A 144,179-nucleotide genomic window follows, 5' to 3' on the forward strand; every position below is an offset into this window, starting at 1 on the left:
CACCTACGCCATGCCTCATATCAATGTGCCTGACATTTTACAGTGTTTGACTGACGCCTTATCACTGCCCCAGATTTTGTCTGGAGGGACGGTGTCAGGATTATGCCAATTTCCCATCTTCTGCCAGAACGCAAAGATGTGGAATATATTTAGACTGGAAGAAAAGTAATCAAAGTACACTGTGTATGAAATGAGACATATTGTGTTCATTTATTGGGCAAAAGGAATGAAGCTTACATAGTAATCTGTCCAGAGAAGCACCTTTTTAATGTCCGTTTTCCGACAGAGAATGTTAAGTTAATGTCCCGAGTCTGCTTGTCTGTTCTTGTCAAACTGTAGGATCAGCCACTAAAAACATATGTCAGGACATTTCTGCTCTTTATAACCAAAAGCTGAACCTATTCTCAGACATACAAGACATAACCTGGTAAGATTCAGCTTCTCTCGCCCTTTCTTTTTTTCATCTCCCCTCTTTCTCCACCAGATTTGAACATTTTTAGCCAAATAAACCTTAACATTTTCTTTACATTTGGTTTTACCCTGATAAGATAGTGATAAATGAATGGAAGTTTTGGTAATTAAAAGGTGTGCTTCCAAAGCTGATGTTATGATTGTACTAAGCTACGTGAGAACACTTACAGATTGATTGTATAACACCACATGTATTGGCTTTTAAAAGCACCATCAAACTATTTTCAAGCAAGTCGTGTTAACGGGTTTAACTTTGTGACACTTTCCAAGCATTTTAGAACATCAAGCTGTACTCACACAATATCCTTTTAATGTCCACACACAGTAAAAAGCAACAGAAAAAAAGTCTCTTGGCATCTTTTCCATTTCTTTGGGCAATGATAGTAAGAATGAATGTTTTTGTCAAATTCTTCAGATACGCCCTCAAGGTAAAAGTATCGGAATTTGAAAAAGTAAGAAAATGTTTTTCCACTTTTACAATTAAAAGCTATACTCCAGTGACAGTAGGTCAGGAGGTAGAGTGAGTGTCCTTCCACAGGAAGATTGATGGTTTCATCTCAACTCCCCCAAGTCAACAAGTCAAAGCGTCATTGAGCAACATAATTAACCCTTTTGTATGTTGCCCTTCAGCAAGTTCTTCAAATCAATAAAATGATGTGATAATGAAAACATTTTACTCATTTGATTCGTTCAGTGAAATAATTGGACAAGAATGCATGAGAACTTTGAAGACAGTCAAACAGAAACAAGGAAAGTAAAAGAACATTCAATAGTTTTCCACTTTTTATGGTATCATCTTCTGACATTGTGTTAGGCTTGTGAATGTGTGATAATGAGTTTCCCCGGGGATACGGCAGATATTTTTTCCGGTGGCTGTGGATCATTTTGTCAGGCTAAATGAGCTGTTTGATAATTAGGGTTAGTACATCAACGCACAGTCATTGGTCACCGGCAGGCAGCTCCATCTCTCACATTTTATTCTCTTTCCCATTCAAGTCTCCTTACATATTCATGCTAAATATCTATTATTTATCTTCCTGTTTGTTTGGGTCAGCCATTCTTTTAAAAAGTTTAATTCAAGTGTACAGTGTAATAATGTTAAAATTACTTTCCATATTCTCCAGTCAATTTGAAAACCTAACAAGGTTTTGTCAGTTTGCTTTGATGTATTAGTGCAGAATTTGAGGCAGCTAATTGTGAAAGAAAAAAAAAAAATCTATGTTGGCAGCATATATTACCTAATTACAAATTTAATGTAAAATGTAATGGTCTCATCTCGGAAAGCATTAATCAAATAAATTATTCACTGAAATATTTGTTAACCAGATAATCATTAAGATACCAAAAAACTTGCTAAATGAACGTGATATTTGCAGTGAGTGCAAGTAAGAGAGGGGCATTATTAATTGTAAAAGTTTTGATAGAAGTAGAATCTTTGGTTTCATAAAGCCACTAACCACCAAGCCTTTTCTTTCTTGTCCTTCCACAAGCAAGCACGTTTAATGAATTCCTTCCTTCATATCAGTCAAGTTGTAAAGATACACAATTTTCATAAAATCTTACCAGTAATGGAAAACACAGTAAAGCTGGAGGCAGGGCTAAAATCATCTTCGGGGCACATTTCTTTGTCTGTGGGCAAATAACGCCTACTTGCACTCTCGTTATTTTTCTGTTAAGCGTTTGAGGGAGAGGCAAATAGATGTGATGCTGTCACATGTCAGAAATGTATCATCATAGATAATAGTTTAATATTTATTTATGCTCACATGGCGAAATTTAACCAAGCTCTGAAACATTATAAAATGTACACCAACAGTAAGCCACCAGTGAACACCATGGTGAATAAAATAGGGTGTGGTGATACATGAAGAAAAGGCTGATCCAAAGCCTGCTCCATTTGTCTGTACATCAATGTACTCAGGAGTTTTATCACAGTGTTGTGTCACATATGGTATGTTGTTAGTCTTTCCAAAAGTGGTCAACCAAACGTATAGTTCTTTGTTTAATCTCGTATTCTTTTTCAAGATATGATAAATAGGAGGAGGTGGGTGAGCAAAAAGGAAATTAAATGGGGAGGATGAAAGAGAGTTGTCAAATCTGTGACACATGGGAGCAAAAACAGCAGCCAAAAAGCCCATTTGCCTCTCTGTGCCCATACTGAAGCCTCCATTTGACAGAAGTGATGTTGCCAACTTCCAGAGTCATTGCTGCCAAGTTAATGATTCATGGATGGACTATTGTCAGAATGTAGAGCCATGCAAAATATGTACATTAACAGTGCATTGAAAAGATACAAAAATAAGTGCGAAATGGGGAAAGTTTGCAATCTTTTTTCTTCTCTTTTTTTGTTGATCATTATGACTCAGCTGTAGACTATCCCAGCTGTCAATGGGTAAAGAAGCAGGGTACATCCTGGACAGGTCGCCAGTCCATCACAGGGCCACGCAGAGACAAACGAGACAAACAACCATCGACGCTCACTTCTAGGGTCAGTTTAGATTCACCAATTGACCTAACATGCATGTCTTGAACGGTGGGAGGAAGCTGGAGTGACGCATGCATGGAGAGAACATGCAAACTACATACAGAAAGGCTTTGAATTTGAAGGATTTGAACCAGGAACCCCCTTGCTGTTAGGTGAGATCTAAATATCTACGTGTAAAAGTAGCCCATATTTATTATGCATCAGTTCAACCTCATAAATTTATACAGAAAAGGAAGTCAGATTCAGCAGATCTACGCTCTTATTTGGGAGGCAAGTATGAGTGTTTGTGAACATGACCTCTCAATACGTTATAGATTGTTCTCCAGTTTTCATTGTCTCCTATTATATTGGTTTTAGAACTTAAATATTGAAGGAGCACAGCCTCAGTATCCATGCTCTTTAATTAAATCCTGATTCATTTCCTGATTCCTGATTCAACAATATGTATTTCAAACTTCATAAAACTACTTAAACTCATTCATGGAATACAATTCTTATGAGCAAGTTTAACAAAATGCTTCCTGCCATTCGATGTTTAAAAAAAACAGGCAAATCATGTCAACATTTGGACAGGGATGAAGTCACAAATTTTATTTGGTTTATTTGGCAAATGATTCGAACATTTACTATTACAGCAACTATTTTACTCTGTACAAAATAACACGTCTTACATGTAGATTTGAAGAAAGAAGAATAAGAAAAGTCAGCTTCAGATTAATTGTTAGCAAATCTCGATGCAGTGGAGCTTTGCATCCACACAAATGCAAACAATATCATGATGATTTTCTGAAGTATTTTTTGATATTTATATTGTTGTCAGTGCAGAATTCTACCAGTGTATGATTACATGTTTCCTTTGAATACTTCAAGAAGTCTACATCTGTTACTTCTTTGTAACACTAAGTAGATTTGATGTCCAAACTTTCACATATTTCTACCAAACTTCATTAAATCAAAAGAGAAAATACTCTATTGCGAATGTTCCTCTTTTTAATGTTTTTCTTCATTATGAAAGCAAACTCTTTTGACACTAACAGTTATGTCATACTGGATCATTTCATTTGATAATAATCATATATTTTTGTCTCTTTTGTTTAACTGGTTTCTGTTCATCTACTATATGACTGATGTGTGAAACCACATGTAATTAGATCACAGGGCTCATAAATATTCAGACACCCCTGCACAGTGCATTTTATGTAACAACCATGGCAAATTTCGATAAACCGAATTAATTCAATCTGTGCACACTTCAAAATCATTTTCCTATCAGTCGTTCCTTTAGATGGAAAATAGTTCATGACTCAGCAGGTACCTGACAAACACAGGACTGTCTGCTCTCTCACCAATCAGACACAGACATCTTGTACCTGGGGTTTTCTGCAGCCTGATAGTGAAAGATAGCGTTTGTATAGCGTTTTTGAAAAATTGGTGGAAAACAACAACAAGATGAATAAATAAACAAATCACTTGACCTTCTCAAGCCTAAGACATCAAAGGTAGATTAGGTAGCCATACACTGATGGGAAGATGTATATGGTGTGTATGTGATGTGTTAGCCTCCCTTCTGTTCTGTAACGTTTGGATGAAAGAAATCCATATTTTGCTGTTTATCTTTAGTTAGTTACAGACTGAGAGTTAGCAAGGCGGCAATGTGTGAATGATAAACAAGCTTCATCTGAGGATGAAATCCTGGAGCTTTCTAATGTAAGCAACTGCCCCTGCTTATTTGTAGATAAACAGCAGTGAATCCAGAACAGGAGGAGATGTAGACTGGGGGAGGGTGAGTGTAAGGAGGGATGTACTGTATAATCTCCAAATGTAGTGCTCTGGTTTTCTAACAATAGCAGCTTGTTGCTGTCTTATGTGAGATCATTAATGAGCTCAACATCACTTTTGAGTATTTTTGAAAAACGACCAGATTGGCTTCCTTTCTTTCTTTCTTTTTTTAAATTAGTCTTTTTCAGTTCCAGCAAATGATTAAAACTGTTCCAATTTGTGTAGTATAAACATGCCTGTTATGTTCGGATAATAAATGCTTAAATGTAATCCTATTGACCGATGTTTTAAAGAAAGTCTGGGCAAATCTGATGCTATTACTGTATGCGAAAACAAATGGAGGCAGCCATCATCCATTACTACTGGCAGTATATCAACATGATGGCAACAGCTGGAAAAATCTCTGGGATGCTATTCCGTGTGCAATAAAAGCATCATTGAGTTCCTTCAACAATCTCGGCCCAGCTATCAGGTAATAAAACAAATAACATTTCTCCATCTGAGTCTGCAGATGAAGCCTGAGGACGGCTCTTATCTCCATCTGCTGCTGACGACTCGTTTGGCAGATGAACATTATTCTGTTGATTCAGTGGTCTTTAAAATGCGTTTGTGTTTTCTACAGCAAGATTACATCTGTGGCAGCTACAATCAGATTTTCCGTTAGCGTGGCAAGTAAAGTGATTTTTCCAAACAGACAAATTTGATAAGTGGTCATTATCAAGCTTGACAGCATTCCTGAGGCTGGTGACAAAAAGTTGATGGAATGTGCATCTGTTTGTGTCATCTCCAATATATAAGATAAATCATTCTGTGTCCCACACAGCACCTAAACACCTAGATCCATATTTTAAACATTACCTTTCCACTAGTCTGAGAAATCCTATCCCTACTGGATTGATTGTCCTGAAGCTTTGTACTGACATTAATGGCTGTGCTGGAATTTGGTGATTTGGTCGATGCTTCATTTGGTGCCTCTATGTGATTAAGATTTCTAGTTGTCCAGTTCTGTGATTCATTACAGGTTTACTAAATAACCAAATTACTATCTGCCTCTCAATCTAACAGTGTGGAATTATAGACTCACGGAGCTTGACTTTTTTTGCAATGATTTTTCCAGCTGCAGTTCCTGTCATCGATGTTACTGTCATGTCTTGTCAGAGAGTTTGGTTTTTGCTTGGGAACAATTGATGTTTTAATGCTGTACCACAATGGGTGTGATGTTAGACCACACAAAGAGACTTCATTGGGTAACAGCTCAAATATGTTTGTTAGGGCTGCAATTCAGAAGTGATGACAGAAAAAGCTATTTGCTACATCCCGTACAATTCTGCAAACATGACACTTGCTGAAAACTGTCCGATCACACAAGAGCAATTGAAAAAAAAAAAAAGAAAAAAAAAAAAGAAAAAAAAAAAACTTTTGTTGGATCAGCGCTAAATGATGGCATTTTAAGCTGCTAATAAACCCCTCAGTTTCCAAAGTAAGGACAGCTGCAGTAAGAGGAGAAAATGATCACCGTAACTGTAACGCTCTGGCTTTTCAGTCACAATTTGCATTCGGTGGACTCATTGAAATTCACTGCAGGCTTCTCGGCATCAAAGGTGTGACGCACACATGCATGACGTCACACAATAATTATTTCTCTGCACATCCTATAGAACCAACTGATAAAAGACACAGCAATGTCCTCAGACAGAGCATAAAGGAGACTTTGATTAAAGCTGGCCAGCGCTGTCATGTTTTGTGAGCTTAGCTGTAAACTGGTTATCCAGAAGTGTTGAAGACAAGCAAGTTCAGTTTATATGCTTTATCATTTCCTTCTTTGGGGGATGCCGGACTTGTTAATGTCAGAGTAGTGCTGCAAACAACGTTTTTCTCTCTGCTCTTGCTTGACCTCTTGGCTGCAACCTGACAAATTGGATGAGGACTCAGTGATGTCTACAACAGTGATAACAGGAAATAAAGTCATGTGTTTAACTGTCCCATTTTGTTATAACATTTCACCTTACATATTCCAGGAATGTGCAATTAACACAGCTGGAACCCCCACCAGCTGGCCTCTCTTCTGCCCAAAAATAATGTCATAATTATTTTGTCATATATGTATTCATCCATCCATCCATTTTCTATACCAGCTGAATCCGTCGGTCGGGTCGCGGGGGGGCTGGAGCTTATCCCAAGTCAATGGGCGAGAGGCAGGGTACACCCTGGACAGGCCACCAGTCCATCACAGGGCCATATGTATTCAATGAACCTTAAACATTCCTCCGCATTTTGTTTTTGTTTTCGGCAGCTAATGCAATAAAATGTTGCTTGTGAACAAACTGATGTCCATCAGTTTGTTTATGTAATGCAGGTCCGGTCCACTGTCACCCTGCTGATGGTGCATTTGGTAAAAAAGAATGGAAACTCAGTATTTCCAACTTTCTAAACACAAAGAGAAGATCATAAAAAGTTGAATTCCCTCTTCAGGAAATGAAACATTTAAGTGCTGGTAGAGCAGTCCTAGCTAATTTCTCTCTTAAGTGAACTGTATGATTGCTGATGAGAATTTTTTTTGTTAATAGCAGAGCAAAAATACAAGAGCAAATGAGTTTGGTCATTCCTGCTCTGCGGTACAGCAAACGCAGCATGATTTGAAGTTGGGTGGAAATAAAGACTGCGGAGATCGGATAATCCTACTCTCAGCTGGGCTTTTGATGTAACAGTACCTTGCAAGTTTGAAATGGCAAACTGAATGAGAAACTTTCAGACAACTTAAAACTGTAATGTTGGGATTCACCTTCAGTGGAATAATATTTATGTCTTGATTGGTATCCCTTTGCATTCAACAAATTTTGAATAAATAATTTGTATTTCATTTTATTGTGTACCACTGTTCCATTGTTGCTCCTAGTGAAAATAATTTGATCTGCATCATGAAAAACGAGTCTCTCATCGTAACTTGCTCTCATTAAATGTGTTATCAAGTGTTCTATTAAAAAAAACCAAAGTAAAACTTTGAGATATTCTTTCTATAAAAAATGTTATCATGCATGTAGTATGAAATGCGTATCATTAACAATAATTAAATACTGAATATATCAAGCATAGGTAAGATTTTGAAATTATTCAAATGATTTGCAGTGCCTCTTCTGCACACCATTTTCTGCAGACATTATGATGGATAATAGATATTCAAAAGAATATTAAGAGCTACGGATTAATGTGCTGTCACTGAAAAATTGCTGAATAAAAGGTAACTTGAAATACCTTGAAATCTGGAGAGATAAGTGGGAAGCAGCTCGACTGAAAAAAGAGCTGCTGTGCTGTGGACCAGCAAGACTACCATGGGACTGTGTGGTTGCCTTACTTGTGTGGTGTGTAAATTGCAAGCACTGGGAAAGAATTAAAGGCCATTACTATAGCAGGATTTGCCCTCTTTGGCAAGTCACTTTCTCATCCATCAGTCCATCCATTTTCTATACCCGCTGAATCTGTCGGTCGGGTCGCAGGGGGGCTGGAGCCTATCCCAGCAGTCATCGGGTGAGAGGCAGGATCCACCCTGAACAGGCTGCCAGTCCATCACAGGGCCACATAGAGACTAACACACTCACTCTTGGACAGTGGGAGGGAGCCAGAACACCCAGAGAAAACCCATGCATACATGTTAGCAAGAAGATGCAAACATACAAACTCCACACAGAAAGGCCCTATCTGGGAGTTGAACCTGGAACCTTATTGCTATGAGGCGACAGTTCTAACCACCACACCACCGTGCAGCTCTTTCACTTTCCCAATTCTTGACAAATCTTTTCTAAGGAGTGAAGGAGACCTGTGTTTTATAAGTGAAGTAGACTGTCAAAGCACTGGAATTCAGTGCTGAATCTCTCCAAAAACAACTGAAAGTTTAAAAAGAAAGAAAAGAAAAAGATCTGCGATTTTCAACAACCTTTTTTTTTCATATAGACAGGGAATAGCTCTTCAGCGAGGTTGAAATGCTAGCCACGTGTGGTTATTTTTGTAGAATGGAGAGATGCAGAGGCACTCTGACATACAAATATTGTGTAACAAGGTCAATATGTGCTGCTTGAATTACCAAGATTTTTTTTTTTCTAACAGTGCGGGGCACCACATATCTTTCTTTCAGTCCACACACAACATTTATAAATATGTTTCTTAAATCCATGTGAAAAGCTTGTTTAATTTATCAATAAGTTTCCACTGCTGCGTTGATGTTGTTTTAGTCCCAACTCTCTCAAAGGAAACCTCATGCGAGCACTTCTTATTCACAGAAACATCAAACGTTGTGTTTATGTCACTTCTTAGATTGAAGGATCTGTTCCAAGAATGTGGGGATTTTACAAAAACAACCCAACCTGAATATGTTTGATCTATACTTAAGCCTTATAAAGTTCAGTGTTATGTACTGATAGCACTCAATTCACTCTCTGCGCTTACATCTCAGCCCACAGAATGATGCAGTCTTCAACATTTGAGTCCACATGGAGAGCAATTTGGCGTGGAGGCTCAAAAAGAAGGCATGTTAGACACCACTTTAATAACTTCAAACCTGCCAGGTTTTGTCTCTGCTGTTGAGCCCTGTTATCAGTTAGACAGGCTGTCAAGACAGACATCAAGTTTCCTCAAAATCACCCGTCAAACCTCCCCGCTGTACTCGCTCTCCTAAACATCATGCATCAACTTGTAGAATTAGATGGCCTTACTGCCCACATGATGTTACTGCTCTCAAACACACACACAAGCATTCACACAGACGGATCAAATCGATGGCTACCTTCCTCCACATCAGGAAGTTCTGCACCGTAGGTGGCCAACGGAGGAGTCCACCCACTCACAGGATAATCAATTGCAAGCATGTGCAAATTCAGCCTCTCTCCATATCACTCATGTTCACATGGGATCAGCCACATTTATGCATGCACCTTTGGGCAAGTGCAGCTTGTGTGCGCACACCCACAGATGTAAACCCAACATAGCACACACACAAACACCCACTCTCTGTCACATAAAAACACCTCAGGATCTGAGTCATGGATGGATTTATGAATGAACTGTAATATGAAAATGGCTCAGAGTCCCCTTCCTTTGTTTACTCAAATTGTTTATTGGCTTGTTCATAAGAAAAGTTCATGTTTGTTAGTTAACCTTTTGTTGTTGCATCATGAGGACCAGCAGGGAATGTTCCACAGCCACTGGTGCAAAACAGATCAAATACATCTGGTGTAAGCACTGGAGGAAACTCATATCAACTCAAGTAGTGCATTTCCAGAAGTACAGATTTCGAGGTACTTACTTGAGAAATTCCCTTTACAGCAATTTTGCACTTCCTCTCCTCTACTTCTCAAGTGCAAAAATGATAGTTTTTAACAGTCTGATCTCACAGAAATGTATTAAATGGACTTGCTTACACGGTTTTATGTGGTGTACCAGGTAGTTTGTTAAAATCACATGCTGGTGTAGTGCTGACTTCCAACTTGATATAGTATCAAATTTATTAGCATGAGGGATCAAAAAAAGACAAATCTATGCTTCCCTCTGCATGAAGTGCACATAAAACGTTTGATCTTTTCACACAAACAGGTATGTTACCACTTGGGTGGTAATTGTGATCACCAAGTCAGTGGAGGAGAAGCTTGTTTCTGTCAGTGGTATTGGCACATTGTTTCAATGCATTAAATGCCTCCATCACTTGGTGCAATTCTTCAGAGGTTGTACTCATTTAATGTACTTCTGTAAAACAGGCTTAATTTACATTTCAAGTTGTCAATAGTCAGATATGTAAATTGATGGTCTACCTTTATGAATTTGATTACCTGGCAGTTTACAGAGTAATTCAGATTAACCATAACTCTTCTAATTGCAATTAATGAAGCCATTCAGTATTAGAGGAATTGAATCTTTTTGTATATCATTCGAAAATATACTTCAGATTTTTACTTTTTATTTTATTAAGAATCAATTTTACCTTGTACCATTGCCAATTTAACAGATCTGAGAGTTTAGTATCGACACCGTGGCAAATTGCTGTACTATATTTAGCATCTTGTGACTGTTGTCACTGTGCTTCTAAATTCTCTCGAAATTACATGGAATTGTGCAAGGGGAAAGCAGTTTACTGTGCAATGACCATGAAGGAATGAAACTTGTGGAAGGGGAGTGAGAATATAAACCCAAAAGCCTTAGTCCATCTCCTCCTTCGGGCCTCGTGTTACACATCATCAAACAAATTATGCTCGTTAGGACGGTGAGAAACATATATCAGACACGGTTGGCTGTCAGTTTTGCTCCAGGGGGTCTGAGCTGTGTCTTAGGCCCATCTACTGAGTGCATATTTAAAGTCAGTCTTATGTAAGTGCCATATACTGTACATTTTGTCAGGCAGATCTCTCTCATAATAATACTTATGAATAATACTATTTTAAGTATTATTCATATTAGCAGTGATTCTACTGATAAATACTGCAGAATGGTGAAGCCAGCGTTGGACTCGTCATGAAAATTTGGAGTTAAAAATGTTATTCTATTATCAAAGTTATACACTAACGTTGCACTTTTTCATTATTCTAAAATTTTTCTGCAGGATATAAATAATTTCAGTTCTGCTTATGTCATGTTCAAGTCCATTTTTTTTCCACAAAGACGAATCCACTGTCATTAAAATTCTTACACTGGAGAACCTAAAATGTGTATGATTATTTCGTAAACTGTAGTTTGGATCAGTGTCCCTTGGGATGTAGAAATGTAGGTTCAAAAATGTTATTGATATGCTCTGTCAAGCAATAAAAAAAACCCCTTTGAACAGATGATTCATCTCTGTTCTCATTTCCCGAATGGGAAAGGTTAGGGACAATCTTGTCTTTTGTCCTTGTGTCAAGAAGCGTTTATGAAGGAGGAATGCTGGCAGTGCAGACACAAAGCACTGGGAACAGGAGATGGAGGAAAACCTGTGTGTGATCGTGAAAATTGGACCATGATTGGCTGTGAGGTCTCAGTCTATCAGGGAGTACATCTTCTGTGAGGACCTTTTGGTTGATGGATTGTTGACGGACTCATTGTTATTTGTGATGATGAAACCTGTCGACATGAAGTGAGCTGATGGAAAAGTTTGTGACCACAGTCAGAAGCACCATTTTTATGTGCTTCTACCTAAATTTGCACAAACAGAACATTTTTATACCACTTATGTTAAAGGAAGCAATATAGTCACACGACTCATTACATTCATTTGTTTACGTTTTTTACAACATCGACAATGGAAAGAAGATTTTACATGGAAGGAATTGTTACTTTCATGATTCAATGACTTTCATAAAGTTATCATTGAATCTTGTGATTCAATTCATTTTAGTTGGAATTAAATCTCTTTGCTGTCACCGCTGTTGTGGAAGACGCACGCACCACACCTCTTCTGCAATGATTTCCCAATGCTTGAAATTTGGTGGATTTCTTACCATCACTCTGGTTTCTAGCTCCCTCCAAACATTATGGATGGGATTGAGGGCTGGACTCCCACTGTATGGTTTGCTTTGCTTAGGTATTTTTCTCATTGTGGGGATGACCTTGAACTTTCTTAGATCAGCTGTGGTTAAACTCTGTAAAGGCTGAGGAAAGGAACTTCAGTCCTTCCTACAGTGTGTCTTATAGCAGAGAATAATGGACTATTCTCTGTGAAATGAGGGGAAACACAAGTCACAACTAAGTCCTACTCAATATGGTTTCATACAATAGCAGTATTTGGGATTTATGTAAATAAACATAAGGGCAGGAGTGTGAACAGCCTTTAGTAGCTTTTTATTTCCTTTTTGAATGACCAACCATGGTAATGTAGTCATATTTATATCTTATTACCCTAATGTGTAGATTTGATTGCTTCTGTGATAAAACATGATAAGAATGCATTAGGAAAAGTACTTCATGCTCCCGTCAACTCAACCTCATTACCTTTTTACAATAAGCCAAGAGAAGTTGCTGAGGAAAAGATACAGGTTTTTTTTTAAATTTTTTTTTACTATTTGGGAATAAACAAGGAATTAAGGCTGGGACACTCCAAGCTGATGCTTTTATTTTTTTGCTCACAATTCTTGACCGCTTTGGTTGTATGTTTGCTGACCAAGGCCTGCAGAAAAAAACCCAAGGTTTTCCTTAGGAGTATGAAGTTGATAAATCTAAATTTCTTATTGAACAGTTTAAGAAACACTAATGATTTTCTTAGCAACATCAAACGCAGCCAATGATTTTGGAGGAAAGTGACAGCTTCCTGCAGCAGGGGATGTTACTGCCCATCACTAATTTCTGCAGGTGTGTAGCTGATTGTCGAGCGAGCAGTGAAAGGAAACCTGCACCCGCAGCTCTCTAATGTAACTCTATATCTTCGCTTATACTTTTTCTCCTTACGTGATTTAGGATTTACTTGCACTCATGCCACTTTGAAGGAAAATGTACACAACACTTAACCTCTCAAGCCCTGACGGCTCCAACCTGTCAGACTTTGACCCTCAGAGACTGCAGGAGCTGGCCCACCGCTCCGTCAAAGTAAGCATAATAATCGTTTTGGGCGCAATGATCACTTTGGGAAACATTGCAGTTCTCCTGGTTATTACTTCTTCGGTGGCAGGTTGGTCAAGAAGCTCTCGGTACTTTCTCCTCTCTCTCACTGCTGCAGACTCTGCGTTTGGACTGCTGGTCATGCCCTTGAATCTCTGGGTGAGTCTGTTAAAGGACTATGCTGAGGGGCCAGATGCTCTTTGTCATGTTGTGGCTTTTTGTAATGCCACCGTCTACTCCACCTGCATGTACACACTGGCCACGATAAGCCTCGAGAGGTACATCGCAGTGTTTTATCCACTGCAGTACTCAACTCTGATGACAAGAAAAAGGACACTGCTCCTGATTGCCTTCGCCTGGTGTTTCCCACCCTTTTTACTGTCGCCAATCTCATTTCCAGATGGTATCATCGAGGTTCATTTTTCTACCGCATCGCTGGTCTGCAATCCAACCTACTCTACAAATGTTGTCTACTCCTTGAGCTTGACATGTTTGATATTTTTCCCTTGCTCCATCGTCATGACATATGCAAACCTGAGAGTCTGGTGCGCAGCCAAGAGACAGACTCTGAAACTGCGCAAATACGGCTGTGTGCGTCGCAGTAGGCCCAATGTGGCAGCAAGGGTGCTCGTGCCTGTGATGGCAGCGTACTACACCTGTTGGACACCCTGCATGGCAACTATGATCTACAACGGTAAGCAAAGCATCACTGAGAATTAATCTTAAACGTGTAGTTTCGCGTGAAAGGCGCCACTAATAAATGATCGGTACATCATTTTAAAATCTGCTTTCATACTTACCACAAATCATAGTCACAGTTTGTAAATCAAGTTTCATAATGAGAATATCTTGCTTGGCTTAATCTGCACATTTACTAAATTTGGCTCCCCTCCACAATAAATCATTAAACTTTACGCAGACTTAAAATTACTGTGTTGAGCCTCATAAATAGAAATAAATCTCCAACTAAAAACCTAAATACAAACTGTAAAAGTATTTTACAGTTTATTTCTCCTGCATCAGTGAAACCAACTCCTCTGAAAGATTTACGTTATTGGTGTACATCACAGTGAAGAATGACTAAATTCAAACCATGAAATAGCTAATGCACTCTGCTGATGTCTGTATACTGGGTAGCTATCGTTAATTGGAAGTTGCGTATTTAACAGCCAGCTTCTTTTAGCCTGGGTCTAGTTTATTAATGTGCTCTTTGTATATAGTATGACATAAAATGAATTGTACGAGAAGTCAAGTCAGTGTTTAGAAGTTTTTTGATAAAATATACATTTTTGTTTTCTTGTTTAAAAGAAAACAAGATCTTTCAAAGCTGATTTGTGGGACTAATTTATGTTTTCAAAACTATTGAACATTTCCCCCATCAAATCTGTCAGCTTTTGCCAGAACTGTGGGAGGAGTAGCTGTCAGTTATTTATGTAGTTGTGGACATGTATATACTGATTCAAGGCCAGTTATGACTCATATATATATATATATATATATATATATATATATATTTATTTATTTATTTTTTCTTTTTAACTTTTCTCATTTTCTTGGAGTAATCAAGTCTCCAAGTGGAGTCACAGCTCAATATTTTTTAGAAGTGAAGACCTTTTGCAAATGGGGATTTAATCAGTCAGATATGGATGAAAATCCCTGAAAAATGAAGCTGGCAGTCTGAACTTAAACTACTGTGTGAGTCTGTCCAAATGTGTGATTCTCACATTAAAGCGCTTTCTTTCATTAAACCAAATCCCAACTCATTTAGTATTTTGTGATGTGGACTGTAAATGTCAAGTTGATTGCCTCATATCATCCCTCACTGGTGAAATAAATTCAGTGATTTCCTGTGTTTTATCCAACACATTTTATTCTCATCAATATCAGTTTATATGCAACCACCAAATTATCCATACCCATGTGAAATTTTTATTCATTATGAATTCTTATTTAGACCATAGGTGTTTACTAGCTGGAAATGTGATAAAAAGTGACTAAAAATAGTTGTTAAAAACACGTTGTATTAAGAACATAAATGGAAAAACCTGAACAGGAAAGCTCCTGTTTTTCGATGGTATCTGGTGATACTTGAATACTACCTTATCATCTCTCTGGTCTTAAGTTTCGGTTTGAATTCAGGTTTGGAAATAAAATTGTTGGTTTCTCCTACTCATTTAATTCTTTCTTGACCTCCTTACAGGTTGAGTGTTGCCTAGAAAAGAGAATTCCAGTCAACTACCGAATGTTTTCCTCCAGAATCTCAATGTAGTGATGATGACTTTTACAATGTGTTTATCTAGGCCATTGGAAGGACACTTGCATTAAACCCCTTCCAGGCTGGAGCCTATCCCAGCTCTCATTGGGCGAGAGGCAGGGTACACCCTGGACAGGTCGCCAGTCCATCACAGGGCCACACAGAGACAAACGAGACTGGAACATAATTCCAGTAGAGAAATGCAAAAAGCTGGTTGGCAATGATTTTGGTTGCTGTGATTGCAAGTTTAGACTTTACAGCTTATTACTGGGAAAGGGTTTGAATGATTTTAAATTCTGTAATTTATTTATCATTTGTAAAGATGTTTCTAAAAACTATCTTTAACACTCTCTTACGGACGTTTGTCTTTTATAATTTACAAACTCAAAGTTATTGGTCCAACAAATGGGATCCTTGGGAAAGAATAATTTTGGGCTTAAATGTACATGATCAAAGACCAAATTGTGTTAACTCTGTTATCACTGCACTCTAGACATGTGAGTTACTTCAGTGTTTTCTTGCTCACAGCAGTCTCAGGCAGCAGTGTACCAGAGTGGGTTGAGTTTGTGGTGGTGTGGCTTCCAACTTCCAATGGTTTCCTCAACTGCATCTTCTATTTTTGGATAAACAGAAACTTCCGCAGGAAATTTCATCTAGTCCTCCAGAGGCTGGCTCTGTCCCTCTGCCCTGAATTGGCCAACACCCTCGGGTGCAGCAACACTTCATCGGAACAATTTGCATCAAGATTTTTGGATAATAACAACAGTGTGCATGAGCGCTCTTCCAGTTTGTCCTCCACCTGTACACTGCTGGCCTAGGACCTCTGGACCTGGACAGTACCACCAGCATGGCGAAAGGATATGGTCAGTGAACTCTGTACTGTGACGCATTGTCTTGGTGGGTTTGACAATCAAGGCCATGTCATTGACTCATTCCACTTATATGGCATCAAGGTTAAGGGATCCAGTAATGATCCCATGGGCTGTAACACAGATGGTTTGATACTCAGACAGGCTATGTTGTATATACGGATTATTTTTTTATTTTTTTTTTATTAATATTCAATCAGAAAACATAGTTCAGTTGACCAGAATACAGCCTTTGTTTATAAGTGATTTGGATTTTTAGTTTTACTCACTGACATACTGTTGCTAGGATTTGATTTTTGATCAGAAACGGCTTCTTAAACCACCATTTTAGTTGTTTTATAACTAGCCATCAAACTCGTCTGTGCTCCAGAAATGCCTGCCATTATTCTGCATCCAGGTTTTAGAAGCGTCAGCCTGTTTAGACGTGTTGCTTAGGTCAACGTATCTCAGATATTTGGAGTTAATCAACTAGCTCATCAGAAGGAACTAATATTTAGCTTTCTTTTTATTTGAGATGTGTGTGAACATTACTGACTACAAAAACTTTGAAGAACTGAGGCCATCTGCCTCTTTTTCATTTTAAACTGTGCATCAAAGATTTTGGCATATAACAACAAAGAGAAATTAACATTTAAGTCGCAACCTTTCGGTGCATGCCGGGAGAAAAGCAATTAAGCACCTACACTGCAGAAAGGTCACCACATTTGTGCTGGGAGGAGATAACTTGTGTTGGGAAGATTTAGGCTTACTATGATATCTCTAAACAAACAAACAGCCTCTGAAGTTACTCCTCAGTGTCTTTACCAACTTTGCAATTAACATATTCCTCTTTCTGAAAAACGGCTACTGTCACAGTGAACGTTGATTTTAGAATGAGTTGATCATTTAAAAAATATTGCAAAGAAACATTTTAGGCAATTCATTTTAGCCTTTGGTGTGCTGCCATCAGCAAGTATCAGTAAAATCCCTAAGTTATGTCAGTCAGATGACTTAATGACTTTTGTATGTACATATTATGTTTCTAAAGTCAAAATATAAAGAATAAATGTATTGATTTATAGATGATTTGTGAAATAAAGCATGATGCCTTTGAATAGTTTGTTAGCCTTTTAAGTTGCTTGCTAATTTTTGTAAGTCTAACGCACATATGCAACTAAAGAACAAAACAGACCTGCCACTTACTAGTGTAACTTACTCACGGTACCAAAGTCTCATGAGTTTTTTTTTTTTTTTTTCAGTCCTTTAATAGCATTTTCTAGCATGAGCTGCTCTGTCTTTCACACATAATTTGTCAGCTGCCAGTTAACATCTTTGCTTCCATTTTATGTAAATATATATTTATATCTCCAGAGCCTGAGACCTGGTGTGTAGCAGAAAAACAATGCAAAACTGCAACACAAGTAGTTCTAGCTGTTTGTCTCACTGATTGAATTACTTTGTTATCCCAGCTGAGAATGGAAACGGAGAGTGCAAGCATTGCATGCATGCAGTATTTCCTCAAAACGTAATGTACAGGGAGGCTGTATGATGAAGAAATGAGTTTTACTGGTCACATATAAAGTATCTTGTATGTGTTTGTGTGAAAGACTTATTCAAATAGAATATATTGCCTAATCCATCATTGCAATACAAACTTGTGTCGTTTTAAAGTAATACATTAAAATGAGGCAAATTAGATGACCAACAAAACTAATTGGAAACCTCTTGTCTGCGTACCACCGTGCAGTTCATAATTGGAAAAAGGCTACGTTTTTTTTTTTTTTATATACACCCATAAGAAAAAGTAATTAGATCCCATAAAAACATCATTTTTGATATATTTGAACAATTAAACATTTATTCCTCTTTGAAATAGTGCCTAGAGAAAGGGTACTGAGCACAAATATATAAATAAAATAAGTAGTGCACCCTTGGCCTTTGAGGCAGTATTGCTCCCCTCAGCAGAATTTCCTCTTGAAGGTGTTTTGCATAATTGTGCACGAGTCTCTGCCGTTGCCTGGCTGAAATTTCTGACCGCTCCTCTGTGTAAAATTCTTTGAAATGCAAATATTTGAGGGTGTGGTTACATCGACTGCCTTTTTACATCCCAATATTTTGATGATTATCCTGTGGAAAGGCCCACTCATTCTGCATGATTCATAGCTGAATCAACAACTGCAAGCTGCAGAGTCCCTGAAACAGGGAGGCAATCCTATACCATAACATTACGAGCACTGTGCTTCACAGTTGGTATGAGGTTCTCCCTATTTTGGCCTGCACCAAACCTGACTATTGTCATTGTGGTCTAACAACTCTGAGTCACCCATCCAGAACACAACGTTCCAAAAGGCCTCGTTTTTCCCTGTATGTCAATATGCAAATGCTTTGTTCTAATGTTTTTTGTCAACAGTAAAGACTTTTATCAGCACGCCTCTCATGCTGATAAATGTGGAGTCTTGCTATGCTTGTTGACCCAAGCATTTTGACAACAACAGCTGCAGAACCATTTGTAGATCCTGTGAGTTTTAGGGCTCTCTGGGCAGATTAAAATCTTCCCTTTTTATTGATTTAAAATAATTTGGAGCTGCTTTTTTATTATTATTTTTTTTAATAATCTTTCAGTACTGAGGCATCAACCACTTTTTTTTAAAGGTTTTGAAGAGTTCTTTAACTCTTTTAATCTTGACAACGTGCCTGTTTTGCTTATTGTTGATCGCTCAAATATGGCAAAACAGTCCAGCGATATACTTATTTTTCAATTACTTTAAAGCTAAAAAAAAAAAAGAAGAAAGCAACTCCTGTTGGTACAAAGTGTCTGTAAAATACAAATTTGATATTTAATTTTCTAACATTTGCCACCTGACACAAGATGTTGGATGACAGGTTAAAGAACATTGTTCAGAAAATGGGAACTTTAATACTTTGTAAAGTGATCTAATCTTTTTTTGCTCTTATTTTTTTGCATGCAAAGATGACTCTGACTGTTTAAACATTTTAAACAAAGTTGATTTATTTGAGATGTTTTTAAATTCACATTGCTAAACAACGGTGCGTAGATCCAGGATCTGAAATATGACGAAGCGCCTTGGCAGGAGAAAAAAATTGCTTTTATTGGTCTGTGGAATCTTTTATTGTGATTATGTTTTTTTTTAGTTAACCTTTTCAGACAGCTCTCAAAGCTGCTCAATCCAAACAGGATTCCCTTTGCAGACAAATGTTTGATTGGTATGTAGTACAGTATTTGCTATCATTGCATACCTGAGAACAGCAATAAAGTAATTCTATTCTATTAATCAATAAAAACAACAAGATTTTATGTATTCCATGACTATAATCCTTTTTTTTTTTTTTTTAAACTAATTCAAAACTTTTACAATATATTTATTCCAGCTGCATCTCCTAAGTGCTTTTCAGACTGTTTTGACATTTTTCTCCCAAATGGGTCTCCCAGGACACTGAAGTGTTGTGCATTAGCACCCTCGGCTCTCTTTGAGGATTGCAGCTAATAGAAATGACAGGCAAATCAGTCATGGGGAATATAATATTCGTACAAAGGTTCACACAGATACAACATGCATTCTTAGTAGAACTTTTCATTCTCTATTGACATCATTTCTGTCACGACAAGGCTGCCATGGCAGTAAATGGCCAATAAATTCATGAGAAAATATTCATAAGAAATTATCCAGATTTAACAAGACTCCACTGATCTTCATCAGTATCACACCAGCACAGTCACAATTTTGCAAGAAGTTATTCATATACTAACGGATATATATATATATATATATATATAATTACATGAGATATGTATGTATTGTGTTCTCTGCTGGTCTGTTCCTTGTGATAAAGACAGATTGGAGGCACAAGTCGGATTATTTTCTATGCCTCTCGGACACCAAATGTAGTCTTGAGATTGCAGTGCCATCTTGTGTCTATATTAAGTATAAAATGGGGGGAAAAAATTTTATTTATTTAAATGCAAGCGATAAAATGCAGTTTCTCTTGTTGCTATATGATATTTGCAAATATTTTTGGCTTCAGTATTTCTGTACTTGATAAAATCTTATATGAAAATACAGGCAGCAATGGAGTCATTCTCAAAAAGAAAAAAAACACAATGTCCCAGCAGCTTTAAGCTGATGAAAGATGGTGAATTTCTGGATGTGTATTTGTGCTGTGTGCTTTGTTTGCCACAGGTACTCTAACCCGCGAGGGCTCTTGTGGAGGTTGCAAATGGAGAGGCTTTTATTTCGATAACCAGCCTGTCCTGCTCGTCTCCACTTACATCTGTGTCTTTTCCAGGAAAATTAGCTCAGGGGTGTATTTTCTTTTTTTTACTGGGTTTGCACTATAAAAATGTTTCCTATGAGTAAAAAAAATAAGTGTTTATAAATAACTTTATTAGATAGTCTGTTGCAATTTATTCACAACAGGGTGTTGTAATATGTCCCCTCCATTGGCACAACTGCCTAAATAAAAAAATCAAAGTGACAAATTTATCACCAGTTTTCAGATTACAAATTCTAGAATATTGCAGTCGACCAAAAGGGTGAAATTTAACCCAATGTTATTCTCTTCAACATCTGTTCTCCTTTCAAAACGGTATTAATGTGTATACGTGAGCTCATTAATATTCAAAGGAAAGTGTGAGTTGTGAGGGGACATTTTGGAAAAACGTCATGTCATTTGTTCATTTTGTCATATTTTTCTGACCGTATTTAAACACAACTCACTGCGGTAACCATCCAGGACCAAATAATGCGTTTTGTTTTCCTTTTTCACTTATTTAATGCCATTAGCTTCATGTTCATGATGCTCAACACCTGCACCTTTTGAACTCTGTGCTTGTTTTTACCAGCTGTGGCAGCAGGATGGCCCCTCATCACTCTGTATGTGCGCATTATCTCGGTTTTCTGGGGCAACACAAGCAGACGCCACACCATTTGAACATACGTTTTCTTGTTCACAAAGCTTATTAGCCATTACCTTTTTATTTGAAATGACAGTTGAAATGCAAAGAGATGACATGTTGATATTTCAGATTGAACAAACTTTATTTTCACATCTGCAAGTGATGTTTTGGTCAAATGTAAAAATCATAAGTTTGTTCTGAAACTTGAGAAATGATCTATGCAGTTGGATTATTTTTTAATATAAAATAAGCTATGAGTTTCATTCATCTAATAAACTTGGTGAATAGCTTAGCTGAACCAAACTGAAAAGGTTTGGTTAAACAAAACATGATTTAACATGCAAGGAAACCAACTGTCGACTCAAAAGCACTTATGGCTCTAATGTAATCTGGCAAGTCCCTTGATTTTCAAACGGCACAAGAAACAGAGTACTTAATGGAAATGCGATTCAAACCCCACCAGGACAGTACCTCTCGCCAAGTATAGAAAGTGAAGATGCATTACAATGAAAGGAAGTGGAGTAAAAGCATCAGTTAAATAACAAACAGCATGTTGAGGGAGAAGTTCAAACGTTTTTTTTTTTTTTTTTTTCCAAGGATACTCAAAGCCATTTACTACATGTGGACACAGAGTACTGAATTATTGATACTGCACACTTACAAAAAAAAGGGACAAATAAAGGATGTTCAATCTTAAATAATCATAGATACAATATAATTTAACATGATTTTCAAAAAGGAACAAACAAAGATTTGACACTGCATTTGCATAACTGGACAGATTGTGTGTTTGCAAGTGACAGATGCAATCAAACATTGGTTAACAGAACTGTGCACTAAGGAAGGAAGGAATGAATGAATTTGAATCTAACAATAACTTTTCTCACTTCAACATCCACAAGAATGCTCTGGAGGTTAAGGAAGTCATAAGGCAGAATAAAAAGGTGAACGTTGACCGCGTGCAATCAACGTGATGTCGTCACTGTTCTGCACAGCGACATATCCTTCAGTGCCTCCACAGTCTGTCTGTGGGATTGTGTAAGAGTGAGAGGCTGTCTCTGAAAGAGCGTATGAGTTATGAAAATTCCAGTGTTCACCTTGTGTCAAATGCATATTAAAGTCTAACTTAAGAGTCAGCATTAAACATTAATGACAATGGACGTGTTGACAATGACGTAAAAAGTAGTGAAGGGCAGAGCATTTAATAAAGTCTCCGCCCAACTTTTTATTAGTAACTTTCCGTGCAGATGGATGAGGACAAGAAAATTTTTATCAAACTGCTCCCTCCATCTTCTTTTTGCTGAGGATGTCGATTTTCTGAATTGTGTGCGTTCAGCAAGAGGAGGTTTTGGTCAAACAACTCAAGGCCGCCAGATGAAAGAATGAGATGAAAACAGGATACCGCCGCTCAAGAGCTCTTGTGTTCGGACATTAACAAACGATACATGATCCCAACAACGGCTGCGGCGGCAGCAGGTATAAACCACAACGTCCAGGAGCTGTTGGGTAAACGGAACACCAAATACTGAATTTAAAAAAATACTCTACTTCTTCACGTACTTACAGGGATTTATACATACACTGCAAGTCATCTTTGTGTCTACATTCACAAGAATTTTAACAGGTTTTTGGGGCTTATAGACATTGGTAGTATAAAGTAAAAAAAAAAGTAAGCCTGACTGATTTATTGTACTGACTTACCTGGAATCTCCTGAATTTGCGACTTGTTCCTCCTGTAGTAGAAACAAAAGGACGCCAATTCATAGAGGAAACTGGAAAGTCAAACACTTGTCACTAGATCGCTTGGTCAGGCACTGGAACTTACCTTAGTGTTCACCTTTTTTCTGTCATCCTACAAAGACAGACAAATACAGGCAACTTAATATGATGCAAGGTACATGTTAGTATTAATAGATATATATAAAAAAATCTATATATAATACGAGGTAGTTGGCTCAATATATTCATTGTAATCAGTGTCACAAGTGGGACATTCCCAGGCGTATTCAGTAACCAGGTCTAGGGAAAAGAAACACAGAAAGCTCAATATTCTTAAACCTTATTGGTTTTTGTGGTAGGTTAAGTCCAACCGACTGACAATAATCATTTGACTTTGTGGTGTAGTGCGTAGAAGGTTTTATTAATGTCAGACAAAACAAATTGGTAGTAATGATGCCAGAAAGATGTGGCTGAACAGAAAGAGAGAAGAATATTCTTTCAACATGCAGCTGTACTCTGTTGTCTTATCTCTTCCTGTCATTGTTAATATGGATAAATATAGGAGACATGAATCTTTTTTTTTTTTTAAATATTATTAACTAATTAATTTTTTTTTTATAAAAAAAATGGTAAAACTTCATCTTCTTGCAGACATGCAGGAAATAGATCATAATTCCAAAGACCTTGGAGAGCGACCCCTTGATTTGTCTAAATCAACCTACCTGAGTCTTATAGTAGCTTGAGATAAACTGAACTATGCCCACATGGTATTCTTTTAACTAAGCATGGACTTTCTTTCCCTGCTTACAGTAAAAGCGCATTGGTAAAGGACTTCTTTAAAGACCACTATGAAAAGAAGGAATGGCCAAAGCAAGTAAGCCTCTTACAAAATTCTCACAGAACTGAGACTTGAAATATTGTGAATCTGTCCCCTGAAGCTGTAATTACAGTACATATGAATTTAAGTCTATCATAAACCACTGAATGGTATATTTCATAAAGTCTCATATAATCATACTATACTTTTTTGTCTTTGAGTCCTTGTGCCACTTCTCGCTTTGAGGTGCATGCTGACCTAATGGAAACTGCAGCTTTTACACATCACAGTTGGATGACCATCTTTAACAAGTCAATACAATTTCTTTAAAAATCGATAGATTAAATAGATGTTAGACTGAATGTTAAGTGGAAAGACTTTTGAAAACTTCAAATAGTCTTTTAGCTAGGCGGGTACGAATGAAGGAAACAATACATCTCTTCGTCACTTACTGTATAAAGAACTACTGCTCACATTGCAAAGATTCCTGAAGCTGTCACAAACCAGTTTGCATTTAATTCGAGCGTTGTTTCAGAGCTTCTTAAAAAGTGTCTAAAATAGAAATTCTCGCATGACATCAACTCGTGACTCCAAACAACAAGGCTATATGTGAAACAAAAAGCTACTTTTTCCTCAAAAACATGACGCGGCACTAATAATTTGCTCCACTTGATTGCGTTACGCTAATGCCCCGATACTGATCTCATAGATATTCAACTCTAGCATTTGATAGACGGATATTACCATGATAAAGCTAGAAATGTTCATTCTTACCATGTGAACCTCCCCAATGTAGTACTGCAGGAGCATCTCCCTGGCATCCGTGGAATGACCTACATCCTCAAAGCTCTCTGTGGCGTCTGCACCTCCCTGCTCCAGCAAAACCTCCTCACCGCCTGGATGCTGAATCACAGAAGGGGGTAAAAGTTGGTGATTAAGTTTAGCAATGAAAACTGACACTAACAAGACTCCGACATGCATTAAGACAGTCTTTAAGGAGTAGAATGTTAATACACTGACGCAGATACTATGCGCTGAGCTTCTGCATCACTTCATTTTGAAGTGAAATATCATCCGGCACACCACAATCAACAACTCAAACTAACAAAAAAACAAAACAAGAGAGCCATCTAACCCTCTAAATGCAGTGCATTTATTCTACTGGACTCTAATCAAAGCAAGTGACTTCACTGTCCCCAGCTGCACGGTTGGTAATAGATACACATAGCTCATGAGTACTTTATTACTCACAAGGAGACAAGCATTTTACAGCAACCAAATTGGAGAAAAAAAAGAATATAATGTCAATAGAGACCAATATCAAAATGTTGATAAACTTGTCCAACTTTATACAGTTAATAACTTTGAATACTTTTTGTGCATAATATTTTTTCCCTAACTAAAAACATTTTTACTCAATTTATTTCCTTTAAAAATAACCGTTTTTAATATGAAACACGGCTGATTTTAGCTCACTAAAATCAGCCTAAGATCTAAATACCACCACATGTGCATCTGATTAGCTACTGTACAGTACACTAATCTTCATAATACAACAGCAAGAGCTTCCTGAAGTGTCAAGGCTCTTTGAGAGCAAGCCCACAGCTTGCTCAAGTTACCTTTATATGAAAACAAAGCGCAACTCCGGTAGCTATGAGTTAAAAGCTTACGTCCACTAGTCCTTAAAGTCAGCTCGTGTTGCTCTATATTTTCCTGAAGACGTATCCATATATCCCTCGAGACAATCTTATTAAACCCTGAACTCCCGTGACATTTTGACATTTCACGGCGGTATGGTCTCTTTTAAAAGCCTGGGTGGGCACAGCCAGCCCAAGTTACACGTCAACTCATGACACCGTTAAACCTTTTGTAGTTCCAGGAAGTGGTCATGGCTAAAGACTTAACGTCAAAATCACACTGTATAACAATATAAAAGTAAGAGAAGATGCAACCAGTTGATATAATTGTTTTCTTACCTCTTCCAGGAAACCTGTGATGTCATATACTTTATCGTGGATGATGAGCCATGTGTCATGGCTCAAATTGTGTACTCTTATGTCCTCTAACGTGTAATATTTTACGCCACTGTCCGCTGTTTCGCCGTTTTTCTCATTACTGGAGTCGTTAGCGGGTTCGCTGGCCGTGTTTAGGTTGTCGTTAATTTCTTCACCCATTCTGACCTTAGTGTGAATAATCTATATCCACAAAGACCTAGCTAACGTTAGCTTCTGAAAGCCAGGTATGGATGCAACGCAAGATAGCTACGTCTAGACTGCCTTTCCAATCAGTATGATTGAGGATAAAAAAAAAAAAATCTCTAGAATAGCGCAAAGTTCTTACTGTCGCCGCAACAAAAACACTTTATAGAAACAAGAGTAAAACCCCACGCAAAGTTGTTCGTTACGAAACCATGAAACACCCTACACCGGTAGAAACATCAGCAGACATGTGAAACAGACCAATGACATGTCTCAGAGAGCAAAAACCCCACCACTGACCAATCAAAGTGAGAGTTTTTGGATTATAGCCAATCAGATCGAGCGCTCTATGAACACGAGACCAGAGTATATATTTTTTTGTGTGGACTGTGTGAAGGCTGTCAAGTGTGCGTTATGACAACGCATTTGATTAACATGCATTTCCGGGTTTTATGTAACGTTATTTTAAACATTATATTATTTGACTGTTTTCAGTTGCAGACCATAAGCAACTAAGAAAAATAAGCTTGAAATGTATTTATTTCACATTCTAAAAATAAAACCTGACGTTCTATTTGCTGCTGTGCCTCTCTCTGTGCTGATAAGGTTCCTGGGAAGCATATGGATCTCACTGATAGGTACTAGATTTGACTACAATAGATATGGTATCAACCGGAAGATTATTACAAACATTTTCTCTCTCATTTTCACTAAAAAAAACAATTTATTGATTAGCCCCTTAGAATTGAGGGACGATTCTGTTGCTGGACTTGGTTAATGGGCAAGAGCGGATCAAGTAGAATCTCAAAGGGAACGGAAAAAAACCATTAGACAGTAAAAAGGGTTAGAAGATTAGATTGGGAAGTGTATGTAAAGGTTGAGTGTCAGAGATTGAAACAACAACGAGTGGTAGAGTGATGGCAAAGACAACATCTTTTTAGGCCAAAGCGTTTCCATTTAAGTAACAGTTGTGTGGTTTAAACTGACATTGGCAAAACCAATTCACTACATAAATAAACATCAGAAAATTTGTGCTGCATAAGCTTGAAACTGTACATGCAGATGACTGCAAATAGAAATGTTATGTCCACATGTCTTTGCAATGTTAATCAACATTTAGGTGGACGTGCAAAAAAACAAAACACTATGTAAAGACAGGTGGATGGAATGCATGACAGAAAGAATTCACAAGAAGAAAGACAATGTACCAAGTGCAATATTGTGTTCCCCTGTGGTGAACAGAGTGAATGATTACCAGAGCTAAATGAGATGTTTGAAGTCTAAATGCTGTCGCCGTAAAAGTCATGGAGAGAGTAGGATGGGTTATCCGCTTTTTATAGTGGGAGTTGGTGCTTCTCGTTAACTTAAAAATCTCCAGATTCTGACCCATGATGTTTCCAGCCCTCTGAATTCACCTGTTTTGTTGAACCTTCTGGCATATCTAGTACATTACTGACGCTACTAATCTCCCACTTGTAAACGACATCTGTGTGTTGGTCCTCCAGTCCAGTCTGTCTTTCAAATGAACTGCAAATTACTTGTAGTGATTACCATCTCCAACTCCATCCTCTTCACTTATGATGTTAACTGTCTTTTTCCACAGTTAAATTGTTAATTGTTAAATGGTTAATTATTAATTGTAAGTTAGATTCTTGAAATCATGATTTATCAAGGAACATTGTGAAACATAAAAAACTGCGATAAATGTTGTGCATTTTGTTATGACCTCAACTGAAAGATCTTATTCAATTCCTTCATTGTAATTTTTCAAAATGATCTTCAGGCGGCAGCAACGGGTCTTTACTGCATCTTGTAGAAGAAGAAGAAGAAGAAGAAGCAGTGGGGAATTGTGGGATTACAATGGCCGCTACCTTGTCTGTAAATATACGCGTCGTGTTTACGAAAGCCGCATTGAAGTTATTGCCCAAGACGTCATAATTCCTAATTTTCTGGTTTATTTTTCTGTTCATTGTATGTCATCAAATCTGGACATCCATGTGAGAGTTTCTGGATACTAGATTCGGAGACACGTGGGGTTTTTGCGGAGTTTACCGCTTTTAACAGAAACAACTCCCGGGGAAGCTACTGTTAGCTCCACAGACTGAGGTACGTTAAGACAATTTACCTGTTATTTAACCGAAGAAATTGATAAAAATTTATTTCAAATGCTATTTATGGATTACAGATAACTTCCCGAACTTACACATGACTCTTTATAACACATTATAACAATGTACGTTAGTCATTTATGATACTTCACTTAAATTTAACCTCGGCTACTTATTTCACCAGTTTACAAAGGAAAACATGATGGGAGTGAAAATAGAAATACCGTGAGCTATGCCAGAGTGTAATCTGGGAGTAACGACTATATTATTGTGAGTGGTGGTCCTAAAAGGTCCCTTTATTTTATGGCCCACAGTGACGTTGAAAAGTTGTCCTTTGAGAGGGTATTTTTATTCAGCATTGGACTGTATTATTTGAAAAATATATTGATAACTATACCTTTCGGACTTTTCCACACACACCAATTGTCGCAGGCATCATTAATCACACTAATGAAACATGACAGGGCGGCCATGACAGGACAGGGTGCCTCAGTGGTTACAGTGGGTTGTACAATAACCGGAAGGTTTGCGGTTTGATTCTCGCCACTCAAAAAGAGGGGTGTCAGTCCACCTCCTTGCCACGGCCCAGGTGCCCTTTAGCTAGAAGGTGCCAACCTGGATGGGTTAAAGCGATACTCCGGAGTAGATTCAACCTGGGGTCATTTGAACCGTGACATCCAGCCAAGTAGCCCACCCGCAGTTTTTTCGATATTGGCTGAACATCAGCTGAGTTACCGAGTTATCCCGAATAGCTTCGTACAAGGGTTAATGGATCCTGGCAGTATCTCCAAAATTACCACACTAAAATCACATGCCATGACACCAAACTTCTTGTTTGTTTAGCTCCAACATTGTAGTATCTTTACAATGAAAAATAATCTCTAGTGGGCGAAACACGAGCTCTATTGAGGGTGGAAAATATAACTCTTTTAAGAAATTATTTTCGTTCTGCTGCTAGCAGGTGAATGAAGAGGATTTTGCAACCACGGTCCTGTTTTTCTAAAAATACAGATTTTCAATAGCATAATTTTAGTCGTCTGGCCAATTTTCACCTTTTCTTAATGTGCTTATTTGCCCTCAGATGATGGATGATGATGATGTGTCCATGCATAGGCTTGAAGGGGCTAATCCAGCCGCTCAAGTTGGTGGACTCATAGTGAAGAAGAAAAGTGATGCTGCAGAGCCTCACGTGTTTCGGGCACCCACGCCTCGCACATCTTTGCTGGGCTTGGATCTCCTGGCTGCCCAAAAAAGAAAGGAGCGTGAGACTAAGGAAGTGGAAGATTCTAACGATGATGACAGAAACAGGAAGAAGTCAAAGGTTTCCTCTTACAAGGACTGGGAGGAAGGAAAAAGTGACTCTGGGTCTGATGAAGAAGACGACGATAAGGATAGGGGTGCTAAGAAAGAGAGGTAAGTTGTTAACAGAAATGTCTCTTTATATTGTACTAAATCACAACAAATGTCTTCTCAGGGCACTTCAAATATACAATCGATTATGGATAGTGTATGAAATTGTGTGCAAAAGTTTGAAATGATATACATTTTTTTCTTGGTTTTGAAAGTTTGATTATGTAGGTACTGAAAAATCTCTTCTTTGAGAAAATCTGAATGGGCTTTTCTTCACATATCGATTAGATATATAACTTTTTGAATGTTTTGTTTTTCTCCTGTTTCCAGGAAGTACCGTGTGACTGGCTCTGAGACACCTTCCAACCCCGGAGGGGTCAGCGAAGAGTTCAGACGCAGGCACCAGCAAAGGGAGAAAGACAGGCGTGAACATGGAGTCTACGCCTCCTCCAAGGAGGACAGGGATAGAGATAAAGAAAGGAGCAGAGACAAGGGGAGTAAGCGACGGAGTGACAGAGGTGATTCTTCAGATTACTCACGTTATTAGTTTAGTTGTTCTAATTTAGTTTTAATGAAGGGAGAGTTTTGGATTTTGTTGATACCTTTGAGTTTTTCAGCTGTTGAAAGAACATGTAGTTACATTTTGGAAATGGGCAACTTGTGATGAGCACATGGTTAATTATTCTTAATGTAGGTGATAAAACTATGTGCTATGAAATGGATTGAGAACTGAAAAGGTAAGTTTGCTGGATCAATTCAAGCAAAAAATTTGGTCAGTTGAAGATTTCCATAGTGGTTTTTCCTTATCTCTGTCCATTAGATGAGCGAGAAAGCAGCCATGGTCGTGGCAGCAGCAGCAGCCGGGCGGAGCGCAGTGAGAGAAGTGAGCGCTCACAGAGAGACGGATGGTCCGATCGTATCAGCCGCGGGAGTAAGAGAGATGAACCGGCATCGCCAAAGCAGCATCCGAGAGGTTATATTGTTTGCTATTTTAGTGTTTTTTTTTTTGTTTTTTTTTTGTACAGTTTCCTTGCTTAATTGTTTGACTTGAAATGAACATATTTCTATGTAGATTCTTTCACACCTTCCCGCTCCAACTGGGATGAGGATGATAGTGGTTATGCCAGTACAAGGCATTCCCAGTGGGAGTCTCCATCCCCCTCCCCATCTAACAGAGAGTCAGATCGCTCAGAAAGAAGCCATCGCTCCAGTCGAGAGAGTGAGAGGAAGGACAGGTAAGCAGCTCTCATTGGTTTTAGGCTGTAATTTAATCTAGCTGTGATGTCTACATGACATAAGTTTATTTGTAACAGCGGTTGCTGTTTCACAGTGTTTTTATTTTGAAATGTATTTTCGTTGTTGAGGGGTCACATGATCTGGAAAAGCAAGCAAAAAAAAACATGTTAGATCGGCACATGAATCCAGTTGCACCCTCAGGAAAGGACTGATAAATCAATGTCGCAAGTTGTTTAATTCGATAACTTAAACATGTACATGTTTAAGTTAATATATAAAAGGTTATTTGAGTAAAATGTAGCTAATAAGTTAAGGTTAAAAGGCATTTTACAAGTCAACTATGTACAAGATTCAAAGTTCATGGCTTTGTACATAGTACAATCAGAAGTTGTTAAAGAATGACACAAGATTTGCTTTGTATTTTATTTTTATTGCAGTTTTCACTTCATATCATTATGAAGGAGTCACTAGTAAACAGGTGTTTAGTCTGCAGCTCTTAAGCTGGATTTACAGTTGACGTGGCGTAGCTCACGGCAGTGGCGGCACGTGACGTCAAAATGACGTTTCAGGCCTGGCGCTTGCCTTGAAAAGACAGTGCAGCGTGTTGTCGTGCACCAGTCGATTTTTGTAAGTTGGCTGCGCCGAGAACGACAAACCGGATGGACCAATGTGAGACCAGGCTTTTGTACAGGCAGCTGTACGAAACTGCGGTGAAACAGCACAGGGAGCACGTAAACTCCCAAAACTGGTGGACAGAGATTGGCAGAACTTTGGGGAAAGAGGGAGAGTTCTGTAAGAGAGTGTGGAAGAAGCTACGGGACAGATACGTGAAGGCAAAGAAGAGGGCAGAGACTCGAAGTGGTGATGCCGGGGGCTTCAGACCTTCACCTCTTTTAACTGAATTAAAAAATTTAAATTATCTAGATACTGCAGCAGTATCATTGATGGCAGTATTCCTGCTCTTGACAGTGGCATTGTTTTCTTCTCCACTTTTGTGGTTGTAGAGTAGCGGTAGCCTTCACGTAGCAGCGCCACCTCTGTGACGGAGAAAATTGCAACTACTGGCACATCAACTTGCGCCACTTTATATAGCCCGCACAAAATCGTGACGTCATCAACACTGCTCGCGCTAGCAGACGCGGCAACCATGCTAGAGCCTTTACACTTTGATAAGAACACTAAACCAGCTAAAGATTTTTATTTTATTTTTATTGTTGCATAAACCTAAAATTGAACTGTGATAAGTCATGATAATTACCGTTAATTATTTTAGTTTTTTAATTTGTTTTTTCCTAAAATGACTGATTTTGTAATATTACCCAAATGCCTGTTGTTGTGAAATCCTGTCTATGTTACTCTTCACATTAGTCAATAATAGCCGAGAAACTAATGCTGAATTTATCTGCTGTGATTTTAGATCTGTCAGGGGTCGTTACCCTGACGACACACCCCTGCCTACCCCGTCCTATAAGTACAATGAGTGGGCCAACGACAGAAAGCATTTGGGTTCCACACCTCGTTTATCACAAGGAAAAGGTTTGAAATTAAGATACATAAATGTTTTTACTCTAATGCAAGATTTAAATACATTGCATTCTGTTACATATCCTGCTTTGCTTTTTCTTCAGCTCGAAGAGAAGATGGGGAAGGAGGCATTATGTTTGACGATGCAGATGAGAAAGACCAGTGGGAGGAGGACCAGAAGGTATCACCTTTTTACCTCATTCATACCTCACAGAAACTCTTAAGTCTTTGTTAATGATTAATGTTGTTTCTGTCTTTAATTGTTTCCCTGAACTGCAGCAAGCTGACAGAGATTGGTACATGATGGATGAAGGCTATGATGAGTTCCACAACCCTTTCACTTCCACCTCTGAGGATTATGTGAAGAAAAGAGAACAAATCCTTCAGAAACAGACTCAGAAAAGAATATCTGCCCAGAGGCGACAGATTAATGAGGTACAACTAAAATGTTTCATATCAACCTTATCAGAATCACACGCACAGCCATGCAATGCGTTTTTGTACTTATTGTCAGTTTGCCTTAGTGTAGCATAAGGTGTACTTTAGCTCTCTAACAAGTTATGTTTCTTATTTCAGGATAACGAGCGGTGGGAGACCAACCGTATGCTGACGAGTGGTGTGGTGCAAAGGTTGGAGGTGGATGAAGATTTTGAGGAAGACAATGCTGCTAAGGTTCACCTATTAGTCCATAATCTGGTCCCTCCCTTTCTTGATGGAAGAATAGTCTTCACTAAGCAGGTAAATAACAGCCAGTTTAGGATAGAATGCCTTTAGTCGCTAGGTTTTTAATGTCTTAGATGTCATATTGATGTAAACTTGATTCTCTTCCAAGTGCACCTCCTCTGCTAATAAGCACAACACACCTAACTGGCACCTTCTTAGCACTTCCTCACCTGTTAATCTTGTAGTCTGTCTAGGTCAAGATTTCTTACTGTACTAAAGCTTGAATGTTGTAATAAATGTGAATGTCACAACTGTATTTATGGAGTTTATGATTTAAATGTTTGTATGTGTGTGTTGGGTTTCCCTTTCAGCCAGAGCCCGTTATTCCTGTGAAAGATGCTACCTCTGACATGGCCATCATCTCTCGAAAAGGCTGCCAGCTTGTTCGCAAACATCGTGAGCAGAAAGAACGCAAAAAGGTAGGCTGGATCTGCAACTATCAGTCAACTGGTTTTACAGTAATAGATACGTAACTTTGTGATTCTGGTCCAAACCGTTGTTTAGTTTCTTTTTTTTTATTTTTATACCTGACCCACAGTTAAAGTATTTTAGACTCTTAAAGGAAAACTCCGGGGCATTTGAAGCGCAATCCCATTGCTAGAGGTTGTCAAATACTGACAGTAGGACACAGACTGGTGCAAATCGGCGCTCCCTGTGTGGAGATAGCGCTGTTTGCGCAGCCTGTCATGCAAGGCTAATACGTAGTGGCTAGGGGCAAGTGCTAACCCTTCCACGTAAAACAACAACTTGCACACTGCAGAAACGTCACACCACTTTATAAACCATCCGACAATAAAGTCACAAGGCTTACCATCAAAACCATATGCATGGTTCTCACATTACTGGCATGGGGACGTTACAAAACAACTTTATAAACAGCATGTAACTCACCGGTTAGTTGTACGCTCATGCATGTGAAAGCCCAAAAGAGTCAATGGACGATAATCCCATATACAAAACAATTATCTTCTCTAGAAAAACTGCGTTCAAGTATTTAAAACATTACAACAATACATGCCCAGTAATAATGCTGGGCGGTATGACCAAAAATACATTTCACAGTATTTTTTCACAGTATTTTTTTTTCATGCATAATTAGGTGTTCACAGCATTTTCTACAGATTGAGAACTGAATTACTGCAGTAGATTAACTTAGGATGGTCTATTTTACCGTCATAGAATAACGCCCCACAAAATGATGCTGTTTACAAAGAAGTGCTACTCATGATTCTAATGAAGTGAGGAATTGGAATGCAAACACAATTGCAGTCAAAATACAGAACTTTTACTGTGCAAATTTCAAACATCTTTTATGAAAATCAATACAAAAAAGTAGTGCAACTTGCAATAATTATATTTTTGCATCAATATGAGGTATTCACATTGAAATAAATGAGGTTAGCAAACACGTCTTGAAGTGACATCTGGCTCGACTTTTCTTTTGCTTTCCCCGTGTTACCTGCTGATGTGGCGGGTCCTGACCTTAACTTCATGCATTCTTGACGGCTAAGGTGATGGAGCAAATTGCTCGTGTTGCCACCTCCAGCGACAACTGTAGCCCGACAACACTTGCATAAAATGGTTGTTTGGTCGACGGCGGATTTTTTGAAACCAAAAAACTTCCAAACTACAGACAAGGCTCCTTTTTTTGGCACAAGTTCTTCTGTGTCAGCATGTTCTACTAGTTCTGCAGCTTCGATTTCGGAACTTTCCATGTCTATCCTATCCACCTTCACCTTCGCGTAACGCAAGTGCTTATTACCACCTCGCACCCATAGACAGTAAACATGCGTGTTTAGAAGCATTGAAACATTGAAAAGGGTCCTGTCTCAAACAATGTCGCGCGACGCAGCGTTCCCCCCGTTGTGTAATCAAAATTAGGTATATTAAAAATTCATATCATAACGAAATTATAAACCGGTATTCGGTGTGAACCGGTATACTGCCCAGCACTAGCTCAAAACATTGTTGCCATAAAAGGTCTCTGCTTATCAGTTACCAGCGCATTAACAGGACAACAGGGCTTCTAAATGAGTAAATAATTTTTTTGTGCTTCCGTCACTTTTGAGTTCAGGACTAATTGAACAAGATCTCAATCTCCGTTTGTAGGCTTTGTCGGTGCACTTCTGCTGATATGTCAGTGTTTTTTTTTTTTGTTTTTTTTTACATAATTCCGATACATAAGATAATCCTATCACAATATCTGTTTGTTTGATGCTAATTTTACTGTAAACCACCGTCAGCAAGATGAAACAACTTAACAGATGCTCTGTCAGCCCCATTATATTTTGAGTCTCTATGATATTGTTGTCCCATATTTAGTTACAGGGGGCAGCTTTAATTTTCACATCCATTGATTTAATTGGAAAACTCTGCTTTCAGGCACAGCACAAACACTGGGAACTGGCAGGCACCAAGCTGGGTGATATTATGGGTATCAAGAAGACAGAGGATGAAGAGTCTGGGGGCAGAGCGGTGGGCGAGGATGGCAAAGTAGATTACAGGTGACCCGACTGCACTGCAGTCGTTGTTTTTCTAACTCATTTTCTAAACTCATAAAACCGTTGTGCCAGTTTGCTTGAACTGCCATTTACATTTATTTATTTTTCTCATTTTATAGAGCCGATCAAAAGTTTGCAGACCACATGAAAGAGAAGACTGAGGCCAGCAGTGAGTTTGCTAAAAAGAAGACTCTTTTGGAGCAGAGACAGTACCTGCCCATCTTTGCTGTCAGGCAGCAGCTCCTCAACATCATAAGGTAACCAATAAAAGGCTACGTTCACTGCTGTCTTATTTCATTTGAATTTTTACCCAAAATAAAAGTGCTTTACATCAAAAATATGATGCATTATGGTGTTTACTTCAACCTGCAGGGACAACAGCATTGTGATTGTTGTTGGGGAGACAGGCAGTGGTAAGACGACCCAGCTAACACAGTACCTGCATGAAGATGGTTACACTCGCTACGGTATGGTGGGTTGTACTCAGCCCCGAAGAGTGGCAGCCATGAGTGTGGCCAAGAGAGTCAGCGAGGAGATTGGCACCAACCTTGGAGAGGAGGTGAGACAACTAGCTGGTACAGCCAAGCAAATTGCAACTGGGAGTAATTGCAGTTTTTTAATTTTTTTTTATGACTGTGAAACACTTAGGTACACCTAAAATGAATTGACTGCATTGAAAGCTACCTGATAATGGCATTGACTGTTGCCATTGTAAATGTGTGTCTGTTTTAATTCTTAATCTTAGTTTTTTTTTTAGTTATCTTTTGTTTTTGTTTATATTAAAAATACGTAAAAAGAATTCAAAATAGTGTTTTTGTTTTCAGTTTTGCTGTTCGCAACTGTTTGAAATTTGAAGCTGCGTTTTTCACCATTACTGTTTTCTCGATTGTTAATTCTCCTTTTTCCTCGTAAGTCGCTCTGGATAAAAGTCTATCCCAGCTGCCATCGGGCAAGAGGCAGGGAGGGTAGTTGCCAGTCCATCACAGGGCCACATAGAGACAAACGAGACAAACAACCATTCATGCTCACACTTACACCTAGGGTCAATTTGGAATCCCCAATTAACATAATGCATGTTTTTAGACGGTGGGAGCAAGAGGGAGTAGCTCAAGAGATCTCGCGCATGCATGGGGAGAACAGCAAAACTTCAGAAAAAACTGCAAAAAAAGGCAGTTGAAGGGATCTTTTTTCCTTTGTTTTTTTTTTAAATGTGGGGTTGTGTGCAGTACTGATGAGTGGTTGGTGCTTTACCTGCTGTGGAAAGCGGTCAGAGTGCTCTCAGGTTGCAGAATTCTGACAGGAGAGCTAAACTAAGAGTTACTCAGAATGGAGGCACAGAAGAGAGGATTTTTGCAGTGTAAAACAACACAAATCTCAAGAATGTCATTGTGGATTGAGTGAAAGCTGAAAATTGAAAGGAAAGTTGCTCATTTTGTCACTATTTTCAAAACCACAAACATTCATATTGCTCTGCGTCATTGAATGAACAGCGGCTGCCCAGTGTGTCCTGCGACCGATCAGCTGTGACTCATAGTCACAGTTGCTGTGACTCACAAAATTGTGAAAAATTGAAGAACTTATCTGATCAAAAAGTGAGACGGTGTTAAACTTGCTATTTATAACATTATCTGAAAGTTTCTGTTGTTTTTAGATGGTGGAAATGAACTCCTCTGTGGCCCTGTTCTGAGTAGCTCTTAGCTTAGTTCCTCTATCAGAATTCCTCCCAGATATTCCAAACTTAAACTGCTGTTTAAGCAGACTGACTACACTGTACACAAACCCTCCTTGGAAACAAACAAACAAACAAAAAAAACCCTCATCCCTTTAATAACGTGAATGCCGGCCTTTCTTTTCATGTTTAAAAACAACTGTGTTAAGTCTGTGGACTTGGTTTGTGTAATGAATTGGTTAAAAAGGATCTCTTCCCAAAGCACAGTCGCCATAGGCTGTGTAACACTGCCATCATGTGGGCAAAAGAAAAACAGTAGGAGTGGAATAAATTAGGAACATCTGTAGTAAGAAAGCTTAGCCTGGGTGCCAGCCGAACTTAGCCCCGCCCATAAAAGTTTTGGTCGGGAAGTTCGGTCTGGCTCTGCTCAGTTGGGAAATCATTATGCCCGACCAAGAATTGGTCGGACCAATCAGATTGCCAGGGCGGGCTTTATACGATGATGGACAGATGATCAACAGGGACATTACCGACTACGTCACTAAAGAGCTGAACACGGCTGCCGCTGGAGAGCTAGGGCGTGTAGATACTGCCATCGAGTCTGTTCTACAGGATCTCCACATTGCATTCATTTTGAAAGACGAACAGAGGAACGCGATAAAGGCTTTTATCGATAGAAAAGATGTTTTTGCCGTCGTTCCTACAACAAGTGTGTGTCGCTTAATCTACGTCACATACTACGTTGCTCTGATTGGTTGTAGGTCTATCCAATTGAGCGAAGAGGCATTTTTTCTCCTGGTTCGGTTGAAACACGCCCCATACTCAAATCTCTATTGAGCGGTATCAGACTCACATTCTGACTAGAATCGTGAGTATGACGTAGTCAGGCTAAAGAAAGCTATGAGTAAAGGGGAAATATGCAAAGTACAAGATTAAACAGTATATCTTCTGTGATTTTGTATTTTCTCTTCTTTATTTGCCGTGCGTAAATAGATTAGACAGTCATTTATTCAACTTAATTTCTCTTCTCCTGCAGGTTGGATATGCAATTCGTTTTGAGGACTGCACATCTGAACAAACGCTGATTAAGTACATGACAGATGGAATTCTGCTCAGGGAGTCTCTGCGGGAGTCAGATCTGGACCACTACAGTGCTGTTATAATGGATGAAGCTCACGAACGCTCCCTTAATACGGATGTGCTGTTCGGGCTGCTACGTGAGGTCAGCATATAATTAACAGTACAAAACTTACATCCATGAAATATATTGTAAGATAATTATTTATTGAATTTAATGTTTTTTCTGCCTGGTGTCTGCTGATGTGTCCTGTTCTGACTCCAGTGTAAATACTCAGGTCTAAGGCAACCTCTTGTCTCCTTCTTACTGCTTCTTACCAGGTTGTGTCTCGACGCACTGACTTGAAGCTCATTGTTACCTCTGCCACGATGGACTCAGACAAATTTGCAGCATTTTTTGGCAACGTACCCATATTCAATATTCCAGGAAGAACATTTCCAGTCGACATCTTGTTCAGCAAGGTATGTTTATGTCATGTTGTCACCTTTTCTCTCTCTGTTATGTCTGAAACTTTTATCATACACTTCACCTCACAAAGGAAAAAGTGAACAAATTGGACACCTTGGGTAAAAACTTTGTCATCTTATATTGTAAATGTGTTTGACCATAAGTTTGTGTTTACAGTGGTCGATAGTTTCACCTCATCACCCTACATTCATTTAGTTGATTATAGATAATGTTTTTCTTGATTTGTGAAGCGATGTTTATTCTACTCTAGAATCTGAGTTCATTTTTTAAAAACGCTTTATGTTTTTTGTAACATCATTTTGCATTGACTGATTTCTTGCGTGTTGTGTAGACGCCTCAGGAGGACTACGTGGAGGCTGCAGTGAAGCAGGCCCTGCAGATCCACCTCAGTGGGATGGCTGGGGACATCCTCATCTTTATGCCTGGACAGGAAGATATTGAGGTTAGGGGAGCTACTTTGACTCAAATAGCTGGGTTCTATTCAATTTATTTATATATTTTTAAAGGTGCTTTTAAACAGGGTTAAGTAAGAGTAATAACATTTTGAAATGTGATTTAACTAATAGACCAGTTTTTAAGAAGGTGACACGTTCTTTTTGGCCGTATCTCTGAAAGTCTTTCACACACTGGCAACATCGCATCGAAATGGAATGCATATGCTTTATTGTGAGTACACTGTATATCATCTTGTTGCTGCAGGTGACATCGGATCAGATTGTGGAGCGTTTGGAGGACTTGGAGAATGCTCCTGCTCTGGCTGTGCTGCCCATTTATTCACAACTTCCATCTGACCTCCAGGCCAAGATCTTCCAGAAGGTTAAGATCAGTCACTGCATATTGCATATTAAGTACTGTTGTACTGAAGTAGTATGTAAGTACTGACTTCTTCTCCATTTACTTTGTTTCATTCTCTGCAAGGCTCCAGACGGTGTGAGGAAATGCATTGTTGCTACAAACATCGCTGAGACGTCCCTCACCGTGGATGGAATCATGTTTGTTGTGGATTCGGGATACTGCAAACTTAAGGTTACTGAGCTTGCATGTATTTTTTAAGTTTGGTGCAATTTCAAGGCTAACCGAAGTCATTCCTGTTTGACTCACTTGATTTAAAAAAAATAATAATTTTTTTTTCATGTCATCAGGTTTTTAATCCTCGCATCGGCATGGATGCTCTCCAGGTTTATCCCATCAGTCAGGCCAATGCCAACCAGCGTGCTGGCCGAGCAGGACGTACAGGACCAGGGCAGTGTTACAGGTTGGGCCCTTGCTATGCCATGAGTGTTGAGTTGGAATTTGTGGGTAGTTCACAACAACATTTAGATTCCTACAATTGTCAATACTGAGAGTGATCCTAAAAGAAGAAGGATCTTCTTTGTGAAGCCTTCTCAGAACTGGTATATAAAACTTGTGTTAACTGTGTTCATTCTATTCTAAAAATGATCCTCCAACTTAGATATAGTCCTGACTTCACATTTACAGATAAACCATGTAAATTGGATGTTTCTTTCCCAAAAATGTAGCATTTTTTCTTACTATTTCATGCTTTCTAGATGGTGAGAGTTGGGAGGAGAGAGGCACCAGGACTTGAATCTTCCTGGGATTGTTTTCAGTTTACCTCTATTTATGGCAGGGAAATGTTTCGCAGTAGATCCTGTCAAAGATTTTTCTCGACTCCTCTCTCTTTCGCCACATTAACTTAAGCACACACAGTGACGCATGCATTGTGTTACATTTTGCATTCCCAATGAGCTGAGATGCTTTTGAAAGCCCACATATTTCTGGATAAATCCTGCCCACCTGCTGCGACAGTAGTCTTTGAAGAATCGGTTTTGCAGCAGCTTTACACTGAGCACACTCAATGTGTTTTGAGTAGCTGTGAATGCATACAGAGCGGACGGTGAGTCACATTGGTTTGCTCAGCTTGCACGAAGAATTCCCCACTCACATACCCTTTTTATCTGTGCGTGCAGGCACTCTGATACAAGCCCCAAACCTTCTTATGTGTTTAAATCATTTAGGAATTTTCTAAACATCTACATGAACTGTATTATTTTAATAAGACAATTCTTTTCTCTACTTTAACTTTGGCTTATGGTGTCTTCTGAACAAATCATAGCATTATCATAGCATATCATTATGTTTGAATCTGTCTCTGTGGCCTTATCTCCATCCAGGCTATACACTCAAAGTGCCTATAAGAACGAGATGCTGACCACCACCATACCTGAAATCCAGAGGACAAACTTGGCCAATGTGGTTCTGCTGTTGAAGTCTCTGGGTGTTCAGGACTTGCTCCTCTTCCATTTCATGGATCCACCACCTGAGGACAACATGCTTAACTCCATGTACCAGCTCTGGATCTTGGGAGCTCTGGACAACACAGGTTGGTCACTCTGACATCGCTGCACAAATGGGAAATCGTTTTCTGATCGATTTTTATTTTTTTTATTTTAATTTTTTTTCTGATGAGTTTTCCTTAGCAAGGGGCCCAGATTTGAATGCCTCTGGATGGGGTTGGACAGAACCAGTCAAACAAACCATGTGAATTTCCCCACTGTGGGACCAATAAACACAGGGTTTTCACAGTAACAAAGAAACTTAAAATGGTAACATTTGAAATGTAATTTTCCAGGCTTGGTAAAGTGTTAAATTGGTTTAAATTGCTGAACATTTTTAAAAGGTACATTTTTTTTCTTTCTCTGTAGTATCATGGAGTTGGCTTAGTCATCTTCAATGAGTAATTCTCCATATAATGTTTAGATATGCAAGCTCAAATTTCTTTAATTCTTTTGGTGAGTCTTTTAATGTTTTGTCACAAGTGGCCTTTATTCAAAAGTTGCTTAACTGGAAATTAGTGCACAGAGAGAGAGGAGATGACATGCAACAAAGGGGCCAAGCCAGCAATCGAGTCCAAGCCGGCTACTTGGAGATACTTTGTCCCGGGACATTTTTTTTTTTTAATCTAAAAAAGAAATGTGAGAGTATATCAACTGGATCTTCAAACCACAGCAACTTCGCTTAACTGTAGAATAAGATGATGTTGTTTTCTAATGGCCAGACTTTGCTATCTAAGCGCTGTGATGCAATGTAAAAACAGTGCTTGGTGTTGTGAATACACATGTAACTGTAAATTATCTGCTTATGGTCTTTATAGTTAAGAAAGGTTGTGGAAATGACATTTGTTGGTGCTTTAAACATCATGGAAATGTTCGGATGTTTTGTCTTTTTAAAAAAAAAAAGAAATGTGAAGGAGCCTCATTTATACACAGTGGTTTGAAAATAGACTCTTCAGTCCTTTCTACACACGATAACCGTTTAAAAAGACCGTTTCCTATCAGCAGCAACCATCTTGGTTATTTTTGGTAGTGGTCAGGGATTCAGTTGCTCTCCTATGTACAGCCTGACTGCGTCAAACCTGCCTTTTATTATTTAAACTGCTGTGAAACGGTCTGGTCCGGTCAAGTCCTCGTGAAAATTTGTTTGACGGTAAAACATTAAAATTATTCTACAGCTAATTTTAAATACATTTTTAAGTTATGGTAATTTCCACATATTTCATCCTCACTACAGTGTTTGTAAAGTGAAACCATTTAGGAATTTTCCCACCAGTAAATACATTAATGTATTTATAACTTGGTATTTTAATGTGTTGTGTTAAAAACATGCAAAGAAACTAATGCTTTATCGTCTTTAATTGCCTGCACTGGCTGCTTACACTGTGCTGTACAGAGTAATAGCGACACCATGAACACAGACGGGAGAGCGGCTGCTGTAAAGGATGCTGCTCTGATCATGCAGACTCTGCAAACAGGCCTGGGGGAGATAGTTGTGAGGTTCAGCCAGTGGAGTAATTGCCTAGTAACTGATCCTGTGTTTGATTTGACTGGTTGGGTCCCATTTCTAACTCATCCATGGCTAGATTCCAGGGGATTTAAGGATTTTGGGATAAGGAGGGACTTTTGATGATTCCCTGTATGGTGTGTTAACAGCAGATTATCTCTGATTAAGGCTTACCTGTTCCAAACTGGCTGCTCTGCTGCTCTGCTTTTCCTCATCGTAAGCTTCTTAGACCCTTTCGTCTTATCATTTAAATCAGAAACTGCAAAGTTTTTGATCTCACTTTCTTTTTTTTCCTGCAAGTATCCTCAGCTGTCAGCAGTTAATTTTTCTCTCTCACACAGTGATAGATAAATAAGTGCCACATAATACTGGCGTCTCCCTTATGCCAGCAGGCTTTTGGTGGAAAGAAGCGTATAATTTGTCTTAAAGGTTGTCCCGCCTGTACTCGTCGCTTCTCATGTGCTTCTACGTATTACACATCTGACCTTGTAATTGCGTTTTCCTTCGTCCTTTCAGGTGCTTTGACACCAACAGGCCGTCTGATGGTGGAGTTTCCTCTTGACCCTGCCCTCTCCAAGATGCTCATCGTGTCCTGTGACATGGGCTGCAGTGCAGACATCCTCATCATCGTCTCCATGTTGTCTGTGCCAGCCATCTTCTACAGGCCTAAGGTACTTTTTTTTTTTTTTGTACCATAGTCAATATTTGTTCATTGAAGTAGATGTGGAGAGGAAATGTGAAGGATGGAGCAGGGGAATGACATACAGCAAAGAACCAGTCAGATGGAAGTTTTCACTCACCTGGCAGTAGATGAATGCTTATGCCCCCAAACCATTCAGACTTTCTTTTTGCATAGTCAAATAGTCAAAAGAGTCAAAATAATGTTTATAGTTAACTTTACTGTGCAGTGTCAGCACAAAATGGGTATTAGTCTGCCAACCTCTTTGATGTATTTTTTAAATTTTTTTTTTGTTATTGTTATAAATGTCAATATATTAATGGTGATTTCACTATTTTACATGTGTTTCGGTCTGCTGTTAGCAATAAATGCATCAGTCCTTTTCCCACAAGTCCTCCTCATTGAGCCACCTTTTTCACATTCGGTTGTTGATACTGACAACAGAGATGATGAGTCCAACGCTGTTTCTTTGTGTGCTTTTAAAGTGCAAGACTGCATCATAAAATCTGACTGCCAAGCGAGTTGGTTAAAGGGGTGTGTTCTGCTGTGCCCTCTGCCGCTCACACACTGCACTGCACACACAACTCTGTGATAACCTCTGCCGCCAGTTCCTCAATTAGGACTTCTCACTTGCCTTGAGTGGCGATGAGCAACAAAGGCCTTTCAGTCGCTACCTAATCGGGCACCGTGAAAAGGGCTACAGAGAATTCTCACCTGAATCTGCAGGTCATCGGAACTTTGTGAAGCGTCATAGTACTTTTTTTTAACTAACTGTTTGATTTCCAGCTCAAAAACTATAGTTTTTGCTCTTAACCACCTTCATAACATTATTTTTGTCTGTAACCCTTTTCAGTAAAAAGCTCTGTGAAAAAGTTTCAAACAAACAGCAAACACGGTTAGTTAGCTACTTGTATTTAGGAGCCAGATCATCCCCTCTGGATATACTGGAGAAACCTGAGCTTAAGAGTGACAGTTACAGAGGAACATGATCCATTATTATTAATGGTGCTGCTAATTGTCAGCTGGACAATTGTCTGTGTCTAGTGTTTGCGGACAAATTAGTTCATCATATTCAAAGGTTACCAAACTCCATGTTGCTGCTTTGGCTAAAGATGTCGCATAGCCTTGATTTGTGCCTTGGGCTATTGGAGTACATGCAGTGTGTGACTACGGGGAGTGGCTGGCCATGTCTGTACATGTTGCTTTCATAGCATCTTTATGCTTTGGCTAAAGATAATTGTAGCTTTGAAAATGTATAACCTCTCTAACTAAAACGTTCTGCCCATGCATCTTTGCAGGGTCGTGAAGAGGAGAGTGACCAGGTGAGGGAGAAGTTCTCAGTCCCAGAGAGTGACCACCTCACCTACCTTAATGTCTACATGCAGTGGAAGAACAACAATTACTCCAGCATCTGGTGCAATGACCATTTCATTCACACCAAGGCTATGCGCAAGGTCAGACTAGCACTGCTTCACATGTTCTCTCTGTCTATACCCTCTGGTATTTCATCGAAACGTGTCATTCATTTTTCACTTTTTTTAACTGTTCTGCATATGTTACATTAGAGCTGAGTTACTGTAGGAGTGATTGACATACGTTTACAAAACATGGAAACTCGTAATATTTTCTATATTTTGAGACGGACACGTTTTTAACACGTTTTGTCGTTCCACTTCTTATAAATGTGGTTTGTGTGCAGGTGCGTGAGGTGCGTTCACAGTTAAAGGACATCATGGTGCAACAGAAGATGAACCTGGTTTCCTGTGGATCAGACTGGGATATCATTAGAAAGTGCATCTGTGCTGCTTACTTCCACCAAGCGGCCAAGCTCAAGGTACTCTGCACTCTGAGTTTTCCTCAGTTAATATGTTAGGCCCAGTGGCAACTGGTTGTGGCAGATTTATAGCAACATAATTACAGAGTGGTGAAATATCCCCTCTGGCCTCACATTAATACAGCGCTAAAATCTGAAAGGGAATTTGAAATCATGACTATATAATAATGGTTCTCAGTTTGACTTATGAGTACCCAGCTAACCCAAGCAATCATAGTAATGTTGGATATACTATAGATTTATTTTCCTGCTGTCGAAGACAGGTTGAGAAGCCAATTAGCCCAGATGACCTGCTCTGCTTTGACCTTAAAGTGCACCCATAGAAACAGGCACAAATACACATTTAAACCCCAGCACACTACAACACCAGGGTCCTGTATTTCCTGTCCTGTAATTCAGAGTAGCTCATTTAACGTGTTATTTATGCATGTGTTTGCTCCCAGGGCATTGGTGAATACGTGAACGTGAGAACAGGCATGCCATGCCACCTTCATCCCACCAGCTCCCTGTTTGGCATGGGCTACACACCCGACTACATAATTTACCACGAACTCGTCATGACCACAAAGGTGAAAAAGTCTTGGCGTCTACAGAACTTTGATCGAGTAAAAATCAATCGTTAATATGGATGTTGCTGACCCTTAATTTGTGCTTTGGGCTGTAGGAGTACATGCAGTGTGTGACTGCAGTGGATGGGGAGTGGCTGGCGGAACTCGGGCCCATGTTTTACAGCATCAAACATGCAGGAAAAAGCCGACAGGTAAGTCCGGACAGGGCTACTGCTTGGCCAGTGCTTCTTTGGCTCATTCACAAAGCAATTTATGTAAACAGCAATGGCTGCATATGTAAATCTGCTTTCACACATGAACTCTGCAGCATGAGGTCTGGACATCAATCATAGTTGCCCTCTCCGCCATGTGTGAGATAGGAGAACATAGTCTGTGTAAGGCAGGACATGATGTGTTGTGCATCATGGCCTGCTGTGGGCATTTCTTTGTTTCATTTAAAATTGTTGTGGAAGGCGGACAAAGGTGCAGAATTATCCATAACGCTGACTGTTTTAGGGGTTTACGTCCACACTACATTCATTTGAATATGTCAGCAACATTGAGAAGAATGTGAACACAATACACGGGCGGATGGAGAAAAAAAAAATATGAAGCAGCATCAGTCATCAGCACACACAGCTGCTTTCTGCAAATTGTCTGTTCACTTACCTGCTCCATTCACACATGGATTAAATTGGACCATGCTGCTTTCACTCACTATACCAGGATGATTGCCTGGAAAAGAGATCATCTTTAATCTTATTTGATGTATTTGTCATTAATTTCGGTATAACTGATTGTTTGCATTACTACACTGCTTCTGTAATTTCTGTATGAAATCTTTTTGCATAATTCTTATTAAACCAACTCGTGGATCTTGAAGTGGTTTTGAACCATTTTAGTTTTTGGATCAGACCCCTCAGAATGAAGCAGTATCTGCTTGGCCCCCCAAGTAGTTCAGCCAAAAACTGATTTTGTTCTTGGACAGGAAAAGACAAAAGTGTCTAGTAAATCCCTGGAAATAAGACGCATGGTGTCAGTGTCATTCTGACACACAAACTATATTTTTGTATATAATTTCTATTCTCATTGTGACCCCCTCATCATGTTGTGACCATTTGCAGCAATGATTCAAGACATTCTGTGTGTTACAAATATTGTGACAACAATTTGGGGAAAAATGTCTTTTTAATGTGGCAATGCTGTCATGCAGAAACCCAGATCTATGTAGAAATGGAACTTCGATGTGGAAGAACTTGACTTTTCCTGCACTATTGGGGGGGAAGGAGAGCACTGACTAGGGGCCAAACTGTGGTCAGTTTTAGCGTCCACAATCACTAATGCTTCCGTGGCTTAATGGTTGACAATCCAGTTTGGGTCTCCTACATTTGATCCTACTGTGGCCACCAAAATAATTCAAGGTTGAATCAGTTTGCTGGTGACTGTGTACCTTAAGCATGGAATAAAATAGGCATTACTGCTTTCTGTGTGCTTTCATATGTTTGTCTCACTCTGCTAGGAGAACCGTCGGCGGGCCAAGGAGGAGATCAGCAACATGGAGGAGGAGATGGCCATGGCTGAGGAGCAGCTGCGTTCACGTCGAGAAGAGCATGAGAGGAAGAACAACACTGGCAGTGTTAGGTAAGTCAGCAATGCTTTCTTCTTTTTCATTCACCATGTAGGCTTCATCCATACAATAGTCCCCAGTGGCCCTAATTTTCTATACACAGTAAAGATTAGAAATGTTTAATTTACCTAGTCTGCTGCCAATCCATATCTCTACCCCTCCCTCCCCGTCCTTCTCTCCCACTCGCTCCACCCCACCTTTCTCACTCTTCATGATGAGCTTTTCTCACCTCTGGTCCCTCCAGACGAGACAAAAAGAAATAATATTGACTCCTGGCTGACCCCCATTACTGCAGCAATTTAAATTGTGCCACAGCAGAACAGAGAAAGGAGGCGAACGCTCATTTTCAAATTAAACCAAAAAATTAATTTCACACCCATCTGCGAGCTTCACGGAGAGAAATAAGGTTATAAAGACTGGTTTTTAAAATAACTTTTATTGTTAATTAATCAGCTGGTTTTATCTGTCTTGAGTTTAGTGTGACAGCTATGTTGAAAATAATCACACTCGAGGTATAGGTTTAAGAATTAGATTTAAGTAAAGGAAGTTGGATGTGTGGTAATGAAGTGAAAGGCTCTCCTGGGCTGTGGCTGCCTTTGTCCTCTGTCAGGCCTCACGAGCATCTCCACTCTTAAGTGCAGTGTGACCAGGATGAAATATTTTATCGGGTTTGCCTTCATGTGCCAGCTGCTTATCACCCGTCTCCCTGCTCAGCAGCACACATCAGTGCTGTCAATTAGTAAATGGCCCAGTCACCTTTGTTGTGTATAGATTTAGTCAGGTCTATGGAAAGAGAGCGTGTGAATTCGGGGGGGGGGGGGGGGGCGCTGCGGGCTGCGGGCTGCGTTTTCTCAACTTTAAGGACAATACCACAAGTTTTAGCCCCGTAAATACAGTAGGATATACTTTTGGCCTGGTATTAAACATAAACAATTTATTATGTTTTTTTTTTTTTTATGGTCAGATTCCTTCTTGTTTACATATACTGTGCATAGGCACGTTTTGACAGAAATTGGTCAAGTTTAGGTTATTGGAATTTCTGTAGACATACTTCGCATGCAGTAGTCCATGCTTGATATGTTTCACCTCTAAAACGTGTGTTTGGGCTTCACTTAGAATGAATCAGCTTTAAACTACATGTACTTCATGTTGTTGCTTTTGGACTTTAGACTATGTATGTGTTTATTAGTCTCAGGTGATGCAGGTGATGCCTTCATAATTAAAAAACAAAACATCAAATTTTCAGAAATACAGCTTTATTGATTTAAAAAACTTAGAAATAGATAGAATCCGTTGCAAATGGTCTAAAACATGCTAAACCAATGGAATGGACCTTTTTAAAAGACGAGCCCTCGAAATTAATGTTCTTTGTCCTCATTTTTGCTCACTGCTGATGGTCTTACTAGCAGCTAGTGTATTGAGGAATGTGTAACAATTCTTCTGAAGTGAAAGGAAGACACAAAAAAAATGGGGGTGCACAGTGACAGGAGGGGGTTACGGCCTTATGGTGTAATTGCTGCAGGTGTGTGTGAGCGAGAGGGAGAGATGAGAAGTGTGGGCAGTGTCAGTGTCATGTAATTAAAGATGATAGATTGTGCTGTCAGAGGCATCAGGCTGCACGTCCCAACACTCTTCATATACACGGTCTGTCTTTTCTCTCTCCTCCAGTCCTGCTGCGTTCATTCACATTCATTTTCTTAAACTGCAGCCAATTCCCTCATATAGAAATATGTGACACTTGCTTACATGCAGGGGTGAAGAATGTAAATGAATATGGTCTTATATGCAGCAAATAAAAGCTATGCCTACAGCTGACCCCCCCCCCCATTGTTCATTCAGGGCAGTGAAAATCTGCACCCCAGGAAGAAGAGAGGAGGCCCCGATGACACCACGACGCACACCAGCCCGGTTCGGACTGTGAAACTCACCTGATATGTTGACTTCTTAGAAGAATTTCTGTCATGCAGACCTTGACCACATCAGCACAAGTACATACTGTTCAGCTTCCAGCTGCCAGTTGTCCCTTGGCATCAACTGCAGTTCATGTGCAGACCACTAGAGTGAGAGCTTGTATAAGGCAGAAGGCTCTAACTGAAACCACATTGATAAAATGCCTCCCTTCACCTTCATCAGCCACGAGCCATTTCCAACATACATACAAAGAAAATACAGGACTGTTTATTTTTATTTTCTTTTTTTGTATATTCAGTATTTATGTGTGCTCAAACAAACATTTTACAGATGTCTGTATAATAATTTTATCTAAGCTTGAAACAAAAGCTTGATTTTCTATATTCCTGTCTGTGTTGTCAACGGGCCACTGAAAAATATTGATCTGATCTCATCGTTACTTGCCTTTGTGTCCATGCGATTACTTGTTCTTGTAGTGTAGCGTCTCGGACAGCTTTTGCTGCCTGAAGTGCTCCTTTACAGACTGAAGCACTACTCAAACTGTACTTGTGGCATAAGTGTGTACTGACTCTAGAGTTGGACTGTAACACGACACACTCATGCAGGTTAAGGCAATTGACCTTTTTCGACTTTTGCGTGGACCTTGTTCCAGCAAGGTAATGCACCGCAGCGCTGACTTCACCACGCTGGATTAAACCAATCGTCTGTTCTAGTTTAATGACCTCTGTGTTTCAAATCAGTGCAGCTTTTATCATAGTTTTTACTGAGACAAACGTCTGCAGGTTGCCCTTTGTTTATACGCGCCCTCCTCCGCCCTCTCAGCATGATTACATTATCATGCAGCTTCAGATTAACTGTAGTGGATGTGTTTTGTCTTTGCTACATGGACATTTGCTTCTTTCAACATTTCATGTAAATAAAAAAAATTAAAAATTGGCTCTTTCTTTTCTTTTTTTTTTAATCTGTTGATATTGTAGCCACTAATGTGTTTTACAGCAGTATTCTGTGATTTATGAACACACATTTAAGGTAGTTTTGTTGTGGCATAAATCTTAACTTAATAAATGAAAGCGATGCACACTTAGGCCATAAATTTTCCACATGGAGCTTCAATGGTTTCCATTATAGACGGAAGGAAGAGTAAACGGTGGTAGATGATTCTTTTGAAAGTCATTAGCTGAACACATACAAGTATGCCAACAGCTGAATAATTTTGTTTTGCCAAAGTATTAATTGGACAGCAAAATTGTAACAACAGTGCGACGAATCGTTAATGGGCAAGATGCTTGGATCTGGATTAACTGCTTTCACCACTACAATTCATAAACCAGAAAAATGCCAAATATTTTACTTCTAGCCTGCTTAGGACATCTGATTACTGAAGTGTTAAAAAAATGACCCTCAAAATACATAAATAGGTTCTGTTTTGTTTACTGAACTGACCAAAACCCAAAGAGAAAAGCCGCACAAAAGTGACTGTTTGACACATTAGACTAAGACAAAGTGATTACCAAAAATAGTTAGTGCTCAACTGATCTATGTAGCACTTCAACAAGCTGAAATAAAAAAAACAAAACTGTTTTTTCTTTTTGTGCAACAAAATTTCCAACTAGCTCAATGTCAGGGAGGTCTTGTTTTTGCTGGATGCCAATGCAAAGGAACCTACAACTACAGCTACATAACAAATAATCGCAATGAAATTCCCACGGTGGTTGTTTTCACGGTCAGTTTCACAATTGAAAGCCAATGATTGCCTATCTGTCCATCCCTCACTCATGTAATGCCACGCAGCCACATGTGTGATCCCTGGCCTCCGACCCCTTCAGTTGTGAAGATGTGTTTGCTTTATAAACACTATCTAAATCTTCACGTCACAAATACCTGGATGGCATTTGAGTGTCTTCATCACAGCTGACACCTCTGACCAGCTGGCATCACTTTGGAGGGAAAGACAAAGAGGGCTCAACAGCTAACAGGGTTTGTCTCTTAGCTGAGTCCCACTGCTGCACTCCTTTCTTGTTGGTCAGTGATCATCTGTCTCTCTGTAACCCTCATGCAAATAAGCACATTATGAGAGTGCCCTCGACCCCCTCGGTTCTCCAAGTTGTCTTGATTGAGTGTGACAGGTGGAGGAGGGGATGGATATAATGGACTCCACCAACTTTAATGAGACAAATCTCAGCTATGGGCTGACATTTTGAAATAGTCCTTGTGAATGACAGTGTCAGCAGTCACCTTTGCTGAAGCTTTCCAGGGAAGGGCCCTGTAATGATGGAGGGAATTAAAATGGCCTTCAAGGCAGTGCAGATAGGAGCCGCAGGATTAGGGTGCAAAGCCACGCCTCTTAAATGGGTTCTGCCGCCACACCCCAAATGAAGAAGCCGCCTTTCATAAGAGAACAACTATCCTCTGCAGACTACACATTGTCAACCTGAGATTTGATGGAGGGATTATGGTGATGTTAGATGTTGACCGCTGTGAGATTTGTTGAAATTAGTTGTCCCTCATATTAACTGCCCCTCCCTTGCCTCCTTCTCATCCTTCCCTCCTGGTTGAGTGTCTGGTGGCTGACGGGGACAAGCTCTGCTGTCATTACAAACTTAATAAGAGCAAAAGTGAGATTGATGAGAAAAACAGAGGCATCAACTGCTCTTTTAATTAACTTGTGTCCCGTAATGGTGCCAGGACAAAGGCACTGAGCAAAGAATGAGACATTTTCTTTCTCCCTCTACTCCTTTCTGTTTTGTTGCCTCACTCACCAGCAATAATGAACAGCCTTCTGGGACCCAATTACATCCAAGGCTGCATTAGGAGCACAGCAGGCCCAGTGGAAACTTCAGCTGAGTTTTCCCTCATCCCTGCCTTGCCTCCACATGCTGTTACCCTGCTGGAGATGGCCTTCACTTGATTGAATTTTGAATGTTAGACACCCCAGCTTTTTCTGTAGTCCTTTACCTTCGATGGTTTTCTACCCACATGTGGTTTATGATGGAAACAGGAGGCAACGTATGCTTGTTGTTCGGTGTCCTTCACATTGTTACTGGTCTCGGTGATAAAGTGACTTTCAATACAGTGTGTAATGTGTGTGTAGCACTCACTCGTTTGTGAGTTGCGTCCTTGCCACATGCAGCATGCTCGTGCAAGGAAAAAGCGATTAGAACTACCGATCTGGGATATTTTTTTAACCGAAACACCAACAGGATAAGATTAAACAAATAAAAAAAAAACTATTCTTAAGAGTGAAGGGGATTATTGGTATTATAAATGAAGATTTGTTCTTTTTTGCCTAAATATTTTAAAATGAGCAACCAATTGAACCATCACCACGCTTTAAAAAATGAAAAGCAAACAAAAAATCCTGAGCAAATCATATACTGTGTACAGAAAGCAAGGGCAAAGCGCCTTCTAACTGTACTCATTCTTATGACCAGCATGGGGCAACTCCTGTTTCAGCACAAATTAAGTCTAACTTCAAGTTTTCAACACAGCATGATGATCATCTTGTAAAAAACCAAAAAACTGATCCCATTTAGAACAAAACAAACTGATTCCAAAAGCCACTCAACCATTATGGAACACAAGTCTCATTGGTAATAGAATTGGCAGCAATGTGCATTAAGTTAAGAAAACCTTACATAAAGGTTACAAAGGCACTTTTATGATGAAATTAGAATTTCCCATTGGCATTTTCTTTCATTTCAATACTTGAGAAATAAATATATTTGTCAAAACCTATGATGTCCAAGTAATGGGACAATCAAAATAGTCAGCAAAGTACTATGAATTGTCATCTCTATTCAAAGAATGAAACTTTAAAAAGAATCATTTTAGACTTGACAATTTGGTTATAAAGGATCATGCAAATCTGTTTTTTTTTTTACATTTCATCTCTACACGTAACAACAACGATGCCTGAAAGAGGTGGATATGTTGTCTGCCCGAATGATTAAGCAAGGGATGCTTTAGGGGTAGCGCTTCCCCTAAAGCGCTACCCCTCGTGGATCTTTTTGTGTAAGATCCACAAAAAACGGGGTGACCAAAATACTCAACTCAGTGGACAGTGTAGCCACGTCTATCTTCTAATATTTGCCTATGGAATCAGTTTCTCTATTCTGTCAAAAATATTGAAGTTGTAGAAAAATTTGTTTAAACGGCTCTCAAAATCATTCTTAATGCTACTCATGTCACAAGAACCGCAACTTGCAACTTAGCATTGGTTAGCCAGCCCTGGTCTGGCAACGGCTAACTTGTGATCACGAGGCTTCATGGCAACCCAGCAATGATATTTCACTCTGGAACCACAGTGGCGATCTGAGTAATTTGTCATAGTTTTGTTACTGACATGCCAGAAGTATGGCTAAACGGGTTCATAAGTCACAAGATCTGATAGCAGTCAGGCGATTTGATTGGCTGCACTGTCATATGAATTATTTGAACTTTTCTTAACCGTCCACCATAAGATACACGAGCAAAGTGAAGCCATGAACCTAAACTTCAACCGGGCAACACAATGCAATGCAAAGTGAATGAGCAAGCAAGACCGTTGACACCGAAAACACATAAGATACTTGTGAATGTTTTCTTACAGGCAAATGAGGTGTTTTGGAGGGAGATATTCCACTGGTTTATTTCTTAAATCAGCCAAGTTTTTATAGACCTTAAAAATATCTTTGTTGGATAAGCAGAGTTTGTTAGGCTTGAATGTCTTTAATTGGGAACTGCTTCTAAATGCTGTGTGGTGGTTGTTGATATCCACAACAGTAATCATTTGATTTCTTTGTTTTTTTGTCAGACTTCTTCATCGTTGCACATTGTTTGCAATGATGGAAGAATAATGTCCTCTTGGTATAAAGAGTGTCACCACAACGTTGGGACTCTGAACTTACCTTAGATCCAAGAAGATACTCTCGCAAACAACAGTATGAAATGACAGGATGCAGCAGGAAAACAGTTTGCAACTTCTTAGGGGGAAAGTGTAAGTAAACAAAATTGAATCGTTTTATGACAGAATTTAAATGGAGTACTTTGTTATTGTGTGTCAAATATAATTTTCCTGGATGAAACTGATACATTTGCAAAGAAAAGCAAAACAGTGAGAAATGTTGACATATCGTGGCATCCAGTCATGTTTTCACTGGTCCATTGTCTTATCCCTAACCAGCACTTTGTTTATACTGTACAACCAAGCTTGGTCTACCTCCCTGTGGAATGCATGGTTACTAACAGCTCATCCACTATTGCTTAGGGGTCTTATTTTGTTCTAGAAGAAAGACTTTATACTGTCAAACTCAGACGTCCCATGTGATTGAAGGCCGGTGGGCATGGAACTCTCAAAGCTGCCCTCAAAGCAGCAGCAATGCCTGCTTGTGGTGGGTGGAGTGAAACAACAAAGGCAGACTTGATAGGGTTTGGACGCCTTTATTATTCTTTTATTTGGCTGCAAATTCTTGTCTATCTGGCCACAGTCATTAAGATTTTGGCTACATTGGCTTGTGGATTTATTGCTTTAGGAGAAGATGCTGTGACTCAAAACACGAGAGCTCTTCTTTTCTTTGGTAGAAATCAGTGCACAGAACTTCACAGATCTCCAAGAGATTAATGTTCCTTCAGCTTATTTATAAAATTACATTTGTGCCTCAGAGCAAAGGTATGAGTGGGGTATTAAATTACTGCCAAACCTACATAGACAAAGTATGGGGTTAAATCTAACTTTTTCATTAGATTTGGTACAATATTATCTTTTATTTTGTTTTGTCCATCCTGAAATCTTAACAACCACATACTAAAAAGTTACAAATCCTTACAGGCTTTTGTGGTACAACTCGCAGGGCTTCAGTTAAACAGGAGAGGTTCAACAGAGTCGTGTGTTCAAGTGCTCTTCATTGAAAGTTGGATGTTCTTTGGATTGGAATGGTAGGATCTGCCCATCAAAGCATTGTCCAAATCTGGTTAGATTGTCAACAGAAACCCTCCCATGTTGGCACCCATCATGTCTGCTGGAAGACAAAGGCTAGAAGAGGTCGATTCCGCCGTAGGCTCTCTGCTCTGCTAATCAGCTCTCCTTGTGTAGTCAAATCACTGCAAAAGAACAGCAGACGTCAGTCCGACAATGAGAAGATGAAAGATCCCAAAAGCTGTTAGAAACATAGGATGCAACAATGGACTTCATCTCTGTTTAAGGGTAATGATGCCTGAGGCTGGGTTTTGTTTGAATTCTTGTTTATTTTGCCAATATTAGTCTTGAAATGTTGGTTTTCATTCTGGTGTTAAAAGAAAACTTATTCTGACCTTACCATAAATGATTTATTTGGCATTTCCTTTTTTTTTTCTTTTTTTTTTTACTTTCTTTAACCGGCACAGGTTTTCTACACAAGTCTGGAAGTTTTCACCAACCCACCATATCAAAGTGAAATCATTCAAGTTTTCAAAAGGAGAAAAAAAAGGGTGCTGAGCAAAATGTAAATGATAATAGAATTTAATTAAAAAACAATTCTACAAACACAAAATCATACAAAGACTTACTCTGGAGTCTGGAAATTTAAAACCAGTAATGCATGTTTGTGGCATGTTTACCACTGTGTTGTATCAGCTCTTCTTTTAACAACACTCTTCAAATGTTTGTGAAGGAAAGAGCTGTTTTGTGGAAGTAAAATATTTGAGAGTTCTTGCTGAACAGTATATTCTATTTCAGCTGGCAAATAGTTTGAGGCCCTGAGTATTTTAGATTTTTTTTTCAGTGGGGGTGACAGGTCTGGATTGCAGACAGGACGGTTTAGCAACCACAACGTTAATACAGATCCATAATCACAGACCCTCTCTGAAAGGTTAATCACCTTTACAGATGTGAAAGTAACCCTTGACAGCACACCTATGCACCCCACTGGTGCTGATTTTTAAGTCATACGTCTGTACACAACAGTTTTTAACTTCACATCAGTCCATCTTAAATGAGCTCAGCCCTAGGTAAGCTGTCGGCATAGTATTTACATATCATTTTTCGATGCACAGTAGAGTTTTAACTTGACAAAGTGTGCACACCTATGGCTTCCAAATGTTTTCTTTTCTTACGACCATATTTTCACTTCAGACTTTCACTACTATAGCGCCTGTATTAAATAATCTCTAGCATTACAGCCATTTGGTTATTTGTTTTTGTCCTTGTTCCTAAATAGATTTCTTAAAATGTTTCAAAGATAATTTATACTATACATGTATGTATGAGACCTTCTTATCAATCTTACTTTGCCAAACTATTTGCCTGTGTAGTCTTTCCCAGAGTGGAGATGCCCTCCACATCTTTACACCTGAAAATGCTCATCTCATCTGTCTAGTTTGAGCCTTTTCATCTCCTCTGTGCTCCTGCCTGTGACCCAGAATCCATCTCATCAAAACATTTCAAACGTGTCTCAATTCCTCAAAAGCACCTGAAAAAGAAAAAAGCCAGAAAACACTAAAAGCGATGATACATCGGTGTAACCTTTGTGTACGTCTTTTCGGCTCCTGAAGGGGGCGCAACGCATTAATCACTCACTTCAGTTTAAAATAAAAGTAAATATGATGTATTGCTCATCTGACAGAAACTCTCCTCCCTTAGTCTCGTCTCTCTACACTCATCACTTCAATGCAAAGGGATAGGATGCAAGGAGAGGAGTAAAGGAGAGGTACCGAAGTTGTAAAGCCAAACTGGGAAAAAGGAAAAAGGGCACGACTCAGCTTCTCCAGGATGCTGATGATACTGGCTTTTTGCCAATGAATGTAATTAGCTGTGAGACATTCAACCAAGTTTTTTTTTAGCGTTAGCAGCCATTTGTTGCATTATGCATAATAACTATATAACTCTGAAAGTGTAGAACAAACATTTCATACGTTGACTTTATAATATTTTTATTAAACATATTTTCAAGTCACTGTAGTTTGTTCTCATTCACATGTTACAGTTTCTTTACTTTTTTTTAAGCAATATATTATATTTTTGGCCATGGCTACTCTTTGATCCAAATTCAATACTGTTAAGCAGTAACATGGTAATGGCTTTTCCTCTCAGGTGTTATAATCAGAAAATACCCCACACTAGGGGAAAATTTGGTACTAGACTTAGTAAAGCTTAAGTGAATACACGACAAAAAGGTGACCGTGCTGTAGACCTCAGGTTTCAATCTGTACCAAAATAGTTGAGTACTCAATACCCATTCCTAATGTTGCTTCTCTAACCTCTGTCAGTCATACCTTATTATGCTTGTCACTATCACAACTCTGGTGCATGGAGCGTGTCTCTTGCAGGTGTTGTGTCACTGAAGCCTGGTCGATATACAGTAGCTGGAGGGAGAAAACACTGACTGGTGGCTGGTGAAATCACAAGAGCTAAAATCCTAACAATGCTGCCCAAATCCCCACTCCACATTCACTTCTTATGCTCCTTTTTGTGTCAAAACACTCCTTTATTACTTGATTTGTTGATGGCTTTTTCATTTTTAAAAAAAAGGCCTCTAACTACATGTAAATTTCAACAGGATGCTAATTTGCTCTGCTTATTCTGGCTGAGCTTCGACAGCTTCCCAATCCCTCTTAAGCTTCTTGTTGACCGCATCTGCCTGCTTTGTGTACACAAATGGCTCCTCAGCTATTCTAGCTGCATCGTTAATGTCTGCCCTTTTGTGTAGCTCAATTCCACTGGAATAAACAGTATCACACGAGAAAAATTATTCTGTAACGCAGATAATTAGCTGAAGAAACAATCCTGCCTATGAATAGCAACGTGCCTGAGTAACATCATAACTTTTAAGCATGGCAAAAGAAGGGATTTGAATGCCAAGGGAAATGAGCTTATCAAACAAAGCTTGAAAGTGTGCAGTGAATGAAATGAGTCAATCATTTTAATGTGAGATGGGAGCCCTGAGGAGAATAAATAAGCAATCGTCACATCATGCAGGGAGAACAAATGAGCATGGTACACAATTAGGCAGGGTCACATTCTGCCAGAGCTGTGAGCGTGAGATGAACTAATGAGCTGTGTGAGGGAATATGTCTGTTTGTGTGAATCTGTACTCGAAGAGAAAGAGGCAGTAGGAGATGAAAAAGCTGATCCTTAGCCATCAAAATTCTGATGTACAGACTAAGACAGCCAGACAGCCAGACACAAGAGCGACAAGTCAGACAAGAGACAAAGATAAAAGTATAAGGGGCTGGTGCAGAAGAGGTGGGCTATCAGTCGACTTGGCATCTGGGGCTAGTAGACATGCAGGCAGACAGAGCACTGGGCAGGTACAAGCAACCAAACAGAGAAAAAGAAGAGCAGTGCCTCAGAAGGACCAAGGCACAAAGCTTTCAAAGGCGACTCACAGTTATTAACTATTCAATCACATAAAGGAGAGCTGAAGGCGTGAAAGGTTGCGGACCAAAGCACTTTTGCTTCAGTGCATTAAGAGCCTGGTCCAGCACTCGAGCTGCGTAAAAGAGAAATAGATTGCCTCCCAGGAAGATGACTGCTCAAAGAAGTTGGCTTTTTCTCCTTAATAACAGCAATCTGCTGTGAAAATCTAATCCCAACTACCATTTACACTGAATCTCGATAACGTCTGCTCGAAAAAGCGTACAATATGAATTTTTCATTCCCTGATATACAAATAAACACAACAAGCTCCGCCATCAATCAAGGGACATGCTCAAAGTAAGTGAACTGGAATGGCAAATTGCTAATGAATATCATGCTACTTGAAATGCACATTTTGAACTAGCACTGTGAGAGTATTGTACTAGCTGAAATGAATATACAATTCTTCACAAGAGCATAAAATATTTGTTCATACAGAAATGGCTGTCCATGACCCATATAGTCATGTAAAAAAAAATCTAAATTGATATTCTGGCAAAGTTGATAATGTGAATGAGATACAAAAATCAACAAACCAGACATGAAAACTGTCCCTTAGATGATTTAAAAGCTTCATCTTTGCCATTAAAGTCAGAGATGGCTGCAGCCTTTAAGCCCCCATCCTCTTCTTCTCGCTGGCCTAATTCCCCCTCCTCAGTGGTGGATAAAAGGGATCAGAAATACATCCATATGCATGGACAACTATCTGTAGAGGGGATGTCAGGTCTCAGCCTGGCCAGCTTTGTAAAAGTACTGGTAATGACACTTAATGAAAGCTAGGGAGCAGGACTCTGAAGGGGAAAGCTATGCGTTTTTCCCTAGCCCCCACCCTGCACAAGGCTGAGCCTTTAGATGCCATAAATAAACAAACATGCTGCATGAGAATAGATGTGCTATTTTCTTAGCTTCTCCCTTGCTGTTGCATCCCTTATTTCTCTATATATGATTATTTCCTGTATTTTTGGTCTGCTTTTAAGGCTAGTTTTGTAATTGTGGTTCCCTATGGGCTGCTCAAAGCACATTAGCTGGACTTTGTTCCTGTCACCATGAAGGTCTGAAAAGCTGAATTTGCATCTGGTCTCTACTGCTGTCCCCAGACATTACACTGATGAGAAGCACAGTAAACTACAAAACTATTCAAATGTGTCACAAATCCCCTCGCATTATACAAGGCTTACTGCACTTTTCATAATAGAATAAAAAATAACCAAATCCCTTCTAGTTGTAGTTAACTTGTCATCTTCTTCATTTGAATGAGTGTCATACAAAGCGGTACCTGCACCTCCAGGGATGTAGGTGAAACAGCTGAAGTTGAGATGAGAAGGATGCCTGTGTTAAGAAGGGTGGTGAGGTTCAAAGTAAACAGAGGGAATGAGGGGATAGAGAGGCTCTTCTTAGCGCAAGCCCCTAATCAGTACAGTCAACACATGGCAGATTGGGTTCACATCTTTCTCCCCTTGCTCTCACACCTCTTCTGTCCTTCCATCACCAAGAACTTATCCCTTCAATCAGCTCCAATTTCCCTCTTTTCAATTTGAGGGGATGTTGGGTAAGAATGTGTTGCAAGCATATGCCAGGTAGCACAAATCTGTCTTACTTTGAGGCAGAACGATGTTGGCTGAGAAAAATGAGACGGTTTCAGCTGTGGGATAACATTTCATCACTAAATAACCCTCTCTCAGGCAACACACAGGGCTCATATTTTATTTAGAAAAATGTTCCGAATTTCTATAGTGACGGTTGAGTCACATGTCCTATGGGGCCTCAGTGAACAGCAACAAACACTTAACTGTCTGGTCAGAGTAGAAAATGTCCTTCAATCATCTGGGTACAAAGTTTGCCAACTCTGGAGGCTAAAACGGTGCCAGGGAGGGAAGACATCTTCCTCTGCTGTCTTTCCATGTCCTCTGATCATTGACTCCCTTTGCCACCCTCAACATTCCCCAGCTAACTGCACAAATGTGTCTTCAGTGTTAACAAGCTTTAGCCATCAGTCGAGGCTGGGCCACACAGGTGAGGATGACACAAGCTGACTATAGTAGGGGTCCCTGTGGGTGAAGAGGGAAAGGCATGCTAAACATAGTTATATATAAAGGACAGACACCGCTATGAGATGGGGATGGTTATGTGCTGGGGATGTATTAGAAGCAGGACCCAGAAGCACCAACCGGTAGGAGGTGGCGGCGGACTTCAAACACTGATGTGCAGGCTGTCCAGAGCGTTCAGGCTGCTGATTTCACAGTCGGAAAACACAAACCATTAGTCACACAAACACACTGAGGCCTATACTAATCCCAGAACGGAAAAAAAAAACAAAATTTAAAAATCAACATGACAGCCAATACACTCCTCAGACTTATGGAGGCATCTTTGTTTTTGGTGTCTGTGATGTGCTGCTGAGTGTTTCTATTGACCTGTGTTTCAGATAAGCCACTCAAGATACACTCATGCTCTGTCTGAAAGCTCACTTCTTTGTCACTGACACGGTCTCTGGAGTCAAGCCAAGCAAAAGCAGAGAACATGAGGCTTGTATAAATTTGCTGCCCCTCTTTTGGGAAAAAAAGTGAGGTCTTTGGCAGAACTACAACAGACACCAAATCAGAGTCGCAATGCCTCCCCTGTCAACGTGGTCAGAAGTTGCACAGGAGAGGAACTAAACTATATATATGTTTGCTGAAGTTACTGTAATTTTTGTAACAGCTTGTGGATAGATACTATAGCAAAGATCAAACCAGTTCTGCTGTGACAAATCAAAAGATTATTCTTTGATGCTAGTACAACTGTTTCAAATCTTAGTGAGCCAAAGCATGTGACAGCTCATGTCACTCATGCTACACACAAGCCATACATACTGAATGCAGTGATCCGTTTGCCTTGAAATGTAGCTTAACACCAAGTTGAAGAACAGGACTTCATCTGATTCAAAGTCTCATTCCTCTTGAACCACTTGCTACAGTGTGACTTTTGAACAGTAATGCACACTCTATAACACAAGCAGCAAGGTGACATCTACAACAACCCGAGCTCAAGTGCTCTTTGATTTATTTAATCAGTATTTTCATTGTATGCTCGAATATGATGCAATACAGTTTATATGACCTCCAAGCCAACAGTGGTGCTTTACATTTGTCAATGGGATTTCCACTCTCCCTGCATAACTATGATGACTAACCAAGAGAGGAGACAGCTGACAAAAACTCATGGTAAGGGTGCAAGTATTTTTTATTTTTTTTGGTGAAGATGAGAGGAAATTATAGACCAAGCCATCCACTCTCACATCTGAACCTGATGTGAAGGTGCTTTAAAATACAATTAATGTGCTTGCAGGTGAATCCTTATACTTATATTCATGTTCTCTATATAGTATTAAGAAACAAGCCTTATGCCATGAGATCAGAGTTTTGCATTTTGAGACATGGGGTTTGGGGCTCAAGGGACCTCAGTCCACTCTTATTTTGGACTGGATCCACAATCTTCTCATACTCTTGGCAATGGGATGTGATGTCCTTGGAATTTTGAAGAATATCCATCCATCTATCAGGGAACTGGTAGAGTTTACTAGCGTGTCACTTTGTGTAGTTGCTTGACTCTGCCAAACAAACCGGGTTGGGTGCTTTCTGCCTCCTCATCGCGTGCACCTATTTGATGATGCTGCACTCAAACCCGTTGATAACAGCCATTTAACTTCTGCAATTCTTATGCTGTCTAAGCAACATGATACCGCAAATGCTATTTCAACTGCTATTTCAAATACACCTAAGACTTCAGTGTACACAACATGTAACAAAACATGCTTTGTGAAGTTATGTCAGTTGAACTGGTAAAAGAAACCTTACTGTATTGCAATTTTAAGCGAAAGTCACTTTTGAATTCTACCACCACTAACACATGTTTTCCTTATCATTATGTGCAGGAGATGCAATGAAGTTCAAACACGTCTATCATCTTAGGGCTGTAACCTCTTTGATGCTTCTGCACCAAGATACTGCCAGTGTTGTTACAACTCATGCAAAGCTCCACCCTTTTTCAGGTGACCAAGCCAGACATTTCGAATAAAGATTATGGATTAGCCTTTTTTTCATCATGCCGCTCAATAAAATAGTTTGCATACAAGTTGTCAAGTTTTCAGAGTAGCGATCCTTTATATATCTCCAAAACTGATGTTTTCAGCAAATCAAACCAACCGTATTTTTGATTATGACACACACTGACTGGCATTTAAAATATAATTCCCTTCACAAACTTGTTTTGAAGTAATGATGAAAATCTATGCACTGTAAGTCACCTGTGCCCCCCCCCCCCAGCATCAGCCCCACAGCTATTTGCTGCTAGTCAAAGAAATTGTGGCTGTAAGCACACCACCGCCATTACAATGACCTTTCCACAAGCCCGGGGAGCACGCAATGCAGAGGAGAGGCAATAAAACTAATGAAAGAAGCAAAGGCAATTAAAGCGGTGTGTGTAAGGGGAACGTGGCAGAGATGAGCCTAACTGGAGGCAGCCCAGGAATGCAGTACAGCTCCATATCCCACATAATCCCTGTGTGATCGCAGAGCAACCCTGGTGTGCCCCCAGTCTGATCGTCCTCTTGCAGCATTCAGCAGTTAATCCCAGAAAAAGAACAGCCATGCGCGTACACTACAAACAAACGCACACATATATTAAACTCATCATACAAACACACACATCTGCATGTGCTGCTAAAGTAATTATTATAGGCGGCATACAATATGTACTGCACAACAAAGTGATGAAACTGCTTAAAATATATCACCAAACACAAACACATTCGGCACAAATACACACACACACTGCTCTCACACACGTTTAGTTCTACAGTAGTAAATGAGTTGCTCTCTCTCCCACCCTCTGCAGAGCAACATTTCCTTGCGGCCAGTGGGAATCATTAATGTCCTTCCTCTGATGCTGCAGCACAACCAACAGAAATTATTTCTAAAAGGGAAAACAGAAAACACACAAATATACACTGCACATAATCATTATTTTTTGTTAGGCTGGCTGTGTGGGGGGTTGAGGAGGTGGCGAAGCTTGGACTTCATTTTCTCTAGCTGAGTTTACTGACCGCAAAATGACAAGGATGCTTTGCCTAAACCAATTAAGAAGCTGCGGTGCTGCTGTTACCATGTGACATTGGCGGCACTTAAGGATGCTGACGCTAGGCCTTGCAGTTCAGCCTAAGATACGCTCTTGACTCAGGGGTCAACACATAAATGCATGCTACTGTTCGAGACACATGTATGCAATCCTACATGTGCTGTCACACACAACAATAAGAGGAATGGCACTGTCCAGCAGAGAGCAAGCAACAATCTTTGCAACAGGAGATTCACATAAAGATAAATATCTAACAAACAAAACACTAGGACAAGGTCTGCCAGTGGTCTGCATTAAACATCTTACGCTTGTGGAAAAATACCTCATTATCTAATCAGGTTTTGGAATATACAAAAAGGGCAAAGCTATGAGTTCCCCTTTTCTTGAAATACAATCTGATCTTGCCTGTAAGAGCACAATTAGTGAACAGCGTGACCTCTCCAGGTTACCACTCCACTTGAGACATGCTCAGTGGTTCACTCTAATGACCAAAATGCTTTGTGAATCAGCTAGCATTGTGATCCTTCGTCTGCTCTGCCTATCGAAACTAAAACCACCGCTGAGATGGAGATGAGTTTTCTTTTCTTTGCCATTATAAAGCTCTCATCAATGCTGTGCTCGGGGGTTGTAGTGCTCCGGCTGTTCAAAGTGCTGTTTAAAGAAAGCAGAGCTGGTGTGTAACTAGGCCTGATCAGCATCGGCTGTGGTCCTGGCTGTTGGTAGCAGTTCTAGATACAAGTGTGAATGCTCTGAATCACTATGTTAGTGTCTTCTGGTGGTGTGTAGGTTGATCATCTCTTTAGTTTCCAGCTCAGTCCTCTCCTGCCAGCCACCCCTGACAGCAGGAGACTGCAGCTGCAGATGAAACATAACACATAGAATAGTTGCAATCACATCATTCTTCCTTGTCACAGAAACAGATGATCAAACACGCATGGTTAAAAACTTAAATGTGCATGTACATAAATATATGTTCATCCTTTTGTGTTTGATATTTGAGCTTTATTGAGTATCCCAGGTTAAACAGAACTGCCTGCCTGTCTACTGCAAAAACTTGTTTTTATTCCATACATCTTCCTAAAGATGTTTCCTTTATCTGACTCTAGATTCTAAGGTTGACCTCAGCAATCACAATCTGAAAGTGCATCAGCTATAGCCTAATGATTATGTTTCTGAGGGAAAGAACCAATATTTGAACCTAGAAGAAAAATGGACAACATATATCTGGGCCAAGACCTCAAATGTGGATACATTTAAAATAACTAAAAGCTAGCTCTGCCGTATCAGGCTGGTGGCTTTAATGTCGCAATGTCTCTGTCAATAAAGCTTAAAGCTGCCGTCGGCAACTTTTTTTTAGTCATATTAGCTTGAACTATCATGGGATTCTGAAAGGAGAATATTAAATAGGCTGTTTAGGAAAAATCCCGAATTCTGTAGCTCCCTCTAAAGCCTGTAATCGTGCTCGCAAAAATCGAGCGCTCCCGGCTGTTTTTAACCAATCACGTTAGGTTTATTATTGATCTATTATCTGAGCAGAACAGTCACCAACCACGTCTTCCATGCTGAGCGTGAGTCTGCCCCCAGCTTGTGTGCGTGCACACTGGTGTGAACTCACGTGCACAACCTCGTCCACAGAGGGGGAGGGACCTGAAAGTTGTATCAGTTCGAATTTTCCGACTTTAGACTCGGAATTTAGAAAACCTGCCGATGGCAGCTTTAAGGAGCAAATTTTGTTTTTATCCCAGGATGTATTGACCTTTCTCCCAGGACTCTCCTTGTCACTTTAATTTTCCCATGCTGTCAACTCATTCAGAAATCTGATGTCAGTACTTTGGTCCAAAGATATTCTTTTTCATCTTTGTCTGAGCCAATCAGTCTGATGCAAACCCCTGAAATGAACATAATGCCTGCCTGTACATCATCACGGCGATACCGAATGGTGGATGGTTAGTCGATTCTAAAGTATTTCACTTTCTAAAGTCTTTTATCTGATATAAAATATGAAAAAAGGAAAAAGGAAACATTGGTGATATTTGTGGCTATGCTTTTTAGATCTACTTTGCACTGCTGCAGCTGAACCACTACAGCTTCCCATGGTCCTCAAGCTACAGAGAGAGAGGGTGAATGGCTGTCAGTTTCACACCTCTGTCTTTCTCTCCCATAATCAGCCTTCTCATCTCATGTAGCTTCATGGGTGCTGAAGCGCCATGTAGGACTAAGTTTCACTGCCACATTCCATCTCAACTCTGTGGCGGATTTAAACACAAGTGGGCAGATGAAAGATACCGCTTATATGCATGAAAGAGATCAAATTGGCATTAAGGAGATTAATTTCAGATGGTAATTGAAAAAAACTTTTCATCAGATTTTTGTAACTTTCTAAAAGATGTCAAATGTGGTGCGATTTAATTTGCTAACAGATGAATGGTTGGTAAATTGTAGTGCTTCAGGCTTGTGTTCTTTGGCTGGTGTTAAATAATATATTTTCAAATTCCATGACTTGTGAAGATCTGAATCATTTTTCTCAGCTTCCTCTGGGGTTAAAAAAAAAAAGACTAGTTTGGAAACATAAATTCAGACTAATTCAATAGTGAGCTTGACTGGCGGGTGACAGTGAGTTGTGCATAAATGGTTGCAGCTTGGCTTCAACTGAAAGATAAGATAGGAAGGACAATCCCCCTTCAGAGTTGACAAAGAACCTCTGGAAATCACACAGTTCAACACGCCGATGAGTTCAAACCATGAGGCTTACCATACTGTCAGGTACTGTTGGACACTAAAAGAAAAACCTTGACAAGCTTGTTTTCTTGTCACAAAAAAAGTGTAAATGCACTATGTTCTGGTTTCTTCTTGATCAGTAATAGCTGGAGTTATCTGAGAAGATGTTTTTAAACTATGCTCTTTATTTTCTAGTACCTACACTGAACAATACAGCAATAAATTGTTTCATACAGGATATTTTTCTTAGATAGTTTTGTCTTAATTATGAAAGTAAAATAATGAGAGACAAAGGAGAAACTAAATAAATTAAACTTGTGTCAACTTATCTCAGTTTATGACTCGATGCAAATATTTAATGGCATTGTTTGACTTGGCTGTGAGCTTAGTTTAGACTTTTCAGAAGTAACTGATTCTTTTTTTCTCTGTTTTTTTTCTCCAAACATCTTGACCTGTTGCTGATGTTGCTTGACCTGTTTCTACTGCACGAGACATGCTTTAGTTTAACAACACAGCTCTCTAGAAAGGGTGTAGTGATGACATAATGTATGTGAAAATTTCAGTCAAAAAACTATTGAAATTATATGAAAACTTTAACTATTTTATCAACATTAGGTCGTTATCGAGAATCAACCACAGAAAACAATGGTGGAGTGATACAAAGGTTTGGATGGCTCCAAAGCCAACACAGCGATGATTAATGACATTGAAGATGATGAGATTTAAATCCTGATAAGATTCAGGCAGATAAAACATGCACAACCAAATAAATGGTGTGTTTACAGAGCAGCACGTGGAGACACTTACATCAATCAATCTATTGAAGGTTTTTAATAGGCTCTAAATGACTAGAGACTGCTGGGCAGCAAACCTTCTCTCTGCTTCTGCTTCAAGTATAAAGCTATGGGCTGCGCTAAAAAAAAACTAAATTGTGTCCATTAAATGGCCTTGCCAAAAGGCGTCCTATAACAAATCATCTAGGGGTATTCTCATAAACGATACATGACACTATCCATGCTATTTATTACATTTGACCACCTTTTAGTCTTGTTGTGTGATAGTGTGGTTTACTTAACACAGTGATTGTTAAATAGGAGCAAAAATGTGTTAATTTTCCTACAGAAGGTCAGTGGTTCCACCTTTAAAGCTGAATGGGGTAAACACTTACCTCCCAAGTCTCGCCGATGTGCCAGAACATGATATGCATGGCTTAACTTCTTTGTACTGTTTCCTTTAAAAGAAGTGAAGGGGAGAGGAGCTAGATTTCATGTCATCTGTTGTGTTCATGCTTCTAGGGGTAAAGTGTCAACAACTGAGTAAAAAAGTTGTATCTATAAGGCAAGCTGTAACATTGAATGAGAGTTGGACTGGAGTCACAGAAGTGTGTATGCACTTGTGTTGCCTATGAGAATGTAAAGTTAGTTCACAGATGTAGAAGAGTTAAAAGAACAATTCCCTCACAACATGCTGTGTCATGGACTTTGACTGTATACGCATGTATCAGGAGCTGCTGGTGGTGAAGGATACTGTGGGAAAAGCCCAGAGCGCTTCCAATGCTCACCTCCCTCCTCCATTGACAAGCGAGGTGCAGCAACAGCTAATCGATAGCTAGTGAATTCCCTGTGCACCCCCTTCGCCAGTCTAATCAATATTCCTGGCAATTAGAATCCTCTATCTGCATGGCTGTAGGGACCTTGGGGTGGCTTGCCAGCCCACAAACACCCAATTTAGTCCTCAGCCTATCACTTAATTACTAAATCTTCCCTAATGCCTATTGGCAGGTAGCGGGCGTACTCACAGCAGTCCCAGTAGCTGAGTGAACATGAGACCTTTGGCAAGGTGCTGGTTAAGTTGCTCCTGTCCTACTTCAGCTGGCCAGTTAAACATCTGATTGCACAAGAGGGCCCTGACCTGAAATGATCCGCCTATTGAGCGATAGGCCCACACACCTACATGGATGCTGTTGAATGGGAGAAGAAACACAAGACACCGTGGTGAAAAATCTAAACAAAAACATATTGCAATGATTTTCAAATCTCATAAACTAGTTTTTTTTTTCACTGTTTAACACAGAAAACATATCCATTGTACGATGGCAGCAACACATCTAAAAAAAAAAAAAAGTTGTGAGAGCACCATGATTACCACTGCGTAGCAGTGTAACTCTGACTTTTATCAACAGTCCATGGACATCTTGGAACTGAGATGTTCAAGTCGTCAGTTCCACTGACACAAATGCATCCAGAGATACAGGCTTTTGAACTGAATGCTGTTAAAAACCTGGAAGATCTCTCTCCTCTGGAGATACGGAGTCCATGATTTCCATGAAAAAATCATACCAAATTTGAATTATTCTGACAACAAAACAGTTTTACACTTTGCCTCAGTCCATTTTAGTCCAGAGAAGACTGTGTGGTGTTTCTGCATTATGGTCACATATGGCATCTTTTTTTAGCATGATAGAGGTTTAACTTGCATTTGTGGATGGCACGGCAAACTGTGTTCACAGACAATGATTTCTGGAATAGTTTCTGGCCCCATACAGTGATTTCCATGATAGAATCAAGCCTATTCTTTTAATGCAGTGCCGCCTCAGGGCCAAAAGTTCAAAAGCGTCCAACACTGGTTTTCAGCTGTGCACTTGGCACAGAGATGCCTCCAGATTCTCAGAATCTTTTGATGACATTATATACTATAGGGTCAGTTTTTTTGTAAATAGTGGAACCTCTGACTGTCTTTAGAGACTCTGCGTCTCTAAGGTGCTCTTTATGCCCAATCATGTTACTGACCTGTTGCCAGTAAACGTAATTATTTGTTACATGTTCCTCCATCTGTATCACTGACTTTTCAGCCTTTTGTTGCCTCTGTCCCCGCTTTGAGACACGTTGATGCCATCAATTCAAGAAAGAGATGTTGTTTTTCATGCAATAGTAAAATTGCGCAGTTTCTACTTTCATATGTTTTTCATGTTCTGTCGTGAATAAAAGATTTGTTTGAAATTTGTATATTGGTGTGTTATGTTTTTACATTTTAGAAATCATCCCTACTTTTTTGGAACTGGGATTGTACCTGTAGCTTGCAGTTGATGCTCTGGGGCTACACAACACAGGCAACCTCTGTCAGTTGCTCTTTTCAACTAGTCAAGCTAGTTCCTCGCCTGTTATCTCCACAAAAACTCAATCTAAATCTAAAAATGGAATGTGCAGAAACAAATGTATCACCCATGAGTGTTTAGAAAGTATTCAAGCAACAGTTTTACAAAAACCCACTGAGAGGTACAGCATACCTTTGTTTAAATATATGTACTTATCCTGACTTTTCATTTTTGTCTGAAACTGAGAATTAAAAACTTACTTGTGTTTATTTTTTGCATTGCTTTTCAATTTGCTCTTGATATAAAGAGTCAGAGGGTCTTTTGTCCTTTTGTTTTTGCATTTTCTGTAGATTGGATGAATTAGCCAAATGAATGTATCACCCAAAAAGAGGGGACTGAAACTGATATAGCATTTTCTTACAGGTGAGGTGCTGAGGCAGCTGCCACATCACCATCCCTATGAATGTCTCAACATATCAAAGCCAGGAAAGCGTGAGCTGACACAAAAGTGACTTGCTTCTTTTATTCCAATCTTGCTAACTAGTAGAATTTAAATATTCATTAAATAATCTCTGTTTAAACTTTTAGTAATTAGTCATTTGATAGCTTTCACACCATATTAGACACAGAGACACACATGTGAGAGTGGTGGTAAAGCAACAACAACTGAAGAAGACTCAAAACGTTACAATTCCATCTACCAGAGGAAGAATGACAGTAAGTGTAGGACATATACATCATGTGTCACATTGAACCTTGACCCACAAACACACCATTTTGAAGCATTGCAATTTTCACACAAACAACTTAGAAGTCTATAACAAGAATTTCAAGCTCAGTTAGAGAGACCATAGGTAAAGTACTCTGTCGGGCAAGAGGGCACAATGCTGGGTCACTACATATTGTAGTTATGGAATAATGTCAACAGGCTGTATGCTACTGGGAGCTTTGCCCTCTCATCCACTCACTACTTCTGTGTTTTCAACAGATCTATCTCTGCTTGATACTGAAGTCCATCGACTACACTTGTATGGAGGTTAGTGTGTTGCAGTGTAAGTGTGTGAGTTAATTGATTAATTAATTTGTAGGGGAGACTCTAGCTGGTACCGGCTTCAGCGGCTACATGCCCTCTTATAGTGGTTTGGCTGTGAGCAGCCTGCAGGCCTCGCTCCATTGTTGTAACCCTTTGCTCCAGAGCTGTTATTTCCAGCTGACTAAATTGGCCCCTAACAGGATCTGTGCTTCCTGAAGGCTGAACAGCTCTAGAAAAGACAGAGAGCACCCAGAAAGGAAACATATGCAACTGCATATTTCTATGTTTGTATATTTTATCCCTATAGGGATAAAAAGCTTCAGTTGATGCAGTTGATTTTGAGCACATGGCAGTCTTGGTGCCAGCCATTTTTGAGCTGACACCTCCACATGATGAACATTCTACTCCTGGATACTATGGGCACACTGCTGGGGGAAAGCCTGTTGAAGCGTGGATATACACAGGCACACACAGTCACACACACAAGGCATTGTCACTTTCCTGTCACACAGTCATGAAAATGCCCTGAGGTGAAGTAAGGATAGGTGCCCTGAGCTTTACATATTCTCTTGAAGGACAGAGCGCAGAGGCACCAGCCTTCTTCCACCCTCAAGCTATGTGCACACCTGCTGCACTGCACTCACTCAACTGCATGGCCTTAATTTGGTATTTCCACAAAGATGACATATGTATCAGGCAGAGCAGGAAATGTCCTGGGTCGGGAGGGAACGGCTTCCTGACAGGTGTCACCTCCAATCTGCACAGGCCTGCCTCAGATGTGTTAACTATTCAATTAACCATCACATCACACTGAGGGGGTGCCAGCACCTAATTACCTATGAGACCTTGGCTGTGAATGGAGTGAAATATCTGCATGTGTGTGTGGCTGACAGGTCACACATCATGTTACTGTTAAGAGTTCTTCTCACTCTGAACTACCGTGACATTCACATAGAAATTGTGGGTTTGTGACTCTGTGTGTGTGTGGGACAGTTAAAGAGACACATCGTGTTCCCTTCCATCCTCACTCACACCTCTGACCCAACCTACATCCTCGTCTCAGTGCCAACCAGATCCAGCAAGAACAGTCTTAGTGATCCGAGTAAAATATGAGCAGAAACATTAAATGAAAATAAAAACAGTATCATTTAGCAGTGTTTTCAAAATTACTCCTGCCGTGGAGCTTCTTCATCTTGCACCATTAAAATAATGAGGTGTCACTGTGCCCTGCTTCCATAGTTCCAATGTTGACACCCATCAAGACAAATCTATATTTCATGGCCACTTGCAGATGTATAAATAGCCAAATGAGGTGCACTAACCATCTATAAAATGGCACTAAAAGGTTGCCAGAATATGGCGAGTGTCATGAACCAGTTGCTTAGGTAATCAATCTGGGGTGAGAAGAGAAGACAGGAAGGAAGAGGAGAGGAGTGGGCTGCATTGTGAGGCTCAGAGGAAAGGCACAAGGCGCCGCAACAAGCAGGGCACTAAATCACATCTCTGCAGCACGATCTCCCTACTGACACACAGCCACTTCAGCTGACACGGGGCTTGCTCGACAGCCTGATGGATCACCACACTACACTCCATTAAAGGCAAACGGGCACGACGAGCACTGACATAACAAACAATTAGTCACTCCTGTGGTTATGGACTTAACATGCAGAGGACCATGCCCAGCGATGGGCACCCTTTCTTGGGCATTAATGAGTATCAAGTCACCACATCTTTTATCTAAAAAGAAAAAAAAAAAGCCAACACTGTTTTAACAGCTACTGTTTCGCAATTATGGCAATAATATTTACAGTTGTTCGGAATTATCTAAGTACAATTAGATATTTGAATTGCTCTGAGAAAAATATTTCGACAAATTAATAAACAGACCTTTCTCTGGGGATTGTGGTCACTAACAACACTGACATCAATCTCTTTTTCAATAGTGTCCAAAATAGATATTTATTGAAAGGTCCACAAAAGGCAGCTCGTGGTCTTTCGCATCCTCCCACAGCAACTTGATGTTGCTGTCCACTAAGTTCATGCGCTCCGTGAAAGCCTCAACTTCTTGAATTTTCATCTTGACCGAGGTGTCGTCCACATATTGGAACATATCTGATATCCAAACTGGGCCTTTGTCAAATCAGCAAAGACAATTGGACCAAACCACACTGTTAGAGAAGCTAAGAAGAACAGCCGCAAACATATTGTAATTCCATATGGGGCAGGAGTCTCTGAGAAACTTTGAAGGATCATCCCCAATCGTGACATTCCAGTGCACTTCAAACCCAAGAACACCCTCAGACAGAAACTGGTTCACACCCAAGGAAAAAAACCCCAAACACAAACTGAGCGGTGTCCTGTATGTAGTACATATATAGGAGAGACCAAAGAACAGCTCCACAAGCACGTGGCACAACATAGGAGAGCCAGCTCTTCAGGTCCAGACCCAGCAGTGCACCTACATCTCAAGGAAAAGGGACACTCATTTGAGGACAATAATGTACACATTCTGGGCAGAGAAGACAGATGGTTTGAGAGGGGAGTCAAGTAAGCCATCAATGTTCAACTGGAAAAAACATCTTTGAACAGAGTAGGTGGTCTCAGGTATTGCCTTTCCAGCACTTACAATACAGCATTGTCCCTCCGTCCCAGGTAGTTTCACAACCATTCACACCTTGGATTCTGTGACCAAAACTCACCCTTTCAGGCAGGTAAATAATTCATAGGTTATAATGACTCAAACAACATTAACGTTAGTCAGGGGGTTCTGTGACACATGTGACTGGAACAACGCTCTCTGCTTATAAGCTGATACTTCCCACCATCTACTTTAGAACTGAACAAGCCTTTTGTATGAGAGGTGAAACATCTTCAAGATCCAAGCAGAAGTCCATTTGCCCTTATTTAAGCTCTTATGGTCATTTCAGAAGGTGGAGTAACCTGCTCCCTGCTCTCTGAAATAGTACAAATACTTGACAACTCTTTGAGCACGTTATTGCGGTATGAGAAAGTAAACCGTAAAGAGGCTAGACAATGCACCAAACTGGTAGAAAACCAAAAACACAGGAGAGAACAAGGTGACCAAAAACACAGATCCTGACAAGAAGTTCAAAGTTTTGCAATCCAAGATAACCTGAGACAATATCAGAAATTCAGGAGGCTAATCCTGCAATGTGACATCTGCTATGTCTTACATCTCCTATTCAGCTAATAGCATATCATAGAGTAATGCCATGACCAGTGTGATGCTGTCGCCATTGTGTGAAAACAATAATAACCTGAGCACTGTAGCTGGATGCCAAATTAGACAAACGGAACTACTGGAATTCACTCAGAGGTAAATCTGGTTAATTTGTGGCAGCAGACCACTCAAAAAAAATGCAGCAGGAAAGGAATTAGAGGAGGAATTGCTTGCTATTCAGCAGATATTATAGTCATACGTCACACGACATTGGACTAGAAGCCTTGTTCTTGAATTGCAGTTTCGGTCCCTGGCTATGTAAAACGTGCTTGAATAGACAGAGACCCTGCAAAGGCTACACAAGAAAGTAGATCCCTTCAGGGCCTTTGTTTGACCATGCCTGATGATTGTAATGGTCTTTAGAGCAAAGATGGCCACGGACAAATTTCTGACAGTTTCAGAGATTAGTAGTATGATCATCCTGTATTGTGACTGATACTACAAGCTATGTCTATAAACATAACCAATGGAAATATAGCATGATGTGATGGGAGTGATGTGTTGATCAATGCTACACTGGTGCTGCATTTTTGGAAACCAAAACAAATCTTAACAGTGCAGATGGGAGTCAAACAAGATAAACTTGTGGCAACTTGTGGACATAAAACAAAGAGCAGCAGGAATTTTGTCTAGAAGATGTGTTCTCCAGCTTGGAGCAGCATAGAAAGAAACTGTGGATGAACTGCAGCTTCCAGTGAAAAGCAAACCAGCGAACATATTAACACATACCTAAGTAAACAGGAAAGTTATTTTCCAGTCTGTTAGCTCATTAAACCTACTTTATGTTAGTTAGTCTGTGTTGCTATTCACAATCCTAGCCTCTTACGTTTCACCAGGTATCGCCACGGTGCAGTCTGCACACATCCAACATGTCACAGCCAAGTTGATTCAATGATTGTCGCTCAGTGTGCCTTGCAGTCAGCTTATGTATAAGATAGCTACAACTGCACAGTATATAGCTGCCAAAGGGCCAAGGCAGATGTTACATGGTGGCATTGATTTGGGCTTCATCCTTTCCTCAAACACCAACTTTTAATCTTAACTGATGTATTGACCCTGCTTTGAGTAGTCTCTCTAATCCCACAACTGCTTCTTCTTCTTGCTACCTCTTCAAAAAGTCAAGCTAATTCGGAGTAGGGGCTGATTTTACATTGCAAAGAAACACACCTGGTCATCCTTAAGTCAGAAGGCTGCTGGAACTATTTCCAGCTCGACGAGATAGTATATCAAAGGGTGCTGAGGCAAGATACCAATGCCCTCCAATGCAATTCTCACATATATGCCACTTTGGATAAAAGTGTCTGCTCAAATTAATGTAATCTGGTTCTTGACAAAGAAATCTAAAAAAAAAGCTTAAAAAAGTCATTTTCATAACTATATTACGTTTTTTTTAAGGGTAAGGCTATTTGCACCCCTGGTACAATTAGCACTGTATGCTGATTGTACCCTGGTGCAAATAGCAGTGAATGCTATTCGTACCCCGGTACACTCAGCAATGTGTTCTATTGATACCCCGTCTGGTGCAAATAGAAGTGTATGCTATTTGTACCCCGGTGCAATTAGAAGTGTATGCTATTTACACCCCTGTGGATTTACACTGGCATATTGATCGCATAATTCAATTTTAATGGGAATGCCTCTTTTATGATACTCGCATTCTCATTTACAGAGCTATGATCTACTTATTATAAGACATTTTTTACATGACTATGTCTCCCGTATGGAGGATTACGTCGCTATCCATTAGGCCAGAGATGTCCTCAGCTAACAGTTAAGAAAGACATCTATATTTCAATTTAAAAAGATATTAGTGCCATCAGAATTCTTCGCTTTCTGATGAAGAAAAAACGAATGTCCGCAATGGCCTTTGTGCTCACGTGCAAGGTGTTTTTGGTGGTAATTCACGGGGTGTGAAGAATCACAGATCTATAAAGAACCTTCTTTATAGATCAGTGGTGTGAATAGTGTAAGGCTATTGTACCAGGGGTGCTAATAGACATTCAGAATAATGTATGCTATTTATAGCAAAGTGTGCTATTTACACCCTTGTGCACTAGCTAATTGTTGCAATCAAAACTTCCGTTTGAGAACTGAATTGTTTTTCAAATTGCGCGCCTTCTCTGCAGAGACGTTGGTATGCGCACTATCACTTCTCAGGCTGCGGCTACACGAAAACGTTTTTCACTGTAAACGATACTTTTTCTTATCGTTTCGCTGTCGCGGCCACACGGAGCCGGCGTTCCCACTACCCCAAAACGATAGTTTTTGAAAACGGGTTCCAGAGTGGGAAAGTTTGAAAACGGCCTCGTTTCGTTTCCATTGTTACAGCTAAAACGTTTTTGCGTCAGTCACACGTTGACGCTGTGAGCCAATTTTAACACTTCTCTATTGTCTCACAGCGTGGCGTGACACAGTGGCGTGTGTACTGCATCGTTTCATCGTTTTCGTCTGGACAGCAGCGCGTTTCTGTGTGGTCGCAAGAATTTTCGTACCCGTTTTCAAAAAAAACCTCGTTTCGTTTAGCGCCAAAACGCATCGGGCAAGAATCGAACCAGGGATTCCTGCAGCTTAACCCAAATCGCTTACCATTACGCTGGTTGATTCTATAACACATTTGTGGTGTACAGGTAATTTTATAGTTAAAATGGCTGAACGTCATGATCGCGAAATTTCTAAAAACTAACAAACTGACGGTTGTAATGTGTTCACTGAACATCGATTATGAAAATAAAACACAATGTTTCCATCTAGTTTTTAATTGGAACAGATATTAGTGCCGAAACCTAGCAGTATTCTTCACTTTCTGATGACGAAAAAACGGATGTCCACCATGTTTTTTGTGCAAGCCAGCAGCTTTTATTTTGGTGTTACGTCACGGGGTGTGAATAGCTCAGCTGTGTGGCCAATGCTATTTGTACCAGGGGTGCAAATAGACACTCCGTTTTTTTAAACAGCAATATCTTATTTTGTTTCAGTATTTTTTTCTACTTTTATAGGAGGGTGTACAGAGTTAAGACTTAGATGGAAATAATTACAGGCTACAAGCTGTCATATTGAGAAAACAGATCATTTTAAAATCTAAAAGCACAGAGGAACTTTCAGACAGAGTAAACCGACAGTTACTTCAGACCCAGGATTTGATATCTATGAGTGCATTAATGTTAAGTGAACAATTCAACTAATAATTCTACAAACGATTACAAACATACAGCTTAAAGTTTGTAACTTACATGAGACACAACTGACTAACTGTCTGTGCCATGGAAAAACAGCTTGTGGATCGGTGTAATCACAAGGTTTTGTAACACTAATCAAAGTCTGGCATGAAAGGATGTTAGTAAGATTCTCTTACGCGTTGCATTCTTGCAGGAAGAATTGGAGTTGTGTCTGTTTGATAAACTGGATTTATGACTGAGGAGAAAAATGAATGCTAAAAGAAGTGTGTAAGGATGGTCTCCCCACACTTCAATTACTGATGGCGGTGAGCTCCCCTTCAGACCTTTAGCCACCTCCAACTCCTCCACTACTGGTGTCCACTGGGCGCTGACACCCATTATCTATCATACACACCTCTCTCAGCATGACTTTCCACTTTAGTCCATCAGTGCTCTAGGGTGACCCCCCCTTCATTTGTCCTGCCACAAGCTTGTGTTCGCGCACAGACTCACACGGTAGATGAATGTGATGCATGAAAACTGGTGATGCGTGTATATGCATGAGAGAGAAGTACTGCAGGTGCACAATCACACACAAAGTCTCAGTCTCTCGCACATTTACACAAAAGCACATAAATCAATTCAACTAGCCACTTATCAAAAGATCAATTCATCCTTTTCACAGACTGAACCACTGAGTCCAAGGCCTTTCTACAACACAACATCTCTATCCCGAATCTACTTCCCATCCTCTGGCGGCTTCTCTGTAAGTCAGGCATGATGGCCTGTGTTCTTTTCACTGTCAAGCATTTACTCACAAAGTCCTCTACTGTGTGGCAGCTATGACAACAATCAGTGAAAATTAGCTGCAATACTTAGAGACGTCGTCTTTCTGATAAAAGAGGCAGATTGCATGCAATGGTCTATCAGTCTCCTGCAAGATGCAAAATACCACCTCACACAGCAAGTCACCCAGCTTTTCAATTGTGGGTGCATGCCCAGAATTGGCATCAAACACTAGGTGCTTCGTCTTATCTATCACCCAAACCAGCTTCACCATCCTTGCAACCACCCACCTAATCATGAGCATAAAATCTTACAAACTGAAAGAGCAGTTTTAGTTCTTTTAGGCAGAAATTTGATGGGCAAATTGTTGATATTAATGTGCTAGTAGCACACTCCAATGAAACAGGGAATATGGTACTGTTTTTGTGAAATCATTTTTCTTACTCATCTAATGTGTGAATATCAGATACGTCAGCTACAGCTCATAGACAGCAGGAGATTTGTATGATGGAGAATATGCTTCACTAGGTGTGCAAGTGAAAAAAAAAAACTGCTCTTGACTTAGGGAGACAGAAGCTTGTTGTTACATGAGATGTGTGAGTAAAAGACTCCAACATGAGCATTACTCATTGGCCTTAATCTTTAAGACGCCACTTAAGTATTCTGGTGCATCATCTGCTCCTAGCTTTTAATAAGAACATAAGCATACTTGTATACATATCAGCCTGAGTTCCATTGGGAGAGAGATAGCTGCGTAGCATCTGCGTCCCCAGACTGTCTCTTAACATCCTGCATATATTGCTTTTGAATCAAAGTCACTTGGATGGAAAACAGAGGCCTACTTTAATTAGCTGGCATACTAAAAAAATACATATTTCTCTGCAGTCTGCTTCAGAAATAGGTTGCTGTCTTTGTGTTTTTCTGCCTCAATCCTTTGCAATCACTGCATGCCCTCCATATAAAAACAGCTGAGCTATCATGGACCTCTTATTTTTGCAGGGTCCAAAGGTATCTGGAGCTCAGTACCTGTACAATTTTCGGTAAGACCACCACTAACGTGACAGAACTAGCAATGGGGCTGTACATGTAAGTCTGTGGCGTACTCTAGCAAATATGTATTTTCATGTGAGCAGGTGGTTGGATAAAATGCAAGCTCCAGTGGGGATTCAGGGAGAGACAGATGTGTACCTACCATCTTCATACAGCTCCACTGGCACTTTAATGACACCAGCTCTAGTGTACATTAGATTATTAGACTCCAGAGTACAATATCCCAGACTGGATAATATTGTTTTTCCTCTGGCTGATGATGCATTACAAAAATAAGGAATGGTGTAACAGATGTCTCTTGGGGTAAAAATAATAAATCACACAGACTTGCAACATGGTTGAGAAAAATGCTCCCACAAACACCCCCACATCCGTAAAACACTTCGGTGATTCATTTACTTTTTTCATTCCTGCTGAGCAGAGAGCTAGGAGAGGAGGAAATATGAGAGAGAAATGGGGAAAAAGCAATTAGTTTGCATTTAACTTGCAAACATCATTAAGGCATTGGTGCTAATTGTGTTGTTTTAAATCGGGCAAAATCTGATAATGAGTTCATTAGTGAGTCACTGCAATGATGACTCCCAGGGTTTAGAAAGATGGGAGGACAAATACAGATAGACAAAAGTGTCTGTGTGTGAGAGAGAAAGTATGGTGAGATGCAGGAAAAAGTGAATGCGCTAAGGCTGAATCACCATTTAGATACAAAGATAACCACACACAAAAATGATACACTACCAAGGGCTGAACAAGATAAACAGAATAATATCAGCAAAACAGACATGGCTAAAGAGGTGTGTGTGCGGATCTGCTGATGAAAGTGTTTGTGTATGTGTCTTCTGTCGAACAGGATGGGACCGAAGGAGAAGAGAAGAGGTCTAATCCTTTATATGGCAGCTCACTGCATGGCTGCATACGTTACTGCATATATTACTGCATCAATCAGTGCTAAGCTGCAGTGTAATTTTCTGACTCCCCATTTCTCTGCCTACCCCATCATAAAGACAACACCCTATGGCTATTTCTGATGAGATTCAGAGCTGAAGAGAGGGGAAGGGGGTGAGGAGGCGGAAGGGTGTTTATGAAGCAACCACCTCCTCTCCCCTCCCTTCTCTTCCCCTCTCCCCCTTTCTCCTCTATCCAGCCTCCTGATTAATTTTCAACTAGATTGCTTGGCCAGCAGTACTATTAGCATAAAATTTCCATGGATTAAACCCACCTATAAATCCCTTTCATCAAGCAGCTTGTCAAACACAAAATTTCAGATCTCATTTTGTTTCTAATATAATTTTCATATTGTGGCCGTGATGGGGAGAGGGATTAGGATCTATACCGTGAACAGAGTGAGACTACTGCTGACAGTGGGGATAAGGAAAGGACTCTTATTTCAAAAATAAACAGTCATTAATCAAAATTAAAAAGAATGCTGGGTCTGAAATTAGATTCTGTAATAAAGTGACGACGATATAGGCACATGTGTGCAGGCGAATGTTAGTATACACTGGGTCTAACAGCCAAGGTCAGCGGTGATGGGTGTATGGGTGGGAGTCTTGACCTGAACTCTGGGACAAAAAAAAAAAAAAAAAAAAGTGTGCTCTGTCATCTTCTGCTGCTCTGTGTTAGTGTTGCACATTTGCTTTTATAGCGCCACACAAAGCACCACCACCTCCACAATTGCATAAAATGCCTTTCAATGAGCCTCTGTTTGAATGCAACCACATTTATTAATTGTTGATTACAAAAAAGTGCAGCACTGTCAATGCTCCCTTCACCACAGCCCCATACAGTAACATTAATTATGAAAAATAAGGAAGGAGAGCAGTGAGGGGCTTTACTTAATAGGTATACAGAATCAATGCAATTTAATCAATCTGAGCTAATTAGAAAATATATATTGCAAAACAATCAAGAAGCATAAACAAGATTAAAAAAAATGAACTGCACAAATAGAAGCGGGCTCGAATTAAATGATACAAATTGTCATTCTATGGCTGTGCTCTGTTTGCTGACAACTTGATGAAAAGTGCCTGACCAGCCTCATGAGACCTACTCCACAGATCTACTTCACATGTACAAAGGTATTTATTTAAAACAGCACATTGATTTAAAACTATCCTTGTCCAGGCAAGCATTCTGGCAACACTCCAACAATAATCCTGGTCTACAGTAGCCCACATGAGAATGCATATCATATGAAAATTAAATTATGCTTGCTGTGCATGCAGCGTTATAGGCAGGAAGCAGAGGATTGGTTGCGGAGCTGAGATCGACAAGACTATAGACTGTAAATGAAAGGCTGATGTGGCCATCCTTGATTGTGGACTACCATTTTGAAGACTTTCATTCAGTCATTTGCACGTCACCATCTTTGGTTTTTGAAAGTGGAAGTGAGGTGAAAAGGATAAATCTGAGAACCTGAGAGCACTTTGCATAACCGTTCAATACAGGCTATTGCACTTGTCTCTCAGTCAAAGCTGCCCTGATCTTCATAATACATAATCTTAAGCCTTGATCCAATTTCCAACAAGGGAATTACATAAAAAAAAAAAAAATCACAACATGCAATTTCCGCTGAATCGGTGCATTTGAATATGGGAGTGCACAGGGAAATTCTAAAGCCAGACTCAAGTGACTATAAAAGTAACAGTAACTTCTATATTTTTCAAATCTCTCAGCCGTGCTGGTTGCAGATTGGGTTGGACAGATGTTTAGTGACTGAAAAGACCCAGCAGCAAATGTGGGTATCATAATTTATCAGAATCTGTCTTTTTTTGGAAGCAAACAGAGTTTCTGAATATGTTCATGTCACAATGTTTTTTTTTTAGTTAGTCCATCGTCATCAACCTCAAACAACATTTGCATTGAGACAAAATTCTGGAAATCAAAAAAAAAAAAAAAAAGGATCCGATGCACACTTTATCTGTGGTACATCTGTACAGAGCTTGTCCTGCCAGATAGCTGATTCATCACAAGTTTGACCATTTTAAGTGAACTGTTTTCATTTTAAAGCTACTTACACATTTGTTTTAAAAGGATTGAATGACATGAGAAAAGGGTCTTGCGTCCTTATGGAAAGGATTTCTTGATTACACAGTTCTCAATAGCTCAGTGCAGCATTTTACACTGTATTGTTATGTTAAAAGGCAAAATAACGATCTGGGCTCATTTGTGCCAAGCAAAGGAGTAAAACATACACGATAATAAGTACTGCATAAGTGTATGTGTGAATGGGCCTATGAGAAAAACAAAGTAAATTTTGTTTTTTAGAACCAAGATGAGGTTGAAAGGTACAATACCGTATACTGGAAGTATTTAGTTTAATAACACTGCTAAACAGAATACACACACTTGTTAAACACCAACGAGCAGACATACTGAGTTAGAAATTAGCTGGGGAATACAAGAAAGCATTAAGCAGCTAAAGAGGCCGATGTGTTCTTCAAACGTTGGTACAAAACAGAGAATGAACATTAGACCTAAATTCACCAGGTGGCTATAAACACATCTTCAAGTGAATACTGTTGCTCAGTTTCTGAAAAAGTAAGTGTTTGTCAACAGGTTCACCGTATTGATTAGAACATAATAAATGTTGTAAGATTGTAAATATGGATGTACATAACGCAGGGTTTGAGCTACTTAAGAAATAATAAGAACGGCAAGATGTTTTATATAGAAGCAGATGCATTAAAAATAATTGACAGAACCGAAGGATGCGCACACAATGATTTGAGAAACACACTCTGAACTTAACTTTGTTTCCATGAAAGATCCACAGGGTACCTGAAAAGAGTCCACCTTGGAAACAATCTCTTGCTGAAATCAAAAATCACTATTCATAAACCATCTGCAACCTTCAGTCTGCCCACTGATTTAATTTGGTCAGCCAAGTCCCAAAATAATATAAAAAAGTTGAGGTGCAGCTTCCAATCTTACTCTGGATGCTGGTAGTCTGCTAAATCACATCTAGTTAGTGGAACATTCATTTCCAACTGTAACGTTTGCTTACACTTGCACTGACCATGAAGTAAGCTTATAATTATCTTATAAATAAAAGAAAAAAATGATAAATTTTAACATGGTGGAGGGCTAGTTTCAGACAAAATTTACCTTTGGGAACCCAGAGACAAAGAAGATAGAAGTCAGGCACACGTTCAAATACATTTATGCATGAGATCTGAATGAGATTACTGTACCTTTCATGCTGAGTTGCAGACTAATTCTAAAATCAGTTTCTGACCAGTTTGGCAGCCTCTCACCTCCATCTGATGGATTAGCAGACTCCTGCACTGCCAACCACACAATGTGAAAAAAGGAGAGACATAAAGATAGGCTGTCAAAATGGAGGTAAGATCAGTCAATGAGATGATGGCTGCACACTTACACCAACAGATCTGGTTTTCTTTTCACACCAATACTAATTATAATTCATTGTCCACAAGGAGTTTTTTTTTTTTTTTTTTTTACAAAGGACTTAAGTCTGTGCTGTAGATACACAAACACGCGTATCTGCTTGCCAGCACACAGAAACACACTTATTTGGTGTTCTGTGATTCGTTATCACTTATCGTGAATAATTATTGCATGTTTGTGCAAGTGTGAAATTGAACAAAATCCCAGTCCATATAATTACAGAAAACACAGTGATCACACATTAATACAGGGAGGCCAGAAGAGCATTAAGACATGGATATAACTGAAGGCAACCGCAGCCGAATATATTCTTTCTATCTATCTGAATGTGACCAACCTGAAGGGTTCTTTCTAAGATTTTATTTGCCCACCTAATACTGCGCATTACTTTTGTTCAGCTGAGGCTCTCATACCGTTGTTTTTCTGAAGCTTTTACTTTCAGCTTTCACTTGTCCTTCCATTTTTCTGTCTGCTTTTGTAAGAATGACTTCCTCTGGTGAGTCCAAGGGAAAATCATACAGAGCAATTACAAACAAGCCTGATGTGCAATCCCCTCCTTTCCCTTTGTGTAGGGTGGGGACAGAGTCAGGCCAAGTGCCCTTCAGCAAAAATGAATTTTCCAATTTCAGTTAGTTCTTCCATGAATAAATAAACAAATGAATAATTGAAAGGAGCAACATAAATAAATAACATCACAAACATTTCGCCAGTACTCGTAAGTATTCTGCAGATAACTTGGGCTCCATGCTAATGATAAAAAACAGCACATGTAGCAGGTTGAGATGCATTATTCACCACCCTGTTTTAACCAAAAATAAAATAAATAAAAATATCTCAAGGAACTCAAAACATCCTCTCAGCACTGAAGTGACAGGTCTGTCTCATTTACAACACACAAGGACACAACAGGAAAAACAAATAACTGACCAGTCACATGCTAAGGGGAATAAATAAAAAAGCAAGAAGCTAGCAGATATTGATGGGATCTCTAAAACTTTATGTGATGTCATTAAAAGGAAAAAAAACTTCAAACTAGTAAGAAAGAAACAAAGTTTTTTTAAAGTCGAGCAAGAGACCTGGTAACAGGATTGAATTCTCATCCCGAACATATAAGAAAACAATGAAACACACAAAAATCAAAGTTTGTCTGGGTTGGGTCAATGTTAATATAAACAAAGAGAATCACAACTTCATCGGACGATCTGGGTTGATGATTTCTAGCATGAATGGCTCTGTGCTTGCTTGGAATTTTAAATCCAAACAGAACAACACAAATCACTGGTGAGGCTCAGCAAATTCTTGTGGTTTTTTTTTTGCCTATGTTCAAAGATGAGGTACCTATATGGGATGCATGCAACACACGGATGGCATAGCCAGGTAGGGTGGTAAGATGGGACTGAAGCAAATGTCACTGACAGGGTAAACACTCTGTCGCAGCAGTGTGACGCAGGCTTTAGAAAGCCTAACCAGAAGTGGTGGTATCTTGAATCAAACTAAATATTTGGATTTAAACCACCAACTAATTTTCTTCATATTTACTAATATCAGATGCTGAGTATCAGGGTTCAGTGGTGATGTATTAGTTTAACAGAACTCTCAATGCAGGGTATTTCATTTTTGGAACATTTGCAGGCATCTTTTGTCACAAAAAAAACTTGTGAATAGACTTCATGATGACATTTTGTTGCAAAGGAGCCAGTGCCAGCTCTACAGGAACATGTTTCCATTTCCGATCTGTTGACAACCCTTGACAGAATTTGAAATATCTACTAAAGTCTACAGAGGAAGACATGGCAGCTTCACAATAAACACTCGTCTTTTCCTTATTTGGTTCCTTATACAGATCAGCTAAGTTTAATTTTTCAGTACGTCAACATCCTCTGTCAGCACTACCTGTGGCAGGCTTTTTCTGGTGACACTAGGCTTAAATTTCCTGGTGACCACTGTAACATTGTGCGTGTGTGTGTGTCGAAAAATACCGTAATAATAAAACAAAATGAGAATTACATATTTCAGGTCTGGTAACAAAAGCAGACAACAAGAGAATCTAAATCTTCAGATCCCTGCTCATGCCTCCTTCTGTCAAAATGAATGTCCTACTCTACAGAAGCAGTGGTAAAGGTGGTGATTATGTGCAAGCAATATTGAACAAGGAGTTAAACAATGATTACTAATCTCATTGTATTAGAGTAAAGAACAGCACATCAGCAAACATGGTGGTAAGTCGCCCTTTGTCCTCAGTGTGGCTTATTTCTACAAAGCTCATTAAAGGCTACTGTTAACATGCTTCCTAAGCACAAACTGTTAATTAAAAACACAAGGCTAATATGCATTTTAACACCATGCTGTTGAACACTATGGAAAAAAAAAATCTAATTTTCTTTGTGGTTCTGCTGATTGCAGTCTGAAGCAGTGCTGAAGTTAATTAGAATGCTGTGATCTGATGTGATGAAGGGGTGACCACGCTGCGTGCTACTACCAGCTCCCCTCCCTCTACTCCACAACTGCAATCACCCCAAGTTTGCTCATCATTACTGCATTACCATCTCATCCAAGGTTCCACCCTGCTTGTCCTGCAGATATGAGCAACCAGGCTTAGGCTACTTCAGGCAGGTGATGTTGTTTTATCATTATTTATTTTTATTCTACAACCCTGCAGCTCCCACGACACTTATCAGAACTATCCCAGAAGAGTGAAGCGAAAACATATTGCGTAATCATGGTCAGTCAATGTGTAAACTATAAGAGAAGATCTATTTATGTATACCATACCATACCTGACTGAAAAGAATAAGAGATTCTAGAGTATGTGGTGAAAGATTTTTAAGAATCTTCTCCCCAAATTGCGCAACAAACTACTATAGCTGACCATAGCTGCCCTCGAGTCACAGTGTGCTCCTGTGAAGTTAAAACAACAAGCCTGTAAGAGCTCTGATAAGTTTTCAATGAAAGACACTCAAAGGGGCGGAGATGCGTGTGTGTGTGTGCCCATGTGTGTTTTTATGAAGTGACAAACTCTCACAGTGACAGGATCAGCCCATAAAAGTCCATGCAAAAGAAATGAACGAGTGTTTGCTGGGTGTGAAAATATACTGCAGCACGCACCTCTGCAGACCCTTCTATTAATCAACCTGTCCGCACTTTGTTTTGAGAGTAATCTCGTCCAACCACCAGAGAAGCACTCAGCAGTAAGTGGCGCTTGGCTGTGCTTTGAAGGCCGTGGTTTATTGCCATCCCAAAGCACAGCAAGACTGCGCTGTAAAAACACATCATCTCGGTGCTCAACACTTGCTTTTGGTTACACACCTCACACACAGCAGTGTTGAACAGGCCTGAACCGTTCGTGGACAAAGTTTTGCTATCAGAATTGAGCTATTTTTTACACACAAACTCTGGACATGTCGTTGTTGCCTTTTCATGCATGCACAACTCAGACATTAGCTTTCTCACATACAGCTTCTCCAGGTAATGACCCTTTAGTAAGCCAAGTTCAAATCCTCATTCCATATCTCACTCCATGTATTACCCTCATACAGACACAAAGAAATTTACAAATGGCAGCAAAGCAGGTTGACATCCAGGGTTGAAAAGTGTTAATATGCGAATCTATCATGGCAAGGTCAGCCATCCACCCAGTTCAGAATGGTCATGTCTTTTTAAAACATACAGAATTAATTTAACTGACTTGAGCTCAGTGTGTGATTCTTTGTGTCGGAGGCTCGCTTGTGGGCAAAATCTAAGGTCAGACCCTGCTCCTCAGCTGGCATTCTTTAAATCACTTAATTTCTTTGTGTGCTCTGAAAACCTGGGCACATGGGGATGATACATTTGCAAACCCCCCATGAGTACCCTTTATCATCACTGAGTTTGAGGTACATTGATAAGATAATGTGGTTCATGACAGATGCACTTTCTGACTTTTCACAATTCATGCGTTCCCACCGCCCCTCCAGACGAACTTTACAAGGTTTATCCTGGTTTTCATCCACGTCTGAGAGTCACAGGCATAGTCTCTGACCACTCCTGCAAGTTGCCTCCTCAACTACAGTGAAAGTTGATTTACATATTAAATTTTTTAAATTGCACAGAGAAATTAGAGTGATGGTAAATAAAGTGCTGACATATTGAAGGTGATGGTGGCGTTTGAGTGAGCAGTGGTGGAATAAGGTCTGCGTACAGGATGGAGGGCTGAGATGAGGCTCAAATGTCTTTACACGGGAGCTTGCTGAATATTTTTTCAAACCAGAACCTCTCCCAACGACTCACTGTGATAAGGAGATTTAGCTAAACTGGTTCGGAGACATTGGTGAGCTTCTATAGTAAACACCATGCAATACTGAGCTGGCATTTAAAGCGAAATCAGATTTCAAGCTGTAAAAAGTGAATCACATGTGGGAATGTAATGCAGGTCCAGGTCAGTGACTGCTCTTAAATTGGTGACCTCCTGTCTTTCACGTCCTGAAGAGAGGACATTATTTTTGACCATCGTCTACACACTGAAAAGGTATGAGTGAATGCAACATTCATCCTTCAAAAGCTCAGAGATTGAATGTTTTCTTCTTGTACGAGTGATGAAAAGAGCTTCCGACCCACGTCTTATGGGTAGTGTATGGGGCACAGCTGCAGCTCTTCTCAAGATAGACTTTTTTTTCCTCTCAAAAGGCAAAGGTCAGTGGGTAACGGCATGAAGGCCTTCAGCGTTCCGGCAATCAAAGGACATAGTGAACTAAATTCAAAGGTACACATTTGTAGTAATATGTAGTGGTAAAGCCTTCAATCTATACTGAGAAAAAGTCACATGTTTGTATGTGTATTCATACGCGTGTGTCTTTGGTCAAAAGAATGGCAACTAACCTTTCACTGCAGCTCTTGAATCTTGTCTATCCCCACCTAGCTCAAAAATATGTGCTTTGTTCTGCCTCTCTACCTCTTCCTGCTGAACACACTGACAGGAAATACAGAGCAGAGGTGAGGCGTACAAAGGATTGAAGCCGTCTGTTTTTAAAGGTGTCAGCACACCTAACTTTTGCATAATACATATCACACCTCGGTGATGATCCATTAGCAGGTTACAGCAAGAGAGCTGAGCAATAAGCTGACGAGACACGGCTCTGGAAGACATATGAAGGCAAATGCATCACACACAAATACACAGAGTATCCTCCACTTTTAGTGTCAGATGAGAGGGTGGGATTGTCCCTGTGGGCCAGCCTTGTGTGTGGCTGCATTTAAAACCACTTTTACTGGATTGACTTCTGGACTCTGACCTGATGCTGCCTCCAGAGAAAGCGCAAAAGACAAAGTGTGCGACTGAGACACGAAGAGAGAAATAGAGCAAGAGAAGAAGACGGAGACGGAAAGAAAGGCACCGAGAAAGAGAAAAGCAAGCCACCACACCCCTCTGCACTTCCAGACACTGATTTATAATTTTAATATCTCTAATTTCCACAGCAGCACCCATTTTCTAAATGTCATTTTCCAATTTATGTCAAACCGTGTGACCATTTTTCTTAATACAGCTTATGACAAGCTCGGTGGCAAGGCGGATATGCAATTCAGATTGAGTGTTTTACAGGCACAGCAGCAGACACACAAGGGTGTTTGTGTGTTTATCTTTATCAGTGTCTGCTCAGTATTTTGGAGGGGAAACACTGGGAGCATTTTACACTAGGGAAAAATTAGGTTTGCTGCTAAATATGTGCCTTCAGGGAATAAAACCATAATTCTGTCAGAAATCTAATAATTACCATTATCATAATAAGAATGATGATGGTAGCAATGATAATGTCTTAAAATATGCATTAACATTAAGAGCTTCGAATGGAATGTTGGCTGGCTTTAAGACCATTACATGAATATTGATGTTAATTAAAACAGAACCTTTTATGTAACACTCTGTCTTGCAATGGTACGAGTTGTTTCAGGGTGGTGGGCCAGATGGAGCACAAATCATTGCTGGTGGTGTTGGCCTACAGGGACACTTTGGAAGTCTTCCTAGATATGCTTGAGGCCTTCCAGGACAGCACATTTGAACTCAAACTGAGCTGATAAACAATGTTTTTGGACAACAATACCTCCAAACATGTGCTGATCCAGATATTTACTACAGTAGGTGGCAGCAGAGACAGGCACTGGTTGAAAACAGCAGATTGAGTTTGTAGAATGAAAAAGACCTCAACGGTCAGCACAGTGATGATGTGGTTAGCGGTGTTACCTCACAGAAGCAAGTTCCTGCCTTGAACTTTGGTTGGGCTCTTTCTGGGTGGGAATATTGATGTTCTGCCTGTACCTGTGGGGGTTTTCTCTGAGAGCCCTGGTTTTCTCCCAGAATCTAAAATCTTGCATAATGACCTAAAACTGCTTCTTACAGAGATTTTTCCAAACCACAAAATAATTTTTAGACTTGTTCCCTTCTGTAGGCTATGTTCAGGCGACCATGCAGTCTAGCTAATGCAGCTCTGGTTAAGGCAACAAACTGGCAATTAAATAAAATAGAATGAGTGCTCTGACTTCACATGGAAACCAGAATTGCAAAAAAAAAAAAAAAAAAGTCTTGACCCTTGCCTACAGATTCTGCATCTTCATAATAAGGTAGACATAAGTTGGAGAACAGCCAACCTTTAAAGTAAAAGAAAATCTTAGGAATTATTTTTTTAAATAATTTGAACATTGGCTTTCAGGTTCCTTGCAGTTTTGGTCAATTAGTAATGATGCACAGTCAACATAAACAATAATAATCATAATGATAATAATAGTGAAAGAACAAACTAAGTGTTTCCACACATTCATCATTTTTTCAACAATAAGACTGTTCCACAAGAAATGTAATAAAATGCTCACTGTAAAAATACAGAAAGTTGATCAGCAGTGATCACACAAATAAAGTTATATGGTAGCTCATCAAGGTGCAATACCACTTATATGTTCAATGCATTTATTGAAATGACTTGCTGCTCCCCGACTACAGACTATGTGGCCTTTACTGTTGCTGAAAGAAGGATACATGACTTCCCCTGAAAAGCCCCAAACTACAAAAGTCTCACGCTCTACAAACACGCAGGGATCCAACTAATAGAGTAAGACCTGTCGATGGCATTTTGCTCTTAAGATCTGCCTAGGGTAATCTAAATAGCCTCACCTTTATCCCTCATCTCCCCTCTGAGCCAAACACTTATCGACTCTCTGAGTAGCGGCCCGCCAGCGCTTGTTCCCAACTATTGAAAAAAAGGGTAAAAATAACAGGAACAAGTTGTCGGAAATGAAATTTCAATTCATCCAGTCCCTTTATACACTGGTGCGAGAGCCTGTCGTTGAGAGTGAAGGATCAATAGTGTTTAGACAGCGGGGCAGATTTTCTAAGCGCTGGATCAATAGGAAGGAGAGAGGAAAAAATACCCTGGCTTTTCTCTGGCTGTTGTAGTAAATACGAACAAATCAGTGGCCTTAGGCTAAATGGATTGACCAGCTGTTTCCGAGTTCTGTGTTGTAAATAAAGATCCATTCTGAGGTGTGTAACTGAGGCCCAAAGGCGATGGTGCAACTGTTTAGGTTGGACTTCCATAGGTTATGCAAGACCACACAAGTGTCCCATTCAGAAGGTGAGGAGTGACAGAGAAATGGAGAGGATGAGAGTGGTGACAGGCTGCAGCAGTACTGCCAAATGTTCATCCTACGGTCTTATCAGGTTAGCTCAAATTTCCTGTCATCAATAATAACAGCAATGAGAATAATGAAAATAAGAATAACAACTATTACCAGTGTTAAGCTTCTTTTTTTTTTTTAACACTGTTACAAAGTGCTTTACAACACGGGCTAGGGTGAATTAGGTCAGACAGATGTTCATAAGAACACAACAATAAAATGTGTGAGAAATACATTGAAAATTACAAAAGGCTTTCAGAAAGTTTTAAGACAAAGAGGTAAATTCTACCGTTTTAATCGAAACATGACAATGCCATATTCAAACTGTGTTCACTTAATTTGAAACAGACTTGATTTTAATTTTTCTTTTGGAAATTTGTATTAGTTTAAGTGGTGTTAACAGTAAACTTAAAAATGGTCCAGTGATTACGGATATTACGTTTTACTTACTATTTACTTTGGGATACACATCCTCTGCATTTGACTTTTTGTAGCAGGCATCATTGCTTATTTTGTGATAAGAAATATAACCTGGTTTAAAGTGTGGTTTATTTTTTTCCTAAATGCAGATAAAAGCAAGAGTACAAATACACACCGCTTGGGTCTACAGCCTCTTGGAACTAAATTGTTTTTCATCAATTTTTATGGATCACATTACAGATATTAATTCTTGGCACACAAGAATCTCAAGTCGACCAAGATTCCAGCTGAGTACTGTAAGTCATAGCATGAAGGATAAGACTGGTTCGAGATGGCAATCAGAGGGTAAGATCCTGACAGGATGACTGATGGCGTGCTTGCTTTGCCTCACCTCTGGACTTATTAAAGAAAAACACCACAGGCCATGCAGTCACAAAACTCATTGGTCAACCGCAGCGGAGAGAGTGATAGGTGAAATTTATCACAGAAAACTCTTCAACTCAAACAAAACAAACACTGGAGGACAGAATGACAAGAGAACGCCTGGTCATTAAAGTACTGATTGCCTCCAAACTCAGAGAGGACACTTTATAGGAAACTTCTGTCAGGAACAAGATGGCTGGTTACTCTCGCTTCAGGGTTTACAAGCAAAAACAGAGAGGACAAGAGGGAAATCTAAGGCTTATCTAAACATTGTCCTGAGCATGTGCCTCAAATCCTGCTTCTCTCTGTTCTTGCTTCTGCAGGGCACAGTAACAATTAAAGAGGAACTATGAATCTCTTTAGCCTACTTGAACATACAGCACAATTTAATGTTGTCTGGGAGAGATGTGTGACTATGTTCTCAATGGATTACAGAAGGAAAACAGTTTGAGAGATTTTGACTACTGGACGAACTGTATAAACAAATACAAGATACGCTTCAGATCTGCTGACACAGTCTTGACAAGAATACATAAACAGCTAGATATGTTGTATGACTCATTTGAGAGCAATTTCACAATGTAATTGAAGCGTTGTGAGTACAACTGTGTGTTCACGAGCGCTGTCTCTCTCTGATTAAGAAGTGAACTAGCCTAAGATTGTGCACTTACTGAATCTCAAGCTGAGCAGCAGAGGTTAGAGCACAACTCATTGGCTTCCTGAACACATTACCTTAATGATGTCATTCCTCACGCCTCCATTTCAACACGTTTAGAGACAGAGCAGTTACAACATCTATTAAGACATTCAAATGTCTCCCCCAGCTATTTACACACTGCTCTAGCACAAAAGGGTACCCTGAATTAACCGTGACAGTATGACACGCTTCCCTTTCCAAACAGAAAATATATAGATGAAATCATCACGCTGGAGCAGTCATTAAAAATTTAGATTTTTCTGTCCTTGTTTTCCAGAAAACTCATCTTTATCTGCTTGTTCATGTGATTGTTCTAATATTAATCTGTTCATTATGACAGAAAGAGAGGCTCACTCTGAAGGCTGCTTGTTCTTGTGTTCCTGGCATCTGATCAAACCTCATTTAGTCGACTGGGGGACTGAATGAAATGTCTGATCATTAACCCCATGTCTACTACAGGAGGAGGGGTGGTTGTTTGCCTCCTACACATTTTATCTTCTGGTGCACCTCTGTTTAAGCTGCTCTGCTGCATGTTGTGAACATCAATAAAATCAACTGAACTCGTAAAAAACTCGACATGTAGACTCCAAAAAAAAGGCCGAATGAAATGTCTACGACCCTTTCAGACTGAATTTGGCAATTCCTTTACAGCCACGTGCAATGCGTTTCTTATGTCATTTTCAAGACAAGCAATGAAAGTTGTTTTTTCTTTTTCTGTTGACGAACACAAAGAGAAAGGTTATAACTTGCAATAAAATCCCTTTGTAGCCCACTTATGGCATTTACAGGTTTCATTGTCATCTGCTAATAATCAAAAAGTGAAACCGAAGAGACACCCTTTCTTCTTACATTTGGCTAAGTTAAGTGAGTGGTCTTTAAAGTGGTAATGTCCCAGTAGACTATCTGTTCCATATTCTGGCCTGTGTAAGCGGTTCCCCCCTGTTTTGAGGTATTTGGGGTATTCTTGGGAGGAGACAAGAGCTATTGAGAGTGTTTATGTTCCTGGTGTGTACGGCGGCTTCTAATGTGTAACACAGGGAACTTCAGCATTCAGACGCCTGGGGCTATTCTCTAAGTGGTCTTTACTTTGAAAAAACACAGGTGCCCTCCAGGGGTTGATGAGTGGTTGTTATGTGCATGTGTCTGTGTATGAGGAGACATTGAGCTGGGAGGGCAGATAAAAGAGCTTCACTGTTCTGAGGCCTATGCGATGCTCTGAATAATATATCCATACATCACCGGCCCATGTCAGACTTTGATTCAGTATGGTGGTCTTGCAGAAACCACTGTGCTATCATATTTAATAATGCAAGCTGGGATTAGGTGCTTACTCTCTTTTGATAAATACGAGCAAATTAGTTAATTCTTCTGATGTCCCCCACAAGAGATATAATTAAACAGTATGCTTGGTTTTCTTGTTTTTTTCACAACACAGCTGAACTGAATAGTTTGGTTTTCTGTCTAAACCACAACTATGTTTTGCAGGGAAGACTGACTGTTGTTACAGAACACTAAAACATAACTTAGATTTTGATGTTTGACAATCTAATGAGGTCTAGAGGGAACACATAAATTAGAAAAATAATGCTATGTATGGCTCACTGCTGCTGCTGCATAAGTAAAGAAATATTTTTCATAAAATTAATAGGAGAGGTTTGACATGTCTCTTGCAATAATTACCACTCAGGCATCCATGAATAAGCTTGAAAATGCATTATATGGCAAACTGTAATATAAACATGCAGCTGTCATGTAAATACAGGATGAGTGCACACATTTTCTGACAGTGCCCTTGCAGAAAACCAGCAAAATGAGGATAATTAAAGAAAATATGAGTTTGCCATGCAATTCACAGAATTTATGGTGTCAGTGAGTGCAATACTGATGGAAAGGCCTTGTGGCCGTTTTAAAGGCAATAGACCACTTAGCAGATCTCAGCTGGTTCTGATGCCAGCGACCTTAGTAATGAGGAGCAGCTGGTACAACAGTCATTAGGCCTCACTTTCTCTGCCTTCAGTAACTTTCTTTTATTTCCATAAAACCTTTTATCCATTTCTGTCTGGGCTGCTATACAGTTTAAAGCCAGCCCAGGGCCATTAATGACTATAGCACAATAGTAAATGTCATTACAGAGCTTGTATTATCAATACATCTAAAAACAGAACATCAATGGAAATGGAGGCAGAGCAGATACAATATGTTTCTGTTAGTGTCACAATCTTCTAGGTCTAATTAAGCTCAACAGAAAAGGCAGCACAAGAAGAGAGAAGGGAAGAAGAGGGTGACCCAATTAAAAGCGAAATCGAAACCCACATTCACTCTACAGTGTGCCTCATAGACGGAGTGAAGGGAACTGGTGAAAACAATGAGAATAAGCTTTATTGGTCCCTAAAAAGCCTTGCCGATACATTAATATTCTAGTCTAATGAAAGCCCCCCTTTCCTTACACTTGGCTGCCAGTGCTCACTTCATAAATATTGTCTTATTATGACCATCATTACTTTTATTCTAGATATGAAAAAAAAAAAAAGGTATCAGAGCCAATTACCAGAATGACAGGTGAAATGGGAGCATGCTGAGGAGAAATGAAGAGTTGCCATGGTGATATGACAGAGTCAGACTGTACAGTATATGTGTGGTCACATGACACATTTCTGGCTGCTCAAGCCCTGTACACCAAAGGCCACTTAACCTCAATAGCTGGTGGCGATCACAGGCCAATTCAGCTGAATTTATTGGCTGTTTCCGTCTGCAGGTCAGACTGGCGTGTTTGGTGGTGCGACTGCAGCCAAACCCCGAACGACCTCAAACCCTCTAATGAAGGCCTTAGAGGACGGAGTACAGGGCCATGGGAGACCACTGTAGGCGTAGAAAATCTGTTTTACAGGAAGTAGTGAACAGGAACTGTTGTTTAAACTGATTTTAAAGTTAACAGTAAAAAACACTGATGTAAATAGCACTCACAAATACACATACTGGTCACACCGATGGAGGTAGTGCGGGTCAACACATAAGAAGAACTTGGAGATATGGTTATGTTTTAATCTATGTTTCGGTAACTGAGCCCTTGCAAGAACTGCAAGAGCTGTATCCCACTCTGAGTCCCATAGTGAGAATAAATTGCTTAATGCGAGAACAGATTAATATTTGAACACATGGTAAATAAAATTGGAAATTAAAAGAATTGGATTAAAAGTTAATTGAGAAATACCTCTTACAAATACATCTTTAGAGATTATACTTCCAGAATAGTGTCCCCGTCTATCTTCAAGAAACTCTTGATGACCCAGCTCTTCTTAGAGCATCTCCTTCTGTACTTCCCTCTATGTCTGCCCTCTATTTCTACACCGTCACCCCTGTCACCTCTGACAGAGCCTGACTAGTGGTTTTCCTTCTATGTAGCTTCATTGTTAGCTTTAATCCTCATTTGTAAGTCGTTTTGGATAAAAGCGTCTTCCAAACGCATAAACATACTTGCTCACATAGCCGTAAATGGAGCCCAGACTGGTCCAACTGAGTCTGTCAACATGTGATTAACACAAAGCTACTCTGCAGCTACTCTGCAGATGGAAAAAAGAGGTGGTCTTTCAGTCTTCTGTCGTCTGTCTGAGTTGAAATGTGTTTATTTTTTCAAAGTGAATCACATCATACAAAATCAAAAATGTAAAGCTCATTGGCAATATTGCAGGATTCTTTTTAGCTATTATTTCATGGTATTTAGTACATGTGAATATGTTTTTCATCAACTGCAACTGATTCAATTTCAATCAAAAGCAAACAGCAACATACAGAAATGCAGATATGCCATTGATAATGATGCTGGAGTGAAGTGTGCGAACAAAATTATACAAATAAATGAATACACTCAAACGAACAGGAAAAATCGTCCCACCAGAGCAATTATGGATCTAATCAGAGGTTTCTGGGTGAAGGTAGTGCTCTCCTGTCTCACTTCCATTTGCATCATAACACAGTGTGCTGTATTAATTTCCGAGTTTACTGCTTATTGGAAGTGCAAACTATGAAAGCCATTAAGGCTCCAAACAGAAAAGCAATTTGCTGTCACGTGGTTTTGGCTCTATTAAAAAGAAAAATCTTGTTAACCATGTGGAATTAGAGTCATTTTGCAAAAGGCATTCTGTGGCTCTCCAGCAAAATAAGTAATTATACTATTTCTTCCTTCTATCCCTCTCCTTCTTTGATTTGTGAAAGCAAAGTGGGGAGCGGTGGATGGGGAGAGCGACTGGATGCAAAGGTAATTAAAGTTGTTGGCTATCTGTTTGGTTAATGTAGGGATCAAGCCAGTTGAGAGCCTTAGAGGCAAAAGCAAGATGAGAAACATCTATTTTTCTGCTCAGTCTACCAGCCCCCAGGCTGCTCTCATCTGGTCCATACATCACTTATTCCAGTCCTGCAATTCACAAACTAAACAGCGAACTATCCATACAGAAAAACTTCAACTGACTATTCCTCTGAGCTTATCTCATTTCATTTAGGTTCCAACTGAGCAAAAATCTCATTAGCAGATCTCAGTTGTGAGAGGCTTACTGTTTAAATTAAACTACCTCAGCAGGCCCGGATATTTTCGTAGATTACATAGTACCTACTTTGCATTCTCTGCATTGCATACAAATGCAACATTTTCTTTGTTTTCAAGTTAAGAACAGGTACTGTTCTTAGAAGTGACTTAAGTATAAACTTATTCTGTCTATTCTACTTTTGTCTTTTTATGTGTTTAAACCACCCTGCATTTTGAGAAATGAAAAGAAGAAAACGTCACGACACGACAACACTAAAGTACCAGCAGTTGTTTATTCTATTTATCAAATTTTAACTTTATTAATTTATATATATATATATATATGTATTATATATGTATGTACATATATATATATATATATGTATTAAAGTACATATGTATATGTACTTCAATATTTTAGAACTCATTTATCAATGTCTGGCAAGTCCAATATGAATAAAACTAAATAAAAGTCATTTGAATTTTCTGAAAATCCCAGTTGTTTCTCAACACAATGCTTCTGAGCCAAAAGTGTGTCACACGTGTCAACAGAGATATTCAGGCATGAGCAGTCGTACTGCTACCCGGCACTGAGCACTTTAAGGATATGCCACAAAGAGTGGAAAGGTGATTGACAGTTGTTCTCCTTCTCTGACAGGAATAGAGGCTGCGTGTGATTGGCTTTAGATGGTATACTGTTGTCTTATATCATGAAACAGTTTATTTAATAATTTGGGATGATAACCTCACTTTATTTAAGATTGTCAATGTGTAGCATTTGCAGAAAAACGGTTTGTAAAACGGCATAGTTTTACTGTACTGGTTGGGTAACTTTGGTCAATATAACAGTTTACAAAGGATTTTTGTAACTGAAATGAAAAGTCTGAATAATTTCTCACTCATCCTCACAGATCACTTCAAATTTTGAGATACTACCTGTAAATCCTTGACATTTGTTGAAAGGCTTATTTTTGCTTTATTTGGGAGTTGTATTCACTCATTTGTATTTTTAAAGAATTTATTACTTATTTGCCAAATGGGTTCCTAAACATCTGCTGTCATCCATCTCAGAGAAAGCCACGAACACATACATATCCCATATTTGAAGTCAGCTCTTACCTTGAAGTTCTAGTTTAGCAATATTTTCAGGACAGTGTCATGACCCTCTAATCATAATTATACTAGCTCAGTGAGTATTGTGTTCAAGTAGTCTTGAGCTCCCCTCACTCCTCCACAGAAATTAGAAAAAAGGGGTATTTATGGGGTGGCATGTATGGCCTCCAAGGAGTTTTATGGTTGGACCTGCAGGGCCCATTTAGGGTGCACTGCATGCTCAGTCCTGACCACAGGTATTGATCGTCCGCAATAGCCGTGGCATGGCTGACTAGTTAAAGCCCTGCGTGCGCCCTCACAAGGAGATGAAAATGAGGCCTTTGTGTGTAATGATCTGTGTATGAGCAGGGAGAGGAGGCCACAGAGACAGATATGAAGAGAAATTAAATAATTCCTTTGCTCTTTCAGGAGAGGTACTGCACTGAGCTCTGTTTAGTTGCTTAATGTGGGATCTGTTTTTGAGAGGAAAATTAAAGAGAGAGAGCGAAGAGAGTGAGACGGATAGTGGAGGAAAGAGAGATAAATGGCTGTATATAGAGGCAGTAAATGAGAGCTGGGTGTGAACATCCCTAATGGGGTAGGCTGGTGTGAGCTGCCTGGTAGCTGACCACCACAGGTACCCCGCCTTCTGGCCTTCCACACACCAAACCCTCCCAGTGCAAAGACAACCACTCTCCATGCTAATTGGCAAAAAACATTAGTGCATTTATAAGTACAAAGGAGACACTGGTTGGATTTGAGGGGGGATAGAATGATGGATAAAAGGCTCCTGCGTCATATGAGGTATTGTCTTGCTTTTGAGGCACAAGCTGCAGTTTTCTCCCCCTTCAGTGCAGGGCTAAGGGTCAAGACATACAATGAAGATGAAGTCTATACATAAACATTGATTGAATTCACCCAAGTCTGCAAGGATAACTATGCAGGAACACCTGAAACCCACTTGCACAACATTGGTCAGACAACAGACAGCTAGACTATGAATTCTTCACAACATCACTGCCTTACAGTGGCGTAGTTAAGTCACAAATAAGCAACACAATTCCAATGAGAATACCTTTTTTTTTTTCGTGGACTGCATTTTTTGGGTATTGTGCAAGATGTGTGAATTGGACAATCATGCATTGTCAAAATGGTTGGGAAATGGGCGTAGTTCAAGAATAGAGCGGCACTTCTTTTACAACAGCTGAATGAAGCAGCTTAAACAGCTGTGATCGCAATCGTGAAGATGCCAATCACTGAAAACAACAGATTATGTTTTGTATTCACTGGAAGAAGAGAAAAAAAGAAGAAAAAAGCATGAAAGCACATCATGAAATTAACTGGCCCAAAAAGCTGTGTCCTTTTCTGTGAAATACTAAAAAGATTCAGGGTTAGTAGTAAAATGTTGCAGGGAAGGACTTAACTGAAGGACATACTGAACATCTATGGTTGCACAAAACCCTTTGCGTGACCCTATCCCAAAAGTCTCTAACTTTGAATCCTCATTAACACAACCCCTCTGCCATCATTAAGACATTTGCAGTAAAATTAATTGAAAGACAGATTAAAAATAAATTAAGAAAAATGCGTTGCAGAATGCCTCCGTGCACTTCATAAATCACCCGGGCAAAGCCAGGAGCTGCCTCCCCATAATTAACTGCAGACTATTTATTTTATCCTGACGGTATAAATTAGAATTCAGACGCACAGATTATATTAGGGGCTGTCTGCCATGCGGAACTGCTGAGGGGTGTGCAGAATATTTTAAGGATACAAAGAGGAGAACACAGGGAGGGGATGGGAGAGAGAGGGATAATATGTTGAAAGGCAAACAATATGTAAATGCATACAAAGCAGAGAGATAACATTTGCGTACCATGGAGAAAGTATTTACTCAGGCACAGAGTGAAGAAACAGCAGACAATGCAATTAAGAGCAACATCAAGTGCATGATTAAATGAAACAACATATGCCTGATTGAAAGAACTGTCCCATCAACTCCTCATCGTCAAGAGGATTTAAATTCAGCGGTAAGTTTAACCGGCACAGCATGTATATACTCCTGTGATGGGGCTGGTGACATAACACTGCCCAGGATATCTCTCACTCTGCCGTGTCCCACTCTCCTCCCCTGCTGTATCACAACCTGGCCACTTCACATGCAAATTCAGACTAAACCACTTCTGCCAGTCAGCCTCAGAAACCCCCCAAAGACACACTGGTGCATCTCAGCTTCCCTCTTGCTATCTGTGCGTCTCTCAATGCCACAGCTAGTGTTAGCCACACACTGCCTCCTCGTGGGCACAGTGCCCAGACTGGCACAGAGCCAGACCTGCTCTGCCACCATGGACTGGCAAAAAGCTCTCTCCCTCTCTCGACACTCCAAATTCCCTGTGCATCCTTTCATCAGAACACCTGCAGCCCTATCCTCTCTTCATTCTGCGCCACAGCTGAGATCAACACTTTGAAAGTATGCCCTCCAACCAGCCAGAGAAAAATACTGTTACCACTAGTACTGCCAGGGAACAAATGAAGCACTCACACATTTAAATGCTTGACTATTATGCAATCATATTGAAGGCAAAATCAAGTTACCCATAAACAATGTTACATCAATGCACAGAATCATGTATCAGGCGCCTGTAGGGGATGTATTCAGGTTTATAAATCTTAATGAATCAACACAACACAAAACTGGAATTTGAGCCTCTTTGATTGGCTTGTCTATAAAGCAATTGAGTATGACAATATAATATGGAACTGTCAGCACACTCAACATTGTTCTTGATAGAAGAATTGTAGGATATTATGTCCACTGAAGCCAGCATCCAGGGGAAAAACAAAAGCAAACAAATGGTCATCTAAAATGGTGAAGTTCCACAAAGTTCTGTATTTTTATTTCGTAACATACCAAATGACTGCATTTTCTAGTGACAGTACAGATAATCAATTAAACTCCAACACACCAGATTATACTTTTATGTTATATCTGCAGCAGAGTCACTGATTTTATTAAAGTTATTGTACTTTCCCATATTACCTCCAAATTTCCTGTCTATTTCCTTTTTCCTGGTCACGGCATATATCTTTAAACTCATCACCAGTGAGCTGAGTCATTTCTGAGATTTATGGGAGGGTAGTGGGCACAATAACAAATGTATGTAGTGTGTCTTTAGGAGTTAATTTTTTTTGTCTGCTCTGCAAATCTACGAGTGTCCCACTGTGACAGCCTCGCAGAGGGAGACTCGTACACCGTGCTGCTCCCAACACAGTTTCCATTTAAATCCTACTGTTTCACAGGGTTAGATCTACTTCCCCCTCTGAGCCTAATGTTAAATTCAGCCATGTGTGTGTTGTGTATTTGTGTTTTGGAAACTATTGCCCCGTGTTTTTATTCTATTCATTTTTGGAAGACTGATGAAGGAGCAAGAAGGTAGTGATTGAACTGCTAATGTGGATTGGCTGGCTTAGTGTCAGTTATTTGAGTAATATTTCAAAGTAAACAATACATAAGCAATAAAAGATCACCTGATCGACTGTCAAGATTGTTGCTGATTCCACATTCACAAGCAAAACTTTACTCAGGTTGTGCTCGCAAAGCTTTTATCCCAAAATACTGAGGTGGTTTTTAACAGTCATAGCACGAAAAACAACCAGTCTGCCTCAGATGTATAATTTGGTTTCCCCGGTGAGTAAAAAAGCCTTGGAGGCGAGTGCATACACAGCAGTCATGTTAAGATACATGGCTAGCGCAGGCCTTTATTCTAAAGCACCGGAAAAAAACAGTAAATCACCAGCAAAGAAAATAAATATATACTTATTAGATTCTGCACACTGCATACATTCACCTCCTTAACATATTGCACAGGCACAGAGCAAATGTGCAGCGCTGCACATGGGCAAAAACATGCCATGAAAAATGACAGCAGGGAGGGGTAACTGCAGACCCGAAATATAATGGTGCGGTGGAGCAGAGGAGAAATAATCATACCTAGTGTGTGTGTGTGTGTGTGTGGGGGGGGGGGGGGGGGGGGGGGGGGCAAGCAGAAGATGAGTCTGTGCCCTGTAGCAGGAAACGGAGCTCCACTGCTCTTCTGTAGGATGCCTGATTCGCCTATAACATTGCACAAAACCTCCCTTCAGCAAGGGGTAACACCATGCAGCATTTGTGCTCTAGAAATACATTACACTGACACTTCACAGCTAGAGAGGACAAAGAGATGTTGTAATACTCGGCCACGTATAGCAGGAGCCGAGGTGCTGGTTTCCCAAAAACCTACTTATTATCATCAAAGCAAATTACCAGGCCAATTTCAGCACTGACACTGATATTCCAGTTTTCCCGCTGTCCTCCACCGACTTCTGATTAGACCTAAAAAATAGCCAGCAGTTCCGTCTTTGGCCGTTAGGTGTCTCTCTTTCACTTCGCATTGCTGAAACCCCCTCTATCACTTATAGTGGGGATCCTCCACTCTGAACTCCCATCTTCACATAAAATATACACCATCATTTGAAAATGGCAGCTTTTTGAAAATTCACCTTGATTATCAGACATTAAAAGTGACTTCTCTAGAGCTGAGTGTCTGGCTAGGGGGATGGCTGCAGACAGCAGAACAATGCAGCAGGCTTGGTATTAATGCCTGGTTGTGGTGTGCTGGGAGGAGAGAGGAGCCAGCCCTTTGTTCTCTCCTACAGCCAATTATTTTTTACGTGTGCCTCTTTTCACAACAACAAGAGAGAATTTAATTTTAATGCACTCTTTGGAAAGGAGAAAAAAAATCTTCAGTATGAGATGAGGACTAGCGTCAGCAGTTAAGGGCATATGCACACAATTCTGTATGAGGCAGAGATGGATGACAGGGGCAACACGAATGACATCAACCCAAACACACACACCAGCATGAAGCCTCTCATGCAAAATGCTAAAACACAGACAGTCTTGAATCTGAAAGCCATATCAAAACATAACTGTGCGCCGTCTCAACCTCATGAAAAAAAGACCAAAACAATGACCGAGACCAAAATAAAACCAACATTATTTCAATATACAGCATAATGGTGCCATTGGAGGGGTGCACATTAACATGTACAAACCTGGGGCACTATGATAAAAAAGCACACTGTGAAAATAGCAAGGATTCCTGATCAAATGGCATGAAAAATAAAAACCTAAGATCGCTGTTGGTAGGTATGTGGCCAAATATTTTTCTAATTGGAAGGGCACTTTATCTTGCTGTCAGAAAGGCAGTAAAAACCAGTGCTGTTCCCAGAAGGAGAGGAGCACAGCTTGCTGGCCTTTTATTAGTGCTGGAGCTCTGATATATGTCTCTGCTCTAGGCTTTCATCAAGAACCTGCGCCTAAACACATAAACAGACGTGCACATACACACAAAGGACTGTTACGAACTAGGCACAGCGAACAGCCTACATAACCACAGTTGAGCAGTTCAGTTGCTGCATTTCCTAAACATGCATTCAGGATACACTCAATAGAAAATTACTGCAAAAAAGCTTATCTACAACAAATGTCAATTCCAATAGTCAGAGCACTGTTCAGGTTTACAAGTTAAAACACTGATAATGTATCGACTGAAAAAATAAGCAAGGAGTTGAAATCCACCCCCCAAACAAAAAAAAAAACTGAAGCAGAGTACAGAGAAAATAAATGCTTCTGCACAACCAGACATAGTGAGATGGTGCTGCAACCTGGCAGTGTAAAATGATGACGTCACTGGAGAATAAGAAAGACAAAATACAAAAACACAACAGCAAAGACATTCATATATGCAGTTCATGCAAAGTTCCTTCTTTTTAAGCACAGACATTCTCCTAACTCCAGTCTCACACAAACAGACATACAGGCACAGACATATGCACATGCACACACAATTCATGCAGACACACACACAGCCAGACTGGCTACACACAGGTTAAATTAAATTTCAGTCCTTGGGCAGACAACTAAACTGCTTGTGTGCTGGACCTACTCTATAGCACAGCAAAAACCAATTCTCTGGAGATGGTGAAATTAAAGGGCAGAATCCTGCCTGTTTATGGTTCTCACTCTCTTCGTCTCTCAATCAGATGTTTTATTGGCAATCATTTGGTCCTAGAAGTCATGTTCTTGAGAGGCAGCTGGCATGATGACAGTAGCTGGTGGACAGACAACACCACTTCAGCAAAAAACACTCCCAATTATTTACACCTGCACGAAAAGGCAGCATAAGGCTCTATGTAATCATCTTTAGAAGGGTTATCTACACCTTCTGCTTCTGTCCTGCCCAGACTCATTTTATAATATACTGTATTTTGAATCACCATCGAAATTGGGTATACAAGACAGCACAACTAGCAGGCAGCCATGCAGAATATTTTCACTAGTTTATAAAATAGCCCAGCTGGCCAGAGGGTGTGTCGAACAGGCTCATAAAAGATCAAATGTAAGAAAATGGTCACGCTACAATAGCAACAATGATGTCAACAAAATGCTAATATAAAATGACACTTAATGGATGCACAATGGAGGACACTCTTCCATGTCAAGATTACCATAATGATTTTGTTAGTTGAGATGTGAGCAGTCATAACCATACCTGCTGAAAGAAGCAGCCATGTTGGACAACTCTGCGTGTAGTGGGAGGGTCTTTGCTTCAGTCAGGGGTGAGGAAAAGAGAGAAGAAACAATTAGCAAGACTTCCACTGTTTTCCTTTTACTAAAAAAATTTGACTCAAATTAGTTAATGAAAATTATTATGTGGTATGACTAATAAAATAGATTTGATTATGTACTGTCTTTAAAAACACCTTGGTGAATGTTTCGACCATATACATACTGTGCGGACATATTCTATGCACAGCTCCTCAATTTCTCTATACACTGTATAACTGAGGCATCTGTTTCTAAACTGCATCCCCCACCTTTCTCTGCTGCTCTCTCCTCTGGTGTCTGGAAGCAGTAATCTGTTCCTGAGCTAGCGCTGCTGGGATTAGGCAGTGACTGAAGATAGGATATATGCGTCATTAAAGCAGAGGATGCAGTGTTGCAGGAGAGACAAAGTCAACAAAGGTGACATGTTGACGAATATCGGCAACCCACATGTGCCCACACACATACACATATAAATGTACATGTGCATGAATAAAATAAAAACAAGACCTCTGCATGTACTTGCGCGGTACACACATCTTCCTGCATCAGCATGCACAAACAAAATCCTCTTTTCTCTCACATACAATTTCCCAAACCTCCAATAAGGATAATAAAGGTGGTGTTGCTGTAAAGGATGTCTCAGAGAAGGGAAATGCATTAAACTAAAGGCACTAATGAAAAGAAAATTATACACAGTGCATACAAGCAATGACTCTAAATGCCATGTAGTGTCAAGTTGGTGCTGTCGATTGCTCGACAAAATTAGCATCTCCAGGAATCTATTACATTCTCATTCTTCTTAATTCAATGCAAGTTTTTGGATTTTTGCTCCCAGGATTGAATAATTTTCAAATAAAATATTTCTGTAATAAGTGAGGCTGTGGCTTAAAGTGTTTAACATCTCCTATAAAAGTGTGGATAATTATCACCTTTATTACCACAAGTAAAATGAGCTAAAAAATGTAAATGACACACAAAAAAGAAAAAGAAAAAATCTTGAAACAGCTGAACTATTCATGAAGTTAACGCTGCACAAATTATGTGTTGTGAATAAGTTGCAAAAAAGTGCATAAAGAAGAAAATGTGAAAATTAACTGTAAAAGATATGAGAAAAAATGAACATGACACCATCAGAAACCCATCATCCTCCAGCGTCATGATATTCCTAAACCGTAACCTGTCCTAAGTGTCCAGAAATGCATGTCATGTGTCCAGAGACTCGACCAAGACAGACTTTTTAGATAGATGAAATGAGATTTACTCGGGGCACCATTTACAGCCAGTCCCCAGCATAATTGAAAAAGGAGTATTGGTATGGACTGTTATCATTAAAGATGAGCTACTGGGTCCTTTTTTTGGTTGAAGATGGATACATTCTTCAAGCTGTGATACAGCAAAAGGTCTGCAGCCTTAAGGTGAGCCATGAAATCTATACAAGACAATGTTTAGGGTTAGGGTTATATATTGATATATATACATGTATACACTATATTGCCAAAAGTATTCCCTCACCATCCAAATAATTAAATTCATGTGTTCCAATGGCCTGTCCATGGTGTACCCCGCCTCTCGCCCATTGACCGCTGGGATAGGCTCCAGCCCCCCCGCGACCCGACCGACGGATTCAGCGGTATAGAAAATGGATGGATGGATGTGTTCCAATCACTTCGGTGGCCACAGGTGTATAAATTCAAGCACCTAGGCATGCAGACTGCTTCTACAAACCTTTGTGAAAGAATGGGTCGCTCTCAGGAGTTCAGTGAATTCCAGCGTGGTACCGTGATAGGATGCCACCTGTCCAACAAGTCCGGTCATGAAATTTCCTGACAACTGGGTAGTAAACATTCTTCAGTCAGCTGTCAGTGGTATTATAACAAAGTGGAAGCAATTGGGAACGCCAGAAACTCAGCCACGAAGTGTGAGGCCACGTTAATTGATAGAGCGGGGTCAGCGGATGCTGAGGCGCATAATGCGCAGAGGTCGCCAAATTTCTGCAGTCAATCGCTACAGACCTCCAGACTTCATGTGGCCTTCAGATTAGGTCAAGAACAGTGCATAGAGAGCTTCATGGAATGGGTTTCCATGGCCGAGCAGCTGTCGGATGCAGTGGTGTAAAACACACCACCACTCAACTCTAGAGCAGTGGAGACGCGTTCTCTGGAGTGACGAATCACGCTTCTCCATCTGGCAATCTGATGGACGAGTCTGGGTTTGGCGGTTGCCAGGAGAACGCTACTTGTCTGACTGCATTGTGCCAAGTGTAAAGTTTGGTGGAGGGGGGATTATGGTGTGGGGTTGTTTCTCAGGAGCTGGGCTCTGAATGCTTCAACATACCAAGAGATTTTGGACAATTTCATGCTCCCAACTTTGTGCAAACAGTTTGGGGATGGCCCCTTCCTGTTCCAACATGGCCGCGCACCAGCTATGCATCAAGGCAAGGTCCATAAAGACGTGGATGAGCGAGTTTGGTGTGGAAGAACTTGACTGGCCTGCACAGAGTCCTGACCTCAACCCCATAGAACACCTTTGGGATGAATTAGAGTGGAGACTGTGAGCCAGGCCTTTTCCTCCAACATCAGTGTCTGACCTCACAAATGTGCTTCTGGAAGAATGGTAAAAAAATCCCATAAACACACTCCTAAACCTTGAGGAAAGCTTGCCCAGAAGAGTTGAAGCTGTTTTAGCTGCAAAGGGTGGGCCGACGTCATATTAAACCCTCTGGAACAAGAATAGGATGTCATATATAGCAATATAGTTTATACATACACTATATATATTGTTAAAAAATAATTTTTTTATTCTAAACGTTCAGTTGATAGTGGTCATTGTTATAATTTATACAATTAGATCCTGCACAAAATTTACTTGCAGTCTCGGTCACTTAATAAGAAGTCCATCAATGGTGTAGATGTTTGTTTTATAAATAAATACTTCAAATATAAATATGCGTCCATATGGTAATTTCCTGGGCAAAAACACTGAAATTATTATAGCAGTTTAATTCCATAAAACTAAAAATGCACTTAAAGGGATAGTTCGCCTCTTTTGACATGAAGCTGTATGACATCCCATATTAGCAATATCATTTATGAACATTGACTTACCCCCCGCTGCGTCCTGTGAGCCGAGTTTTGGCGTTGACGAAGGTAGTCCGGCTGGTTGGCTGGGGCTAAAAAAATAAAGCGTCTTGCTTCTCAAAACAATATGCGTTCAAAAGACCAATACATTTGCATCACAAAATTGGCGATCTAGAAAAAGTCAGACCTCACATCGCTTGGCGCTATTTTTGCCTCCCTTGATATCAATGCGTCCAATGTAAACTGTGCAGACCGAAGTGCAGACCGAGCACTCCCCTGCTTCCGAACAGTAAACACTGTAACAGGTGTGGCTATCGCTAGGTGGCTGGACGCATTGATATCAAGGGAGGCAAAAATAGCGCCAAGCGATGTGAGGTCTGACTTTTTCTAGATTGCCGATTTTGTGATGCAAATGTATTACTCTTTTGAACGCATGTTGTTTTGAGAAGCAATACGCTTTATTTTTTTTAGCCCCAGCCAACTAGCCGGACTACCTTCGTCAACGCCAAAACTCGGCTGGAACTCGGCTCACAGGACGCAGCGGGGGGTAAGTCAATGTTCATAAATGATATTGCTAATATGGGATGGCACACAGCTTCATGTCAAAAGAGGTGAACTATCCCTTTAAGTATGCAGTCATAGTGAAAAAGAACATTCCTAAATCACAATTATCACATAAACAGTGTAAAGAGGCTGCTTCCCTTTTAAGAAAGAAAAGAATATTGTCCAATCCAGCGTGCATTTTATGATTGTTTTCATGTATACTGTATAACTCATTTCATGTTTACACTAAGCTCTGTGAGAAAAGGCATCGGCATACCAGTATACTCAATTGCATGGCCTTGCCATGTAAACTGCTAAGGATTTTCACATCTTCAGTTTAGTTCAGAGCAAACATCAATGATATAAAATCAGATATTGGTTTTAGAAGTTATTTGTACCAACTCATTTGGAGGAGACTGGCTCCGGTACAGTATAACTTACTAATATAATGAGCAGCAAAACAGCTGGATGCTGAAGATACAAGTTAGCCTGTCAGACTGTAAACCTTCACTTTTCCTAATAATGACTGTTTTAACAAGTGAGACTATGTCATTGTGTGATGGTTGTTTTCCACGTATAATGATTACTTTGTCTTCTTGTGTATGTATATTATGTACTAAAGTTTCTGTAACAGAGATGAACTTGCTTTCTCTTCATGAGGCATTCTACGTATCTAAAGCCTTATTTATGAATGAAAAGGAAAACAGAATCACGTTTTGGGCACCGACTACAGTTTCCTTTTTTTTAAAGTACTAACATTTTCAGCTAACAGTTGACTGCATGACTTTGTATTATCAATTATTCATATCGTTATCTAATTTTCTGGTCTGTTGCATGACGAAATACATTTTTTATCTAAATTACATTTTTTTTTAAGCACATGTAGCACAACCTGTCTATAGTTGAGAAATACATGCCAACAGTTGACTTACAATCAGCCACTGGGTGCCTAGATGAGTTCCAGAACAACTAAAAAAAAAGACCCGGGTGATGCTTAGTTACACGTCTCTCTTTCACCCCTTGACACTGAAGAGTTGTTCTAAACTGTAAAAGTGAGTTATGAGTTTGATTGAATTCATAAAGGTTGTTTTTCACAAAGTAGTGCTGAGCATTATCTGTTGCATATTGTTAATATTATATGTTTTATAAGTTAATATGTTGTCAGTTGACTAAGTGAGTTTCATTTCAATTTATTCAAAGAGTATAGCTTGTTTGCTCGTTGGCAAACAAGGCTGCGGTGCACTCGCAGCTTTGGCTGGAATGGCCTGTGAATCAGTAAATTCAATGTGACTTAACACCGACCACTCTACAGAAACAGCTAATTACTACAGTTTGGAACGTGTAAAATCTAAACAAGATGAAGGTGGTGAAGTAGGGTTAGGGTTAAACAACAGTTAGTTAGGCTAAACAACAGTGTTCTTGGACCTTAAGAATGCTCAGCCAACTTATCTTCACACTGATGACATCTGACTGTCCACTACAAGAATAACCTGGTGGTGAATTTAGCAGATGACACAGCAGTGGTAGGATGCATCACCCAGGGAGGTGAATCAGATTATAGACGGGAGGTGGAGGAGCTGACAGGGTGGTGCGGGGACAACAACCTCACCCTCAATATCCAGAAGACCAAGGAGATGGTGGTGGATTTCCGTAGGTCTGTTCCGACACCACGGCTGTCATTAAGAAGGCCCATCAGCGCCTATACTTCCTGAGGAAGCTGAGGAGGGCCGGATTGGATCCTGCTGTCCTCAAGGCCTTCCACAGCTGTGTTGTGGAGAGTGTGCTGACATCCTGTGTGGAATGGCAGCTGCACTGTGGCAGAGAAGGAGGCGCTGCAGAGGGTGGTAAAAGCTGCACAGAGGACCATCGGCTGCAGCTTACCACCCATCGGGGATATCTACACCAACAGATGCAGGGAAAGAGCTCTCTCCATCCTCCATGATCCCACTCATCCTGCACAACAACTGTTCACCCCCAAGCCTTCTGGAAGGAAGCTGCGCAGCATCCGAGTTAGGACATGCAGACTGAAAAACAGCTTCTACCTGGAGGCTGTCAGACTGCTGAACTGCTCCGCCCATCTTCTAAACATTTTGCTTCCCCATACATTACATAAAAAATGCACCATGTCACTTTATTAAATTGCTGCTATCTTCTGCTCACTCTGGTACTACATTCATGATCTGCCAACAGTGTGTTCAGCTGTCAACATACAAATGTATGCTGTTGATACAGTTCTCTATATGTATGATAAAAACAAACAAGTTAAACAAACAGCAGCCCTGGCCCACGTGTCTGACTGGCTAAAAAACTCATGTTTACATCTTAACCTAAACAAAACAGTCAGAAACCCACAATGACACAGCAATCTGATGTTTTTACTGAAGAAGAAAAGCTCATGGCTGTATCTGATATACATCTTTATTTTAAATTATAAATTATTCTAGACTTAACCCTCAAAAAACAGGTTAAAAAGGTGGCCAATACCATTCAATTTAATCTGGCTAACTTCAGACACATACGACCATATTTAACAACAGAGGTAGCTAACCTCTTTATGCACGCCGTGATCTTTTACCACATGTTATACTGTTTTACTAGTTGCTCTCAAGCAAACAGGGCAACTCTGAAACCAATAGAGATCCTTCAAGCCGATTTTAAAAGCACTGGACCAAAAATCCATCAGCTATCATCACTGTCATATTGTAAAAAAAATTACTTATACTTCATTTTGATAGTTTTTAACAGCCTGTCTAACTTTTAAGATATTACATGGGCTTGTACACCCCCCACTGAGTAAGTTTGTAAAGCATAGGGATAGCAGTTTTAGGATAACTATGGCAACCACCACAGGAGACTGTGTTGTACAGTACAGGTGTAGATTGGGCAAACAGTCTTAACCAAACTTATAGCCATGAATACCAAGCCTATCACATATTTTGTGCTGCTCGTAAATTACAATGTGCTTTTGTAAATGTATTATTTTTGTACTGTAAAATTTGCATTGTCTGTTGTTGTGTTGACCTACCAAGGGACTACAGATAAAAAAAAATAGCTAATTTGTTCTCTGGATCATTTCCATTTTAAATTGAAATGGAAATGTTGATTAAAGTGCATTGTCCTTTTGAAATAAATTTATAAATTAACCTGAACCTGACGAAAAACATGACAGAGAGAGACAGGGATGATAATTTACCACAGCATAGTACAATTCAAATAACATATACAAAAACCTGACTACAAGACTTTGTCATAGCTTGCTTCAGTTATTTGGTATTTCAGCTATTTAATAAAATACACTTTTAACTCTTTTTCATGCTACATATAATACAGACCATATCTACAATAGTTTCAAGTTATTAGTCGAAAACATACATTTGAACCTTGTGGTTAAATTTAGATAGCTAGAATGCTCCTGAGGAATCCACCTGAAGATAAGTGTGTTATTAATACACAATGCACTTTCGGAAATCTATCCATAACAAGCTTTTGGAGAGCAATAATTTAGATGAAATTAATTGAATGAATTTTGATTGGTTAAGTCCTATTTATGTTTCAATTTCAGACTGACATTGAGCCAGTGTTACAGCCTCTTTGTCATGTTCCACTAAATTTCTGTTCTTTTGTTCTCTTTTATTCCATTCAAGAGTTGTCCTTCCCACCGGAAGGAAAATACTTTAAACTCTGATTACATCTAGAATATATATACTACGAGTATATACAACTAGAATATACATACTTACAGGTTTCCTCTGGTAATTTCCAGTTCCTCATCTCCCTAACCAGCTTGTTGGTTGGTCAGAAGTCAGCACTTTTGCTTGGAATGTACTTTGGTTATTTGTTGCAAGTGTTTTTGATTTTCTGCCCAACAGCACTTTTGTTTAGTAAGACTTATTAAAACATACTCAGTTGGTTGGCCTGTTGTCTTCATCTGGGTTTTCCCTTCACCACAATCGCGTGACACTGTGAAGTGACCAATGCTGGTACAAGCATACGTACCCAGGCAACATTTGTTGGTCTTTCTACAGTTTTAACCCCTAAAGACAACAACTGCTGAAAAAAAGTAACTTTTACTAAATTGGGATCGACACAGAAAAACCACGGAAATGAAATGACAGATTAAGTACAATCATGTTTAAGGAAAGAAGTATGCTAAGTAAGCACACACCAAGAGAACCAATCCCAGTTGTTGCAATCAGTGCTGGTTTGGCATTTTGCCACACTTCTGGGATGCACATTGCATATGCTAAGGCATAGAGTAAACAGCTATGTTGTAAGCTTCGCATTGGTCTGATGCGGAAGCATAAATTTTGGATTTAGTCCGGTTTTAAGAAACCAAACGCTTCAGTCTCAAGGTTCCCCTCCACAGCAGCCTTGGTAATCACAAAGAAAAATAAATAAATATAAAAAAACATATATCCATATATAATAAAAAAAACAACACAATTTTCAATGTGCACACAATTGGAGAGAAGCCACATTGTATATACCAAACTATTGCTATTCAAACTAAATATCATCATTTAGCTCGTGACTCATTTATAAGGTCTGTGTATCAGCACTAAACATCCAGAGCATCAATAGACAAATATCATAAAACATGTGAAGAACAGTGACAATGAAGTTGTTTATCTTATTCTCAACTATATTGCAATCAGGCAGATATCAGAAATATCTGCACAACCAAACTACAACTACCCTCTAAGATTTTTTTTAAATCAATTTTAGAAATGATCTTTGGATATAGATTTTTTTTTATCAAACACAATTTATGAAAAATTAGGGGAACCCAATCAAAACATTGTTTCATACTGGCCAAAACACCACAGCATCCTAGCATATCTCAGCATCACCACATATCCTAAATTTGAAATGTACATTTGTAAGACAACACTGTGAATGTTGAGAGGACTCTCTGGCTGTAACTGAAGACCAGAAACAGTCTGCCAAGAGGGTTAGCAACAGATGACATGTCACCAGCAATCAACACAGTCACAGGCTGAGATTGGTTTGTGTTTTTTTCCCTATTTTTTCCTCTAGGTATAGAAGCAGGCACTATTACTTCTCTCAACACATCAAAAACCACAACCATTACGTATCAGAGTACTGCATGCATTTTGTTTGCATAATTCTTTATTATTATGTGGTGTACATGTATATTCTGGCCTGATGTCTTTGGTGCCATTTCCCCCTTCTGTGTAACAATTGTGCATCTAAATTCATAACAAATGAAAACCAAAACCATCACATCAGCATTTATGGATTGCATTAGTCTTTAACCTACAAACATACACTTACAATATCACTAAGACTACCCAAGCTTTAGTGGTCTAGGTAACACAAGTAGGCACAAGTAAAAAAAAAATGCATTCACGTGATATGAAAGAACACTGAGATACACATTTTTAAAATAAAAATACAGCTCTGCTAAAATTGCAATGATAAAGATAGGTACATGAACCAAGACGGAGCAGAATCTGAGGCCTACTGGAAATAAACTGGGTTTAGCAGTGAACACTGTACCTGACTCTGGAGCTCCTGGGCCTGCTGAGTCGGGCTCTGAAGCCATTTTTGCTGCATACACCTAGTCGTCTTGAGATGCAATCAGCTCTTCTGCAGGTCAGACAGTGACTGAAAGATCTTTGCCTCAGGATGTCCAGATACTGAACCACAAAGGAGGCAGGGTGCCGAGAAGAGGAGAAAAATCAATCCAGTACACAGAGAATAATACCCTGTCTGCGCAGCAAACCTGCTCATTCTGTAGCTCAGGCTAAAATGCACTGTAGTTCCCATCAAGTGTCTAATAAAACATACACTCAAAAATAAAGCCAGGCACAATCCTGTGCTTCACAGGCAGGCCTAATGTGATCCTCTGCTAATTCTGTCATTAAAATAGCAGGGGAGTAGGAAGATTTTTTTTTTTTTTAAACAATCAACTATATCCTGAAAATACATGTTTCACATTTATGCAGAGAAATAACAAACAATGCAATTTAATGATGACTAGGAGGGATTCTTTATTTTTAAAATCACTGAACACGCTATATCAACTGAAGCATTTGAAAAGGAATACACTGAAAGCACAATTTAAAGATTTTCTATAATAATCAAAATAAATGGAAAATGCATCAAATCTTGTAGTTACTATCAGAACACGGTTTACATATACAGGTGGAAAACTAAAAGAAACGATGTACTAAAGATAAAATTAGCATGTCAATATTACACTCTGTGATAATCCGTGGAATACACATTTTAATGTTTTACAGAAAAACTGTGGCCAACCTGAAGTATTGATGCTAAAGAATATACATCTATATAGCTATGATGTGGTGGGATAAGCAGTTCTAATAAAACTGGACTACTAAATAGGGCTGCAAACAATATTAAACAGGCCACTAATTAATACAAACCTCCTGAGGTAAATCACAAGAGAGGAAGGGATGGAGGGGTAGAGAGCAACAAAAATCAGAGAGAGAGAGAAAGAGACCAGAGGAGGAGGGTGGATGGGTGGAAAGAAGAGAAGATAGCAAGCAGAAGACCAACAGACCTAGCTCCTGGTTCAGTTAGACACAGGCTTTAGTCCAGCATGCCTGATGCTGCTGCGGTGTCGTAGATGTTGAAGGAATCATGATCAGATGAGATGGAGCACCAGACAGAAACCAGGACAAAAATACTGTAACCATCGGAACCTGGACTAGCAAATACTCCAAGAAACCAACAGAAAACAAGAAGAAAATGGACACTTCTATCCATTTCTGTTCTGCTCAAAGCAATGCTGTCATCTCAGAGTCCATTTTTGGTTCTTGGAACGACTCAAACAAAAGAGCCTGGCTGTTAATCCTGAATTTAAAAACACAGATTATGCAGAAATCCATTTCACGGAATCGCTTAAAACGTGTCTCATCCGTTAGCACTCTCTTTCTGTGTGCGATCCACACCGATAACCCTGGTCTTGCTTTCTTTCCCTCACAATCGCTCCCTCTCTCTCTATTCTCCCCTCCTAAACTGATCAATACTTCATTTAAATCATGACATTAGCACACTACTACTGTTAAAAAAAAGGAGGAAGGGTAAGAACAAGTACAAATGAGCTGAGTGATAAAGAAACAGATGATTTATGTCAGGGAATTTTAAGAATTTCTCAAAAATATAGTTTGAAAAATAGAGTATATGCAGGAGGGTAGGGCTGCACCGCTGTTAGAACTGAGCTCCTGAGCCTCACGCTGATCAATATACATTTATATTGAGGCTGAAGAGCGCTATCACAATATGTCTCATCAGAAAAAAGCACACACCATACCAATTATCATCTCAAATGAAAAGTGTTAGGGGACAAGAGCTGGATGCTGATAGAAGCATATTTCATATTTATTCAGCAAAAATTTTACATTAGCAACTCAGATCATAATTGCCTAATATATATGCACACTCACACTTTTATCTATTCACATAATTCACAATGAGCAGAATCAATACTGCCCTTTCCACAACTCTGCACTATGCTCTTAAGGTGCGTCTGCATTAGATCATACAATAAGCCGTTTAGAAAACCCAAATCGAGACCGGCTAATTTCCTTGCGCCTGTTGAAACTGCTGGCTGGAGTAGCCGGCTAATCTTCTCGCTCGTCATTAAGCCTGTATATTTACCTGAGCAGCCTTGGAGTCACGGGCCTGGTTAGAGAGCAGCACTTCTTCTTGCCTCTTGATGGTTTCATCCCGCTGCGATGGCTGAGGGGTAGCTGAACAGGTCAGGATTTCTCCATTGCGAACATGGGAGAACAGGGGCGAGAACACAAGAAAAGAGAGAACGGGCAGGGGTAGATCGTGAGCCCAACACTAGGTGGGAAGTCGTAGAAATGGAGCTGAAGTCGATCACTCAGGGGAACATCAATTACATATAGTCTGGCGCCAATGTTGACCAATGAGCAATTAGGCAGACAAGACAAAAAATTATTGATCGGGGGTTCAGGCTCTTTTCTCTGGGCTAACCAGCCTCCCTGAGGTTGTGTGATGGCTGCCACAGCTGTGGACTGCAATGTAGGGAAAAGCAGCACAAGAGAAAGTGGGAGGAAGGGCAGAGTGGGTCTTTCACCAGGCCTTTAGCCCTTAAGTTAGGCAATGAACATCATCATTTAGGCAGCTATTGATCGCTACAGGCTTAATAAAGCTTCACATTGAGCAGTCACACACAGACAGAAAGACACTTAGAAGAATTCAAACATCCACTCAAACAATATCATGGGAAGTTACTGTCACTGATACTTTGAAAAGACCACAAGTCTTTTCTTTCCAATATCAAGGGTAATGAGAGAGATTAATGTCAGGAAACAAAAGTACAAGTATGCTTGTTGACAAGAGACATTCCCTGAACAACAGACATCCCCAGTTCAAGTGAATAGCCTTACTTAGTCTTACTTATAGTTAGCAGAATTTTGGTTCTTACTTTTAGCACTAACGCATACCCAATTATACTTCCAGAGTTTCTGGAAGAATTATTTATTATTTAGTTATTCAGCGTTTATTAGGGGCTGCATGGTGGTGTAGGGGTTAGCGCTGTTTTCCATGCATGTGTGGGATTTCAGCATCCTCCTACCATAAAAAAAATATAAATGTGCATGCTAGGTTAATTCAGGATTCTAAATGGACCCTCGGAGTGAGTGTGAGTGTGCATGGTTGTTCGTCTCTGTATGGCCCTGTGATGGACTGGTGACGCGTTCAGGGTGCACTCTGCCTCTCGCCCAATGGCAGCCCTCCTCCAACACTGAACTGCACTAAGTGGGTATAGAAAATGGATGGATGGAGGTTTTACTATTCTAAATAAACTTGGATCAGTCAGCAGCCGAGGGCTCCTAAACAGCTAATTAGCAATTGTTAGAAATTATAATGACTCATCCCAAAACAGCAAGATAATTTCACAATGAATCAACAGTTTTCAGGTTGCCATTTTCATAAACCCTAATCTTACAAATAAAAGGGAAGTTAAGAGGAATGATGGCAGTCAAGTTAAGGTTTGAAAGATGAAGAAAACTTTCACGTCTAACTGGTCAGTGGATTACCAGAAGAAGAAGAAAAAAAGATTGCATAGGACTTTTCATAAGAAGTTGCAGAAATCTGAAGATACGTATACTGAAGTTTTCTACTGTGCAGCAATACCAGCACAAATATGAGCAACACAATATTTTGCATATGAAGTTAGCAAACAAACATCTAACAAAAGCCAGATCTATTTGTGAGTCAAGTTCAACGAGCAGAAGTATGTTTGGATGAAAAAGATTGCAGGAATTCATGACAAATTCCGTAACTCTCTTGCTGTCTAGCATGAGGGTGGTGGACTTTTTAGTTGTAGAGGGAAGAATCGATTCAATTAAGTAGGATGCAAATTCTGGAAGCAGACATCACACTGTCTGGAATAAAGCTGAATACACTGTTGCCCATAGAGTTGGAATAATTTTGATATCAGACACATTCCTCTTTTTATTCCTATTCATACACATCAGTAATCACCTTTGACCAGGTGCAACAATGACTTACTGAGTCCCAGTTACCCTTTGAAACTTTATCTATCAAGAATTAATCCCATTGTCACAATCATTTCATGAGAAGAGGTCAAAACTATTTAATTCCAAATTTATGAGCAACAGTGTATAAAGAAAGGACAACTTCAACAACAGCACAGATATCCTAAACACACCTCAATTCCACAATGGATGGACTTCAGAGATGCAAGCCAATTGTTCTACTGTGGTACTAACAATTTGCCAACCTAATTATCATCAAAAGTCTGTGGATAGATCTAAAAAGGAGTGGTGAATGCAAAACATTCTACAAAACTCATATAACTAATGTAGAAGGCTTTCACCTAAAAAGTTGGGTGAAAAATCCCTCAACCATGAGCTAAAAGATTTGTTAACTAAATGAGAAGTGTTTATAAGCAATGATAACTGATGTCTCTTTGTACTGAACACACAAGAATCTTTAGCTCTGGCCATTTTGCTTTTTTGTCATGTTATAAACTACAAAGGTTATCTTGCTTTAAACATTAAAAAAATATATATTTTACTCACTTTGTCACTCACAATAACAGAATATTTTTTTTACCAAAACGTATGCATGCCACAGTTACGCATTTAAGCATGAATTTATTGTACGAAGGCAACATCTTTCCTGTGAATAGATCTCTGAGATGTGGAACATGTATCAATCTGGGAATGAGTTATTACATCCAGCAGAGCAGAATGAATGTATAAGCATACAATGTACAGTATAGAAAAATACAGCTTCCTATTGTGCAAAAGCAGATCAGCTTGTGGTCCATCAAAATGAAATAATAATTTTTCAATTAACCTTTTATCATGAAAAATAGATTATACATTCCCATCAAACATTCCTTCTTTGAAGATGAGACAGAATATTTCTGCAATAGAAAATAACCGAAAGAAAGACGGTTTCATATTTCTTTAGGTATTCAATAGTCCTATATTGTTAAATGTTCTTCTTTTTCAACCAAAAATTAAGAAGTTGAGTTGTTGATGCAAAATATGTTAAAACACTGTATCTCATTTTGTCATCATTTACCTTCTTAAATTTAGGCAAATAAAACTACAGAGTTTATCATGAAAAGGAGGCTGAGAACAGTTTGGACATGAATGCCAAATGAGAAAATGAATAAGCAAGTATTATGCACGAGTAGTGTCTACACCTCATACAGTGGCTTTTCCCTTTTTATGCAGTCCTTTCTTGTGTTTTAAAAAACAATTCTGATATTTCAAAAGGGACAGTCGTGGTATTGAAAGGGCACATAAAAAAAAAAGTCTCTCCGAGGCAATTGCTCATTCCTCACAGCTTCCATTGCCTCTGCACCAGAAGGACACCTTTAATATTTGGACTTTCCACGTCACTCTTGGCTAAATCCCTAGCAACCACCATAGCAACATACTCAGAGTTCAACGTGAAATGCATGGCAAGTTCCCTCCTGCTATCAGTCAAAGAAAAAAAAGGGGAAGAGAAAATAATCAGAAAGTAGAAAGAGATATGCTTGAAAGATAGCTAAAAAAAGACATACCAAAACTAAGATATGTATATATCAGTAATAACAGATAACTGCATTAAAAAATCAAATCCTCATACAAACCATAAAACTTTAATTTACCAGCGTCTGTGTAAACAGTCTTAGAATAACCTTTCACAGGAGGTCTTCTGTGAGTGCAGACATATGCAGCTATAGCTGTCTCTTTTTGAGTTTTTTTTGGATACATCACTAGACATGACCATGTATAGTATAATACATGCATAACAACTGCCATAACGGTCATAACTGCCTCAATAGCTCAAAACTATGCTAGGCAGTTTGCGACTCCCGAGGACGCCGGATTGGCGCTGCAGAGCATATCCGGCGGCAAGAGGAAGTGCTGTGCCTGGAGGCAGATGAGAGGCAAGCGGGCCGGCACACAAGCTAAGCTAAAAGCCACCAGGCCGCCAATTCCAATACTCTTCCTGGCAAACGTCTGCACCCTTGGGAACAAGATGAAATTACTTGGTTTGAGGCTTGGAGCTTATCGTGAGATGAGGAACCGTGCAGTATTTTGTGTGATGGAAACCTTGTTGAGTAACAACATGCCAGACTCCGCCTTCAAGATTGATGACCTGCAACTCTTCCGAGCGGACCAAGGGGGGAAAACTTGCAGTGGTGGACTCTGTACATACATAAACAAAGGTTGGTGTACAAATTGCAAGATGCTAAACAGTAACTGCTCTGGGGCAGTAGAACACTCAACTAATAAATGTATAATAAATAAATTTGCCTCGCGAGTTTATGGCAGCGTTTGTCACTATTGTTTACATCCCACCAGATGCAAACACCAGCAACGAGCTTACAGAGCGACATGATAACATCATCTCGCTCCAAAACAAGCTCCCGGAGGCTCTCCACATGGTTGCAGGGGACTTTAATCACGTAAATCTGATGTACACTCTCCGCTAAAACATAAAAGCGGAGAGCGGAGCCCCCGTGATGCCTCCGCTGTGCTAGATGACCGTTTCCAGTGCACAGACTGGCATGTTTTCAGAAAGGCCGCTACATGAAAGGGAGACATGGACCTGGAAGAGTATTCATCGACTGTCCTCAGCTTAATGTCTTGAAGATGTGACCACCACAAAGACGGTGTTCAACCACCCAAATCAAAAATCCTGCTGAATACAGAGGTCAGATCTTTCGGGATGCTGTATTCAGGTCTGGTGATGCACCGGCTCTCAGGGAACCAAGGGGACAGCTGAGTGCGGGCATCAAGCGGGACAAGGTCATCCACCATCATTCCAATCCCCAAAAGCTCTAGAGTGACAGGCCTAAATGACTATCCGCCGGTGGCTCTCACCCCGATAGTCACAAAGTGCATCAAGAGGTAAAGACTCCATCGATGTCACTATGGATCCTCACAAGTACACTTCCTGGCAGAACCGCTTCACTGATGACATCATCTCATCAGTGGTCCACATGACCTTCACCCACCTGGAGATTAAGGACTCTTATGTGCGTCTGTTGCTCATTGATTTCACTTCTGCATTCAATACAATCATCCCACATACCCTGGTGCAGAAACTCCACACACTCGGACCTAGTACCTCCCTCTGCAACAAGGTGCAAGAATTCCTAATCAACAGAGCACAGACAGTCCGAATTCACGACATCTCCTCCTCTCCCATCACCCTCGGCACTGGCTCCCCTCAGGGCTCCGTGGTGAGTCCTCCTGCTCACCCCGTCGACGTATTACTACTCTGTCAAGAACTCAAACTGCCATATATATGGACCTCCTACTTTTGAGAAAGAGTGCAAGCCATTGACAACTAATTTTGGGACAGATGGTGACACTCATTAAGTCTTTGTCATTGCTGTCTTTGCAGCACATGTGAGGTGAGCTGTCAGTGCTGGCCATAACAGTGTCTCAGTCAACATCTCAAAGGAACTAAATGAAGTGATAACGTTTTCATTTGGGCTCTCTTAGTCAAAGAAAAGTGTGCTAACCATGGTGCTAGGTATTTACTATTACAGATGATTTGTTCAGCATTCATTTAGCAAACAGTAGCACTTCTGCTTCATGTGTGTAGAGCGTCTTCGTGGCTCTTGAATTCTGCTTTGTCCGGACCTTTAAAAGCTTGCATCTTTCCTACTCCTTGTATTAACCAATACCTGCGTTTAATGTCAGTGAAACCTAACACACCCTCTGTGATCTTTCACACCTTCCAAGAGGGCAGAGAACACAGGTTGGGAACCAATGCTCTAAATCAAGCCATTCTTTATATCTAACTATATTTTCACTTGCATGGCATGTGACAAGCTTAATATACAAAAACATTCTGTCGACATAGTGCCAGTGCGTAATCTTGAGCCGAATATGTGAAAGAAGCTAGAAACAGAAAAACTAGAGGGAGGCTTTAAAAATATTGGAAACATAAGTTTTGAGTGATGTAATTAACATTGTTCTGTGGTGGCCCTCTGGATATGGAAATTCAATCCAATTCATAGCAGGTCCTTTATAAGACCAACTTAGAACTGCACTGGAACCAATGGTCAATAAAGGGTAATAGTAACTACCATTTAGCATGCTCAATGCACATAGTATATAGTATATATCATGCCAACATGCCAGCATTTAGCATCTTTTTTTGTCTGCAAAATTAGAAACAACAACAACAAAAACTAAATATTTGAAATTTTCTCATTTTTTTAAAGAGGACAGTGTTAACTTGGATTACAGCTTTTTTTAACAACTCAAATAAATTAGTCTAGCTACAATTGAGTGACAAAGTCATAGAACTGCAAGAGCAAGTGTAGCAAGATACAGACCAATATTTAAGTGTGTTTGAAGCATACTGATTGGAAAGAAGCTGTAGATTATACTGCAGGAGTGATTTTATATGTTTTTTATTGGTGATCAAACTTCTGACACAGTACTTACAGCCACAAACCACCAGTGGTTGAAAGCTTAATTCAGTTACCTTCAAACAGTAGCTATTCCTTTACAACACTGAGAAAGATAAGCCCAACCATGTTCATAAGAATCTATGACCAGTCAGGGCAAAAAAAAAAAAAAAAAACACTCACCAAAGTGCTCCAAGTAGCTATTAAACAAGTGTGGAGGTGACCTCTGGCTTTGAGTGCCCATATCTCTGACAGCCAAAGCTGCAGAGGCCATCCTAAATGGATTTACTAAAGTTTCATTCAGAAAAATAAAAAACAGGTTGTAATTCATTGTCGAAGCGGAACAAGCACTCTTCAATCGTACACTAGGCCTCTGAAGTGCTTCAAAGTCATGCCCAGTCCTTTTAAGACCTTTTCAAAAACAATGGTTCAAAAGCAACCCAAAGACAAATATTATAAATTAGGAGACTCATTTGCAAAAAATTTTACAGTTTATATGTGCATTTACTGGAGCTTCACAGAACAATGTGAATAGATATCATGATGGTATTGATATGACTACCAGCATCACTCCTCCCGCGTCAAATTCAACATCTTCAAAGTACAGTTTATTCAAGCTGAATACAACTTCTGATCACGTAAGACTAACAAGATGCATGTTTTTTTTTAATAATAATTTTTCTATTTATGCTTATTCTTTAATTGTGTAGCAAACATTAAAACGTTCCAGCAAATTAAAATTTAAACTTATGATTGTTACTATAACACTTGTGCATCCAAACCATAAAAAAGAAAGTCAGAATGTTCTAATGTATTCTGAGTATGTTTTCAGATAATTTACAATTGAAATTTCTGATATGTGATGAAAAACCTCCATAAATAATGGGCATGTGTATTATTATAATGAGAATTAATTATAACTGTACCCGGCTTAGCAACACAAGCAGCAGCTGCACTCTGAAGATGGCAAGCTGTTAAATTCCCTCTGCCAAAGACCACACAAAGGAGCCACACTATGAGCTAAAGCAATGAAAAAGCAGTATACATTGAAATGAAAATCTGAAAGCACCCTTTACCCAAACCTTTAGCCTTTGAAGCGACAGGGTCTTTGTGCAGCAAAAGCTGAGAAGGGCTCAAACGCAGAGCCTGAATCAGCTAGATTGCATCCTATCTTAAATGCAATTAATGAACCTCACAGAGGAGGATTATGCTGACAGGATTATTTTCAACAACAATGCAGCACCCGCTGCCAGTTACAGACACACATACATGCTATTCATGCAAACACTAACCCTCTTTAATCCAAGCCTACAACAGCTTCCTAATGAACATGCACACTCAGCTGTAGAATAGTTGAGTGTCCATTAAAGTGACCCCTTCAATATTATTTTCACTCAGACACTTGTGTTTCGATTCCCTGTCGACATACTTCTAGATTGACTAATCCAAATCTCATACTTTCAACTTTCGACTCTGCAACACAACTCCCTCAGGCCTCAGCAACAATCATGTGTAATGCAAAAATAGTGAAGCACCAGGAACTCAGTCAAGACCTGTGAACTTTGCAGAAGAGCAGAAATGTTTGCTTTGCTCCAACATTTGATCTCAACTCCCTGACAAGGATCTCAAACTGTCTGCAGGCAAATGAGAGCTGTCTGGTATTTCTCAGGGCAAAGCTAAATCAAATTAGCGGAAGCCATGTTAATTTCAAGCAGCATTTCATTAAAAAGGGAAAGATAATCAGCAACAAAGACTCCACGTCCTTCTGACTAATCTAATAATGCTTTGTTTGTTTGCTCTAATCACATTTAACAATTATGAAGCAGAGACGGGGCTAAGTCATGTAGACAGAGGGATTTCATAATCTGCCTGTCATGGCCACCATCTGATTTCCTGCCATTCGTCACAGTATGGATAGAGGGATGGACGGATGGTGTTTAAATGCTTAGCTGACATCCTGAGAGTTCCACTAGCCTAAGGATAGGACTGCTCATCTTTAGCAAAGTTCAGGTATAAAGGTATAAAGAGAAACATTGCTGAACCCAGACCACCGGCTGAAATCACTATTATCTCAAGAGTTCTGGAGTCAGGAAGCTACAATAATCTCAGGCTTTCAGGCAGAACTAGAGACCAGAGGATCTGTGTGATGTCATATTCTGTCAAGTCAGTTTCCAAGTCATGTTTGGCTGATGAAACAATGACACATAGGCCTACCTGCAAGATCTTTTCAGGTTTTCTTGACATTGTCTCAAAAGTGTTATGATTGGTGGATTATGCGAATGGTATTTTTTGTAGAGGGGAATTTTACATTTCAGGGTATTTCAGGTATCCCTTCAAACTGAGCGTCTAATTTATGTTTTGCTGCATCACAGGAATTTATGGTGACTATTTCTGTCCACAACTGGATTATGGAGAGTAGAGTTTGCTGAATCAGGGATAGGCAATGAAAGCTCTAATGCTGAAATTCAAAAAGAAAAAAAAGAAAACATCAGATCCTCCATCAGAAAAAAAATAAATAAAAATCCTCATCAGTGGGTCGATCACTTGAATGGAATCAATCAATTGTGTTCCGCTTGGCTTTGCTCTTCTTTGCTCTTCGTTTCCAAATCCAATCTCTTCCATGTCATCTCAGAGCACATTTATAAGGGCCCAGCCTCTTGATTATCTCCCTCCCTCGCCTCAACTCCCCTGCTGCTGCATGCTCCAATGTATTAAATTAAATGAGGTGTCTGTCCAGGTCACCCTTACCCCAGCTTCCAACAACCCCCCTCCCTGCTTTCTCTGCTGGTAATCAAGGGAGAAGACCCTCCCTGCTAGTTTTTGTGCCAGTCAGGCTGAATAAATTAGCATTAATGAGAGCTGGAAAGACCTGCAGTAAAGGGAGGGAGGAAAGACTGAAAGGAGCAAAAACAAAAAAAAAAGGGGAGAGAACACTGTAGCTTCAAACTGAACACCCACAAAATGTTACATTTCTCCATCTATTTACCATCTTTGCAAAACAAACTATCCATTCTGCCATTCTGTACCCAAGCTTCTGTTTTTCCACTGGCTATCTCCCATAAGCAGACTCGACAAAGCTCTGAGGAGCAATGCAGCTGTGGCTTGGGTTGTTGCAATAAATGAATCATGGATGAGGCTTTGTGAACACTGTTAACATAATCCCATGGCTCAAGCTTAAAATACTGCAGGGTGCAAACATTTTTGTTGTTCATAAAATATTGATACATACATAATTATCTAAGCAGAAGTGTGCAGATTGTGTAAATATGTAGATACATGTCAGAGGCAGAGGCATTTTTAACATTGGATTTATGAAAGAAAATTTGAATCTGGTGGATGGCATTAGACTTAATTACCTGAGGGATACATATAATTATCTTGTCATAATATAGCACTGAACGTGTGATGGGTTTTATATCGACGGTATTTGTGTGTATTCAGTTGACTGTGATGCATGAAAAGCTGTCAAAGCAGCTTGCTGATATACAGCCACTGTTGCTGTTAGCTCCTCTCTCTCTTGCTCCTGTGTAATCATCCGCAACAGCTATGACAAATACAAGGGGAAAAATAATCACTGCATCAGTTCATTTTGCTGCTCCCCAACTTTAATTGCTTAATGCATCCTTTACTGCTGCACCACTCTGCTCCACTCAGTTTCCTCCTCTACCTCATCATTCCGACCTTTCCCTCCTGCTTTTCTCATCTCCTCTACCGCCACCTCATTTACTATCAAGTTCTTCCTGATAATTAAAGTATACTACTTGTAGACCTTTAGTTTGAGGTTGGCAATTTGGCACAATCAGCCAATAACTGCCCAATGGTGTGTTTTCTTTAAGTTTCACACGGGCTACCTTTAACAAGATTTGTCATTAGCACCATGTGTGAGACCGGATTCCCACATTCAACACCTTCACCACCAATGTGGAATACCTAGCAACTCTTTAACATATATTTCTTCTGCCTTTTTGAAGTAGAGCAAAGCTAAGGGACGAACAACATCATCACCACAAGACAATGCAGTCCATACCTCAGATTGTTCCATGTATTTCTGTGACTGCTCCCAAGTGGCAGCAAAAAGCCATAACATTTAGACATGCATTTGTGAAGCCCCGGTGCAGAGAGTCAATTCCCTCCAATGTACCTGGCAAACATTGGGTCTACCATCATATACAAAAATGCCCTCTATAATATGCAGTGCAGATGGATGTGTAACATCACGGTTCCTCCATGCATGCCGAAGTGAGCAAATAATAAAATAATTAATGTTGTTTTTAGACAAACTAATCACATTTTTCATTCCAAGTGCTTCCTTCCACACTGATTTCTGAAAATGTTCTGCACAGCAAGCACACTTTTCTGCCAAGGCACTGTCACACACACATGCACACTTTGCCAAGGGTGACACAAATTGGATTGCCTAAAAATAGAAAAGCATTTCTAAAGCACAAAGTTTAGCAGCAGCTAGAAAATTCCTTGCTCTACAGAGATTCTAATTAGTCTTGCTCAGCCAAAAGCCTATCAGCCAACTTTTCTCTTGAATAATAAACAAAGCAAGATGACTTTTCATCACAAGTTGGAACACACAGCTGGTGCCGATAAACACAAAGCACTCTCTCTCTATTAACTTTGATCTCATCCATCTTGTATGGCATAGAATGATATTGTTTTAAAACATGTTGTGGGGAAGTTGAAGCAGAAATATAATTTGTTCTACATTTCAATAAGCAATTCGATTTTTTAAATGATCTGTCTAATCTTTGAAAGCAGTTTGTGTGATGGAGAAGCTCAAATCCCAGTGAGATGAAAAATGTATTTCCTTAAAAAGATGCCCTAAACCACAAATCAATGAATCAAAACCCCACACTCTATATATATATATATATATATATATATATATATATATATATATATATATATATATATATGTATATAAAAAATGAGTCCCCACTGTTGGTGTGTTTAACAAATCCTCCTGACCCACTGCTGAGCTGAAGATGAAAGCCACATTCGTATGATGCGTACAGAAAGGTTCACTGCAGCATTTATACACTGTATGTGAATGAGTTTGTATTGCTGTATATCACTCTAAGCGCCTGACTCTAGAAAAGACTACAGAAAAAACTCTCACTATAAGTTCTTCTTTGCAACCTTGAGGTTACAGACGCCTACAAAAAGCCATAACCAGCAGGTTGATACAATCGCTTCCAACATACAACAAAAAATGGAAAAAACTTTTTAACAGGGGTTGAGCATTTATGATCATTACGTGTTGCCTTGCAGACTTTGTGCAGGTGTTAGAAAGAGAATTGATTGATTGCTGAGGATGAGTGGTTAGACCTGTGAGCTGCTATACTGTAATGTCTTCCACGGCCACGGATGCAACAGGAGATGCAACCTATTTTATTGCCGTCAAAGGGAGAGCGACACACATTTAATACTAAAGCAAGCTGCTGCCAAAACTCATTACCACATCCCTGTCCCGCATCATAATCATGTTTAAACAACCATCAACAAACACACAAGTCAGAAACATCTCATCAAGTACTCACAGGCATACTGTACATATTCTACAAACTCAGAAACACGTTTTCTGTATCTAAAAATAAAATAAATAATTATTTTTCCAGCTCTGCCCACACAGCTAGTGCACAAGAATTTGATGCATCTTCTTCTTTTAAGAACAAATAAGATAGCATCATTATCGTTTTTAAGGAAAGGGCCCCTTCTGCAGACAAATGAAGACAGATCTTGAAACGCACCGAGTAAAACTGAAAGTGCTGGTTTACATATGCACAATATATACAATGCACACTCCCTAACAAGTTTCCAGAACTTTTAATCACCTCATCATCAAAGATGTATGTGCATGTATTTGAAAAAAAAAATATTTAAGAATGCTTTGTGCAACACAGTCACTACAAATGCTTTGTAAGTTCAAGGTTTGAAGCCTTGAGACATTTATCGAGATCAGAATAACCAAAAGTATATCCAGCATGATATAATGTTTGTGTCGATGCTATGCAGCACTCACAATGAATATTTATATTATATATATATTACACATGATGAGTCACCATATATAATGATCTGAGTAAGGTCTCTGCAACCTGCAGGAAGGTGGAGTTGGACCATTCAAATCTGCCCACATCCAAGTTGTTTATCATCTTTGGAAGCCACACCCAATAACCTCTAACTCTAACCAAACCAATTGGATGTGGGCAGAGTTACATTTGAGCTGAATTGAATGTAGGCAAAGTTGGATGATCCAGCATCACAGCCAGACACACTTGAAAAATCTTTTGGTTGTAATTCACTCTGTTGACCTGCTTAACAAATCCTCCTGCCCCACTCCTGAGTTGAACATGAAAGCCACATCCGTCTGTTTTTATGCAAAAAGGTTCACTGCAGCATTTCTACTCTGTATGTGAATGCATACAAGCTTTAAAATGTGTCATTAAAGGGTAAAATCTCTTAAGATCTCAGTAATGACAATATTATTTTATTGAATTTTCTAAAAATGTATTTGCTTGTTTGTTTTCTTCTGATCAAACGTAAAACTCAATTCTGTTGACAACCACTTACACTCTTACTCATATGCTTGTCCCATGATGTTCTTTTCTAGGCAATCATCCTGTTTGAAATTAGTTGTTTGTAAAAACGGAGTGTAGCAGTAATTTGGATTATTCAAAATAATGAAATATCTGTTAAGGATTTAACTACAAATATCTTTGTAGGTCTTAAGCAATGAGGAAAAATTTAACTTGAAAAAAAATCTGATCCTGTGACATATGTAATATAATGCTACAGATTTATGAAATTAATCTTGTTCTGTCTTCACAACACCATGAAACACACATACACACACACATATGTATGTATGTATGTATATATATATATATATAAATATATATATATGATCATGTTTACAGGGTGAAGGATACCTGTCATACACATTAATGGGCCCTCCTTACACATATGTTCATACAGTCAGGTATTCAGATGTGCAGAGATGCTTTGATAATGCTTTGATAATGCTAGCGATTAATGTACATTGAGGGAGAAAATCCAGGATTGTGGCATACAGAATCATCCCTCTGACTCAACAAGGACCTGATAACCAACCAATAATGGACAAGTATATAAGGTCCCCAAGACAAATTAAAGCCAATCTGTGTTTGCATCAAACAAGCACGCGCAAGCATATTAAGGTTAATTTCAAATTTTCAAACAAAGTTCAGACAACCATTGCATCGGGAAGCCTGCAATGCACAACCAAAATTTGGTGGGTTTGGGAGATTATATTGTGTCAGTAACTGTAACTTCGGGAACTGAAGTTCTAATGCAGCTACTTTTTCTTCAGTCAACTCAAGTAATACACTGAGTTATTTTGGTTCACCTCTAGACAGTTCTATTGTCAAAAAACGCTCCTTTCCATAAGCTACTAATATATATATATATATATATCAATATACAGTAAAAAGGCCAAACTGCATATTTTTGGACTGACTGTGCACCACCAACACAATCACAAGAGTTCATTAAGTGCTATCTGCTAAACCACAGCTTTTACAGGTTATATTAAAATCAGAATAACAATCAGCACCATTAACATGCCTCTGAAAGTGCTTGTAATTGCAAGACTTGTAGAACAATTACTGAGTCTAGCCAGAAAAAAAACGACATTATGATAACATCAGTTCAACGTTCTTTCAGAGGAGATTGTACTCACACAATAATACATTTAGGTTACTTCAATAACTCTGACTCTCTGAAAAGCATGAGTAAGAGCCTCACATTGGGAGCCCCCATCAAACCTTCACTTTGCCAGGCATGTTTGGCTTGAAACATATTCTGTGGAAATCCTAAACTTCCAGTTGAACCACTTGGGGTCAGGCCAATAGAACCTATCTCTCTGCCTGGGGGTAGCCTCAGACAGCAGATTCCTGGGACCTGCAAACCATTGCTACGATAGCCACTGGGGTGCGATGAGCATCACCGATAGGCCCTCTAAACTTGCGAGCTAGTATATACAGCTGAAGGGATCTCAGACTGTGGTGACAGCGTATGGTTTATGCTCAGCTCCAGGAAGAAGATGTTGAGTAGCGACTCATGAAGCAGTCCGAGGTGATTGGAACAGCTGTAGTACATTTCTAGAATCAGAATCCGCAGCCAGCTGCAGAGACACCATCCACCGTCATAGTGTCCAAGAAACCTTGTTTATATGTACTGTGTTACATGATAAAATGTGTGTGTGTGTGGTACGGGGTATGAGGGGTAGGTAACCCTGTAGCTGTGGCATTGCTACACAGACCTGTGGATATAAGCCCCTACAATGGTGATGTCTGTCCTGATTAACACACAATGCCCCCTAATGAGAGGAAAGAAATGTTTCAGCGTCAAATATGTAATAAGTACTTATGCCAGCCCCAAGATTTACCTGTTAGGCCAGCGTCTATCATGAACACTTTTCTGGGCTGACAATACCCATGGGTATACCCTGTGTCAACAACTCTACATCTTTCAGAGACGTCACTTTGCTTGCTGCAGGCTGCTGAGACTCTTGGAGAGGCATGTGGGTCCAGCCATTGAGAAGCCAACCAAGGTTGAATTCCCTGTATGTGCACACTGCCCAGAGGGACCAACACCAATGCTAAAGCCATCTGTACTAACAGCTTTCAGCAGTGCCGGAGCAAAATAAGATTCCCTCTACGAAACAGAGCTAAGTAGTTGTTAAGGCCCTTTTCCAGTCAGCCTTACTCTGGCCTGAACATAATCAAGAAGAAGAAGAACATTCTTCTCCACAACTATTTGGAAGCCCAGGTCCACCTTGAGTTTTTTTGATGAGCATCAATTGCCCAGGTAAAGGAAGCACATCAGAGAGGTCATTTTCTCCTTTGATGAGAGTGTGGTGAGATTAATCGAACACCTAGAGTGGCACTTTGTGGAGGTAGAGGCCGTGATCATGATGAACACTTCCTTCCAAAGTATAGTGTCAGGTGAGACGATCATCTCTTATTCCAACTCAGCTTTAATGCGTCATCAACAGTGAGGTGGAATAAGACCTTGAACCAACTGGGCAGCTGCTTTAAAGGATTTCTCTATCAGGGTGGATTGAAAACACACCGCTCCAGAAGGCAGGGTGCGCTCCCTTGAGGGACATACACATAACATACACTAGTAGAAACATAATATAACTGGGCAGCTACAGCTTCAACTTAAGTCCACTGGCCACATGTTGACATGTCCTGTAGGTCCAAGTCACAGCCTGAGGGTCCCAAAGGCAGGTCAAAGTCCTAATCTTCATCTGTAATGAGAAGTCAAAACATGGGTAAATGGCATTGACTGTAACACTTTCAGCATAACTGCATGGTTCACTAGTTCTTGGCTGTCATCTGAAAAAAACATAATCGCGGCTGGACAAGTCTGTCTGAGGGGCCAGATGGAAAGCATTTTGACCAAGAACTGGATACAGTGTCAGCACTGTCCCAAAAACTCAAAGGCAGTTTGGGCATCCTTCAAGCTAAGGCAAATAATACACATCAGTTGATTGACCCAGCTTAGTATTTCATTGTCAAAGAAACATAGTTGTTCCCCAGGATTCTCCTCTGCTTTAGTGATTTTCTTAGTGGTATCCATGTTAAAGCAGGGCAGCTTGGCTGTGAGGCAAATATATAGCTGGTGTTGCAGAGATGGCTAAAAGAGGGCGGCCGTGGCTCAGTGGTTAGAGTGGGTCCAATAACCAGAAAGTTGGCAGTTCGATTCCCACTCTCTCGCCGCTCAAAAGATTGGTGGCAGTCCACCTCCTTGCCATGGCCGAAGTGCCCTTGAGCAAGCCACCGTACCCCATGCTCCCTGGGCGCTGCAAATGACTGCCCACCGCTCAAGTGTATGGCATCTGTCTCCATGAGTGTGTGACCCTGTGCATGTGCATGTGTGTACAACAGGTGCCAATCTGGATGGGTTAAATGCGGAGGAGAAATTTTGTGTATTTCCCTACATGTACATGACAATAAATCTGATCTTGATCTTAATCTTAATCTTAAAAGCTTCCCCAGTGGGAGTTGCTAATGCTAAGTATATCTAATATTAAGGTGGATAATGTTATCTTTAGATAAGTATTGCAACTTGAGCTTATGGTGTTATTGCCACTGGGGGAGTGGCTACTTGAGCTCACTAACAGTAAAAGGAAAGAAAATTACTTAATTCATTTTTATATTAAATGTTGTTATGTACTAAAGGGAGTGTGTAGCATTCAGTGCTTAATGCCTTCGACTAAAAAGTGCCTGATTATGAAACAGCTTCATTCCCTAAATTAAAATTACGCCAAAAAGTAACTTACCAAGTGAAAAATATAAAATTCCTTTCAGAGGGATGCAGCAGCCAGGAAAGAGCTGTCAGCAGGGTGTTTTCACCCTGTTAACTTTTCACGTTGAATTTAATGCAAAATAACTGTAAAAGATAAAAAAAAAAAAAAAAAAAACGTTAAGCTATCAGGATCCATTATCTTACATGGGCAATATAAACTGACTGACCCATAGCATTACAAAGATTAGTAACTACTTAAACTATTTAAGGCAAAACTGAAAAAAATTACAACCAGTAAACAGTTTTTTTTTTTTTTTTAAAGGAGAGATTACAGAAAGAAGGGGAGTGAAGAGAGAGGAAATGAGAGAGCTTGAAAATGATTGGTCAATATTTGGTAAACATTCAAGCACAGGATTCTATGACATTTCAGATTGACTTGACAAGAAAATTGGCTTGAGAAATACAATCTGCCAAATATCTACACAAGCAATTTATAATCTTAGAATCAATGCCAAGACTCTGGTAATTTTGTACAATACTAACTTTGACAATAACAACTTTGTGTTTTGGCAAAGAGGCAGCAGGGAACCACCAGGATGAAAAACTACAATTCAAAAGGTAGTGGTTGGCACTGCTCCTGAACCCTATGAATTGTTTGAGAGGAGTATGGAAAGGCAGAAAGTAAGAGATCGAGCAATGACTGCAGATAAATAAAGCAGAGGTGGACGATTGGAATGAAAGCGAGAAAAAAGGGGGGAAAGGGGTGAGAGATGGAGAAGAAAAATTAGGTTGTTATGTATATTGCTGGCAATTCACACATGCCCATTCTATCTCAGATCCCATCAGCTGTCAAATTGGGAAAGCGATGGCGATGTGGGAGTGGCAAGAATCTCAACAAGGCCTGGACTTGCTGCACCACTGAGACCTAATCAAAATACAATCACATTCAGTGCCAGAACAGACACACACAGGGCCTCACCCATTCCACTTATTTTCTCCACTCCCATTCATACCGCAATAACTACTAAGCTCTTCTCTCTCTCTCTCTCTCTCTTTTTTCACAAACACTTTTAAACAAATGTACGCATAATCATGCACACACTCAAAGAGAAACATTCAACTGTTGTCACACACGAGCAAACACATTCTGTTCTAAGCAATCACACTTTTTACTTGTTTCAAAATATCTACTGCTTCAAGGTGGAGAGATGATGTATGAAACTGCCTGGTTAAAGACAGGCTCTTATCGCTCTCTGTGACCTGTGACTTGAGTTTATCTCCATTATGCCGGAGCTCATTTCAAAAGCATCACCTCTGTTGGTCGTTATTGGTGTGGAAGACACAGGCAGGAACAGTAGTTGCATATGAGGATCAGCCCAAAAGCTTATCCAACTGAATTTAGCCATCCACCCTAATTCCCACATTTCTCTAGACAGTCTATGTGCCGCCACTGTCAAGCCCAGAGTCCACTCACTCAGGTGTGACAACACCACGGCTGACCACCTCCCCAGTCAGCATTCTCATTGTTAATCCACACAGATAGGCCAAATGCTGACCACTAGTAAAAAAATTGCTTGGAGTTGGCTCTGCGATAGCTACTCTGTGGGAACAGTTGTCTGAATGTAAATAGAAGTTTTTTTTCTCCTCCGGTGATTTATTCTGTTCTGCTAAAGAGATTCCCCCTGGGGTAGATGTTATAGATAAGATTAGATCTGCCATGTTATGCATGATTTTTAATAATGCTCCTGGGTTAATAAAAAAAAAAAAACTGATTTTTTTTTTTCTATCCAGGAGCAAAACAATCTTACTGTGCCAAATGCGCAAATGTGTCCATTGCTCTAACAGGTAAGAAGCACAGACTTTGAAGCATTTTCCTGTTTACAACCTTCCATTGAATTTGGCATCCTTTCCTGAGAGAACAAAGGAGGTGAGTTGCCAAAGCTCTGCTGTGTCAAGAGCCCCATCAAATACACTTGACTTCAGCAGCAGGAGAGCAGACAATGTAGAGGCCCACTGAAGATAAACCAATGACATGATAGTGATGCACAAAAAACTAGACTTTAAGATGCAAAAACACCATAAATAAAACAGAATGTGCCCTTAAAAAAAGAAAGCAAACAGATGCACCCTCTGCCTCTTCCTCTCGACATGATTTACTTCACAATAGTTATACTGATAAGTGGATCTGTCAGATAGTAAAGAAATGTCAACCCAGTTACAAAAACACAGACATCTTGTGGGAGGTTTATGTAGGGCGTTAGACATTTGGCACTGCTGCAGTTAGATTATATATCAATAAGACATAAGATAACACTGGAAATCTTTCACCGAGCAAATCTTTGTCACAAACTCTTTGCCTACCAGGGACATTAAGGTCAACTAAAAGTATATGTTTTTTGATAAACTGTTAGAACTTGGTCTTCAGTTGGACATTAGTGGTCTGGAGCAGGCAGTCTGCCAAAATAAGTACCTGAACTCTGGATCTACTCAGAGAGTCACTAAATAAAAGGATGAATACTCACCCAGAGGCTTCAGGGTGGTGTTGGGGGGCTGGCAAGGCAGAGAGTGAACTGGCAACACAGGGGGAGGAGAGGAAAAACAAATTAAGTAAGAATAACTTTGCTCAGAAAAAAAGAGCTGTAAAATTTTGAGCATACAGACTCTTAATTGTCCTTTTGAGTAGGATTATGGGGTTCAGGTGCTACAGTGGAGCTTCAGATATATGAGTCCACATCAGAGCCCAAAAGTTTGGTATCAACTTAACACTGATATACTACACCATGGCTTCCGAGATGACAGGGGGGCGAGATGCACCATTTCTGACACAAAGTGCAGTCCTGCATACTTTCACACTCCTTTTTCTCTTCACTTCTTTTTCTCTCTTCTACTCTTGTCTACTTTGCAGACCCTTTCTGTCAAATGCTACAGAGGAGAAAGACCTGAATGTCTGTGTCTGCTTACTGGGGCAAGTGAACATTTGAAGTGACAGAGGGTGACGCTGGCTTGAGTGCTGGAGAAGATGCCTCAGAGCTAAGTGAAGGACCATTAGTGAGACAGTGATAAGATGCATGCATGTAGACAGGGCTACAGAATGTTCACCTTGAACAGTTTGGTGTCGTCTGCTGAGGGGAGCTATCACACGGTGAGAGCATAGCATCAAACTCCAATCAAACACCATCAAAGCTGACAGCAAAAATCAAACTGATGTACACACATGCCGAAAGGTGCTGTGACCTCCACACCCCGTCATTATTCATGTGCAGTGACTAGCTATTACTGTGATGCCTTCTCACTTAGGTTGGCATTCTGGTGTTTAGCAACTAAGCAAAAAGCTTTCAAAAGCCACCATAACACTGATGAACTGAGGACTGCTTGTCAAATGGAGACACTTTAAGGTAAAGGCAAAGTGTGAGAAAGGTGGCACAGGGAGATGAGGCAATGCACTGCGTAGGAACACAGCTGTCTCATCAAAGTGGAGCACAGAGCCAGTGCAACATTGAAGTGTACATACAAATATTTTCTTGTGTGGGACATATTGCAAATCTCAAACTGCGAAAAATATCAATTTAGAAAAATTATGTATGTATGACTTTGTGTGTTTTGTAAATCAGAATATAGTGTATGCAAGAACTGCAATGGCTGTGTCAAAGCCTGGGCAACTGAATGGCAGATTTCTCTGTGGAATATATTATTGTTATTATATTATATAAGGTATGTTTTACACATTGTGTTACATGAAACATTGCAAGAAAGCCCTCCATAAGTCATACAAACAATGGAAATTGTCAAAAAGTTGCTTCACTTTTCTTCTGCACCTCATACCACTAAAACACCGCTGTTGTGTAACCTATGCAGTACATCATTTTAATGTTAAATTCACAGTATACATTTGTTTGAAACTCCTGGACTAAACACAACAAACATCAGATATAGTACAAACATGAGCTATTCCCGGAAAACTAACATTGGGTATGTTTAACAATAGCCGCTTTCGGACAGACAGTTCTAAGAAAGTAGTTATCAGAACTACCCTCCTCGAATTTCGTTCTGATAACTATCCTTCCCCAGCGGAACTGTTTCAGTCTGCATTCGCACATGAGTCGGGACCTGATAGGGACTGATGCGCCGCGCGCAGCCGTCTGCTTCAGTGACGTGTTAGCCGTTAGCCGTTTAGCGCTACATTCAAACACAAAACAAAACGGTAAAAGTAAGGAGAGTAGAAAAAACACCACCAAGAAGCTAATATGGAGAGCGGGTAGGCCATCGTGTTTATGGTCTGCATAATGGTGATATTAATCATGGACAATCACATCAGGCGTCTAATATCGAGGCTGGAAGAGCACACAGAGAGAGTCAGGAGATACTTTTTTATTTCATGAAGGAAGAAAGGAGAGCAGAGCGCTGCAGACAAATGAGACCAGTGTAAGTTAAGCCACCGTACCCCACGTACCCCCCTATTAGCCGCTTTCGGACTGTAGGAACCTTTGGCAGTTCTAATAACCTTTTAATCCGCGGGGCCGTTTCCTCCTAGCCTGGGTGCCAGCCGAACTTAGCCCCGCCCATAAAAGTTTTGGTCGGGAAGTTCGGTCTGGCTCTGCTCAGTTGGGAAATCATTATGCCCGACCAAGAATTGGTCGGACCAATCAGATTGCCAGGGCGGGCTTTATACGATGATGGACAGATGATCAACAGGGACATTATCGACTACGTCACTAAAGAGCTGAACACGGCTGCCGCTGGAGAGCTAGGGCGTGTAGATTCTGCCATCGAGTCTGTTCTACAGGATCTCCACATTACATTAATTTTGAAAGACGAACAGAGGAACGCGATAAAGGCTTTTATCGATAGAAAAGATGTTTTTGCCGTCCTTCCTACAACAAGTGTGTGTCGCTTAATCTACGTCACATACTACGTTGCTCTGATTGGTTGTAGGTCTATCCACTTGAGCGAAGAGGCATTTTTTCTCCTGGTTCGGTTGAAACACGCCCCATACCCAAATCTCTATTGAGCGGTATCAGACTCACATTCTGACTAGAATCGTGAGTATGACGTAGTCAGGCTAGTTTCCTCCCGTGTTCGGACATACAGGAACTCGGGGCTATCTCCCTTAGTTCCTATAACTATTTAGCTCCTTCTCCGAGGTCGGGTCTTTTCATGGTTCTATAGAACGCATCTGACGGAGGTGTGTGGCGGTTGGTAGCTACGCCCCATGTCATGCTATCACGGCTGAAATGTTTACTCATACAACACAGACAGAACAGGCGCGTGTTTAATAAGTTAAACTTACACTGGTCTCATTTGTCTGCAGCGCTCTGCTCTCCTTTCTTCCTTCATGAAATAAAAAAGTATCTCCTGACTCTCTCTGTGAGCTTTTCCAGCCTCGATATTAGACGCCTGATGTGATTGTCCATGATTAATATCACCATCATGCAGACCATAAACACAGTGGCCTCCCCACTCTCCATATTAGCTTCTTGGTGGTGTTTTTTCTACTCTCCTTACTTTTACCGTTTTGTTTTGTGTTTGAATGTAGCGCTAAACGGCTAACGGCTAACACGTCACTGAAGCAGACGGCTGCGCACTCATGTGCGAATGCAGACTGAAACAGTTCCGCTGGGGAAGGATAGTCATCAGAACGAAATTCGAGGAGGGTAGTTCTGATAACTACTTTCTTAGAACGGTCTGTCCGAAAGCGGCTATTGTTAGTGCCACCAGCGCAGGAATAAAAAAATAAAAAAATCAGGCAGCGAGTGGACTTGATTTATGCGTCATGGATCAAACTCTCATTACTGTAAAACACACACACAGACACACACATGTTTCTCTCTCCTGCCTACTTCTTATCCCATCCTACTAGTGTTTGCCGAATTGAAAATTTCTTAAATAATTTATGCCGTTAATAACCAGCTCAGTCTCCATGGCACAGAGCAGTCCTGTTCAAATATAGCTATGCATGTGTGTCTAAGTGCGCACTTGTGTCTGCACAGCAAAGTGAAAATGGAACAGTGTTTGAACAGTAAGGGTGAAGGTGTACGTATGAATCTGTATGTGATTGCAGTATGAGCTATCACAGACTAGGCAGAATTGACTGATGTGATAGTTGAGGGTGGGTATAGGGTTGTCAACATGGGGATTCCTTACCACTATGAAATAGCTCAAGGTCATTCGCTGAACTGTCCTCGTAAGCACCACGTAGTTGGAACAATGATGATGTTGCATTAAGACAGCGTAATCAATGACAATCTATAAGAAACCTCTCCACAACTAGAGTACTAATGACAAAGTGACTTAATGAATCTCTAATCACTGTCATTGTTATCCCCCATTCATGGCTTCAGTTCTCCAAAATTGTGCCTATCCTTATTGTCTTTGTTATTTTGTTGCAGGCTGACACACCGTCTGCCAGTGAGCTCACCATCAGTGAGTCTGTCTTTCAAGATGGGAAGAGCATGAAACAAGCAGGAGTATCTCTGAGCAAAGATGACCTTGGCAAGTCTGATGATTTGCAGAAAGCTGCAATATCAATAATAATGAAGAAATTAATAAGCTGGTGCACTGGCCTGAGGGATAGACTGAAAGAGGCTGGGGGGGTGGGGGCAGAAAGGAGAGAAGGGAGAAAGGGTGGGGTTGTTGAGGTGGTGTGGGAGAGGGGGTGGTAAGTGCACGATTTCCTTAGCAGCAGTGTGGTACTGCAGTCCATGCTGTCACACGTCAAAGAGGGAGCAAATCAAAGGCAGCTCTTTTGATGAATATAAAACAGAGAGTCCTGCTGAGAACCACTCTCCCTCCCTCCCATTCTAATCACACAGCCGCAGAGGCGACTGGCTGCACCAACCCCCCCCCCCACCCCACCCCCCGCCTCCATCCAACCCTGCACAAAAATGAAAGGATAGAAGAAACAAGGAGTAGGGGACAGCGCGCACACGATCACAACAAAGGCTGCTTTATAATAGCAATAAACACTCGTCCTCTTGAGACATCTGCACAGAATGATGGGTGCGGCATAGTTAGATGGAAGAGAAACTAGAGAGGCATCAACAAAATTTGACCCCCCACCAAACCCTGAAAAAAGATTTTCTTACATCTAAAACTGTGGTGACAAACAACAAACAGTCCAATACACCATCATGCATTGAATAACACATTTGTTTCGGTCTTATGAGAATAAATCTAATTTACATTTGCTTCAGAAAAAGCTGAAGTGCTGACTGTTGAATATATAACGTACTTGTCTACTACAATGCTGTAAAAGAGTAATCAGGTAACACGGTCCAAAGTTTGGAAGAAAAGTCAAAAATATTTTTGACAAGCACAGCTTAAGCAACTAGCTGCTAAGTGTTAGTAAAAATCTCTTCTATTACATCGACAAAATTCAACATTCTTCTCAATGTTTGATTCTTCTTCATTCATCTCATATTTTTTCATTCTAATACTAAATTCAGATGGTGTAAGACAGGTGTAAGAGACTTTCCAATTATTCCACATGCATTATATCAAATGATTAACCCCAAATGGGCCAGTCACTACAGTCCACATGTCAGTGAGTTGCTTTCTACAGGAATGACATGTTCAGTTATGTCTACATAGCCTCCACATCTAAAAATCGTCATCGCTGTATTAAACCTGATCTCAGTTTCTGCAGCACTGCCTGCTGGCCCCACTTCCCTACTTTGCTACTTTCCCCCTGGCCAGTGCTTCTCTATTGCTCCCAAGGCAGTATTTGTGTGTGACACCGAAGCCCAGTCCCACCCAAGCCCTGAGCCCAGAAAGTGACACATGCATGGGTGTCGCTGCTGTTTCACCTCCTGCCTGCTGAAGTATGAGGCAATTTCCTGCAAGTGGCACATGGTGAGAGAGAAAGTAGAGGGCTAGCCACAGCTCGGCTCTGCTGCTCTCTTTGATACTGTCAGGGAAGAATAATGGCTCTCTGCAGCAACAGCCACCACCAAACTAATGTAGTGTGACTTTGGTTCTCCTTTCCAATGCATTACCCACCATAGTGAGGAAGGGGATGGAAATATGACAACCAAACTGTGAAGAATGTGGGAGGAACATTAAGAACATGAAAAAAGACAGAGTCCCGTCAGAGTCAACATTAAATTTCCATAACTTGTAAATAGAGTCAGTGATGTTTCATTAATCAGGGCTTATATGTGCAGTTGCCAAACAGGAGACTACTCCAACTATATTCCTACCAGGAAACAAAAAAAAGTTCTCTAAGTCATGACAGCTCTAACTAATCTTTACAATGATTCCAAGGGCACAGTGCTTTAGTACACAGAGAGCAGCTTATCACTGGAAGGGTTTCATCTAATTGGGCAATCTACTGTCTCAGCAGCTATTAGGGCTTGTTCACTGTGTCTGACCTTGCAAATTTAACAAGCGGAGAATAAAAATAAAAAAAGAAATGTATCATCACTTTTGCACAATTCCCAAATTGAAATGAAAAAGAGGAAAACAAGACATTCTATTTACAGGCCTGCATACTTATCGAGTTGAATACTTGCCCCTCTCTTAGTTAAACATATAATTGCATTCAAACCAATCAAGAAATGACACTGTAATTACGCAGAATTAGGAAATGATTAAAATATTACGTTTCATTAAAGCTAATTAAATGCCACGGTCTTTGGGCTGGCTGCCAGATATGTGGTGATGTCAAAAGATAGTGGATCTTCTGTGAAGCCTAAGGGTTGGGTTTTTTTATAGAGAGATAGACTGTTATTCAGCTTGGCCTTGGCTCCCACATGCACCACTATTAGAAATCCATTTTACAAACACCCTTTCAAAATGGCCCAGTGCTGAGCCACAGCAATTACATCTCTGGCCAGTAACAACATAACTGTGCAACTTATGCATAAAAATATGGATACATAATTCACAGTTTGAATAAATTGTGCATTACAATCCTGCTTCAAGAGAGCACTGATGCACTCAAACAATTCGTGAAATACAGTTCATGTGTGTATTTTCTTGGTCAGAGGTCAATACACAGTGACAATTTTCCTTGATTATAACGAGAGCCAATGTCACTTACATGTCAAGAAATATTAGTAAATACAAAAGAACATATACAGGATTAGCATTAAATGTCTTTTTATGTTATGTTTGATGTTATGTTTATGCATTTGGAAGATGCTTTTATCCAAAGAGACTTACAAATGACGCTATAACAAAGCAGCTAACATCAAAGCTAACAATAAGCTACATAGAAGGAAAACCACTAGTCAGGCTTAGTCACAGGTTACAGGGGTGACAGTGTAGAAATAGAGTGCAGGCAAAGAGGAAAGTACAGAAAGAGATAGTGCAGTAGGGGAGTACAGAGTAAGGAGGAGTAGGAGATTCTCTCTGAAGAGCTTGGTCTTTAAGAGTTTCTTGAAGATATTCAGGGACGCCCCTGTTCTGGTAGTGCTCGGTAGGTTAGGTTCCACCATCGTGGAACGACACATGAAAAGAGTCTGGATTGTCTTGAGCGTGGTGTAGGCACTGCTAGTTGACCATCCTTTAACGACCGGGGTGACCGAGTTGTGACATAAGCCTTTGCAAGAGCATTCAAGTAGATGGGAGCAGTTCCATTAAGCACTTTGCAGGCTAACATCAGTGACTTGAATTTGATGCGGGCGGGTAAGGGTAGCCAGTGGAGCTCGACGAACAGAGGGGTGACGTGTGCTCTTTTAGGCTGATTGAAGGCCATCTGCAGAAGTTTAACAGCACAGGCTGGGAGAACAGTTGGGAGGGTGTTGCAGTAGTCAAGGTGGGAGATGACCATAGACTGCACCAGGAGCTGGGTGGCGTGTTGGGTTAGGTACAGCCTAATCAAGCATTGTAAAAGAGACATGATTTCTAACGGTCAGCTGGTCATCAATCATGACACCCAAGTTTTTAGCTACTTTTGACGGAGCAAGAAATAGGGATTCAGTTTGGATACAGATATTGTGGTGTATGGTTGGTTTGGCTGGGAAGACGAGTAGTTTAGTTTTTGAGATATTTAGTTGGAGGTGATGGGCTTTCATCCATGTCAATATGTCAGCGAGACAGTCCGAGATTCGTGCTGAGACCGTGTGGTCGTCAGGTGGGAATGACAGATAGGGCTGGGTATCGTCACCATTACTTTGGTATGAGAAGCCATTTGATCGGATGATCTGGCCCAGTGAGGTGGTGTTTATGGCAAAGAGAAGAAGTCCTAGTACTGAGCCTTGGGGGACCCCTGTGGCGAGGTGGTGCGCTGCAGAACTGTGACCAATCCAGGATACCTTGAATAACCGACCAGTGAGGTAAGATTCAAATCAGGAGTGTGCTCTCCCTGTAATGCCCATACTAAAGAGTATGGACAAAAGGCTACCATGGTTGACAGTGTCAAATGCAGCCAATAAGTTGAGCAGGATAAGTACTGAGGACTCAGCTGTCGCTCGGGCTTCTTTTAAGGCTTCTGTCACAGCCAACAGAGCCGTTTCAGTGGAGTGAACACTTTTAAACCCAGATTGGTTTGGGTCAAGGAGGTTGTTTTGTGAGAGGTATTCTATGACCTTCTTGAAGAGCGCCCTTTCAATGGTGTTAGACAGAAACAGGAGAGAGAAAGACCAGCGGATAGTTGTCCACTTGAGTTGGAAGGAGAGAATGTTTCTTGATTAGCGGTGTTACCCAAGCTTGCTTAAATGTGGTAGGAAATGTATCCAATGTCAGTGAAGCATTAATAACACGTGTGACTGCTGCAGTTACCGTAGGAGCTATGGGTTGGAGTAGATTAGTAGGAACAGAGTTCAGGAGGCAGAGATGGGGACTCAGGTCACTGTGACTTGGACTCGAGTCGACTCGAGTCTCTGTTTTGATGACTTGTGAGTTGACTTAGACTTCAGACTTGACTCGGACTTGAAAGTTAAAGACTCGGGACTTGACTTGAGACAAGATGACTTGAATTATTTGAGTGTTATTCAGTTCATGTTTTCAGTTTGAATATGAAATTAATAAATTAATTTAAAAAACAATATCGATTACCCGGGAGGAGCGCAGGCTGAGAATGGCGTCATGATTGGATTGCTACCCTGTCAATCAGTCATGCCCTCTCGTACCTTATGTGTTTATTGGAGAGACACGCCCTTTCATATCAGCGGGGACCGAGATTCATTGTATTCGGCTTTCATAATTTCAACATTGACAGCAAAAGACGGAAGTGTAGAGTGCGGCTACTTTTTCCAGCTCCATGCCGAAAATGTCCAGCTCCGCAGCACACTGTACACTCCTCGCCTCATCCCAGATGTGTAATGTGTTCACAGCCCAAGTCTCGAGAACCTGCTTTCTCAAAAAAAAAAAATCCAGGAGTTCATTAGACACCTTGAATTTCTCCCAAGAGCTGCTGTCCCGTGCCGAGCAGCTCCAGAGTTTACCGGCCAGCTCCCAGAACGCCTCGAAGTCCATGTTTGGTCCGATGAAAACACTTAGCTTGGTTCGGCATGAAGACGTGGCGTGAATGTGCAAGGATCTGACCCCGTGCATGGGGAAATCTGGAAACTAAATACTGTGGAGGGTGACTGGTGAGTGCAGCTGATGGGGAAAACACAGGTGAGGGAAGTGAAGCTGATGGCAGGGCAGTAGAAAGACTGAGGTGGCATAGCATGGCAAAAACTAAAAACAAGACCTGATGCTAAAACTTAACAAAACTAAGACATGAAAAACTAAAACATGGTAAAACTAAGAACTTAAACAGAAACTAAAAACGTGGCAAAAACCCACAGACATGACATTTTTCTAAGAACAATAAGCTAATAATCCGTTTTTTGTTGTGTGTTTAGAGCTCTGGTGT

General features: G+C 40.0%; 3 protein-coding genes and 1 long non-coding RNA gene across 4 annotated transcripts; 2 read left to right on the top strand and 2 right to left on the bottom strand.

Moving 5' to 3' along the window:
- Positions 1 to 13,174: 13,174 nt before the first annotated feature.
- Positions 13,175 to 27,895, top strand: LOC142377062 (adenosine receptor A2b). Its single transcript, XM_075460798.1, has 3 exons — positions 13,175 to 13,976; positions 16,065 to 16,399; positions 27,817 to 27,895. The coding sequence occupies exons 1-2, from the start codon at positions 13,175 to 13,177 to the stop codon at positions 16,352 to 16,354; spliced, it is 1,092 nt and encodes a 363-aa protein (XP_075316913.1). The 3' UTR covers positions 16,355 to 16,399; positions 27,817 to 27,895.
- cyb5b (cytochrome b5 type B) lies at positions 21,338 to 26,294 on the bottom strand. Its single transcript, XM_075460773.1, has 5 exons — positions 25,812 to 26,294; positions 24,610 to 24,738; positions 23,125 to 23,151; positions 23,001 to 23,032; positions 21,338 to 22,798 (listed from the first exon to the last, which is right to left on the bottom strand). Exons 1-5 carry the CDS (start codon positions 26,007 to 26,009, stop codon positions 22,708 to 22,710), a joined length of 477 nt encoding a protein of 158 aa, XP_075316888.1. The 5' UTR covers positions 26,010 to 26,294; the 3' UTR covers positions 21,338 to 22,707.
- Positions 27,896 to 27,905: 10 nt separating the features above from the next.
- dhx38 (DEAH (Asp-Glu-Ala-His) box polypeptide 38) lies at positions 27,906 to 50,065 on the top strand. Its single transcript, XM_075460785.1, has 27 exons — positions 27,906 to 28,139; positions 29,223 to 29,554; positions 29,822 to 30,009; positions 30,312 to 30,464; positions 30,564 to 30,726; positions 32,145 to 32,263; positions 32,356 to 32,432; positions 32,531 to 32,686; positions 32,828 to 32,989; positions 33,286 to 33,393; positions 35,357 to 35,478; positions 35,595 to 35,732; positions 35,848 to 36,034; positions 38,181 to 38,366; positions 38,543 to 38,683; positions 39,022 to 39,132; positions 39,390 to 39,506; positions 39,609 to 39,716; positions 39,833 to 39,945; positions 40,865 to 41,073; positions 43,047 to 43,201; positions 44,508 to 44,663; positions 44,909 to 45,043; positions 45,487 to 45,612; positions 45,708 to 45,803; positions 47,111 to 47,232; positions 49,058 to 50,065. Exons 2-27 carry the CDS (start codon positions 29,223 to 29,225, stop codon positions 49,137 to 49,139), a joined length of 3,762 nt encoding a protein of 1,253 aa, XP_075316900.1. The 5' UTR covers positions 27,906 to 28,139; the 3' UTR covers positions 49,140 to 50,065.
- Positions 50,066 to 54,550: 4,485 nt separating this feature from the next.
- Positions 54,551 to 87,968, bottom strand: LOC142384783 (uncharacterized). Its single transcript, XR_012770115.1, has 3 exons — positions 87,953 to 87,968; positions 82,882 to 82,969; positions 54,551 to 55,207 (listed from the first exon to the last, which is right to left on the bottom strand). It is a non-coding gene; the product is annotated as an uncharacterized LOC142384783 (long non-coding RNA).
- Between the last annotated feature and the right edge of the window lie 56,211 nt (positions 87,969 to 144,179).

This window comes from Odontesthes bonariensis, chromosome 1 (genome assembly GCF_027942865.1).
Source record: "Odontesthes bonariensis isolate fOdoBon6 chromosome 1, fOdoBon6.hap1, whole genome shotgun sequence".
Classification (NCBI taxonomy): Eukaryota; Metazoa; Chordata; class Actinopteri; order Atheriniformes; family Atherinopsidae; genus Odontesthes; species Odontesthes bonariensis.

What these genes read in the sequence shown, in the direction of transcription:
- LOC142377062 (XM_075460798.1), top strand. Translation starts at nt 13,175, where the DNA reads ATGTACACAACACTTAACCTCTCAAGCCCTGACGGCTCCAACCTGTCA. An exon ending in GGCAACTATGATCTACAACG is followed by an intron (nt 13,977 to 16,064) that starts GTAAGCAAAGCA and finishes TCTTGCTCACAG; the next exon opens with CAGTCTCAGGCAGCAGTGTA.
- cyb5b (XM_075460773.1), bottom strand. Translation starts at nt 26,009, where the DNA reads ATGGGTGAAGAAATTAACGACAACCTAAACACGGCCAGCGAACCCGCT. An exon ending in TCACAGGTTTCCTGGAAGAG is followed by an intron (nt 24,739 to 25,811) that starts GTAAGAAAACAA and finishes TCTGTGATTCAG; the next exon opens with CATCCAGGCGGTGAGGAGGT. An exon ending in ACATTGGGGAGGTTCACATG is followed by an intron (nt 23,152 to 24,609) that starts GTAAGAATGAAC and finishes CTGTCTTTGTAG; the next exon opens with GATGACAGAAAAAAGGTGAA.
- dhx38 (XM_075460785.1), top strand. Translation starts at nt 29,223, where the DNA reads ATGATGGATGATGATGATGTGTCCATGCATAGGCTTGAAGGGGCTAAT. An exon ending in GGACCAGGGCAGTGTTACAG is followed by an intron (nt 39,946 to 40,864) that starts GTTGGGCCCTTG and finishes ATCTCCATCCAG; the next exon opens with GCTATACACTCAAAGTGCCT. An exon ending in CCATCTTCTACAGGCCTAAG is followed by an intron (nt 43,202 to 44,507) that starts GTACTTTTTTTT and finishes GCATCTTTGCAG; the next exon opens with GGTCGTGAAGAGGAGAGTGA.